At 49.3% G+C, this 124,472-nt stretch overlaps 5 protein-coding genes, 1 long non-coding RNA gene and 1 pseudogene across 6 annotated transcripts; 2 read left to right on the top strand and 5 right to left on the bottom strand.

The window, feature by feature from the left end:
- Positions 1–26,102: 26,102 nt before the first annotated feature.
- LOC136543442 (uncharacterized) lies at positions 26,103–26,465 on the bottom strand. The gene has a single exon (XM_066535888.1). The coding sequence runs from the start codon at positions 26,463–26,465 to the stop codon at positions 26,103–26,105; it is 363 nt and encodes a 120-aa protein (XP_066391985.1).
- A 9,547-nt stretch (positions 26,466–36,012) lies between these two features.
- LOC136541539 (uncharacterized) lies at positions 36,013–60,805 on the top strand. The gene is made up of 5 exons (XR_010780386.1): positions 36,013–36,843; positions 38,329–38,495; positions 57,690–57,930; positions 59,416–59,582; positions 60,542–60,805. It is a non-coding gene; the product is annotated as an uncharacterized lncRNA (long non-coding RNA).
- A 10,243-nt stretch (positions 60,806–71,048) lies between these two features.
- On the top strand, positions 71,049–88,537 carry LOC136541536 (disease resistance protein PIK5-NP-like). Its single transcript, XM_066533467.1, has 2 exons — positions 71,049–72,037; positions 85,976–88,537. Exons 1-2 carry the CDS (start codon positions 71,193–71,195, stop codon positions 88,338–88,340), a joined length of 3,210 nt encoding a protein of 1,069 aa, XP_066389564.1. The 5' UTR covers positions 71,049–71,192; the 3' UTR covers positions 88,341–88,537.
- A 4,738-nt stretch (positions 88,538–93,275) lies between these two features.
- On the bottom strand, positions 93,276–96,591 carry LOC136541538 (uncharacterized; annotated as a pseudogene).
- A 181-nt stretch (positions 96,592–96,772) lies between these two features.
- LOC136541537 (uncharacterized) lies at positions 96,773–97,833 on the bottom strand. Its single transcript, XM_066533468.1, has 2 exons — positions 97,463–97,833; positions 96,773–97,378 (listed from the first exon to the last, which is right to left on the bottom strand). Exons 1-2 carry the CDS (start codon positions 97,610–97,612, stop codon positions 96,788–96,790), a joined length of 741 nt encoding a protein of 246 aa, XP_066389565.1. The 5' UTR covers positions 97,613–97,833; the 3' UTR covers positions 96,773–96,787.
- A 13,184-nt stretch (positions 97,834–111,017) lies between these two features.
- LOC136545372 (F-box protein At5g07610-like) lies at positions 111,018–112,674 on the bottom strand. The gene is made up of 2 exons (XM_066537394.1): positions 112,537–112,674; positions 111,018–112,447 (listed from the first exon to the last, which is right to left on the bottom strand). The coding sequence occupies exon 2, from the start codon at positions 112,426–112,428 to the stop codon at positions 111,247–111,249; it is 1,182 nt and encodes a 393-aa protein (XP_066393491.1). The 5' UTR covers positions 112,429–112,447; positions 112,537–112,674; the 3' UTR covers positions 111,018–111,246.
- Positions 112,675–116,277: 3,603 nt separating this feature from the next.
- LOC136545371 (uncharacterized) lies at positions 116,278–117,186 on the bottom strand. Its single transcript, XM_066537393.1, has one exon. The coding sequence runs from the start codon at positions 117,068–117,070 to the stop codon at positions 116,447–116,449; it is 624 nt and encodes a 207-aa protein (XP_066393490.1). The 5' UTR covers positions 117,071–117,186; the 3' UTR covers positions 116,278–116,446.
- Positions 117,187–124,472: the final 7,286 nt, after the last annotated feature.

Genomic DNA, 124,472 nt, shown 5'->3' with positions numbered 1-124,472 from the left:
GATGCAAGTCAAAATCCAAAAATTTTCAAGATTCCCCGTCACATCAAATCTTGCGGCACATGCATGGAGCATTAAATGTAGGTAAAAAGAATAACTAATTGCACAGTTTACCTGTAATTGACAAGACGAATCTTTTAAGCCTAAATAGTCCATAATTAGACAATTTTTGCTAAATACAAACGAAAGTGCTGCAGTAACCTAAAGCCAAAAATTTTCGCATCTAAACATAGCCTTACCAATGTTCATTTGGAAATCACGTACCGGAGATTCAATGCCACCTTTAGTTCGGTCGGGATCCGCGTGCACTACACCAAAGCGTATTCATTTGGAAATCCACCCTCTCACAAAGCAATCAGGTATTGTGAAAGCAATACACGTGGTCCAACCTCTATTCAATTCATTTCCCTTTCAAGTACTATACATAATGACTCCGGTATGGAGAGGACCCGGCCGGCGGTAGGCCAAAGTGACCAATCAGGCAGAATGAAAACGCTCTCTCATGAATACCTGTTAATGATTGAGAAAGGTATAACAGCGTAGGAGCAACTCCGAGTGTCTAAAAATAGGGCAACAAAATTTATGATTCAGCTATTCTCTAGAATAGAAATCTATCTCAAAAGCTAGATCATTCCAACAGCCTATCTAAGTAGGTGTTTGGTTCCTTCTTCTAAATTTTAGTCGTTGTCCCATCGAATATTTGACACATGTATTGAGTATTAAATATAGACTAATTACGAAACAAATTACACAACTTGCGACTTTGCGAGACGAATCTTTTAAGCCTAACTAGTCCATGATTTGACAACGTTGTGCTACAGTAAACATGTGCTAATGATTGATTAATTAGGCTTAAAAAATTTATCTCATGAAGTGCCGACGGATTATGTAATTTATTTTTTATTAATATCAAACACCCCGTACGAAATCCTCGTATTTTTTTAGTCACGGATCCCAACACCTCCTAAATTCGTCGCTTTCCGTATTCAAAACTGTCGCATCATCGTTCATTTTTTTTTTCTGTCACACGCTGTTGCCACAGTTCGTTGAAGATTCACGCATCTTCAGACTGCAGGCAATTAACCAGATTCACGCTGCTCAAGGCATCGCTACTAGTACCATCCAAGGTACATTTCACTTTTTTCTTCGCCTGATCCCAGACTGGGAGTAGAACTACAAGGGGAAGAATGAATCCATTCATTCTTATCTTGATTTGATTAAGGCTGTGTTTAGTTGGAGGGAAAATTGGAATTTAGGTACTGTAGCATTTTAGTTTTTATTTGGTAAATAGTGTTCAATTATGGACTAATTAGGCTCAAAACGTTCGTCTCGCGATTTCCAACCAAACTGTGTAATTAGCTTTTTTCGTCTACATTTAATGCTTCATGCACGTATCGTAAGATTCGATGTGACAAATACTGTAACACTTTTTTAGAACTCTTTTTAGAACTGAACACGGGCTAACTCTTGCTGTTCTTGGGTGCCGCATCCAAAGCCAGTTGTGGCGGGCTTGGCAACTCGCGCGGGAAACAAGATCTGCCGTCCGCTCGTTCGGGAAGGGCGAGCGCTACGCGAGAAGAGGCGCGCGGAGGCGGATGGCGAGCGGCTGCGGCTCGCTTTTTTTACCCAGTTAGAAGTACGGAATAGACTGCTTGTATTTTGGAACAGCACATAGAACAGCCTTAGACTTGATAAGCCAAATAGCTTTTTTCTTGGAGTTGCTCAAAGAGCAGATACAACAATTATCTTACAGCCAAGCTAGTTAGCATTTTTACTGGACGAGAGACGAGAGAAGAGAGCTTGGCTCTCATGCAAGCAATAAGTTGGACACGAAAGTATAGACAATAGTGGCACCCAATAAAGATGTATATGAGGAGATAATAGAAAGCAGAATGAAAACATCTAATAATAAAAAAAGTTTATATACGTCCTGTTCGCTTGTTGGTTTCAGCCAGCCCAAACCAGCCAGCCAACAGTGTTTTATGTGCTGTTGATAGACCATGGTTGATAGACACCGGGGCAAGGCTACCGAGGCATGGGCCCATCAGGGAGCGGACCTTGTCGACGAAATATGATCGGCAGTCCACCGAGGGGGGTGCCCGTGGTGGTAGATTATCGGTAGACGGTGCGTGTAATCAGGAACCAGATGGTGACACAAGGCGTAGAGACAGCGATTTAGACAGGTTCGGGCCGTCTGGTCGACGTAATACCCTACGTCCTGTGTCTTTGGTGTATTGTATTGAGTATGAGATGTATCGATCTGTCCCTGAGGGGGACCCCTACCTCTCCTTATATACTCTGGAGGAGGAGGGTTACAAGTAAAGTATCCTATTTAGTACTATTACAATATCTAGTACAGCTTGTAGCCTTACGATGTACAACTTGATCTTACGGGCCGGGCTACCTCCGGTGGTGCGGCCCATGTATACCCATGAGGGTATAGGGGGTCTATCCCCCACAGCTAGTCCCCGAGCGCCTTGTATCCTTCGAGTAGCGCCGTCTTGAGCTTGCCAGAAGGATGTAAGGGGCTCAAGATAAAATTTGAAAAATATTTCCCCCGAAGTGTGCCCACTTGTATTTCTGAGAAGAAATGTAAGTGCGTCTTGAAGCGTAGCATCTTTGATCATCAGATCGAGCACATTCACCGCAAGGTGAAGTGTGCCCACTTAGTCCCCGAGCCTGGTAGTAGGTGACGTAGTCACGTGGTGCCAGGGTCTAAAAAGAATTCCCAGTTAAGTTGAGAACCCAATCGTCGTTCAGGCGATACGAGATGCACCGGCAGGTGCATCGTACCGATGTAGTCCCCGAGCTTGCTGGAAGGTGAGGTATGAACCTTGTAGCAAGGTCTAAGTGAGAAAAAATATCCCAACTGTATGCGAGTCACCAGTCGCATGTAGTCGAGACGCAAAGTCCCCGAGCCGTGGTCGGAGAGTGGTCGGGGCAGTCTCCGAGCACAGGTCGAGGAGCGAGCGACGAAGTCCCCGAGCTGTGGTCGGAGAGGGATCGAGGCAGGCAGTCCCCGAGCACAAGTCGAGGAGCGAGCGACGAAGTTCCCAAGCTGTGGTCGGATAGTGGTCGATGCAGTCCCCGAGCACAGGTCGAGGAACGAGCGACTAAGTCCTCGAACCGTGGTCGGAGAGTGATCGAGGCAGGCAGTCCCCGAGCACAAGTCGAGGAGAGAGCGACAAAGTCCCCAAGCCGTGGTCGGAGAGTGGTCGATGCAGTCCCCGAGCATGGAGTGGTCTGGCGAGAAGTCCCAGAGCACGGAGTGGTCTGGCGAGTCCCCGAGGGTCCCAGAGCACGAAGTGGTCTGGCGAGTCTCCGAGCACGAGGGTGGTCTGGCCAGAGTCCTCGAGCACCGTAGTGGTCTTGGCGAGCCCCGAAGCATGAGCTCGTTGACCGAACTATGTTCCTGAAAAATAAACACGGAGAGCGGTAGTACATGATGATGTACGAAATATATTGATCTCTCTGTAGGAGGTGAAGTAAACACTTGGTGTTCGGTTGGCGATGAATTATACTTGGTATAATATTCGAAAAATAACATTAGCTGCTTTTAGCCCTTTTGTTATGTAGCGGCGTAGCGCGATGTATTAACCTGTCCTGAAGAATGCGCCAGCCCTGGGCTGACCAACATCTCGTAGCGCGAGGTACGGAACGCTGCCGCGCGTAGAGTGCCAGTGTTACCAGGGAGCGACTGCCGACTACCCGTAGCGCAGAGGGCGGACTCTCATGCACGCGTGGGGTGGAGCCGGAGACAGTGCCGGCTCTGGGATTCTCAAGCAGGAAGGAAAACGTATCGGCAAACCGTTGTGAAAACTTATACATGTTTTGGATTGTATGTATGGAGAAAATTCGACGCGGAGCGCACCCTAACGATGGTCGGTGGAGGTGTATGACGATCGAAGAAATTTTCAATTAAAAATAATACTTAGCTTCATTGACGACCGGTGGGTGTAGTCGGCGTGTTGCGATGTTCGAGAGATGGCTTGACGTGTCGTTGGCGATGAAGTTGTCCGGTCCTCGAGCTTTTCGACCTGTCGTCTTGACTGTGGTCATGATTGTCGTAGCGCCGTTCTTCGCGGCGATCATCATTGCGACGTAGTCTTGTGGTCGAGGTGGTCGGAGTTCGGCAGAGCCGCTCAGGACGTGGTCGACGTGGTCTGTGGTCGGAGCTCGGCGGAGCTGCTCGGGACGCGGTTGACGTGGTCCGTGGTGTGGTCGAGGTGGTCGGAGCTCGGCGGAGCTGCTCAGGACGTGGTCGACGTGGTCTGGTGGTCGAGGTGGTCGAAGCTCGGCGGAGGCCATCGAGCGGTGACGACGAGTCGATGGCGAGGGACATCGGCGAAGGCCGTCGAGCGGTGACGACGAGTCGACAGCGAGGGACGTCGGCAAAGGATATCGGCGAAGGCCGCCGAGCGGTGATGACGAGTCGACGGCGAGGGACGTCGGCGAAGGCCGTCGAGCGGTGACGACGAGTCGACAGCGAGGGACGTCGGCAAAGGATATCGGCGAAGGCCGCCGAGCGGTGATGACGAGTCGACGGCGAGGGACGTCGGCGAAAGATGTCGGCGAGGGCTATCGGCGAAGGCCGCCGAGGGCAGCGGTGGCGAGTCGTCGACGAGGGCTGATGAGACCAGCAACGGCGAGTCGTCGACGAGGGCTGATGAGAGCATCGGCGGTGAGTTGTCGACGAGGGCCAACCAGAGCAGCGGCGGCTAGTCATCGACGAGGGCTGACGAGAGCAGCGACGGCGAGTTGTTGGTGAAGACGACCTCGAAGGTGGTTCCGAGATCGGATCTGCTGTCGCAGGGGCTGGTGTAGCAGCGATGAATCGTCGTCGTGGACCGGGATGGATCTCCACGAGATTGACGACGAGAACGCGTTGTTGATTTGAGGTCCATCTGGCTCGCCATAGATCAGCGCGCACGATCCCCTAAAGGGGTCCCCTACCTGGCGCGCCACTGTCGACGAAATATGATCGGCAGTCCACCGAGGGGGGTGCCCGTGGTGGTAGATTATCGGTAGACGGTGCGTGTAATCAGGAACCAGATGGTGACACAAGGCGTAGAGACAGCGATTTAGACAGGTTCGGGCCGTCTGGTCGACGTAATACCCTACGTCCTGTGTCTTTGGTGTATTGTATTGAGTATGAGATGTATCGATCTGTCCCTGAGGGGGACCCCTACCTCTCCTTATATACTCTGGAGGAGGAGGGTTACAAGTAAAGTATCCTATTTGGTACTATTACAATATCTAGTACAGCTTGTAGCCTTGCGATGTACAACTTGATCTTACGGGCCGGGCTACCTCCGGTGGTGCGGCCCATGTATACCCATGAGGGTATAGGGGGTCTATCCCCCACAGACCTGTTACCTGTGCTACCATTCGATGCCACATGTTATCTGTCCGGAGCCTCTTATGTCCTGTTTAAATCCATCAACTAAACTTTAGTTGGCTAGATTTAACTGCTAGGGATACAAACGGTCTAGCCAAAGACCAGTTCAAATTGAGCTGAGTTTAGCTAATTCAACCCAGCTAAGCCTAGTTAAAGTTTAGCTAGGTCTATTAGCTCGAGGATCTAAACACCTCAGCTAAAGTTTAGATAGAAGAACTTTTAGTTGGTTAAAGTTTAACTTTGAAATTTTAGCAAGCTAAATTTTAATTGGGTGGACCTTTACCTGTACTCATTTGGAAATCCACACGTGTACTGCACCAAAGCGTATTCATTTGAAAATCCACCCACTCACAATGCTCGCCCCCACCAGGGAGCAGGCCCACGAGGAGTCGCCGGGGCATGGGCCCGCTGGTGAGCAGCCGTGTGAGGACAGGCAGCCTTGGTGCAGTTGCACAGGGCGAGGCTGCCGCGACCACTCCGCTCGTGTGCCTTTTCCGCCTCCGCCACTCCTTGCACTCGTTGTACCGAAGCAAAGGAATATAGAACAGAGAGAAAGGAAGGGCCGAAGGGGATGGATAACACTCTCATGTCGTACGAACGGATAAGGCAGTGAAGTGTGATTATACAGCTGTGAAGTGAGATTTGGCAAATAACCACGAAGGCACTGTGAAAGCAACACAAGTGGTCCAACCTCTGTTCGTTTCCCTTTCAAGAACTATGCATAAATTAGTATAGACGTGTTTAGTTTGCGAAATTTAGAAATTTAACTACTATAGCACTTTAATTTTTATTTGGTAATTAGTGTTCAATCATAGACTAATTAGGCTTAAAACGTTCGTCTCGCGATTTCCAACTAAACTGTACAATTAGTTTTTTTTTCGTCTACATTTAATGCTTCATGCACGTATCGTAAGATTCGATTTGATGACTACTGTAACACTTTTTAAAATTTTTTTTTACTAAACGCAGCCTATATGACGCGGCAGACGCCGATAAATATCGCCCGCGCCCGCCTGCCCGTCTCTGCACAGATTTCTGCTGTCTTTCACCCTGTTCGCTTATTGGTTTCAGCCAGCTCAAATCAATCAGCCAACAGTATTTTTTTCTCACAATAAACCAGCACCAGTCAGTCCAAACCAGTTCAAAAACCAACCAGCGAACAGGCCCTTTATATGATCTATCGAAGGTGGTGTGCACTGTTGTGGGACTAGGACTGAACACGATGCTAGCTTTTCTAGGTGTGTGGGAATCTGTGTGGAATCATATCATAACACATCTTTCGGTTCGTGTCGTGCAACAGCGAAACGTCTTTCGATCTCCCTGTTTGCTTTGGAACTTTGCACGCAACTAGTAGCTAGTGATTCGACGTGTGCTAGCATAGCAGCTGCGTGATGCTCCCTCCTTGCTTTTATTTGGAGCATTTTGGCCACCACTCGGACTGAATCATCAGGTTTCCAATGTTTTTTTTTCCTGATAGATGTCCCCGATAAGAGAAGAGCAAGGCTGTGTTAGTTTAGGCACTTGTATCTGTCCCTTCCCTTGAGAATTGTGATTTATCATGGTGTTAGCTAGTGTTTATGATTTTGTGATCCACTTGTGTTTTGCGTCTTTCATCAGCATGTCTTTTCCACGTGTTCACCACAGCATTTGGTCTGCGAAAGTATGTGGGCCTGCATGCCGGCCTTGGTTTTCCTTTGATTTGAAAAGGGGCGTCCTTTCTTTTTCATTGGCACATGCAAGTGACTGTTTTTTCACCCGTTGCAAGTTGCAAGATATGAAGAGAAATTCGCTAGAACGATCCCTAGTATTTTCTGAATACTGCTGCGAAACTGTACGCTTCCTGTCCGTAAGTGTTTAACTGCTAGTGATTGACCTAGCTAATTGTTTCAGAACAATAGACTTGATATGTGGTATCTCTGTGTGAATCTTGAAGAAGTGCCAAATGCCAATCTCTAAAAACAGAGTAACAATAATCTTTTGTTGGTATCATAAGTGTTTATATTTCTTTCGTAAGTATGTCTTTTGTGATATTCAGTATGCAGTTCCTCAATAAAACTGTTTAAAATTATTTTTTATTAATTAGTAATTATCATTACAATTTCAAGATTTAGGTTATTATTACTTACTTCTAATTGTCGCTATATAAATTATGTATACTTGTGTAGCATCTTTGGCCTCATCTAGCTAGTCAGTATTCTTGCGATCTTTTTTTTTTCTAGTACGTGCCTCGGGCATGGTGTTCATTAAGCAGGAGACTATAGTTTACTTGAAATTATAAATAAACTCCATTGTAATCCATCGATTACCAAAGCACAACGGCCCACAAGCAGTAAGCGAATTTGATTTACATACTACTATACTTATGATAAAAATAATCCATAGAGACTACATCAGTGTTATCAAAAACAAAAGATGCTTGTATCCTGTCAAACACCATTCCTCGGCCTCGCTCAAGATCGAGCAGGCCAGACTAGCCGTGTCACTGGAAACTCCATCAAAAGTGCGCGAGTTCCTCTCTTCCTCTCGGTCTCCAGCCAGCTAGCACACGTCGAATCACTAGCTACTAGTTGCATGCAAAGTTCCAAAGCAAACAGATCGAAACACGTTTCGCTGTTGCACGGCACGAACCGAAAGATGTGTTATGATGTGATTCCACACAGATCCCCACACACCCAGAAAAGAGACGGCGCGCGGACGATATTTGCTGATTAAAATTTAACTTTAAAATTTGAGCTAGCTAAATTTTAATTATACCTGTATTTATTTGAAAATCCACCTCCCAGAGAGCGGACCTGCTTACCTGTCTAGCATTCAATGCCACCTGTTACGTGTGCCGCACCTTTAGTTCGTTCGGCTTTCGCGTGTACTACACCAAAAACGTATTCATTTGGAAATCCACCCACTCACAAAGCTCGGCCCGCCACCCACGAGGAGTCGCTGGGGCATGGGCCCGCCGGTGAGCTGCCGTGTGACCGAATTTTTTACTATTCGGCTCTTTTTTTTTTAAAAGTTTTTCTCAAATAGACCCCTGGCGGAAACAATTCCAGAAATCGACCTCTGGCGCCGAGCTCGGCGCCACGGTCACTGGCGCCGAGGTCCTGGGCATGGGAAAATAGCCTGCCAGGGGCTCGACGCCGTCGATCTTGGAGCCGAGCTCGGCGCCATAGTGAATGGCGCCGAGCTCGGCGCCATAGTGAATGGCGCCGAGACACCTGCATTTAACCCAGCATGCACTTCTTCCCCGAGCTGACTTTTGGCTAAGTCCCTAAATTTACCGTGAGATGGATATATAAAATTTTGGCTAAAATTCTAAGTTGCCGGTGATTGTGAGGTAGGGTGAAGTGGCGAGAAAAAAACCCGAGACGGAGGAGAAATAAGAGGAAGAACGCTCGGAGAAGAAGTGCAGGCTGGGTTAAATGCAGATGGCTCGGCGCCATTCAGACTGGCGCCGAGCTTGACGTCAAGGCCCTGGCAGGCCATTTTCTCGTGCCCAGGATCTCGGCGCCAGTGACCGTGGTGCCGAGCTCGGCGCCAGTCACTCTGGCGCCAAGCCAAGGATCCATTTCTAGAATTGTTTTCGCCAGAAGTCTATTTGAGAGAAACTTTCGAAAAAATAACCGAATAATAAAAAGTTCGGGCCGTGTGAGGACAGGCAGCCTCGGTGCAGCTGCACAGGGCGAGGCTACCGCGACCACTCCGCTCGTGTGCCTTTTCCGCCTGGACGTGCTCTGCCTCCGCCACTCCTTGCACTCGTTGTACCGAAGCGAAGGAATATAGAACTGAGAAAGTAAGGACCGAAAGGGGATGGATAACACTCTCATGTCGTACGAACGGATAAGGCAGTGAAGTGTGATTATACAGCTGTGAAGTGTGATTTGGTAATCAGGTATTGATAACCACGAAGTTACTGTGAAAGCAACACAAGTGGTCCAACCTCTATTCGTTTCCCTTTCAAGTACTATGCATAATTTAGTATATGGAGAGGACCCAGCCGGCGGTAGGCCAAACTGACCAATCAGGCAGTTAATGAAGATGCTCTCTCATCAATAGCTGTTAGCTGTTAATAAACGGCGTAAGCCCATCTACAATAACGAGCTTATAACCAAGTTAATGCTGACATGGAGGAGAGAAGAGAAGAGAGATGAGAGCTTGATTCTCATACAAGCAACAAGCTGGGCACGAATACATATACAGTGGTGGACCCAAATAGCAAGTACTGTGAGAAAAAATATGAAAAAAAAACTTTTTTACAGATAAATATAAGACAACTATTGTATAACTTAGCTTATTGCGAAGCACTAGACTCTATTATCGATCTTGCTCTGACGCCTCACTGTTGCCGCAACCAAAGATTAGTGTAACATGCACCTCTCCGTCTGAAGCACAGACCATGGTTGATAGACACTGGTCCAGGGCTGCCGAGCCATGGGCCCACCGGAGAGCGGACTTGTTACCTGTCCCTATTATTCAATACCACCTATTATTCAATGTCACCTGTTACCTGTCCAGAGCCTTTAGCTCGGTTGGCTTTCCCTTTACACCAACGCATGAAATCCACCCACCGACGAACGGACTGGCTACCTGTCCTAACATTCCATGCCATCTGTTACCCAACCTCTCTATTAAGTGTTTATTTAGTTCCCAAATTTTTTTTCCAAAAAGTGCTACAGTAAACATCACATCGAATCTTACGATACGTACATGGAGCATTAAATATAGACAAAAAAAAAACTAATTACACAGTTTGGTTGGAAATTGCGAAACGAACGTTTTGAGCCTAATTAGTCCATGATTGAACACTAATTGCCAAATAAAAATGAAAATACTGCAGTAGTCAAATTCTCAAAATTCACGAACTAGACACAGCCTCAATTCATTTCCCTTTTAAGTACTATGCATAATGATTCCGGTATGGAGAGGACCCGACCGGCGGTAGGCCAAAGTGACCAATGAGGCCGTTAATGAAAACGCTCTCTCAACAATAGCAGTTAATGATTGAGAAAGATATAACAGCGTAGGAGCAACTCCAAGAGTGTCTAAAAATACGCAACAAAATTTATGATTTAGCTATTCTCTAAAATAGCTCTCAAAAGATAGATCATTCCAACAGCCTATCTAAGTGGGTGTTTGGTTCCTCCTTCTAAATTTTAGTCGCTGTTCCGTCGGATGTTTGACACATACATGGAGTACTAAATATAGACTAATTACGAAACGAATTGCACAACTTGCGACTAATTTACGAGACAAATCTTTTAAGCCTAATTAGTTCATGATTTGACAACATGGTGCTACAGTAACATGCGCTAATGATGGATTAATTAGACTTAAAAAATTCGTCTCGTGGAGCACCGACGGATTATATAATTTATTTTTTTATTAGTATCTAAACCCCCCATACGACACCATCATTTGATACCTCCTATATTTTAGTCACGTATCAAACACCCCCTAAATTCGCCCCTTTCCATATTCAAAACTGTCGCATCCACAGATGGCAACGGGTAAAATCCACGCGGATACTAGCCCTAGATATCCATACCCGCGAGCAAAAATCCGTGCCCGTGCCCGCGCCCGTTAAACGTCATGGGTAGAAAACCATGCCCGTGCCCGCTATCCGCGGATATCACATGCCCGCGGGCACACCTGTATACCCGCAAAAATCAAGCAACAAAGCACCCAACCATATCTTAATAACAAGTAACAAAACAATATATCAAAAAATAAACGTCTATATCTCAACATTAGATAAAGTATGACACATTGACCATACAAGAGTAATCAAAAGTACGTCTACACTAGTGTATCTCAAGTCATCACAAATTAACACGAATAAAGACATACAACCGCATATAGACTTATAGGGTCATTGGCGCGGGTCTAGCGGGTTTGCGGGTGCGGATATCATTTTTCCATGCCCACGAGCAAATATCCATCGGGTTTAGAATCACACCCATGCCCGTGCCCGTGGGCACAAACTTAAACCCATATCCATGCCCATCGGGTTTTCTATCCGCGGGCACGTGGATATTTTGTGCCCGTTGCCATCTTTAGTCGCATCATCGTTCATTTTTTTCTGTCACACGCTCTTGCCACAGATCGTTGAAGATTAACCATAGCTGCATCTTCAGACTGCAGTAGTAGGAGCAGTGCGTAGCATTTAACCAGATTCACGCTACTCAAGGCATCGCTACTAGTACCATCCAAGGTACACCGTCCACATTTCACTTTTTTTCTTCGCTTGATCTTTAGTTGGTGAAATTTTTGGCGAAATGATACCGTAGCACTTTCATTGTTATTTGATAATTAGTGTTCAATCATAGTCTAATTAGGCTTAAAAGATTGATCTCGTGAATTTCGTCTAAACTATGTAATTAGTTTTATTTTTTTATTTATATTTAATGCTTCATGCATGCGTCCAAAGATTCGATGTGACGAAAAATCTTGAAATTTTTTGAGAACTAAACACTACCCAAGACGGGGAGTAGAACTACAAGGGAAGGATGAATCCATTCATTCTTATCTTATCTTGATTTGATTGACTCTCGTTGTTCTTCGGTGCCGCATGCAAAGCCAGTTGTGGCGGGCTTGATGGCAACTCGCGGGAAACAAGATCTGCCGTCCGCTCGTTCGGTAAGGGCGAGGGCTACGCGAGAAGAGGCGCGCGGAGGCGAGACTTTGGCATTTCACCCATCATCGAAAACTGATTTCGCACTTTTATCATCCTGCAAGGTGGTTTCGCTCGTTTGCCATTATGAAACTGGTGTAATCCGCTAAAATACATTTCAGGTAGTTTTAATTCGTGAAAAAAAGACACATCATTCCGGTTCGATCCCTGCCTACTTTCTCACCGCATGCCATGTCCGGCCGCGTATGCTCGCAGCGCTGCTCCACACACCGCCAACGAGACGCAGCAGGGAGGAGGCCCAGACGAGCAACATGAAAAGCAGGAGGTCGGTCTCCGTGATGGGCGTTGTGGGCGGGGAACGGGGGCCGCTGTCGGCGCCGGAGGCGTAGGGCACGACGCCGGTGGAGGAGGCTGCGCAAGGACCAGACCCACGAGCGGCACTGTCCGAGTCGCCGTCGGGCCGGCTTGTTCGAGCTGCCGCGCGCCTGTGCGCGAGCAGCCGTCGAGCTTTTTGTCAGGACAGGAGGGTGGAACGATGAGCCACAACGTGTTGCTCCTCCCTGCGCTCGGCTCTGGCCACCTCAGGTCGCTCATTGAAGCTGGGAACCACTTGGTCGGCCACGGTGCCGGCGGCGGAGACGACCTCCTTGGCTGAGAGCTCACGATGACCGTCCTCGTTGTGCAGCCGCTGACGTCAGGTGGCGCGCACGTCCGGCGGGTGCGGCGTCGGGCATTGGCGTCCTGTTCAACCACCTCGCGGCCTTGGAGCCCCTCGTGGACTGCGCCGGCGTGCGTCCGTGGTTTGATGTGCAGCCGCGGGCGTCGGTGGTGTTCCTCTGCTTCGGGTCCGGGTCTCCGAGAGCTTGGGCTGGTTCGACGCCGCCAAGGCCCTCCCACGGCCGGCTCGCGGCACTTCCTGTGGGCACTGCGCGGCCCTCCCGCTGCCGGCTCGTGGCACCCATCGTGGCGCTTGTATGGCCTGGGACGGTGGCGACGCTTAGATGGCCGGGCGGAGGTAGCACCTGGTGCGTCGATCCGTTTTGACCACGGACGGGGAACGGTGACCGTCGTATAAGGAGAAAGGAGGCAGGGGTAGAACCGGAAGGATGTGCCTTCTTTTTTTCCACGAATTAAAACTACCCGAAATGTAGTTCAGCGGGTTACAATAGTATTATAATGGCAAACGAGCGAAACCAATTTGTGGGATGGTAAAAGTATGAAACCAGTTTTTGATGATGGGTGAAATGCCAAAGTCTCTGCGAAGGCGAGAGAAGAGTGCTTGGCTCTCATGCAAGCAACAAGTTGGGCACGAAAGTATAGACAGTAGTGGCACCCGATAAAGATGTATATGAGGAGAAAATAGGAAAGAGAATGAAAACATCTAATAATAAAAAAAGTTTATATACAAAAAGAAGACTAATTATTGTATAACTTAGCTCTTATAATTTGACTTATAGCCAAGGACCTGGCTCTATTATTGATTTTGCTCTAACAGCTCACTGTTGCCGCAACCAAAGATTGGTAACAAGCATCTGTCCCTCCGTAGCATGGACCATGGTTCATGGTTGATAGACACCGGGGCAGGGCTGCCGGAGGCATGGGCCCACCGGGGAGCGGACCTGTTACTTGTGCTAGCATTTGATGCCACATGTTATCTGTCCGGAGCCTTTATGGCCTGTTTAAATCCACAAACTAAACTTTAGTTGGCTAGATTTAACTGCTAGGGATACAAAAGGTCTAGCTAAAGACCAGCCAAAATTTAACTAACTTTAGCTAATTCAACCCAGCTAAGCTCAGTTAAAGTTTAGCTAGGTGTCGGTGTTTTCAACAAACACCGGCTAGTAAAATTATAATTATGCGCGTTAGGCCCGGATGGTGCGCTAAAGGACATAAGGTTTATACTGGTTTGGGCTGAATGTCCCTACGTCTAGTCTGTTGCTGCTCGTGTTATTAGAACCAAAAACGGTTCATAGCAGGGGGTACAAATGGTCGAGAGAGGGACTGGTCCCAGGTCTCTGATGGAAGGGTTGAAAGGACGCCAAGAGCCTGGTGGCGGCTTGGCTGTGTATGTGATGTGGAACTGAACTCTCTATGAGCTCGTCTGTATGTGAGTTGTCCGTCAAAAGTCGGTCCCTCTAGTGGGGAGCCCTGCCCTCCCTTTTATAGATCCAAGGGGGAGCAGGGGTTACAGATGAGAGAAAGAGGAAAATACCAAAGGCATAGAAGGTCCTTCGAGGGAGCCGTGTCTTCCTTTTTCCCTACGCCTGCCCTGCCAACTTGGCAGATCGTGTCAGAAGAGGCGTGTTCGTTTATCCTCGTAGGCCATGCCCTGACCCAATTTTAGCAAGTGGGTGCGTCCCATCCTACCCCTCCGGGCGGCGTGTTAGACAAGGGTGTTGTCCTGTAGCCCTATGGGGAGCGGGCGGCACGATGATTGCTTGTTTGCCACTGTAGAGGACAGGAGTCCCCCTTTGGAACGTAGTGGTTGTCGTATGTCTGTGTCGGGTTCTTTGCCCAAGGGCTAAAAGCGGCGCCTACAACATTGTAGGGCTAAGAGCACGTGCCTACAACACTATTCAGGCCCTGCTACGTCCGGAAGGGTCTAAGCGCCTGTCCCGTCACGCTCTGATGGTACTTTCTTGCAGGGGCGCAGGGCATGGACCTTGATCCCGCGGTTGACCCGAACGTCTTGTCTTACCCTGTGCCTACCATCATGAAGGGGCGGGGTGCGGTTGTCAAGCGAGGCGAAGCCAGCCTTTGGACATCGGGGAGGCAAGAGCCGCCCTCCAGCCGCTGGGTGAGGCAGAGCTGGCCCACGGGCATCGGGCGAGGCGTAGCCTGGCCCCAGACGTCGGGTGAGGCGGACCCCGTCCTCAGCCCTCGGGCGAAGAGGAGCCTAGCCCTCAGCCCTCGGGTGAGGCGGAGCCGTCCCTCAGCCGTCAGGTGAGGCGGTGCTGGCCCATGGGCGTCAGGCGAGGCGGAGCCGAACTCCCATCGCTCTGGCAAGAAGCGCAGTAGTGCTCTTGTCTGACCGGGAGTTTTTAACGTTCGATGGTTATTAGTTCCACCTCCTTGGGTATCCTGGTATTAGATCCCCGACAGTAGCCCCCGAGCCCCCGGGTGATTCAGACAGAATCGCTCGGGGGGTGTTTTTTATTTTGTCGGAGTTAATTCGCCGGAGGGTGCGCTCGAGCGCACTCGACGGGTGTAGCCCCTAGGTGATTCGGGCAGAATCGCCCGGGGGGTAAATTCGGACCCTTCGCGGGTAAGGCTGTGAGATTCGGTTTCTGTTAATTGGATAGTTTTAAGGGAATCGTGGTACCCCGTTCGTGGGGATTTCATTCAGGGTTGGCCTGGCTAGGGCTCGACTACGGATCGAGGCCCTGGTGATGCCTACGTCCTTGAGTCCTGGTCGTTTTGTGAGCCCATCCCTTGTTGGGATGGCCCTTGGGCTCTAGGGCCTTAGGTGGGCCAGAGAGAAGCCTGGGGAAGGCGAACCGCTCGGCGTGACTTTCGCGGGAAGGGATAGGGGTTGCGTGCGCGTGTCCCGTGACATGACGCGGTGGTGCGTCGTGGCGGGCTCGGAGATCGAGGTGGACCGTTGCCCTTCTCGCAGCCGTCACCCCTATAAAACCACGGGGTTCTCCCCTAGGGTTCCGTACTTTGCCTCCTTGCCCTCGCGTTCTCAGCCTCCGCCGCCAATCGCCTGAGCTTCTTGCGCCCGTACTGCTCAAGCGCGTAAAACTTGCTGCTGCCTTCTTCCCCGTGCTGCTCCCGCCGTCGCAATGGACCCGGGGTACAAATCCAACATCTCCATTTGGTGCTTGGAGGGCCTCGTCCGCCGAGGCCTCCTTTGCCCGTTGATCGCCGCCGAGGAATGGCGGCTGCCCAGTGAGGAGGAGGAGCCGCAGCCACCTGAAGGGTATGTCGTGTCTTTTGCTCACTTCCTTGAGTGGGGATTCGCCATGCCCACCCATCTGTTTTTCCGGGGACTGCTGGACTACTATCAGGTGGAACTGCAACACCTTACCTCCAACGGGATCCAGCACATTGCGGCGTTTGTCGCTCTGTGCGAGGGGTTCTTAGGGATTAGTCCCCACTTTAACCTGTGGCGGTATCTTTTTGCCGTTAACCTAGTGAAGAGGCAGGTCGGACAGCAAGAGCTGCATGCGTCGGTGGGGTGCGCCAGCATTCACCTCTGCAACAACCGAGGGGGGATGTACCCGCTAATGCGTCTGTCCACCTCCAACAAGGGGTGGCATTTGCAATGGTTCTATGTCAAGAATGACGCTGCCGCCCCCTTGCCATCATTCACCGGGCGCTACATCTTTGAGGCCCCGGGGTCATGGGGGTGGGGCGTCCCGGGCAAGGGAAAGAAGCATCTCAACGGCCTTCTCGCCGCCCTCCCAACTCTGAAGCAGAGGGGCATGAAGGGGTCGAGGATCATCGCGCCTACCACACGAGGAGGGTTGCGATGCTGATGGCGCGCGCGCTCCCCCTGTATCAGATGGTGCCCAAAGCGTCGTTCAAAGGGACGGTGCTTGTCGACGAGGCGCTCCCTTACTTCGAAGTGGCGCAGCGCATCAAGGAGGTGATGGAGCCCATGAAGGACTCCCGTGGCACCATCCTTGACTTTGTGTATCCGGTGTCGGGACATACCCTAATGCGGCCAGAACCAGGGTTTGTTGACTTCGTGAGTTTTCTTTCCCTTTGCTCCTCTTGAATTTCTAATCCCCTGATGTTAATCTCGGGATGGCGGGACTAGCTAGGGGGACTGCACTTCAAGGACAGCCTGGCTCCATTGTCGAAGGACCCAACCCGGACGGCAACGAACCACGCCGCGGCTGGTTAGGACAAGAAGACGAGGGAGCTCGTGAAAAAGAAGGTGATACGGAAGCAGCAAGCTCGAGATCGAGGAGAGGAGACAAGCAGCGAAGACGATGATGATGATGATGAGTCTGATGAGGAAGCAGCCGGCGTGGATTGGGGTGACCTGGTGGACGAGGACTCGTTGCCCCCGCAGGGACCCTTCCCGTTCCACGTGGGGGGAAGCGGGTCCGCGGGGATGGTCGAGCCAGGCCTGCCCCTGGGTCCGGTGGGAGCCGGTGGATCCACCGTCATCGTCAGGGTGGCGGTGGAGGATTGGTGGATGGGAGGGGACGGATCCGAGGCCGTCCCTGAGGTGCTGGTGGAGGGGGGTGGCTCCATCGCCGTGCCCCAAGAGCCGATGGAGTGGAGCGGCTCCGGTGCCGCGCCCCATGAACCAATGGAGGGGAGCGACCCTATCGCCGTGCCCTCAGAGACAAGGGAGGCAAGCCCCCCTATCTCGAAGCAGGAGGCAGGTTTGAAGTGGTCCCACCCACACGAGTTGGAGCAGGGGTCTAGGGGTTCGTCCCCAAAACATACCCGCCGCCCAAAAGCGACAGAGTATGTCACCGATTCCCCTCGAGTTTCCCTTTTTGTTTTTCCTGTTCTGATTTCACGCCTTTTTCTCTTTTGTAGTTTCTTGCGATGGGGCCAACCTCTGGGGCCGGCGCCCAAGAAGAGCCTTGCCCTTCGGACAGGGCGGATGATGCTGCCCGGCGTCGCCCCTGTTTTGGGCAGGAGCGGCGCTGACATTGCGGCCTCGTTGGCCAATCCGGCGGTGCCTCCGGTGGTGCCCATGCCCTCGGAGGTTGTCGAGCAAGCGGCCATGACCGTGCCGAGCTAGGAGCAGCTGGGCACAGCCACGGTGGTGTCCGAGGGGGTGGCACAATCCGTGCCTCCAGCGGCATCAGTGACGGCGCCCGACGCGGGCCGGGCGGAGTCAGGTGCGGCCACGATGGCGTTCGATGGAGCAATGCAGTCCGTGCCACCGGAGGCCCAGACAGAGGTGGCCGCGACTGCGGCAAGCCCGGCGGGGTCGGATACTGCCATGGTGGAATCCGAGGGGTGGCGCAATCCGTGCCACCGGTGGTCCAGGCCGCGGCGCCCGGGGCATACCAGATGGAGGAGGACACGGCCGGAGGGTCTCCGGGCATCGTGGCGGTGGTGGAGAGGACCCGCAGAAGGTCATCCCTGGCCTTGTTGTCGGGGGATAGCCGCTCCCACGCGTGGGGTGAGCCGCCGCTCCAGTGGACGACCGCTCAGGACCCATCGTCAGTTCTTTTCTCGCTCGATGATGCTTCCGAGAGCATGGAGCGGTAGAATCTTGATATCAGGTTCTTGACTTTGCTGCATGCCTTGAACCAGGCCGGTGGTGCCGTGCGCAAGATCCTCATTCCTTCTGGCTAGGTACCCGCTTAATCTTCCTTCTTCATGTGTTTTTGTGTTTCTGATACCGGTCCTCTTTCCAGTGTATTGCTGCTCGTAGCCGGAATAAATCCTGGTTCCTCCGCGAGCAAAAGGTGGAGTGGGACCACCTCACCGAAGAGGCCTAGCTGTGAGGAGACGTGGGCGCGCAGCTTGCTGCCGCCCAGCAGCGGGAAGCCGAGGCGCGTCGGGATACGGAGGAGTTCCACAGGATGTTCGAGGACCTATCGGCGAGGGTGAAGGTGGACGAGGAGCAGACCACCGGGCTTTGAAAGGAGTGGGACGAGCTGCTATAGAAGGAGGCCACGGCCAGTGAGCGAGCCGGCAAGCTCCTAGCGGAGCTGCAGATGGAGCGAGACCTCAAGCTGAAGGCTGAGGAGAGGTCCGTGGCATTCCAGCAGAAGGTAGATCAGGATGCCACGGTGATCGATCGGCTGCGCAGGGAGCAGGACGAGCTACGCCGAATCAAAGATAGACTTTGCCTGGAGCGTGGCACGGCCTGCGAGGAGTGCGATAGGGCCATCCGAGAGCGCGACGAAGCGCGTCGGGAGGCCAAGGTACGCCAGGCGGATCTTGGAGTCAAGGTGGCCCAAAGGCTAGATGCCGAAGAAGTTTCTGTCAGTCTGCGCACCGATCTCGCCGAGGCGCTGGGGCTTCTTCAGGTCGAAAGTGATGAGTATGATCGCCTGTCCTTCGCCGTCCTGGCGGTCTGTGACGGCCTGCAAGTGGTGCAAGAGGAGGAGGCTAGTTCCCTCGTGACTCGTGCTGCTGGTATCACGGCGCGGGTGGGCCAGCTTGAGGAGAGCGTCTTTTGCCTCGGGATCACCCAAGCCTTCACTGTCGCCCACTCCCATTATGCTCAGGAGATCAACCTGGAGGTGATGAGCCAAGGCTTTGCACCTGTCTATGAAGACGCTGAACTAGATGAGATGGAGAAGGCGGTGACTCCTCTTGCGCGGAACCTGGCGGATAGGCTAAAAGAAGAGGTTCTCCCTTCACGGAAGTAGTTAGTGGAATTAGTTTGAAAAACATTTATTCGTGATATGTGAACAAGTGTTGGTACTTTCGTGTCTAGAAACAGTTTTGTGATTTTGCTTCGCTTTGGTCTTACCTTCTTCCCTTTTAGCGAAAAAAGAGACTTACGCGATCGACCGTTCCGTTTGTTAAGACCGTCGGGCCGAGGTGTTTTTTGGGGAAATTTTGATTGTACTAGTGATCAAAAATTACCATAGCCGTCTGGGCGTGGGCTTTTTGTGATCTTGCCAATCTGTTTCCCCGAACCCTACCGCCAATCTTTATCAGCCCCCGAGTGAAATCCGACCCCTTGCGGTTTGCTGGGGTTGGATGTTACTAGAGACCGGAGCGAGGGAAGCGAACTTACGCTTGTATTTGCTCGTACCCCTTATTTAGGATCTTTGGCGATCACTACGTGACCGTGCGTTCGGTCCTTACCGCTGGCTTGGCCTTCCCCGAGCCCCCGTGTGTGGTGGGAATTTGGTCGAGGGCCGGCCTGTTTCGTAGCGTTCGTCCCGTCCGCAATTCTTCGCAATTTGGAGGGATTGGGGCGGTGTCATTTGCCTCATTGGCTTGAATGATGTGCCTGATGAGGTTGCTAGCGAGGGTGTTCGGGCGGAATCTGATCCCGTTGCTTTGCAACGGAGTCGGCAAAGCCCTTCGGTGGTATTCCGTTGTTTCCTGCCCCGCCTTCCAACAGATTCCCCCTCAATGGGGTTTCAATGGGCTCGGCAAGGGGCTGGTTTTGAACTAGAAGGTTGAGATGACCCTATCCGCCTCAATGCGGGTTGGGCAAAGGCCACCGAGGCTCATCTGCGTTTTTCTCCCCTGGCTCTTGTTCGACGTGAGGCGGCCCCAGACCTTTTGCGGGTCAGGCTTTGAACCTCGGTCTTTCGATGTCGAATCGAGCGGCTCGGGCCCTGTTTAGGGTCTAATGGGGGTCGGCCGTGTTTTGCGTGTTACCCTATCCTCGGTTTTCGCAACCGGAGGGGCTGAGTTGATGACACTTGCCTCGACGGCTCGAGTGCCGTGCTCAATGAGCTCGCTAACGGGTACGTTCGTGTGGAATCCGGGTCCATCATTTGCTGATGGGGTCGGCAGAGCCCTCAGGTGGCACTCCACTGCTTCTTCACCCGCCTCCCGGCAGATGCCCGAGCCGTTCGATAGGCTTAGGTGGCCCGCTGGCCTCTCCTCGGTGGAGATTCTATGGGTTTAGCTCGGGGTTAGAATTGAACGAGAAAAGGTCGAGACGCCTCTGTTCGCTTCTGAGCGGGGTCAGGCAGGGCCGCTAGGGCTCATCCTAGTTATTTCTCCCTGGCTCTGTTTGACATGACGTGGCCTCGAGCCCTTAGCGGGCCGGCCTTCGAACCTCGGTCATTTGTCGTTTCGTATCGAATGAGGCGACTGCCACTTCGTGACGCGACACGAAGTGTTTGGGATGCAGCAACTGCATGAGTTTAATGTGCGATTTAATTTGAAATGAAAGCAGGATTACCTTGGTGACATGAGCGATGGGAGGCTCCTACCAGATGTGTCCGTGCAGGGTTCAGGCCCTGATGTTCGCGACGAGGTCGGCGTAACCTGCATAAGAGTCGCTATTCTTTGTTTTTTGTCTCTCGGTGGTGATTCGAGCCGTTCGATTGACTTGGGTGACCTGACAGCTTCTCCTGGGAGGAGATTCTATAGGCGGACCCCTCTGAACCTTTCTGGAGAAGGCGGATGCCGAAGCTGCAGACGCGGGGGACTATGAGTTCGATTATTCTGGTGAATAGAAAATACCGTAGCCACCGGGGCGTAGGGTCTACCAGTTCGTCCAGTTTTACTCAAGGTTTTACACCCACATGCCATGCCTTTGGTTTTTAAACATACGGAGGGGTCGGGCGAAGAGGATGTCTAAATAGATAGACACCCTCAGCAGCCCCCGAGCGATGTCCGTGCCCCTGCCGTTGCTGGGGTCGAAGGCCTGGTAATGAATTTGACGCGCAAAGTAAGAGAAAACAGCGGTGCTTAGCTCTCGGCGGCTGTTCGTTCATCATCTTTTCTAGGCCGTACAATCGACCCAGGAGGCCTGTTGGGCTCCCCTTTTATAGAGGTCCCGTCGTCGGATCGCTCGGTGGTCCTACCTAGGGAAGCGGAGGGTTGCCAGCACGCGTGTGCGCCTTGATTCCCACGCCCGGTGCGCGGTCGTGGTGGGCCATGCCCTGGCAACGTCTAGTTTTACTAGAGGGCGTCCCGTCAGTCCAGAGCGTGCCCCGTCGGTTCCGACGCGTCCCCTCGGATTTCTGTCAGCATTGATTTCGCATTTGTATTGAATAGGGGGAAGGCAGAGAGTTTTTCGTCCCAACCTTTCGCCTTTCCTCAGCTGTTGAGCCCCTTCATTAAATAGGGAGGGGGAGGGGAGTTCTCGTCCCACTTCTTAGCCTGCCTCTGAGCCGCTACCTCTTCTTCTTCTTCTTCCTTTCCACCGAATATGTCCGTGTGTCGCGGCGGTTCCTGAGTGAGGAAAGGTGATGCCAGAGAGAGAGAAACTCACTGATCCGCTAGTGAATCCGGAGTGTGATGTTGAGCTAGAGGTTATCCAATGTAGATGAGATGGTGCGGGTCGCCTTTGCCGAGAAGGGGTCGCTGCCGTCGAAGGAGGAGGGGCACTGGAAGGTGCTGAGCGTCGTTGGCCTCGCTGTTGTTCATTGTGGCCTTCCTTCGGCGACAGGCGGCCCCCATCCAGACGCTGTTGTCGGGGTTGTGGCTGATGATGATGGCGTAGTCCTAGATGCCTCGGCGGAGGGGCATCACAGTCGCCGGTGTGGTGCTCGACGTTGCGGATGACGACGCCTTCGAGGATCCTGCAGAGCGGCGGGACGTTGCCAATGGAGGGCGTGGCGCAGCGGCCGCAGTAGATGAACTAGCCTATGTACATGCTAGGACGTTGCCGATGGAGAGCGTGGCGCGGCGACTGCAGTAGTACTTGTAGTAAAGCTACGCAGAGACTGTAGTTGAATAAGTTTGTGGGGGAGCCCTCGAGTAAACAGTCCTCTGAATTTATGAGTACATTAGTCCTTTTTGTGATGAAATCACTTTGTAAGTTGTGAATTTGTGCGAAGAATGAACAAATTTTCATCTTTTGTTTACGGCAAACAACTTTTTAGCTTCCTCTTTTTGTAGAAGAGGTTTCGGTGCCCTCCGACCCTTCCCATGGTTCAAGTCGTAAGAAACTAGGAGTGCGGGCGAATTAATTTTGATCATGCTGGTGAGCAAAGAGGTCGTAGCCGCTGGGGCGTGGGTCTCCCGCAGTCCTACCAGTTGTACTCAGAATTTGTTCCCGAAATCTTAGTCCTTAGGACTTGTTACGAGAAGAATGGAAAGCTTAGAGAATGTTTACAAATATAACACAGGAAGTTTGTGCAAGATAAACGTACTTATATCACTTATACCAGCCCTCGAGTGAGGTCCAACCCCTCACAATTTTGCAGGGGTTGGATGTCACTGAAGATCAAGGATTTGTGAAGACAAAAACTGATAAGGAAAAGTATACGTTTATTAAGGGTAAAAGCAACATAGCTGCTCAATGTTCCAGGCGTTGGTGAAGACCTTGCCGTCGATGGTTTTCAACCTGTAGGCGCCTGGCTAGAGTACTTCTGCGACGACGTACGGCCCCTCCCAGGGTGGAGAGAGCTTGCGGCGGTCCTTGTTGCTCTGTACGAGGCGAAGAACAAGGTCCCCGATGTTGAATGCTCGGTCCCGCACCGGTTGGCTATGGTACCGACGCAGCGCCTGTTGATACTTGGCTGAACGGAGGAGGGCGATATCACGGGCTTTGTCTAGTTGGTCCATGGCGTCTTGGTGGGATGCCTTGGCTCCCTGTTCGTTGTATGCTCTAATTCTTGGCGCTCCATAGTCGAGGTCCGACGGGAGGACGGCCTCGGCACCGTAGATCATGAAGAAAGGTGTGTAGCCGGTGGCCCGGCTGGGAGTTGTTCTCAGGCTCCAGAGTGCTGCGAGGAGCTTGGCGACCCAGCATGCGCTGAACTTGTTCAACTGGTTGAAGATCCTGGGCTTGAGGCCCTATAGGAGCATGCCGTTTGTGCATTCGACCTACCCGTTCGTTCGGGGGTGCGCGATGGCGGCCCAATCGACCCGGATGTGTTGTTCATCGCAGAATCGAATGAATTTCCTACCGGTGAACTGCGTGCCGTTGTCTGTGATGATGAAGTTTGGTACTCCAAAACGATGGATGATGTCGAGGAAGAACAGCACAGCCTGCTCGGATTTGATCGGGGAGATCGGCCGAGCTTCGATCCATTTCATAAACTTGTCTATGGGGACAAGTAGGTGGGTGAAGCCCCCGGGCACCTTTTTGAATGGCCCAACCAGGTCGAGCCCCCAGACCGTGAAGGGCCACATGATGGGAATCATCTGGAGTGCCTAGGCCGGGAGGTGAGTTTGTCGAGCATAGTACTGACACCCTTCGCAGGTGCGTACGATTTGCTCGGCGTCAGCTACTGCAGTGGGCCAGTAGAAGCCCTGTCAAAATGTGTTTCCAACCAAGGTCCTCGATGTGGCATGATGACCATAGACCCCACCGTGGATGTCATTCAGCAGAAGTTTTCCCTGTTCGCTAGGGATACAGAGCTGCAGGATCCTGGTGTGGCTCCGTTTGTAGAGTTCGCCTTCTACAAGAACGAAGGATTTGGCGCGACGTGCGAGCCGTCGAGCTTCCGTCTTGTCTGTCGGCAGTGTGTCGCGGAGGAGGTAGTTGAGGTAAAGCGTTCTCTAGTCATCCGGAGGGTTGGGCTCTGCCGCTGGATCCTCTTCAAGCTCCATGACCTCGGGGTCGGATGGAGCGGTCGGCGGGTCAGCCCTCGGGGCCGGATTAGATGGGCCATCGTTGGCCCGTTCCGACCCCTCATAGCACACCGAGGGCTTATGTTGATCATTGGCGAAGACACCCATTGGCATTGGTTCTCGGCCGGACGCTGCTTTCGCGAGCGTGTCGGCCGCTTCGTTGAGGCGCCTCGGGATGTTATTGAGTTCGAGGCCATCGAATTTGTCCTCTAGCCGTCGGACTTCCTAGCAGTACGCCGCTATCTTGACGTCGTGGCAGCTTGACTCCTTCATGACTTGGTTGACGACCAGCTGGGAGTCGCCCCTGTTGTCGAGGCGTCGGATGCCCAACTCGATGGTGATTCGTAGGCCGTTGATGAGCGCTTCATATTCGGCCACATTATTTGATGAGGGAAAATGGAGACAAACCATGTACCTCAGGTGGACCCCGAGGGGTGATACGAAGACCAGCCCCGCGCTGGCGCCCTTCTTCATTAGGGACCCATCGAAGTACATCGTCCAATACTCCGGATCGACGACCGCTGGTGGCATCAAGATCTCGGTCCATTCCGCAATGAAGTCGGCCAATACCTGGGATTTGATCGTCGTTCGGGAGGCATACGTGATGCCTTGACCCATTAGCTCGAGTGCCCATTTCGTGGTTCTTCCCGTCGTGTCCTGGCTCTGGACGACCTCGCCAAGGGGGAACAACGTTACGACCGTCACGGGATGCGACTCGAAGTAGTGGCACAGCTTCCGCTTGGTGATGAGGACGGCGTAGAGGAGCTTCTGGATTTGGGAGTAATGGGTCTTGGAGTCGGATAGTACCTCGCTGATGAAATACACAGGGCGCTGGACCTTAAGGGCGTGTCCCTCTTCCTCTCGCTCTACTACCAGGGCGGCATTGACCACCTGCGTTGTGGCCGCTATGTATAGCAGGAGGGACTCGCCGTCACTTGGAGGAACCAGGATCGGGGGCTTTGCCAGAAGTTGCTTGACCCCGTCAAGTGCCTCCTGGGCCTCGGACGTCCACTCGAAGCGGTCAGCTTTCTTTAGAAGTCAGTAAAGGGGGAGACCTCGTTCGCCGAGGCGCGAGATGAATCGGCTGAGGGCGGCGAGGCACCCTGCGACTTGCTGGACCCCCTTTATGTTCTGAATCGGGCCCATCCTTGCGATGGCTGATATTTTCTCTGGGTTGGCTTCAATGCCACGCTCGGAGATGATGAAGCCGAGCAGCATGCCCCTCGAAACGCCAAAAACACATTTCTCGAGACTAAGTTTGATGCCATTCGCCCAGAGTTTCACAAAGGTTCACTCGAGATCAGTGACAAGGTGGTCAGCCCGTTTGGACTTAACTACAATGTCGTCGACGTAGGCCTCAATGGTCCGCCCGATGAGGTCCCCGAAGTATTTGAGCATACAACGCTGGTAGGTAGCCCCGGCGTTCTTCAGACCGAACGGCATTGAGGTGTAGCAGAACGATCCAAAGGGGGTGATAAAAGACGTCACGAGCTGGTCGGACTCTTTCATCATGATTTGATGGTAGCCGGAATATGCGTCAAGGAAGCAGAGGGTTTCGCACCCCGAGGTGGAATCGACTATTTGGTCGATGCGTGGCAAAGGAAACGGGTCCTTTGGGCATGCCTTGCTGAGACCCGTATAGTCAACACACATTCTCCATTTCCCACTCTTCTTTTGTACAAGAATGGGATTTGCTAACCACTCTGGGTGGTGTACTTCCCTGATGAATCCGACGGCCAATAGTTTTGTTATTTCTTCACCGATGGCCCTGCGCTTTCCTTCGTCGAAGCGACGCAGGCGTTGCTTCACCGATTTGGAGCCTGGGTGGATTTTCAAGGTGTGCTCGGCGACTTCCCTCGGGATGCCTAGCATGTCCGAGGGCTTCCACGCAAATATGTCTTTATTGTCGCGGAGGAAGTCGACGAGCGCGCTTTCCTATTCGGAGGAGAGCGTGGTACCAATGCGTACCATTTTACCCTTAGAGCCGCTGGGATCTATGAGGACCTCTCTGGAGCCCCCTGCTGATTCGAACGTCCTGGTGGATTTCTTTGCGTCGGGCGCTTCTTCAGCGACCTCTTCCTTGAGGGCGGCGAGTTCCCCGGAGGCGACGATAGCCGTGGCGTGGCCACAGCACTCGACCTCGCACTCGTAGGCCCGCTGGAAGGAGGTGCCGACGGTGCTGACCCTGCGGGGACTCAGCATTTTCAGCTTGAGGTACGTATAGTTGGGAATGGCCATGAACTTTGCGTAACATGGATGCCCTAGGATGGCGTGGAAGGTTCTAGGGAACCCCACCATGTCGAAGGTGAGGGTCTCAGTCTATTAATTGGACCGATCCCCGAAGGTGATGGGCAGATCCATCTGTCCCAGTGGTACGGCCTGTCTGCCAGGCACGACTCTGTGGAAGGGCGCTCGGATGTTGCGGAGGTTCGTCCGATCGACGCCCATCTCGTCGAGCATCTTGGCGTACATGATGTTGAGGCCACTGCCTCCGTCCATCAGTACTTTTGTGAGTCGCTTTGGGCCGACGATCGGGTCGACAACAAGCGGGTACCTTCCCGGGTGTGGGACGTCATTCGGATGGTCGGTCTGGTCGAAGGTTATGGCGAATTCTGACCATCGGAGGAAGGCAGGCGTGGCCGGTCCGGCAGTATAGACCTCGCGGCGTGCGACCTTCTAGCACCGTTTGGAGTCGTAGGCTGTTGATCCTCCGAAGATCATAAGGGCACCGTTTGGCGACGGGAAGGTGTCGTCCTTCTCCTCGGCATCGTCCATGGTGGGGGCGGGTTCCTTCGCATGCTCTCCTTTGTTCGAGCTTCTGGACAAGAATTTGCACATGAGGCCACAATCCTTGTACAGATGTTTGGCCAGGAAAGCATGGTTTGGGCATGGCCCATCGAGCATTTTTTTGAAGTGGTTCGGAGTGCCCTCCATGGGCTTCCAGCCACCCTTGCGGTCGGTAGCGGCCACGAGCGAGTCGTCACGCCGTTGCTTCTTATTCTTTCTTTTGGTGGAACGATTGGAGGCGCCTTCGCCGACGCCCTCGTCCCGCCTTGCCTTGCTGTCGGAACGGTCGAAGATTGCTCCGACCACCTCCTCTCCTGAGGCGTGGCTGGTGGTGATGTCCAGGAGTTCCTTGGTGGTCCGCGGGCCCTTGCGACCTAGCTTATGGACCAAGGACTCATAGGTGGTTCCAAACAGGAAGGCTCCTATCATGTCGGCGTTGGCGATGTTGGGGAGCTCGTTGCACTACCGGGAGAAGCGCAGGATGTACCTGCGGAGGGTTTCATTAGCCTTCTGGCGGCAGTTCTTGAGGTCCCATGGGTTCCCCGGGCGCTTGTATGTGCCCTAGAAGTTCCCCACAAAGATTTCCCTCAGATCCGCCTAACTCTGAATGGCGTTGGACGGTAAGTGCTGCAACCACGCTCGTGCCGAATCGGCCAAGAACAGTGGGAGGTAGCGAATAATGAAATCGTCATCATTCACGCCACCGGCTTGACAGGCAAGCTGATAGTCTTTGAGCCAAAGCCTGGGGTTTGTTTCTCCAGAATATTTAGGGATATTAGTAGGTGGTCGGTACCTTGGTGGGAAAGCAGCGTTGAGGATGTGCGGGCCGAAGGCCTAAGGGCCTGGTAGGCCAGGGCTCAGGCTCCGGTCCTCGCCGCTGTCGTAGCGTCCACCACATCGAGGATGATAGCCACGGTGGGCTCCTTCCCTGCGTCGTTGTAGGTGCGCCTGCGGGCATCGATGGTGCTGCGCGCGTCGCGGTTGTGGCCGAGACGTTGATGTACCAGGACAGCAATGTGCTGCCTATCGCCTGGTGGTGTCTGGTGAACCGACGCGTCCTTGGTAGGGCGCACCGAGGGCATGTGCTGGCTGGCATCGAGTTCACGTCGCTGAGACAACGAGCTTTCCGCCTGCTATGCCACCGCACGCTTAAGCAACATGCGAATTTCTCGGCGGGCCCGGCGATCCTCGGACGTTGCTGCCTCTGGAAGGCCGTGAAGCAAGGCCGTTGCAGCGGCGATGTTCTAACTTGCCCGAGCGAAGTGAGGGAGGTTCCCGTTGTCGGTGAGGATCCTTTGGTGTACATTGCGAGCCATGGCGCGCGCGTCCACTGTTTTCACGGCATTCGATCTCGCGATTGATGTCCGCGTACTCCCGCACGAGCCTTTGTCCGGCCTCATCGATCTCTAGCTTCTGGGCTCTCAGCTGCTCCATCCTCAAGCGAGATGGGGCCACTGGCTCCCCTCCGGTCGTGCCGTCAGGGTTGCCTGTCGGGGTGGCCTCCTCCCCTGAGAAGCTTTCGACGCGCCCCTCGGGGGTTTCCGCCATGAAGCATTCCCGGGAAGGGTGATGGCTCCTCCTGCTGGAGTCAGAGCTAGAGGATGATCCTGGCTCCTCCGTGAGGAGCTTGTAGAGAGTCTCCGTGTCATGTTTGATTGCCCCCATGAACTCACTGTCGTGGGAGGCTGAACCATGCGTAGTGCCACAAGGCGGCCAGCGACCGCCGTGGCGTTGCGGAGACCAAACGGAAACGCTGTAGGGGCGCTCTGTACGTGGCATTCCGGAGAGAGGAGCCCCTCCCCGGAAGGCTGCGCCGTGTCGTTGTCGTTGGAAAGGGTGTGGCGATGCTGGTCCTCCCTAGACTGCTGGAGCCTAAGGGAGGCGCCGAGCTGGCGTCCAAGCCTCTTGACGTCGAGGACGATGGGGGGGAGAGATTGGATGGCAACGTGAGCCCGTACCAACTCTCATCCCATCGTGATGATGAAATCTAGGTTCCCGAAGCGCACGTGTGCGTGTGGCAGAACCTCCTAAATTATAGGGCCCACATGCATCTGTCACTGTCCAACGACCACTGATGACTATGCATATGTTCCTAATAACTTAAGAAGACTGACGGGTGTCCTCGGGGAACCCCGAATCATCCACGATTTCTGAGCAGGATCACATTACAGAGTCATTGTAGTATTACAACATTTATTCAAATATCTACACCAGAGTAAATCAGTGGAAGTCTTACAATAACTTAGTTTACAAAACGGTAGTTTCAAACCTTACAACTAAGTTCGATAATTATTACAAAATGTAGTAATGGAGTGGTATTATAACATAATACAAACACACAATTAGATTGCCCTGCCCAAGGGCCATGCATTTACTTATCGTCATCGCATTGAACAACAGTCATGCAGCACGGTTCAAAGCAGACCTGCTCATGAGCCTCACCTGCAACAAGGGTCAACGAACCCTGAGTACAAAAGTACTCAACAAGACTTAACCGAAATAAAAACTGATAGAACTCAGGAATGCAGGCTCAGGGATTCAAGGTATGGCTTTAGCAATAATCAAAGTTCTTTTGCATAAAAGCTCTTTAACAAAATTCTTTATTTCAATATTTAAAACTTCATAAAAACCATATATGAATCTGCCATGATCCATAATGAGATCATGAACTTCATATCAAACTCTTTCTCAAACCTTCCTCTATTTCCAGTTATTAACTACGATGATGAACAGAGAGTTGAGTCTCCATAACCGAGGAGCAACGACGATTCAAACCGATTAAACCCAGCTGGGGATTCCAGACCACACGACATATGCAGGTCCCCGACCTACATATATCAACCTACCCTCAGATCCTCTAAAACAAGAACGGATCCACGCCACCTGAGAATACAGTACTCCACCAATCCAGCCCATTGCCATGTGGGTACACGCTATTCCCGCCATCTCTCCACTCCCAGTGCGCGAGTAGCCATTCTCGTAATAGAATAGCCAAGTTAAGGCTTATCGGAGTATGTGGTTAGTACTACAAAGTCTCATCTCACGCAGTTCAACAACGGACGGACCTTAATTGACACAGGCGAAAAAGAACCCGCTCACAAGACCTCCATGTCTTGTGGCTTCCCTACACCGAGTCCACCTAGTCTAGATTTATTACTTCACATGCTCATATCTCATGATCACATAAGTAACCAAGCATAACCAAAGATCCATTTAAAACTCGTAGGTGACAGGTAATCACCTGACTTTTATTTGTCTAAGCATGGCTAAGCATAACTAGACATTTACGAAGTAAAACTGGTAACAAGGTAGATATGGAAAAACAAGGTTGGTAATGCTCCAATTAGGTTTGCACACAACTCCTAATCACTTAATGCAGTACTTGAAAGCAAAAGCGATATAAATTTGTAAAACACAAGGTAGGTTTAAATGCATCCGGGGCTTGCCTTGGTCGATAGAAAAGGTTAGTTCCACAGAGAGATTATGGAGTTAGACTTGACAACATCACCATTGATGGATGAACCTTCTCCAACACTTGATCAACACGAGCACCATTGAATGATGACACTCATCCGAAGATTGGTCAACGCGAACCTTCTCACTCACGTATGCACTACACGTAAATAAATAATACATGCTTTAGCATGATGGATTGTATGACATGATGCATGGAGGTGCATTGGTGAAAGCATAAAAGATTAACTAACTTGAATACAACTTTCCTTCACGGTACAATTGCAAGTAATTAGCATAAAGCATTTTTAGTCGTTCTTCTAACAAGTCAAAGGTTCACTTATCATACATGCTTACCAACTAAAGCTTCACCATGAAAAGACATGTATAAACAATATACAAGGAAATGTATAACTTTTACTTTTTACCCAAGAGGTTGCATCTAAGAAGCAATCAAGTTTATTAACATGCATTTACTAATGAAATTCTTAATTATGTCATTTAGAATTATTAACTAAAGGGCGAACATAATCATATCAAGAAGGTAATCACTTGGCCATGACACAGCAGGGGTGGGGTGTTTCATGATCTATAATCAACTCCAAAAACCATTCAGGACATCTCATGATTTATGTTTATCATTTCGACAATTATTAACTAATAATTAAGGCATATAAATAAGAGTATAATTAAACATCATCAAATTAATCCCAAACTTTTTGTGGAGGCAGGCTTTAACAATAAACAGATACAATAAAAGTTTCATGGTCACTGGATATTTATTTTGGCCTATAAAAATCACACAATAAGCATTTCTTAATTAAAAGGACTAATTTTTAAGCATCCAAAAACTATTGATTTTCATGGTTTCATATTTTTCCTACATAGAGGACATCATGAAGAGGCTACACAAAAAATTTCATGATTTTAGCGTGCACCAATAAATAGTAATTAAATTCACAAGTTTCAGCTAAAAATAGAAAAAGAAAAAGAAAAACCCTGTAGTGAACTATTCACCTGAGTCACGCTCTTCGCATTTAGGCCCCTGTATTAGTTTCTATTGCTGCGCGAAGCCCCTGTCGCGATTTTGAAGAACAGAGGACGCTGGAGAGGCTCGATTTTCGGCCGGTGAAGACTCGCCGGTGGCAATTGGAGGGGTGGTCGAGCGACGGGGTGGCGAGGCGAGCCTGAGGGTGGCCGCAGCTCGGCCGGTCGTGGCCCATGACGGCCTGGTCACGCGAGCCCGCGGCTCGGCGGCGGAGTGGCACGGCGGCAGGGCACCTCGATGGCGAAGCGAGGTCGGAGTGGGGTTGCGGAGGTACAGCCTAGTCCGGGGAGGCCGGTGGCTGTGGTTTCTAGGCACAAGGAGGCGTGGAGGCACAGGAGCTAGTGGCGGCCGCGGAAACTGGCACGGCGGCTGGTCACGGCGTGAACGGCGGCGATGTCGTTCCAGCGTGCTCTGTGCGGTAGAGGTAAAATGAATAAGTTAACAAGCAACATGGTATCACGGAGAGCTCAGAACCATACTCGGGAGGAGGAGATAGGCACCAGAGCGCTCTGGCCACGGAGAGGTGGAGCTCGGCGGCGCTGCGGACGGCCGCGAAGGGGATGACGGCGCTCGGCTGATTCTGATGAACTGGGATGGCTCGAGTGGTGTCAGCTGAAGCGCAAGGAGCAGGCGAAGCTGGGTGAGCAAGCTATTGGGTGATGGTTGATCATCGGCATTGAATTTCACCGACAAAGAGAGCTCAGCCGGCGGCGGTGACGGAAAAAGCAGAGGGGCAGAACGACGAAAAACGGCGACGTCGGAGGCTTTAAACTACGACCAGGAAGAACGAAGAAGCCACGCAGGAACCTTCTCCGCGCCAGCGCGATGCCGAAGATGGCCACGGCCGCGACTGGAACGCTGAGGAAGCTCACCGACGGTGAGGTGTCGTCCGCGAGCACTGTTCACCAAAATTACAGAATTGCCACTCGCTTTGAATCCCAAATTACTCCCAAATTTATGTGGCAACTCAAAAATCTCCAAAAATAAAAGTTGTTTAAAATTCAAAGTTCTACAACTTTGCTTTAATAACCACCCCCTAATTCGGTCTACATTTTGAAATGCAAATTTGAATTCAAAAAGGTAACATTTAAAGAATTACGCCTTTTTAAATTGCTTCAATTTTTATAAAACAACTTTGAAAACTCCAAAAACCAACTTTGTACAACTCAACAAGCTCTACACTTTTGCTTTTAGGCTCAACCCCAAAATATGCTTAGATTTTGAAATGGGGTTTTCCACGATAAAATTAAATGCTAATTTAGGGTTTTCGGAAATCCAATCCAATACAAAATTTTTGAACTTTATTAAGGAAGAATTTGAATTGGTTAATAGATTCCTACATCAAAATCCACAAAGTTTCATAACCATTATTATTAACATTATTTCAGGTAATATATAAAACACTCCATAAAATAACATTCGCATACTATAATATTAACATGAAATGCATTCATGAGTTGATGCATGATGATTATGCATAATGATGACATGATCACCTTCTTAATTACTTTTTAACATCAAGGATGTTACAGTGCGCCTGGGACCCAGCTGATGTCGTAGTTAGCCATCCGTGGCCTGGTTTGGAACGCGCAAAGTCACCTACCTGGCGCGCCAACTGTCGGTGTTTTGAACAAACACCGGCTAGTAAATTTATAATTATGCGCGTTAGGCCCGGATGGTGCGCTAAAGGACACAAGGTTTATACTGGTTCGGGTTGAATGTCCCTACGTCCAGTTTGTTGCTGCTCGTGTTATTAGCACCGAAAACGGTTCGTAGCAGGGGGTACAAACGGTCGAGAGAGGGACTGGTCCCAGGTCTCTGAATGAAGGGTCGAAAGGATGCCAAGAGACTGGTGGTGGCTTGGCTGTGTATGTGATGTGGAACTGAACTCTCTATGAGCTCGTCTGTATGTGAGTTATCCGTCAAAAATCGGTCCCTCTAGTGGGGAGCCCTGCCCTCCCTTTTATAGATCCAAGGGGGAGCAGGGGTTACAGATGGGAGAAAAAGGAAAATACCAAAGACATAGAAGGTCCTTCGAGGGACTCGGGTCTTCCTTTTTCCCTACACCTGCCCTGCCAACATGGCAGATCGTGTCAGAAGAGGCGTGTTCGTTTATCCTCGTAGGCCATGCCCTGGCCTGATTTTAGCAAGTGGGTTCGTCCCATCCCACCCCTCCGGGCGGCGTGTCGGACAAGGGTGTTGTCCTGTAGCCCTAAGGGGAGCGGGCAGCGCGGTGACTGCTTGTTTGCCACTGTAGAGGACGGGAGTCCCCCTTTGGAACGTAGTGGTTGTCGTATGTCTGTGTCGGATTCTTTGTCAGAGGGCTGAAGGCGGCGCCTACAACACTGTAGGGCGAAGAGCACGTGCCTGCAACACTATTTAGGCCCTGCTACGTCCGGAAGGGTCTAAGCGCCCGTCCCGTCACGCTCTAATGGTACTTTCTTGCAGGGGCGCAGGGCATGGACCTTGATGCCGCGGTTGACTCGAAGGTCTTGTCTTACCCCGTGCCTACCGTCATGAAGGGGCGGGGTGCGGTTGTCAGGCGAGGCGGAGCCAGCCTTTGGACATCGGGCGAGGCAAGAGCCACCCTTCGGCCGCTGGGTGAGGCGGAGCTGGCCCACGGGCGTCGGGCGAGGCGTAGCCTGGCCCCGGACGTCGGGTGAGGCGGACCCCGTCCTCAGCCCTCGGGCGAGGCGGAGCATAGCCCTCTGCCCTCGGGCGAGGCGGAGCTGTCCCTCAGCCGTCGGGTGAGGCGGTGCTGGCCCACGGGCGTCGGGCGAGGCGGAGCCAAACTCCCGTTGCTCTGGCAAGAAGCGCAGTAGTGCTCTTGTCTGACCGGGAGTTTTTAACGTTCGATGGTTATTAGTTTGTATTTGACAATTATTGTCCAATCATGGCCTAACTAGGCTCAAAAGATTTGTCTCGTAATTTACAATCAAACTGTGTAATTATTTATTTTTTTATCTACATTTAATACTCCATGTATGTGTCAAAGATTTGATGTGATAGAGAGAGTAAAAAAACTTGCAATGTAAACAAGGCCCCACTCACAAAGCAATCAGGTATTGTGAAAGCAACACACGTGGTCCAACCACATGTCCCGCACCTTTAGTTCGGTCGGCTTCCGCGTGCACTACACCAAAGCGTATTCATTTGGACCCGCTCACAAAGCAATCAGGTATGGAGAGGACCCGGCCGGCGGTAGGCCAAAGTGACCAATCAGGCGGTTAATGAAAACGCTCTCTCATGAATAGCTGTTAATGATTGAGAAAGGTATAACAGCGTAGGAGCAATTCTGAGTGTCTAAAAATAGGCAACAAAATTTATGATTCAGCTATTCTCTAAAATAGAAACCTCTCTCGAAAGCTAGATCATTCCAACAGCCTATCTAAGTGGGTGTTTGGTTTCTCCTTCTAAATTTTAGTCGATGTCCCATCAGATATTTAGACACATGCATGGAGTATTAAATATAAACTAATTACGAAACGAATTGCACAACTTGCGACTAATTTGCGAGACGAATCTTTTAAGCCTAATTAGTCCATGATTTAACAACGTGGTCCTACAGTAAACATGTGCAAATGATGGATTAATTAGGCTTAAAAAATTCGTCTCGTGGAGTACTGACGTATTAAGTAATTTGTTTTTTTATTAGTATCCATACACCCCATGCGACACCCTCATTAAATTCGCCGCTTTCCATATTCAAAACTGTCGCATCATCGTTCATTTTTTTTTCTGTCACACGATGTTGCCACATTTCGTTGAAGATTAACCATAGCTGCATCTTCAGACTGCAGTAGTAGGAGCAGTGCCTAGCAATTAATCAGATTCACGCTACTCAAGGCATCGCTACTGGTCTAGGGTGGCTTTGGTTGGCTTAAAAAAAAAACCTGTTTTTTTTTTCTTAAAAAACCAAAAGCCAAAAGCCAACAAAGGGACAAACTCCCTCCTATATTCTACGAAGAAATCAGTTTTTTCCGTGAAACATTACCGGAATCCTCAAATTTACCGAGCGTTTTTCTGTTTGCCGAGTGTCTTTCCTCGGGCACTCGACGAACAAGTTCTTTACCAAGTGCTGCTTTAAAAACACTCGGAACAAAAAAATACTCGACAAAAAGGGCGTTTGTCGAGTGTAAAAAAAAACACTCGGCAAAGAGGGGGCTTGCCTGTAACATCCCAGATGTTAAAAAAAATTAAGAAATTGATCATGTCATCATTATGCATAATCATCAAGCATCAAGTCATTAATGCATTTCATGTTTATATTATTGCATGCAAATGTTGATTATGAAATGTTTTATATGAAATAATGTCAATAATGGTGATTGGTATGAAGCTTGTTTTATGAAATGGTGCTATTGGTTGAATGATATTGAGCTATGTTTAATCACCAAAAATGGTTAATTAACTGTTTTTGGAAATTCTAAAAATTAATGCAAATTCAATTTTCTAATATATATATTTCATTTGAATTCTATAATTTCAAAACCATTTAGAATTTGAGTTGGATCCTTAAAGCAAAGTTGATTGTCTCTTTCAACTAAACAACTTTGGTTAAAGGAGATTTTCATGTTTCTGTATAGATGGATGAGAATTTAAGAAAAAAATAAAAATCTGCCTTATGAACAGTGACCTGCCGTGCTTCTCTTCTCTTCTCTTCCTTCCTCTCTGCTGTGTCATCGCCGCTGTGGGTTTCCTCGGTCTCTTCTCGAAGCAAGCCGTGCCAGCTACCCATTTGGCCAGCCCTAGCTGCCCTGGCCAAGTCGAAGTGTTCTTCTTCTCTCCTTATGACACAGAGCAGGCCATCGTTCATCGCTGCCTTCTTCTCTTCTTCATCTCAGTGCCGCCACCGAGCCTTCCTTGCCGGCCAAATTCATCACCACCGAGCATTACCTATCAAATTTCTCTTCCCCACAGCTTTGTCTTACCCCTGCGCCTCGATTGAGCCCAGCCTAGATACTGCTATCGGCTAAAAATTGCCCGAGCGCTCGAATTTCGTCGCGGCCGAGCCGCCATGGCCGCCAAGCTCGCCTCCGCCGTGGCCGGCCTACTCCGGCTGCTCTAGCTCCTTTCTCTCTCTTGTTTTGCGCTTAACTTTGTGCCGTGATGCTCGCAAGCAAACTGGTTGATCGTCTTATCCACAGGACACGTCGGAGCATGGCCTGCCGCCATGTCCGCCGCTGCAGTTCATCGGTGCACGTGGGCAGCTCTTCACCGGCCATCTCCGGCAACAATTCGTCCACACACGGGTGTGCACAGGTCCTTGCTTGCTCCAGTACCTCTCCTTCGCCGCCTGCGAGCATCATCCGACCGGAAATCGAGCTTCTCCAGCGTCCTCTGTTCTTCAAATCGCGACCAGGGACTTCGGCTTCAAATTCGAGAATTGTGAGGGGCTTTTCTGTGAACCGCAGACTCATGTGAATAGTGCCTGTTGGACCTGTTTGCTTTGAAATCGGCTGGAACTTTGAAAATTCATAGTAATTCATAAAATAGCAAATGAGGACTTTTTGAAATCCTTGTGAAATTGTCTATGTAGTAGATCTATAATATAGTATGTTTTAGTTTAAAGTTTTAGCTGCAAAAATAGATTTGTGCAGTAAGGTTGTAATGCTAGTTGAATTTGTTATTTTCCATAACTGCAGGTCTAGGGCTCCAAATGAAGTGAAATTTTTGTGGCATGCTACTCATGTGATAGTTGATGTGTGGTAAAAATTTCATGAGTATTGGATGAAGTATGAGTGAGTTTTTGATTTATCTCGCTCTCACATGATTTCTTGCAATAGCAAATTGTCTTTTTCATAGAGGTAGCTATACTTATGCAAATGGTATGAAATTTGTACAGTAGACTATTGAGAGGATATATGAGCTACTGTAATTTTTGTAGAATTTATTGTGCATTTGTTTGTATATGTTCATAAATACACCTTGATGTCTAAATAAATTAAGAAATGCTTTAAGAAAATTTATTTAGAGGTGAGCACCATGCTTTCTGGTGTTCTTTAGTCATGTGTGAAATTTTGGTAAAGTTGGTTTTGCCCAATTATGTGTTTGCAACATAAGTTAATAATTATTTTCTTGCCGATGTGGTTTATGGATAGATCTAGGAACTTAGCAAAGTTCTTCATGATAATATGCTTTGTTGTGAAACTTGTTTATACAAAAGTTGTAGATAATTCATGTATCTAGCTTCTGTTAAAATTTAGTGGTATTTGGCCTTGTGGTTTGTGAGTTATGCCTATTTAAAGTTGGGTTTCAGAAATGGCTGCTCTCTGTCAATTGTGGACCAGTTTCTATAAATGGGTATATTTGACTTAGTTAAACTTGAGAATCATGCTAAGATGATTAAAGATGAATTGTAGAAAATTTCGTAAGCTTTCCAGAATGTCTTGTTGCATGGCTATTGGGTTTGTATAACTCTAGTTATGATCCAAACATGAACCTATTGTTTCCAGTCCAGAAATAGACATGCTAGTTATGGTTGTTTACTCCATGTGTTGCTAAGTGTGGCTTATGCCCTTGTTGATGGTCAAGTTATGATACTTGTGACCTTGTTAAACTTGTGTCATGCTTGATGTGCTTGCTCTCTATAGTTAGTTGTATGATGTTAGTTAAATAGTAAACCTTGATGACTTAGGTTTTGTTTGAAATTTTGATTGAGTGATGACCTTGGGTCATTAGCATAAGATGATTCTTGGTACTTAAAGTAAGTAGTTGGGTTTATAAAAAAAGGTTTAGTTAGTTTTGACTTGTAACTGTACCGTGAAGGAAAGTTGTATTCAAGTTAATCTTTTATGCTTTCACCAATGCACCTCCATGCATCATGTCATACAATCCATCATGCTAAAGCATGCATTATTTATTTACGTGTAGTGTATACGTGAGTGAGAAGGTTCGCGTTGACTAATCTTCGGATGAGTGTCATCATTCAATGGTGCTCGTGTTGATCAAGTGTTGGAGAAGGTTCATCCATCAATGGTGATGCTGTCAAGTCTAACTCCATAATCTCTCTGTGGAACTAACCTTTTCTATCGACCAAGGCAAGCCCCGGTTTATGCATTAAACCCTTACCTTGTTACTTTGAAAAGTTTATCACCTATGTTACTTATTGCATTAAGTTGATTAAATCAAATATACCTACTTGATGCATTTCCTACCTTGTTAATTGTTTACCATCCTTGAAGATGTTTTCATTTGCAAAGGCGTAGTATGCTTAGTATGCTTATGATAGGTTTTCAAAGTAAAAGTTTTGATACAATCAAAGATGGCATACTGGCCAAAGAAAGAAAGAAGATAGAATGAACTAGAGACTAGTCGGGTGACTTATCTTGAATTTTGGGTAATGTTGCCGACTATGTCGCTTAAAGGCCACTCATTGTGGATCTTCTGAACGAGACACTTTGTAGTACTGGTCACATACTCCGGTAAGCCTACTTCGGCTAATCCGATACTATGACGAATGCCCACGCACTGGGAGTGGAGAGATGGCGGGAGTAGCGTGTACCCTCGTGGCTGGAATGTGGCCGGATTTGAGGTGTGCTGTACTCTCGGGTGGCGTGGAGATGGCTTAGTATAAGAGGATCAGGTAGCGAGGTTGATATATGCAAGATTAAGTTCTACATATGTCGTGTGATAAGGAATCCCCAGCTGGGACTTGAATCAATTCGAATTGCCGGTGCTCCGCGGATATGGAGACTCGATTCATTACAGAAGCAATGCAGGACTGGTGAATTACTAAAACTTGAGAAAAGGAATGGAATGAGAAGGATTGGAACATGGGATATGAACACTTAGTTTGAGATAATGAACCAAGAAGACTTAGGGGAAAAACTTGAAAATAGGATCAAGAATAGTAAGCTTTTGGCAAAGAACTTTTGAATCTTGCTACATCCTTATCTTGCCCCAACACCTGCATCTCTAAAGTCTTTCACCCCCTTTTACGTCGGGTCAGTCTTGTTGAGTACTTTTGTACTCAGGGTTTGTTAACCCTTGTTGCAGGTGAGCCTCATGAGCAGGTCTGTTTTGGACCTTGCTGCATGACCGTTGTTCAGGTCGATGATGATAAATGAATGTGTGATCCTTGGGCAGGATACTTATTTTGTGTGTTATGTTTATGTTAGTTATGCCACTCCACTACTACTATGGTTTGTAATAATTATCGAACTTAGTTTGTAAGGTTTGAAACAACTGGTTTGTAAACTATGTTATCGTAAGACTTCCGCTAATTTACTCTGATGTATATATTTGAATAAATGTTGTAATACTGCGATGACTCTGTAATGCGATCCTGCTCGGAAATCGTGGATGATTCGGGGTTCCCCGAGGACACCCGACAGACTTCTTAAGTTACCAGGAACATATGCATAGTTGTCAAAGGTCGTTGGACACTGACAAGTGCATGTGGGTCCTATAATTTAGGAGGTTCTGCCACAGAATGGTATCAGAGCGATCGTTACAAAGTCTTTGTTGTATTGGTTTATAAAAACTTCAAAATGATTTGGGACAAATATATATAACTTGTTAATTTGGTCCAAATTGCTTCCGACTTATCTTATTGTCGGTGTTTTGGAATCGGGGGGTCCTCAACCAACGAGTAAATTTGTGCTGCGTGCTCCCGAACCGGATGGTGATGCAAAGAGACACAAGGTTTATACTGGTTCAGGCAATCGAGGCCCTACGTCCAGTCTGAGAGATCGATCTTGTATTCCTTGCACCGGAGTGCTCGTAGTAGGGGGTTACAAGCTAGGTGAGAGAGGGAGCTAGCCCCAGGTCTCGGTGGAGGTGGTGCGGGCTGCTTGAGGCGTTGTTCTCAAGTAGCGTAGGAGTGTGTAGTTCTATCGGTGTGTTTGTCTTTCTGCCCGTCGCCCCCCGGTGGTGGTACCGGCTACCTCCTTTTATAACCGCAAGGAGAAGACCAGAAGTACATGAGAAGGCTACTATTTGCTGACATATTCTGCTCCCCGGAGCAGCGCGGCGTCGTGGGAGTTCCCGTCGGTGTCTAGTCGGTATGGTCTCCAGGCCGGCGACATGCTGCGCTCCTGTACCTTTGTTGACTTGGTGAAGTGCCGAGGCCTGGGGGCTGCTGTGGTCGGTTGTGTCGAGACCTGCTGTGCTGAGGCCGAGACCCGCTGTGCCGAGGCCTGCTGTGCTGAGGCCGAGACCCGCTGTGCCGAGGCCTGCTGTGCCGAGGCCTTTGCGGACGGTAATGCGGAGTCTTGGCGGCCATCGTCGTAGTTGATTTAGGCGGAACAGTGCGGAACGTGCGTCTACAGGATATGGTACCCTGTATCGTCAGCAAGGGATGGTAAAAAGGCGATTTGACCGTTGTCCCGTCGCTCCTTTCGCGGTGCACTGCCGATCGTGGCTTACGTAGTGGGTGCAGCTGGGCGCATTGATTGGACGCGACAGCCTGCTAGAGCGACTTTTGAGGCGGAGGCGACGAGGTTTGCGGGACGAGCCCAGCCTCGGACGAGGCGGAGCACGGCCAGCTCACCTGAGGCCCTACCGGGAGTCTCGGGCGAGGCAGAACTCGGCCGGGAGTCTCGGGCGAGGCGGAACTTGGTCAGTCCGCTGGTCCCGAGGTCACAGGAACCCAGTTCTGACTCCCCACGTCGTGTTCGTCCTTGGTGCAGGAGTTTAGGCAGCACAGTAGCCGGTAACCCCTGCTCAGTCCCGTCGTGGATGGCAGGGCGCTGACGTGCTGGTCTGTCACTTCGCCGTACTGTGCCGTCGTCTGGTTGTCGAGTGGTTGAGCGCCTTGATTAGATGTGATGTCCAGCCGGGGTAGTCTAGTCAAAGCGGTGGTCGCGGGGCTGGTGGCGAGCCGGCCTCGCGTGAAATAGGAGAATCGCAGGCCTCGGCGAGGGGGCCTCGGGCGAATCGGACAATCGGTACTTCTTCTGAGGCCTCGGCGAGAGGGCCTCAGGTGAAGGGGCCTCGGCGATGGGGCCTCGGGCGAATCGGAGATTTTTGGCTGAGACCTCGTTTGTCTTATTGGTTCTTGCTTGGGGTACCCCTTCTCACGGTATCCGACAGTAGCCCCCGAGCCTTGGGGGAGTGGAGGCACTCCCCCTGAGGTTCTGGCGAGAATTGGCTCTTGATAGTTCCTGTCGGGATGGTGTTCCGTGTTTAAGGTTTCGGTGGGTGCGCGCGAGCGCACCCGCCGGGTGTAGCCCCCGAGGCCCTGGAGGAGTGATTTCACTTCTTCAGGGGCTTTTTTCTCTTTCGAGTGAGGGTTTCACATTGTGTTTTGCTGAGCCCGTGGATACGAGTTCGGATCGCTGGGCCTCGACGATGCTGCGGGAAGAGCCCCTTAGCCTCTGCCTGGAGTAGGAGGTCCGTCAGGGGTTCCCCCGGCTTTTTGTATGACCCTCGTGCTTCCTTTTCACTCGGAAGGAGGGGTGGAAGATGCCATGCTACCCTCGGGGGGCGCGAGCGACGGCATTTCCGGTGAGCTGTTATCGGGTAAGTCCGAGTGGAGGCCCGTACCCCGTTCGCTGGGGGTCGGCTAGCGGTCCGGAGACGCGCTCCAAGAGTACCGGCGGGTTTCTCTAGTGGGTGCCGAGGCCGTTCGCTGGGCCTCGGTGGCTCGGTGCCTCCCTACGGTGGGATCCCATTCGGAGACCTCCCTGCCGGTCTCGGACACGACACAGGGCGCGCTTGTACAGGCTCGCCCGTAGTCGTCCCTGACTCTTTTGCCCTGGGGCAGCTGTCGAAACCCCTGGGGGCCCAGCCTTCGAACCCCTGGACCGTAATGGACTTGGGTCGATTGTCTTTATCTTGTGTGCAGGAAGAGCCCCCGAGCCTCTGCACGGAGCGAGAGGGCGGTCAGGGGTCCCCCCGACTTTTTTGTCCGTCTCCCGCACGTCCTTTTCGCTCGGACGGGGGGCTGTTTGCCGAGCCCACTCGTGTGCGAGCCTAAGCCGCTGGGTCTCGGCAAAGTTTGCAGGAGGAGCCCCCGAGTCTCTCGCACGGAGCGAGAGAGCGGTCAGAGGTCCCCCTGGCTTTTGGTTCGCCCCTCGCGCGTGAGGGTTTGTCAGCCGAGCCCCCCTCGGGTGCGAGCATAGGTCGCGGGGTCTCGGCGTCCTTTGCAGAAGGAGCTCCCTAGCCTCTGCAGCGGAGCAAGAGGGCCGTCAGGAGTTCTTCTGGCTTTTTGAACGACCCTCACGCTTCCTTTTCGCTCGGAAGGAGGGTTTGTGTTGCCGAGCCCCCTCGTGTGCGAGCCCAAGTCGCTGGGACTCGGCAATGTTTCGCAGGAAGAGTCCCCTAGCCTCTGCGCGGAGCAAGAGGGCCGTCAGGGATTCTCCTGACTTTTTGTTCGACCCTCGCGCTCCTTTTCGCTCGGAAGGAGGGGTGGAAGATGCCACGCTACCCTCGGTGGGCGCGAGCGATGGCATTTCCGGTGAGCTGTTATCGGGTAAGTCCGAGTGGAGGCCGTACCCCGTTCGCTGGGGGTCGGCTAGCGGTCCGGAGACGCGCTCCAAGAGTACCGGAGGGTTTCTCTAGTGGGTGCCGAGGCCGTTCGCTGGGCCTCGGTGGCTCGGTGCCTCCCTACGGTGGGATCCCATTCGAGACCTTCCCTGCCGGTCTCGGACACGACACAGGGCGTCCCAAGCGTTTCGCTTGCTTGGGCCTCGGCCTCGTATAGGCTCGCCCGTAGTCGCCCCTGACTCTGTTGTCCCTGGGGCGGCTGTCGAAACCCTTAAGGGCCCAGCCTTCGAACCCCTGGACCGTAGTGGGCTCGGTGCCCAGTTCCTTTGCCGTGAAAGGAATCGGGTGGGGGTTATTTCTCTCCCTACGGCTAACAACGGCAGGCGCGTCTTTTGAGGCGGCTTTTTTCGGGGAGGCGAAACGGCGCCTGCTGCTGTTGCGGTTGGACGCGACGTGGCGTCAGCCTACGGGACGTAACTGCACGCGCAATTAATGAGGGAGTGGGTGCGTGGGCGGTAAGACCGGATCTGGATAACCGCAGCGGATTTTCTGGGGGAAACTTCCCCGATTCCGTCGCCCGGTGGTTTCGTCTCGTCCCTGCATAAATACGCAAAGAGCCTCGCCCTCCCCCTCCTTACCTTTTCCGTGTTCGCTTTGCTGCCTCCGCGCCGTTGTTGAGAGCATAGAGCGGGGAGGAGAAGGGCGAGAGAGAGAGACTGAAAGAAAGAGGGAGAGAGATTACCGCCGTAGCAGCGTCCTCCGCCGCGCAATGGCTGGTGGTCCCGTCCTCCTCCCGGCGGATCCCTAGGAGCGGTCTGATGTCACCGAGGAGAAGCTACAGTCGCTTCGTGGAGGCCGGTCTTCTTCGCCCGATCACCGACCCTGACGAGCCGGAGTGGATCGCTCCGGGGAACGAGTCGGAGCCGAGGCCGCGTGACGGCTACGTGGTGAGCTTCGTCGTCTTCCACGAGCGAGGCCTCGGGTCGCCGGTGGATCAGTTCATGCGGGCGCTCCCGCATTACTATGGCGTGGAGCTTCACAACTTCAGCCCCAACTCCATCGCGCAGGCGGCCATCTTCGTCGTCCGTCTGCGAGGGGTACTTGGGGATCGCTCCCCACTGGGAGTTGTGGCTCCACTTGTTCCGAGCGACGTTCACCACCAAGCCGGGGGGAACGAGGGGGGCTCGGAAGGTGACGAGGGCCGGCGGCTGCACTCTTCACGTGCGCCAAGACCTGGCAGTCCCTCTACATCCCGGCCCAGCTGTCATCGTCCAACCGTCGTTGGTATGACAGCTGGTTCTACCTCCGCAACGACGACGGAGGACTTCCCCCTTATACCGGGCGGGTTGTAGAGAGTCAGCCAGAGAAATGGGGATACGGCGTCATCAAGGTCGATCAGCCTAGGCTGGAACCGCTCTTGAGGGCCTTGGGGAAGCTGCGCGACCGCGGCCTTTCGGCGGCCGTGGTCGTGGCGGCTTTTCACCGCTGGAGGGTGTTGCCGCTGATGGCCCGGCGTCGGCGGCTGTTCGAGATGACCCCAAGCGATCCGATCGCCGGTATCAAGATGTCCGCCTTCGCCCTTACCGACGACGAGACCCTGCGTCGGGTGAGAGAGGCGGTAGACGGGAAGCCGAAGCTCGACGATTTGATGCCGTTCCCGATGCGTCCGTCGCGGGGGCACATTTCGCTGGTAAGTTGGATGTTGCCGAGGCTTTCGCGGCCTTCTTGTTTTCCGCCTTTTTTGTCTGTTGTCTTACTTCGTCGTTCATACAGGGGATAAGAGACATGCGAGACTCCCCGCCGCCCGTTCCCGAGGACGCCCGGCGGCGAGCCGTGAACAGGGCGCGCACCGTGGAGGAGAAGAAGAAGAAGATGCCAAGGAGGCGAGGCGCACGAAGAAGCTCCTCGCGCGCGAAAAGCTGGACGCCCGTCGCCGGCGTCAGAGGCTCGACGGTCTCCCGTTGGAGGCCGTCTCCCTCGACGTCGGTGTCGGATTCTTCGGGCGACGGCGGTGGGCGCGAGATGGAGACGGCTTGCCTGGAAAACCTCCCGGACATTAGGGAGATGGTGCCCGGGGCGCCGGCAAGGAGCCTGACGCTCCTAGGAGGAGGAGGCGTCCCAGGGCCGGTGGCGGCCCGCCCCGGGACCGAGGCCGAACCGCCCGAGGCACGGGTGTTGGAGGAGCGTGCCGTCAGGCCCGATGGGCCCGACGGCGGAGGTGGAGCAAGCGACGGTGGGGGCGACCCCATTGTCTCCGCGAAGGGTCGAGGAGGTGCCGGGAGTCCGGCGGAGGCCAGCTGGCGCCGGTGGACACAGGGGCCGTGCTGCTGCCCCCATCGCCGCCGTTGCAGAGGAGGCTGGCGGTGTCGAAGCGGCTGCATCCCCGTTCGCGGTAAGCGTCTTTTTCTGGTGGAGTCCGTAGTACTTCTTGTTTGCCCCTTGGTCGCATGCTGACCTTGGGAGTGTCTTTGCTTCCAGCCAGAAGCATCTGGTGGAAGATCCTGCCTTGGCGCCCCGTAAGGCGCTCAAGGTGAACGTTAGCTCTTCCGCCCATCAGGCAGCGGAGGCGCAGGCTGGCGTGCAGCGTGGCGCGGCGTCGGGCGGGGCCGTTTCGGAGGAGGCGGCTGCCCAGGAAAAGGGTGCCGAGGCGGCCGCGGAGCGAGTGGAGGAGGAGGAGCCCCGCCCCGCGATGTCGTGGGTCTTGGGGCGAATGAGGCTGGGGCGTCCACCATTGCCGAGGCCATTGAGGGTGAGGCCGGAGCCCCCAAGACCTCCGAAGTCAGGGCGGTGGACGCCGAGGCCGACCGAGGTAGAGACGGCGGAGGCCAGAGCCCCCGGGTCCGTCGAGGCCGAGGCGATGGAGATGGAGACGGAGCAAGTTTTGGCGCCGCCCCTGGTTCAGGCAATCTCGTCTGATGATTCCTCCCATGGGAAGGAGGCGGCGGACGTCGAGGCGGCCTAGTACCGTGGAGCAGCCAGTCCCAGATCCCGCCGAGGGGAGTTCGGCCCTTGTCCGGCTACGGCCCGAGCCCCGTGGGTGGAACTTCCCGCGTGTTTTCTGGCGGAACCGGGCTGACCCCGAGGGGGAGCCCGTGTTCGCCCTTGAGGATACCGCAGAGGGGGGGCATTGGGACACCCTCGAGCAGTACCGCCAACTGGCAGTGCGGTCGCTGCAGACAGCGATGACTATTATGGGGCGGGACTTGCCCGGTGTCACACAGGTAAGTACTTTCCTCTCTCGTGCCGCGTTGTTTTCTCTCCGAGCCCCCTCGCAGTGTTTGACGTGCGTTCTTTGTTTTGCCTCCTTAGGAGCTCGAGACCCGATCCCTTGGGAAATCGGTGTTCCTGCGAAATGAGAGGGATATCTGGGACCAGCTCCGGCAGGCAGAAGGGCCTGCTTGCCGATGCCTAGGGGCTTTTGTCGGCGCGGAGTGCGGAAGTGGAGGACCTCCGCCTTCGTTGTGCTGACATTCAGGCCGAGTTGGCCACGGCTAAGGAGCAGTCTGCCCCTCTGGTGGCGAAGATCAAGGAACTAGAGGAGGAGCGAGACTCCTTCAGGTCTCGGGCCCAAGAAGCGACGGCCTCTGCCAAGGTCACAGCCGGGCAGCTGGGTGCGGAGCAGAGCGAGCATCAGGCGACGAAAGTCGCCTTGGCAGAGGCTACCAAGGCGGCCGAGGCCTCTCAGGGTCGAGGTCTCAGCCTGGAAGAGCAAGGCCGAGGGTAAGTTCGCTGAACCATGTTCCTCGTTCCATTTGCTCTGGTTCGCGTTTGACTCCTGACCCCTCGTCGCGACGTAGATCTGGAGAAAGAGGCCTCCCAGGCGGCAGAGGCCTCCGTCGCAGCGCAAGCGGCGCTGGATGTTGAGGTACGGGAGCACGAGGCGCTGCGCAGCGCTGTCCGTACCGCCTGCGAGGCCCTTGACGTCGAGGGAGTCCAATCAGGCAGCTCCCTTGGGAGCCGCCTGATTGCGTTGAGCGGCCGCGTCCACGAGAGGCTCCGGGGGGCGTTGCACACGGGCGTCAAGCGCGCCCTGGCCGTCGTCTCCTCGCACTACGCCATCAACCTCGAGGCTGTCAGCGACGGCTACGTGTTGCCAGAAGATGACGAGGAGGCTGATGCAGGAGGTCGTGAAGCTGTTGGAGGCGGCTGAGGCACCTGGCACAGCGCTGGCCAGTCTATTTGAAGAAGAGGTGGTCCCTCCCGCGCCGGCCGCCGATCCCTTGAGCTTTGACCTGGGCCAAAAGGGGCCATGTAACCGGATTGAGTTAGTTGCCATACCGTGACGTTTTTGTGGCCGTCGAGGCCTTTAAAGTATTTGCGTATGTGCGTCTTTTAACTGTTTTCTGTTCTACTTCCGAGCCTGTGCCCTCTGTCTCGATCTTGGGAACCCGCAAAGAATTCCTCGGAACCTAAGCCGTCCTTTGGCGAAGGGTGGTGAGGGAGCTGCCGTAGCCCAGAGGCGTAGGCCGTTCTCACGACTCGACCGGCCCTTTGGCCTCGAGACAAGCTTTTGGTCTTTGGGTTTCTTGTGAAGGTCCCGCCGGAGCGCGAGAGAGTTTGGCGTAGAAATTTTTTGAAAGACCATTAACAAACGGTGTTCGGGACTTAGGGGGTTCCCCCTTTTTAGCCCCTGAGGGAGGCTCGGCTTTGCAGAGGCAGAGCCGAGTCTCCCTTATAGCGCTATTGTGGCGTCGAGCCCCTATTGATAGACAAGCTCTCTGTACAGAACTTCCTCGGAGCCTACGCTGTCCTTTGGGTGAAAAGGTGGTGAGGGAGCTGCCGTAGCCCGGAGGCGTAGGCCGTTCTCACGGCTCGGCCGGCCTTTTCACCTTTGAGACGATCGTACGGTCCTTAGGTTCTATACAATCGACTTGTCTATAAGGGGGTTCCTCGAAAGATTATAACAACTAAGAATGCTTCTTTATTGTATTTCGAGAAACAATGTAAACAACGTTTGGAAATTTAAGGGTAGAAACGACGTAGCTGTTCTATGTTCCAAGCGTTGGTGAAGATTTCGCCCTTCTCGTTGGCTAACTTGTAGGTCCCGGGCTTCAGCACTTGAGCGACGATGTACGGCCCTTCCTAGGGTGGGGTCAGCTTGTGGCGGCCCTTGTTGCTCTGCCTCAGTCTCAGCACCAGGTCGCCCACCTTCAGGTCTCGGCTTTGGACGCGCCGGGCTTGGTAGCGTCGTAGGGCTTGCTGGTATCTGGCCGAGTGTAGCAGCGCGACAGTCTCGGGCTTCCTCCAGTTGGTCGAGGGCGTCTTCGCGGGCAGTGCGGTTGCTTTGCTCGTTGTAGGCCTGTAGTCTCGGGGAACCGTATTCCAGGTCAGTGGGGAGGATGGCCTCGGCCCCATAGACCAGGAAGAACGGTGTAAATCCCGTGGCTCGGCTCGGTGTATTCCTCAGGCTCCAAATGACCGATGGGAGTTCGGCAAGCCATTTCTTGCCGAATTTCTTCAACCGGTTGTGTATCCTAGGTTTGAGACCTTGTAGGATCATGCCGTTCGCACGTTCTACTTGGCCATTTGTCCTGGGATGTCCTACGGCCGACCAGGCCACACGGATGTGGCGGTCGTCGCAGAATGTCAGGAACTTGTGGCCGGTGAATTGCGTCCCATTGTCGGTGATGATGGTATTTGGGATTCCCGAACCTGTGGATGATATCCGTAAAGAACAGCACCGCTTGCTCGGATTTGATCTGAGTGATCGGACGAGCCTCGATCCATTTGGAGAATTTGTCGATGGCTACCAGCAGATGGGTATAGCCCCCGGGTGCCTTCTGCAGAGGCCCAACCATGTCCAGCCCCCACACAGCGAATGGCCATGTGATGGGGATGGTTTGGAGGGCTTGGGCCGGGAGGTGCGTCTGTCGAGCGTAGTACTGGCATCCCTCGCAGGAGCGTACTAGCTTCGTGGCGTCGGCCACTCGCTGTTGGCCAATAGAAACCTTGGCGGAAGGCGTTACCCACGAGCGCCCGAGGCGCCGCGTGGTGCCCGCAGACTCCCGCGTGCAAGTCCCAAAGTAGGGATTGGCCAGCCTCGGTGGTGATGCATCGTTGGAGAATACCAGATGGGCTACGCCTATACAACTCGCCGTTGCAGAGGACGTAAGTCTTGGCTCGTCGCGCAAGCCGTCGGGCCTCGGCTTCTGTCCGCAGGAAGCTCTCCTCGAACGAGGCGATCAAGGAAAGGGACTCGCCAGTCCGTTCCTTGGTCGGCCTTGGGAGGCTCTGCGTCAATCGCCATGGCCTCGGGCTTGGCTGGCGGGGTCTCAGTGGCAGAGGGGGCCTCGGGCCCTGCGGTGGGCTCGGCCGATGGGCCCTCTTCTGTCGCCGAGGCGTAGTCGACGGATGGCTTGTGGAGGTCTCTGGCGAAGACGTTCGGGGGGACCGGGGTCCGTGCCGACGCCATCTTTGCCAGTTCGTCTGCGGCCTCGTTGAACTTTCGCTGCAACGTGGTTGAGTTCGAGGACCGTCGAACTTGTTTCTCTAGGCGACGTACTATCGTGCAGTACGCCTTCATTTTGGGGTCATGGCAGCTTGACTCTTTCATCACCTGATCGACGACGAGCTGCGAATCACCCCGTACGTCGAGACGTCGTACTCCAAGTTCGATGGCGATTTGCAGGCCGTTGACGAGGGCCTCGTATTCGGCCACATTGTTGGAGGCGGCGAAGTGAAGCCGGATCATGTAGCGCATGTGTACTCCGAGGGGCAGAGACCAGGAGCAGGCCCGCGCCAGCCCCAGTCTTCATCAGAGACCCGTCGAAGTACATGGTCCAGCATTCTGATTGGATCTGAACGGGTGGCAGCTGTGTGTCGGTCCACTCGGCTACAAAGTCGGCCAGGACCTGTGATTTGATCGCTTTCCGAGGCGCGAAAGACAAGGTTTCCCCCATGAGTTCGACAGCCCACTTGGCTATTCTACCCGAGGCCTCCCGGTTTTGGATTATCTCTCCCAGAGGAAAAGACGACACCACAGTCACCGGGTGGGACTCGAAGTAGTGACGCAGCTTGCGTCGAGCCAAGACTACGGTGTAAACCAGCTTCTGGATGTGGGGGTAACGCGTCTTAGTCTCGGAGAGCACTTCGCTGATGAAGTAGACAGGTCGTTGGACGGGTAGAGCATGTCCCTTCTCCTGCCTCTCGACTACTACGGCCGCGCTGACCACTTGGGTCGTCGCGGTGACGTAGAGTAAGAGGTGCTCGCCCTCGGTGGGCGGAACCAGGACGGGGGGGTTGGTGAGCAGTGCTTTGAGCCTGGCGAGGGCTTCCTCGGCCTCGGTGGTCCAAGAAAAGCGCTCGGACTTTCTCAAGAGGCGGTACAGGGGCAGGCCTTTTTCGCCGAGGCGCGAGATGAAGCGGCTTAGGGCCGCAAGGCATCCCATGACCCTCTGCACCCCTTTGAGGTCTCGGATCGGGCCCATGTTGGTCACGGCCGAGACCTTCTCCGGGTTGGCCTCGATTCCACGTTCCGAGACTATGAATCCCAAGAGCATGCCTCGGGGAACCCCGAAGACACACTTCTCGGGGTTGAGCTTGATGCCCTTCTCTCTGAGACATGTGAAGGCAACCTCCAAGTCGCCGACGAGATCATCCGGCCTTCCTGGACTTGACTACGATGTCATCCACGTAGGCCTCGACGGTTCGCCCGATGTGTTCGCCAAAGACTTGGATCATGCACCGCTGGTAAGTAGCCCCTGCGTTTCTGAGGCCGAACGGCATGGTTACGTAGCAGTACATGCCGAATGGAGTGATGAAAGAAGTCGCGAGCTGGTCGGACTCTTTCATCTTGATTTGGTGGTAACCGGAATACGCATCAAGGAAGGAGAGGGTTTCGCATCCTGCAGTGGAGTCGACGATCTGGTCGATTCGTGGTAGTGGGAATGGGACCTTCGGGCACGCTTTATTTAGACCAGTGTAGTCCACGCACATCCTCCACTTGCCGCTTTTCTTCCTGACTAATACAGGGTTAGCCAACCACTCTGGATGGAATACTTCCTTGATGAACCCGGCTGCCATGAGCTTCTGCACTTCTTCGCCGATGGCCCTGCGCTTCTCCTCGTCAAACCGGCGCAGGCGCTGCCTTGCCGGCCTGGAGCCCGCCCGGATATCTAAGGCGTGCTCGGCGACCTCCCTTGGTATGCCCGGCATGTCCGAGGGACTCCACGCGAACATATCGACGTTCGCACAGGAGAAAGTCGACGAGCACAGCCTCCTATTTGCTGTCGAGGGTGGCGCTGATCTTCAGTCCTCGGCCGTTGGGGACGGTGAGATCGACTGGGGACGAGCTTGACGTCCTCCGCGGGCTCGAAGGTCCCGACGCGCCGCTTGGCAGTCGGGAACCTCGCTACCAAGCTGGTCGAGATCGGCGATGAGGGTCTCGGACCTCCACGATGGCCTCGGCGTACTCGATGCACTCGACGTCGCAGTCGTATGCATGTTCAGTACGTGGACTCGACGGTGATGATGCCGTTGGGGCCTGGCATCTTGAGCTTGAGGTAGGTGTAGTTGGGGACCGCCATGAACTTGGCGTAGCATGGGCGCCCCAAGATGGCGTGGTAAGCCCCCTTGAATCCAACCACCTTCGAAGGTGAGGACCTCCTTGCGGTAGTTGGAGGGAGTGCCAAAGCAGACGGGTAAGTCGATGCGCCCGAGGGGTCGTGTGCGCTTTCCTGGCACGACGCCGTGGAAGGGCGCGGAACCGCCTCGGAGCCGTGACTGGTCGAGCTCCAGGAGCTCCAGAGTGTTGACGTAGAGGATGTTGAGGCCGCTGCCTCCGTCCATGAGCACTTTGGTGAGCCGGGTGTTGCCGACGATCGGGTCGACGACAAGCGGGTACTGCCCGGGGTTTGGAACATAATCGGGGTGGTCATCCCGATCAAAGGTGATTGCCTCTCGAGACCAGTCGAGGTACCGGGGGGTGGCTACCTTGACCGAGAAGACCTCCCGGCGTTCCCTCTTTCGCTGGCGCGCCGTGAGGCATGCCGAGGGTCCGCCAAAGATCATGAAGGCGTTGCGTACCTCGGGGAACCCATCATCTTTATCGCCGTCCCTCTCGCCGGCGCCCCTTTTCCTGGCGTCATCGTCGTCGGGGAGCCCAAGCCTGGCGTAGTAACGCCGGAGCATGGTGCATTCCTCGAGGGCATGCTTCACCGGACCTTGATGGTAAGGACAGGGCTTCTTCAGCATGTCGTCAAATAGCCCGGGGCCCCGGGGGCCTCGGGGATTCCTGCGATCTGCTGTGGCGACATGGCCGGCCTCGAGGACCTCCTGCTTCCCTGGGCGACCCTTCTTCTTTCTCTTGGGGACGCGGGTGGGCGAGGCCTCGGGGGCCTCGTCCTTCTGCTTCCCCTTGGCGTCGTTGTTGGGGAAGATGGCCCCAACCGCCTCTTCGCCCGAGGCGAAGTTGGTGGCGATGTCAAGGAGTGCGGCCGCCGTGGTTGGTACGTTCCGGCCTAATTCTCGGACCAGGTCTCGGCAGGAGGTGCCAGAGAGGAATGCTTGGACGATTTCCGAGTCACCGACGCGGGGCAACTCGGTGCATTTCTTGGAGAAGCGCCGGATGAAATCTCGAAGAGATTCGTCCGGCTTCTGGCGGCAACCTTTGAGGTCCCAGGAGTTCCCGGGGCGCACGTAGGTGCCCTGGAAATTCCCGACGAAGACCCTCACCAAGTCGTGCCAGTCGTGGATCTGTGCGGGGGGAAGGTGTTCGAGCCAGGCTCGCGCTGAGTCTGACAAGAACAAAGGGAGGTTGCGGATGATGAGCAGGTCATCGTCCGCACCACCTAGCTGACAAGCCAGGCGATAATCGGCTAGCCATAGCTCGGGGTTCGTCTCGCCGCTATACTTTGTGAGGTTGGCAGGTTGCCGGAACCGGGCTGGGAAGTGAGCGTTGCGGATGGCTCTACTAAAGACCTGAGGGCCAGGTGGCTCGGGAGAAGGACTGCGGTCCTCTTCACTGTCGTAGCGACCGCCTCGGTGTGGGATGGTAGCCCCGGGCGGCTCCGTCGTCGTGGCGCCGTCGCCTGCCAACTACCTCGTGGTCGCCTTGTACCTCGCGTTGGTGTCCAGGTCGGTCGCGCACCGAAGGGGCCCTGTTGACCATCGTCGCGCGAGCAGGCTCGGGACGGACCGAGGCGTCCTGGCCCTAGCGAGGTCGCGCCATGGGTTGCTCCGAAGTGCCTCCGCGCCGGCGGGAGGCGGAACTTTCGGCCTGCTGCACCGCTGCGGTCTCGAGAAGGTCGCGGAGCTCTCCGCGGACCCGTCGCCCCTCGGTGGTGGAGGGCTCGGGCATTGCTCGGACCAGCATCGCAGCTGCTGCGACATTCTGGCTAGCGCGATTAAAGATTGGGGGTGGCTCATCCCCCTCGTTGTCGTTGATGCGGTGATGGACGTCGCGGGCCCTCCGTCGGGCTCCTCCGCCCTCACCGCGCTCTTGCTGCTCCTGCTCGAGAGTGTCCCGAAGCTGTTGCAGAAGGAGTCGGTCTTGTTCGACCTTGGCTTGAAGCTCGCGGAGCTGCTCCAGGTCTGGGTGTCGATGCTCCCCGCGGACGGGATTCTCGTTCCGTGCTGTCGGGGCTTCGAGACACGGAGGTGTGGCATCGCCCGCCCCTGCCCGGGGCGGGGAATGGTTGCCTGTCCTCTCTTCCTCTTCGCCCACCCTTGGCATCCCGAGCCCGACGTGGAAGCACTCACGGGATGGATCGTACGTCCCTTCGTTGTCGGAGTCGGAATAGCCGAGGCAGTAGTCGCTTGCGGCCAAGAATTGGCGCAAAGCCCCAGGGTTGTGAAGTTTGGAGAAATCCACCCCGGGCCATGCCTCGTCCTCGCCCGAGGAGTCGGAGTGGGTGCTCAGGTCGAGAACGAAGCGCTGTCGGCGTTCCGAGGGGTGCTCGTGAGCGGTAGTGTAAGCGTAGGCATAAGAGGCGGCGGCATTTCGCAGCCCAAAGGGGTATGGGGACGGCGCCGTCTCCAGATTCTGCCCCACCGGGGTTGGCTCTTCAGGGAGTGGTGGAGCGGAGCTAGACGACTGGGCGTCGCCGCGAGCCACCGGCGATTTTCCTTTGTCCAGGCTCAGGCCAGACAGGTCCCCAGCCAGGGACCCCGTACCAACAGCTGGTCGTAGGATATCGGCAGGGAGTGGCGTGCCGCCTTAGGTTCGCGTAGCGTCGGGGTCGCCTTGCTCGCATCGTGCCTGGCGAGCGCGGCGAGAGCGGCCGCCCGGACGCCGCCTGCGCCTGGGCTGCCGGGGCGTGACTTCATCGTCGGACGGTGGGGCTCGAGGAGTGAGGAGCACCATGTCGTACTCATGCCCTAGAGACATGAACTCTAGGCTCCCGAACCAAATCACGGTGCCGAGACGCAATGGTCGTATGGGGTCAGCCATCCGAGTCCTGCTGGGATGACGAAAACGACACGCAGCGGCCCCTACCTGGCGCGCCAACTGTCGGTGTTTTGGAACCAGGGGGTCCTCAACCAACGAGTAAATTTGTGTTGCGTGCTCCCGAACCGGATGGTGATGCAAAGAGACACAAGGTTTATACTGGTTCAGGCAATCGAGGCCCTACGTCCAGTCTGAGAGATCGATCTTGTATTCCTTGCACCGGAGTGCTCGTAGTAGGGGGTTACAAGCTAGGTGAGAGAGGGAGCTAGCCCCAGGTCTCGGTGGAGGTGGTGCGGGCTGCTTGAGGCGTTGTTCTCAAGCAGCGTAGGAGTGTGTAGTTCTATCGGTGTGTTTGTCTTTCTGCCCGTCGCCCCCCGGTGGTGGTACCGGCTACCTCCTTTTATAACCGCAAGGAGAAGACCAGAAGTACATGAGAAGGCTACTATTTGCTGACGTATTCTGCTCCCCGAAGCAGCGCGGCGTCGTGGGAGTTCCCGTCGGTGTCTAGTCGGTATGGTCTCCAGGCCGGCGACATGCTGCGCTCCTGTACCTTTGTTGACTTGGTGAAGTGCCGAGGCCTGGGGGCTGCTGTGGTCGGTTGTGTCGAGACCTGCTGTGCTGAGGCCGAGACCCGCTGTGCCAAGGCCTGCTGTGCTGAGGCCGAGACCCGCTGTGCCGAGGCCTGCTGTGCCGAGGCCTTTGCGGACGGTAATGCGGAGTCTTGGCGGCCATCGTCGTAGTTGATTTAGGCGGAACAGTGCGGAACGTGCGTCTACAGGATATGGTACCCTGTATCGTCAGCAAGGGATGCTAAAAAGGCGATTTGACCGTTGTCCCGTCGCTCCTGTCGCGGTGCACTGCCGATCGTGGCTTACGTAGTGGTGCAGCTGGGCGCATTGATTGGACGCGACAGCCTGCTAGAGCGACTTTTGAGGCGGAGGCGACGAGGTTGCGGGACGAGCCCAGCCTCGGACGAGGCGGAGCACGGCCAGCTCGCCTGAGGCCCTACCGGGAGTCTCGGGCGAGGCAGAACTCGGCCGGGAGTCTCGGGCGAGGCGAAACTCGGTCAGTCCGCTGGTCCCGAGGTCACAGGAACCCAGTTCTGACTCCCCACGTCGTGTTCGTCCTTGGTGCAGGAGTTTAGGCAGCACAGTAGCCGGTAACCCCTGCTCAGTCCCGTCGTGGATGGCAGGGCGCTGACGTGCTGGTCTGTCACTTCGCCGTACTGTGCCGTCGTCTGGTTGTCGGAGTGGTTGAGCGCCTTGATTAGATGTGATGTCCAGCCGGGGTAGTCTAGTCAAAGCGGTGGTCGCGGGGCTGGTGGCGAGCCGGCCTCGCGCGAAATAGGAGAATCGCAGGCCTCGGCGAGGGGGCCTCGGGCGAATCGGACAATCGGTACTTCTTCTGAGGCCTCGGCGAGAGGGCCTCGGGTGAAGGGGCCTCGGCGATGGGGCCTCGGGCGAATCGGAGATTTCTGGCTGAGACCTCGTTTGTCTTATTGGTTCTTGCTTGGGGTACCCCTTCTCACGGTATCCGACACTTATTTCATTCTCTCCATTCCTTATTTGATTAAAAAGGCTTTGTGTGGTGGAGTAGTAATCTTATTATGCCGTATATAATAACAACTATTGTTTATGTACCATAGGAGCTTTGATGTTTAGTAACGTAAGAATCGTTCATGCATCATGTCATTAATGAAACACTGCACATATTCCAGTTATAATCATTCATATGAAGTTGAAATATAATGATGTTTACAACTTCCTCCTTCCATTCAGGGAATGGCTATTACTTGATATAGCTATTTTGTCCCAATGAATCTGGTCATGCACCAGGCTTTGCCAGTAAACCACTCTTTACTTATTTTTGCTCATAAGTTCTACATCATTTGGAACTTTTGATGCACTTTAATTTTTCCCTGTCTACTAAATGTTGAAACTTGGGACTAATCCTTGAATTCTCAAACCTATGCATGTGTCATGTCTTGGTCTCTCCTAATGCAACACATGCTAGTTCCTTGATCTTGCTAGCTTGACAAGTGTTACTTGTGAGTTACTTTAGTTGTGCCCTATGGTGGTGCCATGATCCATGATTTACGGTGCCATGTCGAAACCTGGGGTCTCCTATGGACTGCAGCCATAAGGAAATACTGCTGGGCGCTCGCTGGTATCGAGGTCTGTGGTCATGATCCATTATAGCTCCGCAATTAATGTAATTCACTCATTTTGGAACTCTCAATTGGAATTCATGTTTCATCATTCCATTGATGTTATAAAATCCTTTGTACCTTACAACTGTCTTTTGATCTCGTTTACAATTTCAAGTCAACTCTTGTTGTTTTATGAACAACTTGAAAGTTAATGTGTTTGACACATTTCCTTTTCCATTACTTACCCTCGGACTTTAAATCTCGGGACGAGATTTCCTTAAGGGGGAAGGATTGTAACATCCTAGATGTTAAAAAAAATTAAGAAATTGATCATGTCATCATTATGCATAATCATCAAGCATCAAGTCATTAATGCATTTCATGTTTATATTATTGCATGCAAATGTTGATTATGAAATGTTTTATATGAAATAATGTCAATAATGGTGATTGGTATGAAGCTTGTTTTATGAAATGGTGCTATTGGTTGAATGATATTGAGCTATGTTTAATCACCAAAAATGGTTAATTAACTGTTTTTGGAAATTCTAAAAATTAATGCAAATTCAATTTTCTAATATATATATTTCATTTGAATTCTATAATTTCAAAACCATTTAGAATTTGAGTTGGATCCTTAAAGCAAAGTTGATTGTCTCTTTCAACTAAACAACTTTGGTTAAAGGAGATTTTCATGTTTCTGTATAGATGGATGAGAATTTAAGAAAAAAATAAAAATCTGCCTTATGAACAGTGACCTGCCGTGCTTCTCTTCTCTTCTCTTCCTTCCTCTCTGCTGTGTCATCGCCGCTGTGGGTTTCCTCGGTCTCTTCTCGAAGCAAGCCGTGCCAGCTACCCATTTGGCCAGCCCTAGCTGCCCTGGCCAAGTCGAAGTGTTCTTCTTCTCTCCTTATGACACAGAGCAGGCCATCGTTCATCGCTGCCTTCTTCTCTTCTTCATCTCAGTGCCGCCACCGAGCCTTCCTTGCCGGCCAAATTCATCACCACCGAGCATTACCTATCAAATTTCTCTTCCCCACAGCTTTGTCTTACCCCTGCGCCTCGATTGAGCCCAGCCTAGATACTGCTATCGGCTAAAAATTGCCCGAGCGCTCGAATTTCGTCGCGGCCGAGCCGCCATGGCCGCCAAGCTCGCCTCCGCCGTGGCCGGCCTACTCCGGCTGCTCTAGCTCCTTTCTCTCTCTTGTTTTGCGCTTAACTTTGTGCCGTGATGCTCGCAAGCAAACCGGTTGATCGTCTTATCCACAGGACACGTCGGAGCATGGCCTGCCGCCATGTCCGCCGCTGCAGTTCATCGGTGCACGTGGGCAGCTCTTCACCGGCCATCTCCGGCAACAATTCGTCCACACACGGGTGTGCACAGGTCCTTGCTTGCTCCAGTACCTCTCCTTCGCCGCCTGCGAGCATCATCCGACCGGAAATCGAGCTTCTCCAGCGTCCTCTGTTCTTCAAATCGCGACCAGGGACTTCGGCTTCAAATTCGAGAATTGTGAGGGGCTTTTCTGTGAACCGCAGACTCATGTGAATAGTGCCTGTTGGACCTGTTTGCTTTGAAATCGGCTGGAACTTTGAAAATTCATAGTAATTCATAAAATAGCAAATGAGGACTTTTTGAAATCCTTGTGAAATTGTCTATGTAGTAGATCTATAATATAGTATGTTTTAGTTTAAAGTTTTAGCTGCAAAAATAGATTTGTGCAGTAAGGTTGTAATGCTAGTTGAATTTGTTATTTTCCATAACTGCAGGTCTAGGGCTCCAAATGAAGTGAAATTTTTGTGGCATGCTACTCATATGATAGTTGATGTGTGGTAAAAATTTCATGAGTATTGGATGAAGTATGAGTGAGTTTTTGATTTATCTCGCTCTCACATGATTTCTTGCAATAGCAAATTGTCTTTTTCATAGAGGTAGCTATACTTATGCAAATGGTATGAAATTTGTACAGTAGACTATTGAGAGGATATATGAGCTACTGTAATTTTTGTAGAATTTATTGTGCATTTGTTTGTATATGTTCATAAATACACCTTGATGTCTAAATAAATTAAGAAATGCTTTAAGAAAATTTATTTAGAGGTGAGCACCATGCTTTCTGGTGTTCTTTAGTCATGTGTGAAATTTTGGTAAAGTTGGTTTTGCCCAATTATGTGTTTGCAACATAAGTTAATAATTATTTTCTTGCCGATGTGGTTTATGGATAGATCTAGGAACTTAGCAAAGTTCTTCATGATAATATGCTTTGTTGTGAAACTTGTTTATACAAAAGTTGTAGATAATTCATGTATCTAGCTTCTGTTAAAATTTAGTGGTATTTGGCCTTGTGGTTTGTGAGTTATGCCTATTTAAAGTTGGGTTTCAGAAATGGCTGCTCTCTGTCAATTGTGGACCAGTTTCTATAAATGGGTATATTTGACTTAGTTAAACTTGAGAATCATGCTAAGATGATTAAAGATGAATTGTAGAAAATTTCGTAAGCTTTCCAGAATGTCTTGTTGCATGGCTATTGGGTTTGTATAACTCTAGTTATGATCCAAACATGAACCTATTGTTTCCAGTCCAGAAATAGACATGCTAGTTATGGTTGTTTACTCCATGTGTTGCTAAGTGTGGCTTATGCCCTTGTTGATGGTCAAGTTATGATACTTGTGACCTTGTTAAACTTGTGTCATGCTTGATGTGCTTGCTCTCTATAGTTAGTTGTATGATGTTAGTTAAATAGTAAACCTTGATGACTTAGGTTTTGTTTGAAATTTTGATTGAGTGATGACCTTGGGTCATTAGCATAAGATGATTCTTGGTACTTAAAGTAAGTAGTTGGGTTTATAAAAAAAGGTTTAGTTAGTTTTGACTTGTAACTGTACCGTGAAGGAAAGTTGTATTCAAGTTAATCTTTTATGCTTTCACCAATGCACCTCCATGCATCATGTCATACAATCCATCATGCTAAAGCATGCATTATTTATTTACGTGTAGTGTATACGTGAGTGAGAAGGTTCGCGTTGACTAATCTTCGGATGAGTGTCATCATTCAATGGTGCTCGTGTTGATCAAGTGTTGGAGAAGGTTCATCCATCAATGGTGATGCTGTCAAGTCTAACTCCATAATCTCTCTGTGGAACTAACCTTTTCTATCGACCAAGGCAAGCCCCGGTTTATGCATTAAACCCTTACCTTGTTACTTTGAAAAGTTTATCACCTATGTTACTTATTGCATTAAGTTGATTAAATCAAATATACCTACTTGATGCATTTCCTACCTTGTTAATTGTTTACCATCCTTGAAGATGTTTTCATTTGCAAAGGCGTAGTATGCTTAGTATGCTTATGATAGGTTTTCAAAGTAAAAGTTTTGATACAATCAAAGATGGCATACTGGCCAAAGAAAGAAAGAAGATAGAATGAACTAGAGACTAGTCGGGTGACTTATCTTGAATTTTGGGGAATGTTGCCGACTATGTCGCTTAAAGGCCACTCATTGTGGATCTTCTGAACGAGACACTTTGTAGTACTGGTCATATACTCCGGTAAGCCTACTTCGGCTAATCCGATACTATGACGAATGCCCACGCACTGGGAGTGGAGAGATGGCGGGAGTAGCGTGTACCCTCGTGGCTGGAATGTGGCCGGATTTGAGGTGTGCTGTACTCTCAGGGTGGCGTGGAGATGGCTTAGTATAGGAGGATCCGGTAGCGAGGTTGATATATGCAAGATTAAGTTCTACATATGTCGTGTGATAAGGAATCCCCAGCTGGGACTTGAATCAATTCGAATTGCCGGTGCTCCGCGGATATGGAGACTCGATTCATTACAGAAGCAATGCAGGACTGGTGAATTACTAAAACTTGAGAAAAGGAATGGAATGAGAAGGATTGGAACATGGGATATGAACACTTAGTTTGAGATAATGAATCAAGAAGACTTAGGGGAAAAACTTGAAAATAGGATCAAGAATAGTAAGCTTTTGGCAAAGAACTTTTGAATCTTGCTACATCCTTATCTTACCCCAACACCTGCATCTCTAAAGTCTTTCACCCCCTTTTACGTCGGGTCAGTCTTGTTGAGTACTTTTGTACTCAGGGTTTGTTAACCCTTGTTGCAGGTGAGCCTCATGAGCAGGTCTGTTTTGGACCTTGCTACATGACCGTTGTTCAGGTCGATGATGATAAATGAATGTGTGATCCTTGGGCAGGATACTTATTTTGTGTGTTATGTTTATGTTAGTTATGCCACTCCACTACTACTATGGTTTGTAATAATTATCGAACTTAGTTTGTAAGGTTTGAAACAACTGGTTTGTAAACTATGTTATCGTAAGACTTCCGCTAATTTACTCTGATGTATATATTTGAATAAATGTTGTAATACTGCGATGACTCTGTAATGGGATCCTGCTCGGAAATCGTGGATGATTCGGGGTTCCCCGAGGACACCCGACAGACTTCTTAAGTTACCAGGAACATATGCATAGTCGTCAAAGGTCGTTGGACACTGACAAGTGCATGTGGGTCCTATAATTTAGTAGTTTCTGCCGAGTGTAAAAAAAACACTCGGCAAAGAAATAAAATCTTTTTTCTAAAAAAAATAAGAAAAAAATAAAAAAAATTGTCGAGTGCTCAGATCTAAAACACTCGGCAAATAAAAAAAAGCTCGCCTCCCTCTCTCTAAATCTGCCCTCCAAATCCGCCGCCGCGCGCCCGGCCCAAATCCCCCTCCTCTCACCTTTCTTCCCCGAATCCGGCCGCCGCACCGCCCCTCCTCTCACCTTACTAGTTGCATGCAAAGTTCCAAAGCAAACAGGGAGATCGAAAGACGTTTCGCTGTTGCACGACACGAACCGAAAGATTTGTTATGATGTGATTCCACACAGATTCCCACACACCCAGAAAAGCTAGCATCGTGTTCAGTCCTAGTCCACAACAGTGCACACCACCTTCCATAGATCACAGAAAGACAGCAGAAATCTGTGCAGAGACGGGCAGGCGGGCGCGGGCGATATTTATCGGCCTCTGCCGCGTCATATAGGCTGCATTTAGTTCCAAAAACTTTTTCAAAAAATATTATAGTAGTCATCAAATCGAATCTTGCGATACGTGTATGGAGCATTAAATGTAGATAAAAAAAACTAATTGTACAGTTTGGTTGGAAATCGCGAGACGAACGTTTTGAGCCTAATTAGTCCATGATTGAACACTAATTACCAAATAAAAATGAAAGTGCTATAGTAGTAAAATTCCCAAATTTCGCAAACTAAACACAGCTATACTAATTTATGCATAGTTCTTGAAAGGGAAACGAACAGAGGTTGGACCACTTGTGTTGCTTTCACAGTACCTTCGTGGTTATCAATACCTGATTGCCAAATCTCACTTCACAGCTGTATAATCACACTTCACTGCCTTATCCGTTCGTACGACATGAGAGTGTTATCCATCCCCTTCCGCCCTTCCTTTCTCTCTGTTCTATATTCCTTTGCTTCGGTACGAGTGCAAGGAGTGGCGGAGGCGGAAAAGGCACACGAGCGGAGTGGTCGCGGCAGCCTCGCCCTGTGCAACTGCACCAAGGCTGCCTGTCCTCACACGGCTGCTCACCAGCGGGCCCATGCCCCGGCGACTCCTCGTGGGCCTGCTCCCTGGTGGGGGCGAGCTTTGTGAGTGGGTGGATTTTCAAATGAATACGCTTTGGTGCAGTACATGTGTGGATTTCCAAATGAGTACAGGTAAAGGTCCACCCAATTAAAATTTAGCTAGCTAAAATTTCAAAGTTAAACTTTAACCAGCTAAAAGTTCTTCTACCTAAACTTTAGCTGGGGTGTTTAGATCCTCGAGCTAATAGACCAGCTAAACTTTAACTAGGTTTAGCTGGGTTGAATTAGCTAAACTCAGCTCAATTTAAGCTGGTCTTTGGCTAGACCGTTTGTATTCCTAGCAGTTAAATCTAGCCAACTAAAGTTTAGTTGATGGATTTAAACAGGACATAAAAGGCTCCGGACAAATAACATGTGGCATCGAATGGTAGCACAGGTAACAGGTCCGCTCCTCGATGGGCCCATGCCTCGGTAGCCCTGCCCCGGTGTGTATCAACCATGGTCCATGCTATGGAGGGACAGATGCTTGTTACCGATCTTTGGTTACGGCAACAGTAAGGTGTTACAGCAAAATCAATAATAGAGCTAGGTGCTTGGCTATAAGTCAAGTTATAAGAGCTCAGTTATACAATAGTTAGTCTCTTTTGTTTATATAAACTTTTTTTATTATTAGATGTTTTCATTATGCTTTCTATTATCTCCTCATATACATCTTTATTGGGTGCCACTACTGTCTATACTTTCGTGCCCAACTTGTTGTTTACATGAGAGCCAAGCTCTCTTCTCTCGTCTCTCGTCCAGTAAAAATGCTAACTAGATTGGCTGTAAGATAATTGTTGTATCTGCTCTTTGAGCAACTCCAAGAAAAAAGCTATTTGGCTTGTCAAGTCTAAATTTAGATAATTTCACAAAAAACAGAGGTCCAACGGCTGTTCTATGTGCTGTTCCAAAATACAAGCAGTCTATTCCGTACTTCTAACTGGGTAAAGAAAGCGAGCCGCAGCCGCTCGCCATCCGCCTCCGCGCGCCTCTTCTCGCGTAGCGCTCGCCCTTCCCGAACGAGCGGACGGCAAATCTTGTTTCCCGCGAGTTGCCATCAAGCCCGCCACAACTGGCTTTGGATGCGGCACCCAAGAACAGCAAGAGTCAATCAAATCAAGATAAGAATGAATGAATTCATTCTTCCCCTTGTAGTTCTCCTCCCAGTCTTGGATCAGGCGAAGAAAAAAAGTGAAATGTACCTTGGATGGTACTAGTAGCGATGCCTTGAGTAGCGTGAATCTGGTTAATTGCTAGGCACTGCTCCTACTACTGCGGTCTGAAGATGCAGCTATGGTTAATCTCAACGAACTGTGGCAACAGCGTGTGACAGAAAAAAAAATTCACTTGCTGCTCGTGGGCCGTCATACTTTGGTAATTGATGGATTAGCATGGTGTTTATTTGTAATTTCGAGTAAACTATCTTCTCCTGCTAAATGAACACCGTGCCCGAGGCATGTTCGAGAAAAAAAAAGATGGCAAGAATACTGACTAGCTAGATGAGGCCAAAGATGCTACACAAGTATACATAATTTATATAGAGACAATTAGAAGTAAGTAATAATAACTCAAATCTTGAAATTGTAATGATAATTACTAATTAATAAAAAAAAATTTAAACAGTTTTATTGAGGAACTGCATACTGAATATCACAAAAGATATACTTACGAAAGAAATATAAACACATATGATACCAACAAAAGATTATTGTTACTCAGTTTTTAGAGATTGGCATTTGGCACTTCTTCAAGATTCACACAGAGATACCACATATCAAGTCTATTGTTCTGAAACAATTAGCTAGGTCAATCACTAGCAGTTAAACACTTACGGACAGGAAGCATACAGTTTCGCAGCAGTATTCAGAAAATACTAGGGATCGTTCTAGCTAATTTATCTTCATATCTTGCAACTTGCAACGGGTGAAAAAACAGTCACTTGCATGTGCCAATGAAAAAGAAAGGACGCCCCTTTTCAAATCACAGGAAAACCAAGGCCGGCATGCAGGCTCACATACTTTCGCAGACCAAATGCTGTGGTGAACACATGTGGAAAAGACATGCTGATGAAAGACCAAAAGCCGTTGGACCTCTGTTTTATGTGAAATTATCTAAATTTAGACTTGACAAGCCAAATAGCTTTTCCCTTGGAGTTGCTCAAAGAGCATATACAACAATTATTTTATAGCCAAGCTAGTTAGCATTTTTACGGGATGAGAGGCGAGAGAAGAGAGCTTGGCTCTCATACCAGCAACATGTGGGGCACGAAAGTATAGACAGTAGTGGCACCCAATAAAGATGTATATGAGGAGATAATAGGAAAGAGAATGAAAACATCTCATAATAAAAAAAGTTTATATAAAAAAAGAGACTAACTATTGTATAACTTAGCTCTTGTAACATGACTTTAGTCAAGCACCTGGCTTTATTATTGATTTTGCTCTAACACCCCACTGTTGCCGCAACAAAGATTAGTAACAAGCATCTATCTCTCCGTAGCGTGGACCATGGTTGATAGACACCAGGGCAGGACTGCCGAGGCATGGGCCCACTGGGGAGCGGACCTGTGCTAGCATTCAATGCTACATGTTATATGTCCGGAGCCTTTAATGACCTGTTTAAATCCACCTACCAAACTTTAGTTTTGCTATGTTTAATTGCTAGGGATACAAACGGTCTAGCTAAAGACCAGCTAAAATTTAGCTGATTTTAGCTAATTCAACCTAGCTAAGTCCGGTTAAAGTTTAGCCGGGTCCATTAGCTCGAGGATTTAAACACCCCAGCTAAAGTTTAGGTCGAAGAACTTTTAGCTGGCTAAAGTTTAACTTTAAAATTTTAGGTAGCTAAATTTTAATTGGGCGGACCAAACATGCCTTTACCTGTATTCATTTGGAAATCCACCTACCGGGGAGTGGACCTATTTACCCGTCCTAGCATTCCATGCCACATGTTACCTGTCCAGCGCTCCTACACCCAGGCCTTGTTTAGATGCAAAAAAATTTGGCGAAATACGACTGTAGCGGTTTTCGTTGTTGTTTGGCAAATAGTGTCTAATCATAGTCTAATTAGGCTTAAAAGATTCGTCTCGTGGATTTCGTCTAAACTGTGTAATTAGTTTTATTTTTTATTTATATTTAATGTTTCATGCATGCGTTCAAAGATTCGATATGACGAGGAATCTTGAAAAATTTTGCAAAATTTTTTGCAACTAAACTGGACCAAGCGTATTCATTTGGAAATCCACCCACTCACAAAGCTCGTCCCGCCACCCACGAGGAGTCGCCGGGGCATGGGCCCGCCGGTGAGCAGCCGTGTGAGGACAGGCAGCCTTGGTGCAGCTGCATAGGGCGAGGCTGCCGCGACCGCTCCGCTCGTGTGCCTTTCCGCCTCCGCCACTCCTTGCACTCGTTGTACCGAAGCAAAGGAATATAGAACAGAGAGAAAGGAAGGGCCGAAGGATAAGGCAGTGAAGTGTGATTATACAGCTGTGAAGTGTGATTTGGCAATCAGGTATTGATAACCACGAAGGTACTGTGATAGCAACACAAGTGGTCCAACCTCTATTCGTTTCCCTTTCAAGTACTATGCATAGTTTAGTATATGGAGAGGACCCAGCCGCTGGTAGGCCAAACTGACCAATCAGGCAGTTAATAAAGATGCTCTCTTATCAATAGCTGTTAGCTGTTAATGATTGAGAAAGGTAACAGCGGAAGCCCATCTACAGTAACGGGCTTATAGCTAAGTTAATGCTGACGTGGAGAAGAGAAGAGAGGAGAGAGATGAGAGTTTGGCTCTCATGCAAGCAACAAGTTGGGTACGAATGCATATGCAGTGGTCGGCCCAAATAGCAAGTATTATGAGAAGGAATAGGAAAGAGAAAGTTTTTTTAGAGACAAATAGGAGACAACTATTGTATAACTTGCCTTATAGCCAAGCATTTGGCTCTATTATCGATCTTACTCCGACGCCTCACTGTTGCGGCAACCAAAAAGATTGGTGTAACATGCATCTCTCTCCGAAGCATAGACCATGGTTGATAGACACTGGTGCAAGGCTGACGAGGCATGGGCCCACCGGAGAGCGGACCTGTTACCTGTCCCTAGCATTCAATGCCACCTGAGGGCCTGTTCGGCAGGATTGAAAAATAAGCCAAAGTACTGTTCCGGCTGATTGTTGTGATAGGAAAATACTGTTCTGGCTGAAAAAGCACTGTTCATGTGAACAGTGTTTTACTGAGACCGCTGCCCAGCCCAGCCGAAAGCGGCCAGCCAGCCGAACGCGCTGTGAGCCTTTAGCTCGGTTGGCTTCCCCTTGTACACCAACGCGTGAAATCCACCCATCGTGGAGTGGACTGGCTACCTGTCCTAGCATTTAATGACACCTGTTATCTGTCCCGCGCCTTGGGCTGTTTGGTTTATTTACTGGCAAACCTGCCTGGCACCGTGGTGCACTCCCAGGCGTCCGATTTTTGGACGCCTGGGGTGCAGATCGCTGCCTGGGTGGGTTCGGTCGGCTTTCCCATGTGCACCAACGCGTATTCATTTTGGAAATCCACCCACTCACAAAGCTCGACACGCCAGGAAGCAGACGCATGAGGAGTCGCCGGGGCACGGGCCCTCCGGTGAGCGGTCGCGTGAGGACAGGGCTGCCTGGGTGCAGCTGCAGAGGTCGAGGCTGCCGCGACCACTTCGCTCGTGTGCCTCTCACTACAGGAAAACGCCTCTTTGCCGACTGCTTGCCCCGGTCGGCAAAGGCATAAACCCAGTCGGCAAAGGCTTTGCCGACCGCAAAGCCACGTGGCAGTCGGCAAAGAGCAGTCGGCAAAGCCTGGGTCGGCAAAGGCGGATTTGCCGATTGCCACGTGGCACACAGTCGGCAAAGCCTTTGCCAACTGCCACGCCAGCAGTCGGCATAGCCACGTGGCGCCGTCAGCCCTGACGGCAGGCTTTGCCGACTGCTGGTTCCTCGGCAGTCGGCAAAGAATTTTTTTTTCAAAAATTGTTTGCCGACTGGCCGCCAGCTCGGCAGTCGGCAAAGAAAGAAAATATTTTTTTTTTGAAATGTTCTTTGCCGACTGCTTTCGGAGTTGCAGTCGGCAAAGGTTTGACCTCTTTGCCGACTGCCTCCCATTGCAGTCGGCAAAGACTCTGTCCTAGGGTTTTTTTGCCCAGCTAAACAGTCGGCAAAGCTGGAATTTTTTTTTTGCTTTTGTTTTCTGTTTTCTCGCATCAAAACCCTGCAAAATCACAAATTATAATCCAATTTCATCAGAAACACCGGTAGCACCATTTATATCACAAATTCATCACATTTGTCGCCAACATCACCACATATATCACAATAACGTACAACATCACATATATCTCACATATATGTCACAATAACAACCACACAAGTGCATTACAACCATCACATGAAGTCCAACACGTCGAACACCACAAGTCGACGTCCATCACATGAAGTTCAACATAACAAGTCTAGGTCCATAACGAAGAAAAGAAATACATGACAACAACTTCGACGATACGGTGGATACATGATAACAGAATCGACAAGTACCTAGCTCGTCGCGCCGTCCCCGGTCTCGTCGTCCGCTCCGCCCCCAGAGCCCCCAGGGTTTGCCCACGGAAACCCCCTTGGACCAAACTGAGGCGCCTGCGCGTACTGCCACCCTCCGCGCACCGGCGGCCACGAGTACGTCGGAGGAGGGCCACGCGGAGGTGGATACGGTGGATAGGGTGCAGGTGGTGGATACGACATCATCTGATGGCCGGGACCTCCAGGAGACGGGTTCGAACCCGCCGACTGTACCTGCACAAGTTAAACGCCAAGTGATGTCATTAGTATCTGCAGCATGGACACACAAGTTAAAGCAAGAGTCAATATACTCACCGGGGTCCCTCCAGGAGCGACAGGAGCAGGCACAGGAAAAAACTCTGGAGGAGGAGGCGGTGGAGCGAACATTGGAAGAGGAGGCGGTGTAGACGCCCTGGGCGTCTGCATGGACTGGAAGAAGCTGGCCATGTTCTGCATCTGAGTGTTGTAGTGCTGCTGCAGGCTTTGCTGGTAAGCCATCTGTTGCGCCATCATCTGCGCGTGCAACGTGGCGATCCTCTCCTCCATCTTGGCCTCCATCTGGGCCTGCAATATTACATCCGCAGTGTTGATTGTATGTACAGGTGCGAAACGAGTGAACGACGAACGAAACGGCACTTACCTGTGACGCTGACTGCCGCCGGGGCGCTACGGGGATGTCGCTGGAGCTCGTGGGCGTGGATCGAACCTGGGTCAGCGTAGGAACCTGGGACGGGTCGAGGGCGCTGTGGGCCATGTAGTAGCGGCCGTGCTGCTTCCCTAGTCCCAACCTCTGCAGGAGGTCTGTGTCCAGGGGCTCGGCGGTGGGGTCGAACGTCTCCCCGTAGCGCTGGCGAGCCGCGACGGTGTACTCGGTGGCCTTCTCGTAGGCGGTGGGGTTGGTGTACGCATCGGGCCCGTCCTCTGGGTTGTAGACGTTGTTCGGATCCGTCACCTTGCCCTTGTGAGAGAGGAGGTACGCGGTGTACTCGTTGATTTCCTGCCCACCGTGCGTCTGCGTCTGCATTGAAAACACAAACATGGTTACAAGTATTGACAATTGAGCGCAAGGATTAAGACATGAACGGACGCATACCCATCTTGTCACGAACTGGGGGAGGGGCTGATTCCCTTGGTGGTGTGACACCCCTCGCATCTGCGCGCGACGGCCCTGACGGTCGGCGCGCCTCGCGTACGCCTCATCCGTGCGCCACATGCGCACAATCTTCGTCCAGCATTCCCTGTGGTTGTCGCACAACAACGGACACACCTGCATGACATCAAGTATTTGACATGCGAGAAGATTAGTGTAATGTTTCACTGAAGGAATCTGAACGAATGTTGTCATACTTGTTATCACATGTGGAGATGTCCAGGTTTTAGCCACCCGACGTCGCCACTTGCTCGAAACTTTCTCAAATTTTGACCACAGCCTCCGCATGCGATGACAAGACACGTCGTCAAGTTTCGTCATTTTCGGACTCCGTTTCGATTTTATAAAATTTAAAAACACTTTTCACGCGCGTGGCTCGGCGTGTTCCGACACCAACACGGTCGAAATTTCACGCGAGGCCCCGCACACGGCCTCAACATGCTCCAAACATCATGAATATCATTTTCTGAATGGCCGGATTCCATTATTTCATGTACCTGCAGTTCAAATCTGGAGCTGCCGGAAAAAATCAAAGAAACAGAAAAAATCTACGGAATATAGCAAAATAAATCAAAATGATCCCAAACTTGGAATATATCATGTACTTACTGTATCAAGGCAACACAAAAAACTGGGATCGAAAATCAAAAAAAATAAAAATTCTTTGCCGACTGCCAGGGAGGATGGCAGTTGGCAAAGCCTGCGCCTTTGCCGACTGCTGACGGAGTGGCAGTCGGCAAAGGTGACGGTGTGGATGGCGTCAACCATGGCCTGCCTTTGCCGACTGCAATTCTTTGCCAACTGCCTGGCAGTCGGCAAAGCCAGGCAGTCGGCAAATCCTGCTTTGCCGACTGCAGGAAATTCCAGTTGGCAAAGGGACCTCTTTGCCGAGTGTCGAAAAAAAAACAGTTGGCAAAGAAAATTGCAGTCGGCAAAGAGCCAGTTTCCTGTAGTGTCTCCGCCTGGACGTGCCCCGCCTCCGCCACTCTTTGCCCTCATCGTACTGAAGCGAAGAAGAGAGAACGGAGAAAGGAAGAGCCGAAGGGGATGGATGACACTCTCATGTCGTACGAACGGATAAGGCAGCAGTGTAGTACTAGTAGGTTTTTTCTCCTAAAAAATACAAGTATTCTTTAGTCCCAGCACTCTGATTAAACTGAAATTACTACTATAGTCAAATAATTAGGACAAATAGATAGGGACACTATCGACATTCAACATATTTTATTCATTTCAGAAAAATAAAAGAAACTATTTTGCCAAGTGTTTTTAAAGAGCTTCAACTCCTTTAGAGACCGCTTCTTCAAAGAAGTCAGAACCGAAGCTATTTTTGAAGTACTCCTTCCATCTCAGAAAAAATGCAATTTTAGCAATGTCATGTTTTAGTTTCTGGCGGGTTTGGGGGCAGTGGAACCGGCCAGGCCAGTTTGGCAATCGGGCAGGCTGGTTTGGCTGGGGCAGCGCCGTATTCTTCCGTTTTCCACCTTTTTGACTTGGTGCTTCGAATTATGTTGTCCCAAATATTTTCCGACACGTTCTTGATGTCAGAAACTTGATGGTCTAACCCGCATTCTATGTTGGCACATTTCTGCGTGTCAACAGACGTAAAACCAATATCCGTGGGAGTTTCATCTACATTTAATAGTTGACAAATAAGGATTTTAGATGATATGACAATGTTTTTAAAAAGAGAAGTGAGTTTTATAGGGACTTAGTTCGATTTTCAACTCTAGATGAGTCATAAATTAAATGTGTATAAAATAAAAGAATAAAACTATACATCGAAAGTGATTTTTTCATTGCATTCTATATTTTTGGAAACAAAGCTCTGAAGCTCTTCATTAAAAGGCTAAAGAAAGTCAATGTAAAATCTTGCTTGTCAAAAAGAAATCGTAAGTGCTTGATGTTGTGGATCGGTTTGATGAGAAGAAAGATGTTTGGAGCATCCTAGGCCAGTCTCCGTAGGAGTTTCATAAAAATTTCATTTGTATGTAATAAATTGTCACATAAGCGTTTTTGATGATGTGACAATATTTTAAGATAAAAGAGAAAAAGTCAGTTTCATTTTTAAGATGAAATAGAATTAAATATCTATGAAACAGAAGAATGAAACTATGCCTTGAGAGAAATTATTTCATCCATATTTCATTGCATTATATGTTCTTGAAAACAACCAAATAAAACCCTTCACTGAGAAGGATAACCCCACGTCCTTCGTAATCTCGGATTGGTGGTGCAACATTACATTGCAGGAGACGAGACGGCGTCACCGGCCGGAAGTGTTCATTTGGAAATCCACCTCCACCTCCACTATCCACCCACTCACACACAACTAACTCGCAAGCTCGGCCGGCCGCACCGTCCCGGCCGGGATCTGTTCTTCGCCGGTCGCCTGGAGGCATGGAGGAGGCTCCCGTGACCGCGGCCACGGGGGCTCTGGGGCCTGTCGTAGCGAAGCTGAGCGCTTTGGTTCGCCGCCGCGGTGAGTACCAGCTTCGGTGGCGGACTCGGAAGGACGTGAAGCTCATCAGATCCAAGCTCAAGTCCGTCCACTCAATCCTTTGGGTGATATGGGAGAGGGAGGTTCTTGATGCGGCAGGCAAGGAGCTGAAGATGGAAGCGTGGCGTCTCGCCGACGACATGAACGACGCGATCGACGACTTCATCCTCAGTATGACGTGCAGCAACGACGGCAAGCGCTTCATGCAGGCCAAGATTCAGCCGAGCCCTTTCCAGGATCTCAAGAGAAGGGCAGTTGATGTGTGTGAGCGGTGCCGCAACAAATGGAAGACGGAGACTTCCCACACCACCTTCTCCAGCTTTTTTTCAAGAACAAAAACCACCGTCGACTCTGGCCCTGGCAAGCGGCGGACTCGAGTCGTTGATCCCTATGTCCACAAGGACATCTCAGAGCTCGTGGGGATGGAAGAACCGAGGGATAAGCTCATCGATCACCTGGTAGGAGAAGAGGAGAACACACCGCAGCTCAAGATGGCATGCATCGTTGGAGCTGCCGGGATGGGTAAAACGACCCTTGCTCGCCTTGTGCATGAAGCGATTGAAGATAAGTTCCAAGCACGGGCTTTTGTGTCGATCACTTCATGTCATAATATGACGGAGGTTCTGGCCAGCATTCTCCAACAAGTGACATCTGATAGCACTGATATGCTACTTGCTGGCACCAAAGCAGCGACCAAGAATAAACACCTCATCGACATGATATCGAGTTTCCTCAAGGATAAAAGGTGCGCATGTTCACCGTCTTCACTCCAATATCTACATCCACAAATACGATATGTACTAGCTATATCTTGCTATAACTAATTGAAAACAAACCTAGAAATAATCACAAAAAATGAAGATTAAGCCATCAATTTGGTAGACTTTGATCGCTATATATAGCCATTGGATCTACTAATAAGGTTTCTAAAAAAGTCCATATTTGCCAATTTGAATAATAATAATAATAATAATAATAATAATAATAATAATAATAATAAGGATAAGGATAATAATAATGATAATGATAATAATAATGATGATGATAATGACAATAATAATGATAATAATAATAATAATGATAATGATAATAATAATAATAACGATAATAATTATAATGATAATAATAATAATAATGATGATAATAATAATAATAATGATAATAATAATAATAATGATGATGATAATAATAATAATAATGATAATAATGATGATGATAATGATAATAAAGAAGAAGAAGAAACCTCTAGTTTTATGTCTAAATTACACACTTATGTGCCATTATGAAAAAAAAATCCTAGCTAAACCCGTAAATTTGCCTATAAATTACACACCTGTACCATTATGAAATATGTGAATTGCTTCTAAATTATCCAATTGTCCATTACAAATTATAATAATAATCTAAATAACCACTTCAATTTGCATTTATTTTTGCACACCTCTACTATTATCTCTACATAATATTAAAGGGAGAAAGGTTTCTTGATCGATATCACTCATAAGTCATAACAGTCCAACGGAGATCTAACAGACCCAGTCGCTCCCATGCTCGTATGACTTAGTGGCATGTCCTAGCATGGTGTGGTGTCCAATTTTAAAATGAGTTGGAATACAGAGTGTTTCTATGGTCTACCACTCCATCTCATTTATGTATGAGTTAGAGCATGGTGTTTAAGCATATGCGGAATCCTATCCAAAATGAATTGAACGCATGTCACAATTATTGATAAATCTCTAACCTTCTGGTACCCATAGGAGTTAGAGCACACATGTTCAGGCATAGTCTAGAGTTTAAATCCAAGACAAATTGAAATATGTGGCATAATCGTTGATAAATCTTAAGCCCCTAGTGTCTAGCTGACCAGCAACAAGTTGTACATCCTGTTGCAACAAACAAGCATGTATGCTATTAAAAATAAACTAAAATATCCCCTCGCATTTACTACTTAAATTACCAACATCAACTATCATGAAAAAAATAGACATAGAGTATGTACATATTTGTTTATGAAAACCCATTTCTAACACTATTAATGTATAAAATACTAACTGAAAGTAAAACTACATGTTAAGATGTCTTGCCCACTCACCGCAATTATTATGTGTTTTGCTCAACCATCTCCTTTAATGTGTTTCGCCCGCCTCTTTAAATTCCTGATGTAGTTGTAGACTAAAGTTAGAGCATTAGCGGTGGAAGAGGATTAGAGTTTGAATGAGACGTTGATTATATTCCTTCACATCACTCTACTCCATGATGTGCAATGAGCCGAACCCCAAATCTTAGTCACCACCACCCCTCCCCACCCTTCCTCACCGCGTCATTACCAGAGCAGGGCACAATGAAGGCTCACATGCCAGCTAGGAAGGCAGTGCCATGGTTTTCTCTCGGGCCCTGGCATAAGCCGAGAGGCTCTAGGTCCCCACACACCCATGGTGAATGACCGGGCCGGGATTCGGTGCGAGCCCGGGCACACGGTGAAGGTGGTGGCCACAAGTGTCAATGCACATACAATGGCTGCTCGACGCATTCGGCTCTGGGGCAGATACAGTGGGCGTGAAACCGGATTTGCTCATGTGAGGGACGATTGTGGTGGTGATCGCACTTGGTTTCGGTGGCAGCATGTCTTTGGTGATGTACACTACTGGATTCAGGTTCTTTGCCGAGTGCCTGAGGCACTCGGCAAAGGCTATATTGCACTCGGCAAAGCCTTTGCCGAGTGTGGCACTCGGCAAAGCACACACGGCAAAAAATTGATCGGCAAAGCACTCTTTGCCGAGTGTATTTTATCGGGCACTCGGCAAAGGCTTTGCCGAGTGCGCCAGAAACACTCGGCAAAGAAAAGCGACCGTCACGGCGCCGGTTCCGTTGACGGTCACTTTGCCGAGTGTCAACCCTGCCGGCACTCGGCAAAGATTTTTTTAAATTTTTTTTAAAACTTTCTTTGCCGAGTGCCAACACGTGAGGCACTCGGCAAAGAGCTTCTATTTTTTTTTAGAATTTTCTTTGCCGAGTGCCAAACCTCCATGCACTCGGCAAAGCCTTTTTTTAAAAAAATTCTTTGCCGAGCGTCAACCCGGAAGGCACTCGGCAAAGAGCTTTTATTTTTTTTTTGAAAATTTTCTTTGCCGAGTGCCAAGCCTCCAAGCACTCGGCAAAGATTTTTTATTTTTTTTTAAAAATTATTTGCCGAGCGTCAACCCAGCAGGCACTCGGCAAAGAGCTTTTATTTTTTTTTGGAAATTTTCTTTGCCGAGTGCCACCACTCCAGGCACTCGGCAAAGATTTTTTTTTTAAACTCTTTGCCGAGTGCCAACACGGAAGGCACTCGGCAAAGTTTAAATTTTTTTTTTAAATTTCTTTGCCGAGTGTTATAGTCATAGCACTCGGCAAAGCTGGAAAATCTGTTTTCTGGTCGCCCATTTTGCCAGCTTTGCCGAGTGTTTTGACCATTGCGCTCGGCAAAGGGGTCCTTTGCCGAGTGCAACACTCGGCAAAGTGACCCAAAACGGCAAATAATTTTTTTTTGCGTTCCATCATGACAAATACATTCATACAAACATATATCACATATATATCTTATCCATCACATATATATCTCATCCATCGCATATATATCTCATCCATCACATATATATCTCATCCATCCACACATCCATCCGCCCATAACACATCCATCACAATATGTAATAATAAGTGCTCAAGTCCATCCAAATAAGTTTACAAGTTCATCAAAGTCCACAAGTGCATCACAAGTCCATCACCAAGTGAACAACAAATGTAAAAAATACAACATGCACTCATCTCGGCCACTGCGACTGTGGTGAAGGCCCAGGTGCATCATTCGTAGGTGCATGAGGTGGATTATTCGAACCACCGTCAGATGGAGACTGCACAAAGGAGAAAAGATTGCATGTGAGACAAAATTATTTTGATAGCTAATCTAGGACGATAGAGGCCATACAAGCAAAGCACAAGTGAAAGTAAAAAACTTTGATATTCACAGGAGTAGCTGCAGCTGCAGGACGCGGAGGCGGAGGTGGAACCAACAGCCCAGGTGGCAGAGACAAGCCCATACGTTGCCCAAGCCCTTGTAGGAAATCCGTAATGTCCATCAGCCTCTGCGCCTGGGCCTGCCGCTCGGCCCGCTCGGCCTCCAACTGGGCCCCCAGCTCCTGACGTTCCTTCATTTCTTGTTCTAGCCGGGCCTGCAATATTTCACTCCAATGTTTCAGTAATGCAAAGCTAATTAAGGTGTGTAAAGATCAATGTATGACGAGTAAAACAGGAATAACCTCGAGTGCGTCGACCCGGTGCTGTGCAGCGGTCGGCCGTGTGCGAATGGCCGGGCTCTCGCTCGTGCTCCGTGCTCGGATCTGGGAGAGAGAGGGAGTAGAGGCCGTGTCGATGACGCCGTCGCCAAGCCAGAACCGTCCATGCTTCTTGCCTTGCCCCGCCCTCATGACGGCCTCTCCATCGAAGTCCTGGGTGCTCGGATCGTGGTCTGCCCCATGGAGCGACCTCGCCACCTCAGTGTACTCACTGATGCGAGAGTGGACGCTCGGGTTCGTGTATGCCTCGGGCGGGTCCTCCAGGTTGAAGGAGACGTCGGACGTCGCCTTACCCTTGTGGGCCATACACCATGCCTGGAAGTCCGAGCAAGCCTGGCCACTATGTGACGCCGACTGCGAGAAAGACAGCACGATGATTAGAAATCAGACAGAACTGAGCGTGACAATAGATAAATCAATTCGCGTACCCATGCTTGTTTGTATCCGGCGAGGTTGCGGCTGCCTTGATGGTGTGCTGGACCTTGCATCAGTAAACGACGGTCCCGGGCATCCCTGTGCATCTTGAGGTACTCCCCCGTGAACCACCTATCCACCATCATCGCCCAACACTCGGGATACGCTTGGCACCACCAGGGAATCACCTACACGTCATCAAGTATTGGACATATAAGAAGATCAAATTAAACCAACTTAATCTCAAATCGAATCAATGTTGATGTTCTTCATTTACCTCAAGGTACTGCTCCCGGGTCAGCTGCATCTCTCTTGCGTCTTTCTTGGTTTTCCTCTCTCCAAGCTTCGACCCGTAGTAGGTTACGATGGCCTGGATGCGCGCCTCGTGATGCATGTCGGTGACGAGTTTTTTACAGGCTTTGGTAGTCGCCTGCTCCGCCCTGGCCTCAAATCCCTCCTCGCATCTGTAATAAGTCTGCATACAAAAGCGATGTATCGATTCATTATTTCAAGAAAAGTCTAATGAATGCGACGTATTGAGCAATGTTGTGCAAGGGAGACTTACCCAAAACTCTGCCTTCACCCGCGCCGCCTTGTTGGGGTACTCCGCATCGGAGGCGACGACAGTAGTGGTCAAACGAGTAGGCCGGCTCTGTCTTCGATGCGTACGTGACAATGCCGGGGAAGTGCTGCCTGCACAGAAGACCCAGGATGCCGTTGACTAGCCGTGCGCTACCACCCGACACAACCACCCAGTTCCTGCACGAGTAATTAAGAAAAATTATTAGTTTTTTTCATCATATCATATGAAGTAGTGGTGATAACATATACAGTTACTTACTTTTGTCCTTCGGGGCGAATCAGTGGGCATTGGTGACGAAGCGGAACCTGTGGGAGACTCGCGGGACCTCGCAAGTAGACACTCGAAGAGGAGTTGGAGGAAGCAGAACCCGTGCCTGCCGCCTCCCCCCTCCTCCTCCTCCTCCTCCTCCTCCTCTGTCTGCCGAACCAACTCCTCGTCTGACTCGTCCACGGGCGCCACCTCCTCCTGCGGCTGGCGGTCCTCCTCACGTGGCGTGGGAGGAGACGGCCCCCTCCTGCGGCTAGCGGTCCTCCTCCTCCTGTTCGATCCCTCTGCCGCCCCCTCCGCCCCCTCCTACGACCGGCGTTGTCTTTGGTAAATCGAGTTCACAGACCTATGACGGTCGCCCGCCATCTTTGTTCAATCACCTGCAATAAAAAAGAAAAACAAGACATAATTAGAAATAGGTGCAAAAATAAACAAAACATAATTACAAAAAATATAGTATTACATGTATTAGAAATATATGCAAAAATGAACAAAACATAATTACAAAAAACATAGTATTACATGTATTAGAAATAATCTTCATGATTGAAATTAGCTGGATCATAGGTCTCGTCATCACTATCAACATTGTCCAACTCATCAACACTATCCGAAGGAGGAATGTTGTCTTCATTGTCATTGCCGAAATGTAATCGCTCAAGCATTTGTATGTCCTTCAGATTTCGCACCTCGTCTCCAGCGTCCTCGTCATCATCCCTTTCATTATCTACTTCCATTCCTATCTCTTCGGTTAAGTCTATGTCAAACCTCCCTTGTAGCCCCTCTTCTTGATAGAACTCTCCATCATATGTGTTTGGGTTGAAGTTATAATCTTCATCGTTTGGGACAGGTAGTTTACCGTGTGGCGATACATTGTGCACAATAGACCAACCCTTAAGATGCTCGGCGTCTTTGCACGCGTATTACGTATAATAAACCTGGACGGCCTGTTGAGCCACAATGTAGACATCTTTTCCTGGATAGACGGAATCCTGTCGAATCTCGACTAGCCCGAGCTTAGGGGTCCGTCTCGTTACACCAGGATGAAACCAGTGGCATTTGAATATGACAGGAGTAAGAGGTTTGGAACCATAAAATGATAGTTCATAGATTTCTTTAATTCTTCCATAATAGTCGAGTCCATCAGTGTCGGGCGTAACAACTCCGCTGTTTGTGGTTTGTCGATTGGGCCGACTCTGCTCGTAGCTTGCTGTGTGAAAACGATATCCATTCACGTCATAACCGGTAAATGACTTGACCCTAACGGCACAGCCATTTGCAACCTGTCTTAACTCATCACTTATAGGCGCATCAGTTTGGGCTTTCTATTTGAACCAACAAATGAAATCGGGGCTCCCTAGTCCCGCACCCCGTGAAAGAAGGGTATCATTTTCTTGCGGTGTAGGTTGCCTTGATCCATGCCAGGATTGACGAAGAAATTCCCTGTACCAACGAGAAACAAGGGGGTTGGACGATGAAACAAGGACATACGGCGAAATGAAACAAGTTCGTTTAGAACTTACCGAATGAACGGTTGCACCTCGACAAGGTTGGTCAACACATATAGCATGATACTGCGCCACTCTTCATTTTTCAATTGCTTAATGGTCGATGCACTTGCGCTTCCAAGTTGCCCTTGGAAAAGGCTGAGGTTCGATTCATTTTCTCCAGCATTGTAACGAGGGGGTGGATTATGAACGTTAGGAAGTTTCTCAGTGTAGTATTTCTCTGTGAAGTTCGACACCTCCTCTAGAATGTATGCCTCTGTAATGGAAGCCTCAATTCTGGCTTTATTTCTACATTTTTTACGAAGAGTCTTCAGACATCTCTCGATTGGATAGCACCAACGGTTCTGCACGGGCCCCCCCATCCGTGCCTCATACGGGAGGTGCACAATCAAATGCTGCATCGACAAGAAGTAGGCGGGTGGAAAGATCTTCTCTAACTTACAGAGCAACACGAGTGCCGCTTTTTCCAAGTCATCAATGACGGTCCGAGAGAGCTCCTTGGCACAAAGCTGGCGGAATAAGTAGCTCAACTCTGCCAGCACTTGCCAGACATGCTCCGGGACATAGCCTCGAACCATCGCCGGAAGAAGCCGCTCAATCCATATGTGGTAGTCATGACTCTTCATCCCGTTGACTCGCAGAGTGCCTAAGTTAACTCCCCTCTTTAGATTCACTGCATACCCATCAGGGAACATTAGCTTCTTGATCCATTCAAGTACTTCCCTCCTTTGGTCCTTTTTCAAGACAAAATCAGCCTTAGGCCTTCTCCAAGTCTTGCCACGACTAGGAGGTTACATCTCTTGATTTGGTCTATCGCACAACGTTGCCAGGTCTACTCTAGCCTTTGGGTTGTCCTTAGACTTTTAGTGTCCATGAGTGTTGCCCAAAGTGCCTCGGCGACATTCTTTTCAGTGTGCATTACATCAATGTTATGTGGTAGAAGAAGGTCATCGAAATAGGGGAGCCTCGTCATGCCCGAGATATGAGTCCACATATGCTGCTCACCATATCCCACAAAACCACCTTCTTCATTGGGCACGAGAGCACCTATCTGAGCATGAACCTCGGCACCATTCATCATCCGCGGTGCAGGGTTTGTCACTTTGACGCCTTTCGTAAAGTTCTTGATGTCTTGTCTGAATGGATGGTCAAGAGGTAGGAATTGACGATGTCTATCAAACGACGAATACTTGCCACCCTTCTGCAACCAAATAAACCTCACACCTTCCTTGCATATTGGGCATGGGAACTTCCCGTGAACACACCAAGCGCAGAATATCCCATACGCCAGGAAGTCATGCAGGGAGTAGTGGTACCAAACGTGCATTTTGAAGGTTGTCTTTGTAGCTCGATCGTATGTCCATACCCCTTCGTCCCAAGCACGGACCAATTCATCAAATACGGGCTCCATGAACACACCCATATTACTCCCTGGGTGTCCAGGAATTATCAACGACAAGAATACGTTATGTCGTTGAAAGGAGACACCGGGGGGAAGATTAAGGGGGATAACAAAGACGGGCCAACATGTGTATGGGGCAGCCATCATTCCATAAGGATTGAACCCATCTGTTGCCAACGCGACACGTACATTACGAGCCTCATCTGCTTTGTCACGATGTTTGTCATTAAAGCGGATCCAAGCTTCACCATCGGATGGATGTACCATCTTGTCAGGATTGTACCGTTTGCCATTTTTGTGCCATGTCATCTGTTTCGCGGATTCCTCGGTCATGTATAGCCGTTGAATCCTCGGTAGGAACGGAAGGTACCGTAGGATTTTCATGGGGATCGTAAGTTGCCTCTTCTGGCCATCATCAGAGTCTACCTCCAGGTACCTGGAGGATTTACACTTTGGACAGAACTTTGCATGCTCGTGTTCTTTCCTAAATAGGAGACACCCTTTCGGACAAGCATGTATCTGCTCATACGGCATCTTAAGTGCTCGAAGGAGTTTCTGTGACTCGTACATGCTCTTCGGCAGAATGTGACCCTCCGGAAGCAAGGTGCCAATCACGGCCAACATCTTATCGAAGCCAGGTCGACTTAAGTTTAACTCGGACTTCAACCCCATTAAGCATCCAATGGCATCCAGTTGAGACACCGTTGACCGATCGTGAAGGGGTTTCTGTGCCGAGTCCATCATATCGTAGAACGCCTGTGCGGCTGCTTCCATCTCCTCCTTCTCACGTCCCTCATCGAACTGTCCTTGGTGAAAGTCATCTAACATGTCTGCTACCCCCCGCATCAGCATCAAAAGCCTCCACCCGTGGTCTCACCACCTCCTCTCTCATACGATGGGCTTCACCATGGTGGACCCACCGGGTGTAGTCTGGCGTAAATCCATTCTTCACAAGATGTTTACCCATTTCCACCTTGTTTACCCTTCTCCTGTTTCCATATTTGCTGCAGGGACACAAAACTAGGCAATGTCCTTTAGCAGCGTTGCCAAATGCACTGTTCAAGAAAGCATCGGTCTTGTTCATCCATTCCGTGGTGTAATCACTCTGACTTCTCCAGCCCGTGTACATCCACTGACGGTCATCCATCCTCTAACATATGTATCGGCGAGTAATGTAACCATTAATTGCATGTACATGGTGTTCCTACTGTCTAATAGGTGAGGATAGGTCCTAATCCCACCCGCAGATGTGTAGATGAGGTTAGTTTCCATGCTCTACTCCTATCCGAGACAGAATTTCGGCAGCACCTCCCCGCTGTTCTCCAGATACACGTCCTACCAAAGAAGAGTGTGTATCCGGAGAACAACAGGGAGGTGATGCCGAAAGTCTGTCTCGGACTAGAGCAGAACATGGAAACTAACCCATCTACGCATCCGCGGGCTGTCCAAAAAGCGTGGACAATCCGAAATAGATACGGTCATAGATATGCAAAGATCTGCATACCTCCAACCGTATCTCTTTCGAACGGGTGACGCCTAACTGGGTTACGCGATCTACGACAATGATATGAAAAGAGGGGTTATACCTAGGGTGGCGATGGAGTCAGGCTAGCGGGGCTGTGGCGGGTCGGTGCAGTGGCGAGACGACGCGGTGCAGGCAGACCCTAGGTATAACCCCTCACACGCGGGCTGTCCAAAAACGAAGTCCAAAAATTTCATGATTTTTGGACTTCGTTTGCATTTTATAGAATTTATAAACACTTCACACGCAATTTCGCGGACATGTTTCGTGAACGAGATATCCGAAATTTCGGGTCCGTTCCTGGATACGGCCTCTCATAACACACACTAACATCACTATCAATTTTCGAATCATTAAACTCCATTATTCGTACCACGTGCAGTTCAAATTTCTAATTTCCAGAAAAATTCAAGTAAACGAAACAAAGTAACTAAATATAACAAAAAGCCACAAAAAAATCTCCAAATTGTAACTAGGAGTTCCTGGTGCTTTAAAAAGGCTGCACAAAAAAAATTGGAGGCCAAAAACAAAAAAAACAAAAAAACTTTGCCGAGTGCCGGGGCATGGCACTCGGCAAAGGGTGTCTTTGCCGAGTGCCAGCCCTCAGGCACTCGGCAAAGAATGTTTTAATTTTTTTTAAAATTTTCCTCTTTGCCGAGTGCATACACAGGAGCACTCGGCAAAGAAATAATTAAAAAAAAAATTAAATCTTTGCCGAGTGCCGTCCAGGGAGCACTCGGCAAAGTATTTTAAAAATAAAAAAATTTTCTTTGCCGAGCGCCAGATCTGAGACGCTCGGCAAAGAATTTAAAAAAAATAAAAAAAAATCTTTGCCGAGCGCCAGATCTGGGGCACTCGGCAAAGAAATTAAAAACAAAAATCTTTGCCGAGTGCCTAACCGCAGGCGCTCGGCAAAGAAGGACGTGGCACGGCGCCGTTTCACGGGCAGCCTATGCCGAGTGTATAGATTTTGCCGAGAGTTTGGCGCTCGGCAAAGAAGTCCTTTGCCGAGTGCCTGTGTTTGCCGAGTGCCCGGCGCTCGGCAAAGAAATCTTTGCCGAGTGCAATACTTTGCCGAGTGCAGCACTCGGCAAAGAAGATCTTTGCCGAGTGTCCGATTTTTGACACTCGGCAAAGAAATTTACACTCGGCAAAGTCTCTGTTTCCAGTAGTGGTACTTATTATTTAGAGTAACAACTTAGGAACTTATTGCCTTCAAGTATTAATATAATTTAAAGTGAGTTGTCAATGTCTTTGGGAGCTGTCAATGTGTTTGGTATGTGGTTTGTTAGAGGAACATTTTTTATGTTTATAATATTAAAAAATATTATCCCAATTTATGCATTTTTATTTGGTCTACACGGTAGCACATAGTATTACGCTTACTTTTAAATTTAACCATGGTAGAAATGTGTAATCTAAAAATGTATATAGCATACTTTATGGTTATTAAATTATTTTTCATAATAGATTACATTAGTATTTATACATTGATATGAGGTAATTTAGTTTGTTTTTAAAGTCTAGATGTGGGTAATTTAGACAAAGATTTTACTTAAGCATTAGTAATTTAGATGCAAACTTACGTGTTGCATTGCATTATCTTCTGTAATGGCAAATTATAGTAATTTAGATGGAAATGTAGGGAATTATATTTAATTATCTTCATAATGGTAGAGGTGGGTAAACTAGATGCAAATTTAGGAGGTTATGTTTAATTATCTTTCATAATAAAATATGTAGGTAAATTAGATCTAAATATATGAGTTATTTTATGCATTTTCGTAACGGCAGACACCACTAGAGAACATACTTTAGAACGATGTCCCAATTTGGCATTAGCCTCGGCATTTTTTGCCTCCGGGACTAAAGAGGCCTTTAGTTCCGGTTGGTGTCTCCAACCAGGACTAAAGGTCCATGCCCAACGGCTACTGCGCTCGGCACAGCCGTCAACCGGGACTAAAAGTCCTCCAACCTTTAGTCCCGGTTGGTAATACCAACCCAGACTAAAGGTAGACCCTTTAGTCCCGGTTGGTCCCCCGATGGGTTAGTTCAAAAGGAAAGCATCACATCCATTGTTAGATGTGTCGTGTAGGTGGGGTGGTAAGCTACGCGCGAGGCAGTGCATGAGGTCTTGGGTTCGAATCTCACGGGGCGCAGCGGTGGGAGGCATAGAGCTAGTTCCTAACCGGGACTAGATCTCGTTTCTGTAGTAGTGAGAGTTGGGTAATTTTTTTAGAAAACATGAAAGATCATTGATGATGATGATTAGAGTTCTATCAAATTAATCTGGAGGAGTCTTTGGAGCCCCAGTTACTAATAGTACGATGGTTATATGATGAGGTCCTGTCATCTTTTGTGATGTGAGCTTTCTCCTTGCTACATGTCACGTTTGTCTGTGTGTGCCCAATATTTTCGGAAATGGTGGCTTGAATCCGTAGTTCTTCCAGCCTTTATTAATACCGGTGTTCATGAAACTACTCAAACTTTACCTAAACTCGTTTAAATCGTCATCTACATGGGTGTAAACACTAAACTGCGAGTATACATGTAGTTTATGTCCTAAATAGTGAATTAAAGAAAAATCACTTAATTAAATAACCAAAGGAGTAAAAAACCATTTAAAAAATTTGTTTTAATGTGATTTAAGCACGTTTAAACACTAGTTGAGGTGTTTAAACGATGATAGAGAACCAACTTGATGAAACTTTTTGATATTAGTGTTGTTGTTAGAACTTTAATGTCTAATATAATATCATTCCGTAGTGACAAGTAATCATTTAACTATGTGAGAACTACATATCTACTATCTGTATCATTATGCCTGTCTAGTTGTCTATATCTTATTATGCAACTTTGTGTGTGCCTCAAGTCATATTTTTAAAATTTAGAATGGAATTATAGTGTTTGTATGCATATTTACCACTTCAATGCAAAGAGTTTAAATCGTCTAATCTATTGTCTACACTGACTAAGCGATAAACAAAAGGTTTCTAATAACCGTCTAGAGTTTAGCATCTAAAAAACACCGATTAATACTCTTTAACCTAACCAATTATTCGAATTCTTTTTCAACTGTGGTCATGAAATTACCCCCACATATATAAAAACTTGCTTTTGAGCTAAAATTTAAGCACTATGGCCCTATCCGATACGTCTAATGAGCCGATGGGCCTGGTTGCTACGGTATCCGATACGTCTAATGAGCACTATGGATCGCCCAAACAAATCTAAACCCTTGATTTTGTAAAAGAGAAAATAATTGTGTTATCTAAATATGTTTCATCTGTCGCTTCGTTGCCACGTCATGCAGCACGGACGTACTATGCGGGGGCGATGGCTAGTTGGAAGGCTGGAAGGACTAGGGAATCATGTATGTCACGTTTCAATAGAAGAACTACTGAACCAAATAACGTATATTGATCCATGCATATGCTAGATCTAATTACAAGATATTTTTACTAATATTTTTCTACATTAGAAAATAAAAAGTAGCAATCTCGACACCTAAAAAGACTCTAAAGTCATCATTTACCTGGTGATACCAAATCTTGATCCCTGCTCACGTGTCCTCATCTGATACGAATCATGCTCCACTCAGAGCTCACACGTCTGTGTCCTACCCGGTTATGATACGGAGACTAGATCCATGAGTCCGCGTCCGATACGAGAAGTCCCCGAAGCTCACGCGTCCACGTCAGATTACTGTGGTTCAATTTTAAAAATTGTGACCCTGGTGCAACGCACGGGGCATATATCTAGTGTAAAATATATTTCTCACATTACCCCTGTGTGTGTGTAAAGTACTCCCTCCGTCTCAAATTATAAGTCATTCCAACTTTGTTGAAAAATCAAAACATCTCAAATTTGACCAAAATTATAGAGAGAATTATAAAGATTTATGACATCAAATAGGTATACTATGAAAATATAATTAATGAAGAATCTATTGATACTTATTTTGTATCATCAATGTTATTATTTTATTATATAAATTTGGTTAAACTTGAAATGATTTGACTCTCAAAAAAATTGGAATGACTTATAAGGCCTTGTTTGGATGCTCATGTATTCATCTCAATCCACATGTGTTGAAGTGGATTAGAGTTGAATTAAACTAAGTTCTATTCCAATCCACTCCAACATACGTGGATTGAACTAGATACACATGCATCCAAACAAAGCCTAATTTGGGACGGAGAGAGTAATATGTGATCCATAAAGATCTACATAAATGAATGGTTCATAGTCACCTTGGAGTATTATTATAGCAAATCCCCGTAGTGACAGGACATGATGATTTGCCTGAGTATTCGGCACCGCACCCAAGTTACACGTATGCATCGGGTCACCGTATATTTGTTGTGTTTGTGCTTGAATAAGGTCTTTTGGCTGGTTTGTATGAACCCTGTTATTTATATATATAATAATAATAATAATAATAATAATAATAATAATAATAAGACTATTTAAGTAGGTATGGTTTGTGACGCTATACTGTAGTATTTTCTTCTTCTTTTTTGACGAACGCCGCTATACTGTAGTATTGGAAAGTGCTTATCTGCGATCGAGGCAGTGACCAATACAAGATCTCTGAAACAGTGTCTTTGCCACGTAGTGCACTTAACAATATTGTCTCTTTTTCAACTTGTATAGGTACCTGGTTATAATAGATGACATCTGGCATTACGGAGAATGGGAAACCATCAAGAAGTCTCTTCCAGACAATAATCTGGGCAGTCGAATTGTCACGACGAGTCGTGTTAATGCTATAACCGAGAGGTGGCCTGATGATTTTGATACGTTGGTCCACAAAATTGATTATCACCATTATCCCTTCACCAAATTCATGATACGGTGGAGTGCTGACATGGTTGGAGAAGGTTTTGACCTTCGCCACCCTATTGTGGACATGTGTCGTGGTATGCCGCCGTTAGCAGTGGCTTGTATGATTTCGGCATTGGCAAAGGAGCGAGCGCGTCAAGAACAACAAGGGCAGTGTGTACTAAGTACACGTGATGTGCAAGACAGGATTTTCGAACAAGTTACCAGAAATGGGATTCAGAACACTCCAGGTTTTGAACCATTAGTAGAGAGTTTGGAGCTTGGGCTTGGCTACAACGATCTTCCTCATCATATGTTGAAGACTTGCTTGCTGTACTGCAGCATATACCCTCAGGGTTACGATTTTTATAGGGATGATTTGGTCAGGCGATGGATCGCTGAAGGTTTCGCTGGTAAGGAGGCAGCAGAAGATTACTTTGACGAGCTTGTCAGCAGGGGATTTCTTGAAGATTACGGCGTTTACATAATAGGCCCCATGATGCGAAATTACCTTAGACAGAAGTTGCGAGAAGACAATTTCATCACTTGCACTTCTGATGGCGTTCCATCCTCTCCAGTTGGCCGGCTATGTATTGACGACAACTGGCCAAGCAGTGATCTAGGAATTGATTGGCATCATATCCGGTCCCTTGTCGTTTTTGAAGATGCCGAGAGGGTCCCCTACAAGCATCTGCAACACCTGCGAGTGTTGGACGCTCAAACCTACACTAGGGATGGGGCTCTTGAGAATCAACATATCAATGATATGTGTGGGCTGCTCCGTCTGAGGCACCTGTCACTAGTGCCAGCAGAGATAGCGGGGCACCCGCCAAACTGTCTCCTGGTACCGCCGCCGTTGAAGATTACTGAGATGCCAGCAGAGATAGCGAGGCTGCAGTATTTGGAGACACTGAAGGTGAGGGAAACAGGGATCAGACGATTACCTGCTGAGATGGGTGACCTCAAGCAATTGAAGACTCTGGACGTGAGTTGTAACCCTGAGCTCGCAGAGCTACCTAGGGAGATTGGGAACCTGCAGCATTTAGAGAGACTGCGCATCCATAGAACATGGATCAGAGAGCAGGCCTGGGAGATCATCGGGACACTGAAGAAGCTGAAGACTCTGGACGTGAGAGAGAACCCTGAGCTCTCAGGGATACCTACGAACATTGGGGAACTGCAGCAGCTGAAGTATCTGGATGTGAGTTGGAACAGAGGGATCACAGAGCTACCCAAGGAGATTGGGAAACTGCAGCATTTGGAAACTCTGAACGTGAGTGGAACAGGGATCACAGAGCTGCCCAAGGAGATTGGGGAACTGCAGCAGCTGAAGACGCTAAACCTTAATAAAGCATTTGGGATCACAAAGCTGCCTCGGGATATCGGGAGGCTGCGGAATTTGGAAGAGCTAAATTTGTTGGAGACAGAAGTGAGGAAGATGCCAAGGGAAATCGGGGAACTGAAGAAACTGAAGAATCTAAATGCAAATTTCGGCACACTACCCTTTGAAGCTGGTCAGCTTTCAAAATTGGAGGGATTGCCTAAGTGCGTCCGCCGAGCTTGGAAGAATAGTGATCTGGTATCATCTCTAGCAGGGGAGATCCTGTCGTTCGAAACAACAGGTTCGATTGGTGACGGCGGACTAATCGTGGGCACGAAGCACATGCACATTCCGCAGTGGATCAAAGAGCACTTCAACAATATTGGATCCTTGGATATCAGGATCTGCAAACTAGAGGAGGAGCAGGATCTAAAGATTCTGCGGGAGATGCCCAAGCTTTGGGACCTCACGCTAAGGTTGGAAGCTGTCCCCAGAAAGCCGATAGTCATCAGCAGTGGAGGTTTCGCAAAGCTCCAGTACCTCGCTGTTGACAGCCGAGTGCCACGGATTACCTTCCAGGAAGGAGCTATGCCGAGGCTGGGGCGTCTTTTTTTCAAGTTCCAGTTTTACGGTGGCCCACCAAATACAGACCCTCCTATGGGTATCAAGAACCTCGTGCGCCTGGAAAAAGTCTTCTTCGAATGCAACGCATGGTATCGACGAGACAGCCCGTGCATCAGCGCGATCATTGACGTCGTGACAGAAGAAGCCCGGAAGCATCCCAACAGGATTGAATTAAGTGTCGGGGGCCCAGGTCTGGTATTTTTCGACGACAGAAGATTCTGCGGGAGATGCCCTACCTTTGGGCCAGTTTAGTTCCAAAAATTTTACCAAATACATGAAATCCAAAATAGGGTAGCAGCACACCAAAATGCTGACACCAAAAGCTTTTGCATTTTGCTGTTTACTTGCCAAGAATTTTGCATCGATATCAGCATTGAATAGTAGATTTCGGTTGCATTAATTGTGTTCCATGCAAACTGCTGGTGCAGACTGTCGATACGGGACCCATGGGGTTTCGTACGGAGAAGAGAGAAGAAGACCTAGTCCAACTAGGATTCCCTACATGTAATCCTACTAGAACTAATTACACATAATCCTACTAGGATCTCTACTTTGTAACCGACTAGGACTCCCACCTCTTCTGGACTATATAAAGGAGGGCAGGGGTCCCTAGATCGGCACCTACACATAAGCAACAGACGGCAGCGACAGACACAACCACAACATACCTCGCAACCACAACAAATAGCGCAGGGCGCAATATACTATCCACCCCACACTGGACGTAGGGCGCCATGATTTTCCGGTGTACCGAACCAGTATAAATCGTTGTCTCCCTGCGTTTACTACCGAGTTCCTGCAAAACGCCGATACCCCTCCGAACAAATCACCGTCCCGGGTACCCCGTGACGGGTCGCCGGTGGTGAAACATCGACAGCTGGCGCGCCAGGTAGGGGACCTCAGCGCTTTGCGTCCGAGAGCTCGGTGGACCTCAAAATAAAGATTCGCCGCGACCCTCGTCGGCCTTGTCGACAACTCGCCGCGGATCTCGTCAACCTCGTCGATAACTCGCTGCGGCTCGAAAGACGCCAAGATCAAGATTCGCCGCGGCTGTCATTGGCATCATTCGACAACTCGCTAAAGCGCATGTTCTCGGCGACGTCCTCGTACATCCAATCGATCGTTCAGGCTGCCGCTGGGAAGGTGCGCGTACACTAACAGCAACCCGACGTCTCGAGGCATAGTACAAGCAGCTGGGCGGTACACGGAGCCACTGGAGGACAAGTGCAAGCCGAACTAGAATCAGCTTCGGTCTGATCACGGTGCCAAGTCCGAATAGAATTAATTTACTCAACTCCAGGATGATTCAACTCCATCACGGACAACCTATCCAGAATGGGACACAGAGCAAGACGACATCAGGCAGATTCATGAGAGAAAATATGGGATGACGTATACATCAGCAAAGCGACAAAGATTCCGTACACAAGCTAATACAATGTTTAGAAGCAAGCACGTACAAGTCCTAGGGCCAATTCTATCCAAGCCGAGTACTGTATCAAGCAAAAAGTCCTGGCATCGGATACAAATTCTACTATGACAGACAAGACGATATCCATCTGCTCAAAGTACATGCAAAGGATGCTACAAGGATGACACAAGCAGCAAGCTAGCCAAAAGCAATCAGCGTATTAATATTTGGTTTTTTCATATACGCGTATATATGCAAATATACATGGAGAAGGCACATTGACAACTCAACTGGAACGGATCCGGTCAAGAACTAGATGACGAGAACTCACCACGATGTCCAACCACTTCAAGATGCAAATAAAGAAGGTGTACATACACGTACATACATAACAAGCCATCCAGCCAAATCAGAACCAAGCCAGAAGCTAACAAGATGTCCAAGACCACAAGCAAATTGCATCGCTGCATCAAGATCCACCGGGTGGTTCGGCTACATGCACACGACGACAACTCGGCTCCATCAAGAATCTACCAGGGAGCAACTTACCTCACCATGCAAGCCAAGATGACGAAGCAAAGCAAGGCCAATGGCAACGTATACATGTATATATTCGTTCACGAACAGATGTCTACGACTGCCTCAAAAAAAAGGGGACGGGGTCAACAAGAAGGCTCACGTCAAGCTGGAAGGGTGCACCGCCCCCACGCCGTCAGCGCCGATCACAACAACAACTCGACGACTCTACCGTGTGACGCTTGATAGACTACTCCCACTACTCGGACTCAACCGGGTACTCGACAACGGCTTCCTGATACTCGGCAGCGACTTCAGAGTACACGCGACGGGTTCCGAGTTGATCTGAGTACTCGACATGTCGGCGACAAGAGAGCTATCAAGTCTACCTCCATCTACGCCAACTACTCGGCTGCACGCCACGCCGATCAACTACCCGCCTGCGGTGATCTACAACGCGGCCACGAACCAAGCTAAGTCACGTCTCATTTTTTATATATTCCGGATATTATTCGTATGTCTCTATGGCCATATCATCTTCCCTTAACCGCTGTTAATTTTCTCGGATAGTAAGCCTTAATTCGTGAAGCTTGTTTTCTCGAATGGATGGTCACGTCAACGAACCTCTGAACCATACGGATGGTCACGTCAAAGAACCTCTAAACCATACGGGTGGTCACGTCAATGAACCTCTGAACCATACGCGAGATTCAAGTGCTTAAACATAACAGGCTACTACCCAGGAAATTAACCGACCTAGCAAGGGAAGACATAAAAAATCATCATGCGAGCAAACATAGTGCTCTAGGTCTTCTCTTAACGGTCACCGAATTCCTCAGGTAGAACACGCCTTAATCCGTGAAGCTTGTCTACTCACATGGACGGTCACGAACCGAGTGCCAGGCTCACATGGTCACATCATGAACCTCTGAACCATACGCCAGAGATTCAAGTGCTTAAACGTAATAGGACACTAACTGAGGAATTTGCATGGCCTAGCAAGAGCAAGACGCAAAAAGTTTATATGCATTTCATAATGCAGGGGCCCGCCCCTGATTGATTATTCAAATATGGGACATGCTCCCCACTTCATATCCGGAATGTCATTTACAACATATTTTTATGTTTAACATGCAGGGGAGCTACATCGGTACCATGAGATCAGGAAAACACGCTCCTAAGAGCTAGTCCAGAAACAACCCGGATTGATCAAAAAGAACCCCGACAAGGTGCGGCAAGAACCAAGACAAGCGTTCAGAAAGAACCTGGACGAAGCGCAAACAACCCCGAAGAGGTGCTGCAAGTACCAAGACAAATTCAGAAAGAACCCGGATTGATCAGAAAACAACCCGGATGAGGTACATACAAGTTCAGAAAGAACCTGGACGAAGCGCAAACAACCCCGAAGAGGTGCTGCAAGTACCAAGACAAATTCAGAAATAACCCGGATTGATCAGAAAACAACCCGGATGAGGTACATACAAGTTCAGAAAGGACCTGGACGAAGTGCAAACAACCTAGAAGAGGTGCGGCAAGAACCAAGACAAGATCAGAAAGAACCCGGATGAATCAAAAACAACCTGGAAGAACATTTCAGAAAGAACCCGGATTGATAAAAAAACAACCCGGATGAGGTACATACAAATTCAGAAAGAACCTGGACGAAGTGCAAACAACCTGGAAGAGGGACATCAAGAACCAGAGAAGTCTAGAAATGACCTCGTTGAATAAAAAACAACTCGGAAGAGCATCACGGCTTAGTAAAAAAACTAAGCTCGGGGGCTCGGCATTCGATTCAACTACGCCCGGGGGCTCGGATTCAAGGATGAAAGACCAAGAATACAAGTACTCAAGACTACAACAAAGACAACACATCAAGACCCTTCATCCGATTTCTATTCTAAGAAAAAGTACTCGGAGAAGGCTCGGGGGCTGCGGGATACATAACCCCCAAATTTTTTTGAAGACAAGAATCTGGACCCTCCAACTTTTGCAAGCAAAAGCAAGAGGCTCGGGGGCTACACTCAGTGAGTGCAATTTTTACGAAAAATTGCACCCACCGAAAAAGAACTCGGAGCAACCAAGAATACTAAACGGACCCTCTGTCTTCTTGTCCCAACAAGCAAGAGGCTCGGGGGCTACACTCACTGAGTGCACTTTTGTCCAAAAGTGCACATCAGCCGAAGAAAAGACAAAAAAGACCATCTCAAGGTTTCACTTCAAGAAGAACCTGGAACGAATTTACAACAACTCAACGAAGACCAAGAAGAACAAGAAGGCTTCCGAAGCTCATCCATGAGATGCTCGGGGGCTTGTCGATACGGGACCCATGGGGTTTCGTACGGAGAAGAGAGAAGAAGACCTAGTCCAACTAGGATTCCCTACATGTAATCCTACTAGAACTAATTACACATAATCCTACTAGGATCTCTACTTTGTAACCGACTAGGACTCCCACCTCTTCTGGACTATATAAAGGAGGGCAGGGGTCCCTAGATCGGCACCTACACATAAGCGACAGACGGCAGCGACAGACACAACCACAACATACCTCGCAACCACAACAAATAGCGCAGGGCGCAATATACTATCCACCCCACACTGGACGTAGGGCGCCGTGATTTTCCGGTCCATGCAAACTCAAACTGGTTGCATGCAGATTATTGAAAAGAATTTTCTCATTCAACAATTGTTCAAACACATATAATGAAAAGACTTTTCTCATCCAACATTCACAACAATTATTCATCCCTATTACATCACAGACCGTGCTCAAGCATTCACAGAAGCCGTAACACACTGTACTATAGAAACATGTACTGAACCACACAAAACTGTCAATTACGATCCATCAGAGCGTTAGCAAGCGAATCACGGATGGCATTCATGCATGACCACTCCTCATCCTCCACTACCTCGGGTTCAGGTTGATTTTCATAAGCTTGTCTTGGCACAAAGTTCTCATTTCGGTCACACCTACCGAAATGATTACCTGCTAAGCCACTAGTCCTCACAAAATTATGAAGAGCCATACATGCACAAATGATTTGGGCTTGCTTCTCAGGTGAATAAGGAGGGATCTTTTGCAAGATCCGCCACTTCATTTTCAGTACCCCGAATGACCTCTCAATAACATTGCTAAGAGAAGAGTGTGTGTAATTGAAGAGCTCTTCTTTACGTTGTGGCTCGGGCCCGTCGCGGAAGTCCTAGAGATGGTACTTGGTTCCCTTGTATGGAGCAAGATAACCCAACCGGTTAGGATACCCGGAGTCCACTAGATAGTATTTGCCTACAGCAGCAAACAAATTATGAGCAACAGGTACATAACCAACCAGGAACAATTGCACTCATGTGTACCTACGTACCATTTGGTGGATGTGGAAAGACTGCGGAGTATGTTGTTGTTGAATCATTGAACACTCTCATGTCATGAACAGATCTAGGCCAGCCGCATTAACAAATGTAAACCTCATGGCGAAGTCACAACAGGCCATTACATTTTGTGTAGTGATGCTCTTGCGGCACAAGTGCTGAATAAACAAATGGTTTGGCACGACACAAGGGATATGAGTCCCATCTATAGCCCCTATTGAAAGGTCCTTGTTTGGTTTTGGTAATTGAGTGACAACTTAGGTGGACTAATTGTGTTTATATGAGATACACAGGTGATTAGTCCACAGGTATATGTGTGTGAGCAACATATGCCATGAAGGTGAAAATGGCTTGGAAATATTGCAAAGCTCACACATGTGATGATGAAGGAGCTTAAATGCACATGAGACATGACATTAAGTCATGTGATCAAGGTGGAGAAGATCAAGACAAGACTTGGCTTGATGGACCGGTTGCAAGCGTGAAGGGCAAGTCGAAGGCTTTGGAGTGATGGACCGCGTGGCGGTGAAGCTTGAGCAAGACTTGGCGCCGATGGACGATGGCAACGGTGAAGAGCAAGTAGAGTCAAGATCGATGAACCAATATGATCATGTGATGATATGAAGTGGATCATATCATTGTTGATCGTGTTGGTGCATGTGTTGCATCGACATTGAAGGAGATGGAATGGAATGCGCAAGGCAAAGGTATAACCTAGGGCATTTCATTTCACCGGTCATAGGTGTGTAGAGAAGTTTATGACCGGGTTTAGGATAGATGGCCGTACTATCAAGAGGGGCAAACTTGTTTGCATATCGGTCATCTAGTGCCACTCGAGTGATCTAACTTTGCATTGTCGCTAGGATCGAGTGGCGTGGCAAGTTGAATGGCTAACATCCTTTGGGAAATGATTGTGAAAATGCTAACACACATACACATGGTGGTGTACACTTGGTGGTGTTGGCACATTTACAAAGGAGGTGGTGTTTGGTGGTGATTCGGCGCTTTCGGGAAAATGGAATGCCTATTTTCTATTGCGCCGGATGCAAGTTCTTGTGGTTAGCACATTGGAGCAAGGGTGAAGGAGTTAGAAGTGAAAACGAGCTGATCGCGAAGACGCTGGCGTCGGTCAACTGACCGGACGCTGGGTCTGAATGCACCGGACGCTGGCTGGTTGCGTCCGGTCAGGCTGACGTACGATGACGCAGAAGCTGGAGTGTGACCAGACGCTGGCTGCGTCCGATCAAGTGTGACCGGACGCGTCTGATCAAGGTCGGTACCTTACTGGAAACGACCGGACGCTGGGGGTTCAGCGTCCGGTCAGTTGAAAGCTGCTGCGTCCGATCAAGTCAAGTGACCGTTGGAACCGGGACACGTGGCCGTCTGTGGGCGACCGAACGCTGAGGTCCAGCGTCCGGTCAACACGACCGGAGCGTCCGGTCGGCCCGACCGTTGCCCAGTGAAGGGGTAACGGCTAGTTTAGCCCTTGGGGCTATAAATAGAAATAGCCTTCGGCCATGGCTGGTGCTGAGCACCTCAAGGGACTTAGTGTCCATGCTTGTGAGTGCTTGGGAGCCCTCCATCACACATATACTTGATAGTGATCATTCGATTGTGTGAGTGAGCGATTCTAGTGCGATTGCATTATGAGGTTGCATCGAGTGGCACTAGGTGATCGAGTTGCAAGCCGGTGGTGCTTGTTACTCTTGGAGGTTGCCACCTCCTAGACGGCTTGGTGGTGGTCTCCGTCGAAGCCCGCAAGAAGCTTGTGCGGCGCTCCGGAGAAGTGCTTGTGAGGGGCATTGTGCTCGCCCCACGGGAGCCGCGAAGAGCAACTCTAGTAAAGCGTGTCATTGAGCTACCCTCACTCAAGGGGTAGGTTCTTGCGGCGCCCGACGTGCGGGCTTAGTGGGTGATGCTAATTAGCCGCCGAACCACCAAGTGAGCGGTCGACACAACGAGGACTAGCGTGTTGGCAAACACGTGAACCTCGGGAGAAAAATTATCGTGTCAACCTTGTTCTTTCCGTTGGTCTGCATCCCCTTTACACAAGCTTGCAATTACTTTTATACATATTAAGCTTGTGTAGTCGCTCTTGTAATTAGATAGCTTGTGTAGCTTGCTAATTACCTTCTTGCTTGTGTAGCATAGAAGTAGCTTCCTTGAGTGGCTAATTTGGTTTTAGTAACCTTGTTAGTCACATTGCTTAGTTTGTGTAGCTAAGTATTTGCGCTCTCTAATTAGGCATTGGTTGCCTTGTTATTGAGCATTGCTAGTGAGCTTAGTTAGCTTTGTGCTTTTGCTTACTAGCATGTGTAGGAGCTCCCTTGTTGCTTAAAGTACTAGTGGCATAGGTTTGTGTGACCTTACTCCTAGAATTGTTTAGGAGAGCTCTAGCTAGCCCGGCACCTTAGTTGCATAATTAGTATCTTTGCAAGGTGCTAGTGAACGTATATAGAGGGGTGTAGTCTTGATTAGACCGATTGTTTTAATTCCGCATTTATATCGGTTAGCCGACGCGATTAAGTTTAGAAAAGACTATTCACCCCCCCTCTAGTCGCCATCTCGACCCTTCACCTATGCAGTTCTTGAAGTAGGGATAAAATCTACTACTTCTTAGTCTAGGATGTATTATTCTGAACTGTGGATCTACTGGCTTAATAATGTCTGCAGCAAGCCTGACCAGACACCTCAAAACTTTGGTAAACATAGTTGAAACAGTGCCCAATGACCTCTCAAACCTGTCCTCTGCTTGCCTAACAGACTGTGGTGCTCCTACCATCCAAAGAAACATCCCTAAAGCCTCAACAGATGTGGACTTAGTGGTAGACTTGAGCCCATATTTGTCCACTAACAAGTTATGAAGGCTATGGAACATTGTTGGGGTCATTCTAAACATGTTGTAACAAGAATTAATGTTGTCAAGCTTATCATGCACCCACTGGAAATCACTAACTCTTGGAGTCCTATATTGAGCCCTATTCAAATACTTGTCAATGTGCACAGCAAACTGGTACATACCATGGAGAAACTCTTCATCCTCGTCATCATTCATTAGCTCTTCCATCAACTCATCATCATCATCATCTAATATCATCTGCAGCAACTGTTGTCTTCTTGCATCTTGATCATCATCACCAACCTGTCATGGACAGAGACAAGAGCAAGTCAGTCATTTGATCAAACAGCCCATGAATCCCATGCATCACTCCCTGTCATCCCACATGATCAAGTTTCAAAACAGCACATACATCCATTCCACAAGTTAATATAGGAAAACAGCAAATCAACAAGTTCATACTGCATAACAAGTTCAAATTTAACTGACACAACACAACAGGACACAACAAGTTCATAAGCCCTGCACCAAATGCCCTACATGCAAATAAGGCTAAGTTTTCTAGTTGTCCACCGGGCCAGTCTGCGGGATATTCAGCTCGATGACGTGCATCTTCCCTTCCTTAGTGTCCTGGGCAAGGAAGAAGTCCATTTCAGTTTCTGATTGCACTAGCTTGTGCAACCCAGAAAACAAAGTCTTCGCTGTACTACTGATGCCCAACTCTTGTAGAGCTATCCTGGTGCACTCTGTTATCTTCCAGGACTTGTCCTTAACTAATCTCTGTAGCACTTCCTCCCTTCTGCTCTCTCTCTCCTTGAAGAACTGTAGCCTCTCTCTGCTTAAGTCATTGTGTGTGGTCATTTGGATGGTCATTGCCCTCACTGCTGGGCTCTTTGACCTCTTGCTGGGGCTAGATGCAGTTGTGCTTGTACTGCTGGTCCTCTTGTTTCCAACACTCATAGGGGCCAGTTCATCCTCCTGCTCTTGTCCTGCTTCTTCATCAGAATCATCATCATTCAAGTCAATGGTCTCTCTTGCAGCAGGAACAAAGGAGGTTGTCCCATCAACTGTGTTTCCTTTGAACATGCCATGCAGCTGGTCCAAGTATGCAGGCACACCATCCCTTCTAATCTTCAGCAAATCAGTGTCACCCTGTACAATATAGACCGATGTAGTTGTCAAGCAATTAGGGAATTAACATTTGTTAATAACAGAGCAACCTATATAACAAATTACCTGAGCATTGTCATTCCACCATTGGTCAGAAGCATGAATCTTTCCATCTGCATCTATACCTAAGCCAGTGTGGTTTTGTGCTTTGTCACACAATGTCCATATTTTCCTGAGTGTCCTCAGCTTGCCTTGAAGCTGTTCTCTGTCATGCATCAAGCCTGATGCTCAATAGTACCTCCGAGCGACGTTCTTCCACCCAAATTTGTTCATCTGTCCTCCTGGACAGTTCCCAGCATGTATCTCGGCAAGGTAGGAGTCACAGAACTTCTCTATGTTGTCTGGTAACCAATTTGCTTTATGCTTCTGAACCTAAACGGTGAAGAGGGACAACAATATTGAACAATAAACACTGACAAGCTTTAACAATAGACATGCAGCTAACACTAACAAGCATACAAGAACAATTCATAAACTGAGCTTTTAACATATCAACATACATGAACAATACACATGCAGCTAACACTAACAAGCATACAAGAACAATTCAAAAACTGAGCTTCTAACACATCAGCATACATGAACAATTCATAAACTGAGCTTCTAATAGATGAACATACATCAACGTACTTGAACAATACACATGCATCTAACTGAGCTTGTAACACATCAACATACATCATCATACTTGAACAATAGACATGCATCAGAGAAGGTGCTTGCTGGGTTAGGGACAGCGTAGGAGCCGTCGAAATTGTCGGCGTGGATGGCTGGCCCCGGCCCCCGTGCACGCGGGCGGCCGGCCCGCCGACGGATTGAACCGCTTCCTGGACGCGGCAGAGGAGAGACGAAGCCACCTCCGACGGATGCGGACGGACCGTCGAAGGCAGCACCTTCTGCAGCTCCACCTACTCCGACGTGGCTAGGCGCACGGAAACTGAGGCTCCGAGACACGCCGCCCCTTGGAACGCGAACGGGAGGCAAGACGTCCTGGGCTCCTTGAATGTGGTCCGCGTACTGCTGGTAAACGCCGGAGAGGCCGCCGTTTTGGTCAAGCCGGCCCATCTGCTCGTTGGGGTTCTGGTGGCTGCTAGACCCGACGGCGGCATGTAACGTGCTGGAACCCGGAGCGTCGTTGTAGACGAGGCTCGCTCCGACATTACCCAAGAAATCCAGGGTAAAGCCGGCGTCGGCGTCCCCGTATGCGGCGGGCTCGCCATTGAAGTCGTCGCCATGTCCTGCCATCGAATCCGCGCAAAGGAACTTGTCGATCCGGACGACGGCGGGGTAGATCTACAGGTGGAGGTGGTGGATCTGAATGCCGGCGGTGGAATAGAGCGAGTGCGGCGGCGCTGGGATGGCGAGGACGAGAGCGGTGGCGTTGCGATGGAGACGGCGAGAGAGGCGCGGATAGTGTTGGGCGAGCAAGCTGAATGGATAGGGTTCGGCGTCGGCTGCGGGACGGAGGGATAGGGTTGGGCACGCAGGCCAAGGCCACAGCAGGCCGAATTCGTAAAATTTTTGGGCCTGAAATTTTTCGGGCCTGTTTAGTTCCCAAATGCCAAAACGCCAAAATTTTTGCTTTTGGCAAAAAAAATAAAAATTTGTGAACTAAACTGGCCCGTGTATCAGCAGTGGAGGGTTCGCAATGCTCCTGTACCTCATTGTTGACAGCCGAGTGCCACGGATTACCTTCCAGGAAGGAGCTATGCCGAGGCTGTCTAGTCTTTTTTTCGAGTTCCAGTTCTACGGTGGCCCACCAAATACAGACCCTCCTATGGGTATCAAGAACCTCGTGCGCCTCAAAGAAGTCAGCTTCCGATGCAACAAATGGTATCGAGGAGACAGCCCGTGCATCAGCGCGATCATTGACGTCGTGAAAAAAGAAGCCCGGAAGCATCCCAACAGGATTGAATTACGTGTCGGGGCCCAGGTCTGGGATTTTTCGAGGCCAAGAGATCGCCGTGAATCTTGCAGCAGCAGTGGGGCCCAGCGGAAGAGACCGAGGAGATCCAAGCTTAATCCATCTTCTGCACAACACACGTAAAATACACTACTAGGTACGTAGCATTTTATTTCACTGATAATAATGCATTTTATTTTATACTACTACTAATAATAATAATAATACACTTGTGCTTCCTTCCTTTCTGTTGGCAGGCCACCCATCATTACGACCTGGACCTTGACACTACACGGAGCGGTGTTTCTATTCCAAAGGCATCGACGACGTCATCACGAGCCTCATTCTCCATGAATTCAGGAAGATGCATGCTGAGCTTTCTATATATGTCCTGTGCTATTGGCCACAAGTAATTTATTTATTCCAAAGGCATCACGTCGTCATGCTGATTTATTTATTGTTTGCCTACCTACAGAACGATTCCGAGTTCAAACGCCTGGTTCCCTTGAGCTACTTTTCAGTTTTCCTCTCACAACATTTCAGCATAAAAATCAGCATAAGAGAACAGCATGCACCTGTTCAGCCGTCATTATTATTATTATTAGTAGTAGTACATCTCTTGTATTCATTCAATAATCAGGCAGTGCCTGCATACTGGAACATATTGTGTGGTGTGCATTTTGAAGTGATTTGCCAAACCTATTGTAAAGATTAGTATTCTGAACCTGAATTTATCATTCCAGTGTCATATATTGTGATACATCTTATATATCTGTACGTGTGTTTTCGTGATGCTCTTTATCTGAAAACTGGCAAAAGCAGAAAAGTTTTCAAGCCTGAGCTGGTTTAATAAACTTGATGCTGTACAAAGCAGAGGAATGTAGGTTGTGAATTGCTCTCTGCTGGAAAGGCCATATCGCCTCCTAATAAGCTTAGTCAGCAAAATTTTTGCAGGCCCTGATTTAATGGAAACTTGGTTTTAAAATGTTACAGCCCTAGCAGTTTGATAATCCAGAAACTAGTGGACATCACAGATTTACCTTTTACCTTTTTTTCCACGAATATGATATGCTGGCATTCGCCCTGTAATAACAACAAAGAAAAGGAGGATTTGGGCCGGATTGGGTGGGGTGAAACAGTTGCACCAACAAGATGTGATGGATTACCAAATGGCCACATACCACGAACCAACACGGCGACGTTTTTATTCCTGCTCTTATTTTATTTGAGGTTTTTTGCACATGAGACTCAATCTACAGACCTAGGACCTTCACCGTATTCTTTACATAGCAGAATGGATAGGTCTACCTAAATCTGCATAACATGATGTTTTGAATGGGTGTGCATGATGTGCCTGACAAAAGAGCGAGCGAGCACACTAGTATGGGACTTGCTCGCTTCTGCTTTGTGCAACTGTTTGGGCTGCAGCTGCACAACAAAGTCCATTAGCTACAGCTCTAAATCAGCTGGGTGCTGGCAGCAACCACTGTAGCTGCAAGCCTGCAGCCACTGTCGGGAGAACTAACGAAGCTTAGTTTCAATTGGCCATTGAAAATTCTTTGGCTTATGATTTTGGTCAGTTTCCTTTTAGTGCCTTGGTTTGCATTAATGAAGGCAACACACAGTCACACTCTTTTGTTTGTTCCACATTTGTTATGTGTACGAATTGAACCTCTCTTCAGTGGATGCTCAGCAGCCGGAGCGCAGGGCCCCCATGGCACGCGATGTAACACCCTAAAATTTGCATTCATTTAAAATAGTTAAGTTTGATTTATTTATGTAATTATGTGTGCATTCAAATATAGGAAAAATAATAATTTTTGTACAATTAAAATAAATCTTAAGGATAGATACATGTTGATGCACTCATGCTGTAGCATTTTATTTATTGGGTTGAGTGGTTTTGATCCAAAACTCAAAATGATTCCAAAAACTATTTGAAAATGAAGTTGGAAAATTGTTTTGGAAAAAGAAAAGCCAATTCTTTGTCCCTCCCTCTCTTTCTCTCATTCGGCCTGCTGGCCCATCCCCCCCCCCCACCCCCGCCGGCCCGCTCGCTCGCCCACCTTCCCTTCCCCTTCTCCCCTTTCTCTTCATGGGCCGGCCCAACTCGGGCGAGCAACCGCTGCCGCCGCGCCCTCCCCTCCTTCTCTCCCCACTGACGCCCTGGGCCCGCATGTCGGCGCCGTCCTCTCCCTCCGTTCCCACTTCGCACGCGGACGCAGCCGCCAACGCCGCACCCACGTCGCGTCGTGGGAGCGCCCTCCCCGCGCCCCGACCTCTATAAAAGAAGCCGAGCCCGTCACCGCTCTCCTTGCTGCCTCCCCCGCTCCACTCTCGCATTCGCCCAAGCACGCGGAAGTCGCAACCGCAGCGCCGTGGTCCGCCGTCCTCCCTTCGTCTCCGCCTCCAATTTTCACCGTGGTGAGTTTCGTCGTGCTCTCTTCTCTCTCTCCCCGACCTTTTCCCATGGAAAATGGTGGCTAGTATGGCCATTTTCGAGTGCGCCGGCGAGCTCTCACCGCCGGCCATGGCCACCACCACGTCGGCCGTGTCCTCCGGCCGCGTTCTCGGCCTAGGCGAGATCGCCTTCACCTCCTCTCTCTCTCCTGGCGCCCTTGGTTCATCAAACCGTGCCCCAAAGGCCTTGTTTCCCGCTCGCCGACGACCTCCTCGCTGCAGGCCATGGTGCCCCGCCCTGCCGGAGCACTGTTCCGGCCGCCAGTTTTCCCCTCTCCCCCTTTCTCCTAATCTGAGCTGTCCATCCTTGATCCAATGGCCCATGATGGCCGATACCCCTTCGCGTGGCAGAATTGCTTAAGAGCCCCTCGGCTTTATTCTTTTTACACCCGTAGTCCTCGGCCAGATGAAAATCCTGATTTTTCTGATTTATTTAAATTCAAAAATAGTTCATTCTATTTACAGAAATGCCACTGCATTGTTTTGCTTATAAAATCATCGTTTTAGCTCCGAATAGACCCGTTCAAATTGCGTTAGGTTCGTAATTAAGTTCTCTACATGTTAATACCACTGTCAAACATGTTTGCAATATTTAAATTTTGAGGTTAGATTTAATTAAATAAATTGCTATAGGAAACCCCGTTTAATTCATAACTTTCGTGTTTTAGCTCCGTTTTCGTGAACTTCGCGTCTATGTGATCGTAGAGAGACGTAGATTCTTTTTAAGAACCTTTTTATCTTGTTTTTATGCCCTGGTGTACTGTTCTAATCCCATAATTGTTTGCTTTACATGAATGCCTTTGGAATGCTTGTATGTTGCTTTGTTGGTCGAGTTCAGACGGTGAAGAGAACGTTGGAGACCAAGAGTTCTTTGACGACCAGCAGGGGCAGCCCGAGTTCGTTGAGCAAGGCAAGTATAGCATGGGATCGACCTTGATGTCCCATTCACCATTTATTAATTTCTCATTTGCATGTGTCTAATTTTGATACCCGTAAGGACATCCTAGTGATTGAGTATCATGTTTCCTTGTCTCCTACGGGTTATATGCATATGGGTAGTTTGCTAGCGCTCAATGTAACTATACATGATCAACATAATGACTAATGGTTCTATAGAATAAAAAGGTAAAATTTGCTTTTAAACAACTAAATTATAGGGCGATGGAGCAAATGACTTTTGATCATGATGCTCTTGGCCCTCCATAAGGACTTATCTGTCGGTAAAAGCTGGGACTGACAGTGCAACCGTGAGGGTCACATGGCTCTGACTTTAGCTCAGTAATATGACATTTTCTAGCTTGTTAGAGGTTACCTTTATGGCGCAAAAGGGGCTTACCACGTTGGGTATAGGGCTGTCTCTGTTCCTATGTGTATAGCCGCGATGGAGGTGTGCCATAGGAAAGGGGGGTCCCTACATATGCCTGCCGAGGAAACCTAGCAGCCCTAACTTGATAGAGAAACCTATGAAATAGCTTCATAGTGTACCCCACCCGCTCACCTTGGCAGTGTTATGGGAGTAATTAACCCGGGCATATGGGAATCACGACTCACGGTGAAAGTGCACAACCTCTGCAGAGTGTTACAAACTGTTATAACAGCCGTGCTCACGGTCACGAGCGGCCCGGAAAACACACAGAATAAATGGTTACTTATTGTTGTTCATTTATGATGTTCTACGAAGATAATATGATTCAATTGTTTCTAATATCTGATCATGTGGGTTTAATTGGAGCTTAAGCATAACTTGATAATAGTTGATGATAAAATCTTGACTTACTAAAAGTGCTAACCGCAATAAACCAGAGTCACCCTTTTTGAGCTTTCATAACCCCATGTTATCTTGTTAAGTACGGGAAGTACTGACGCTTGTTTACTTTCAATATTGGATAAAAATCCCGGATGGGTAACAGATGTCAACGGATATGAGAAGTTTTCAGAGGACTTTTAGGCTTGTGGTCAACCAGTTGACCGTCCCTGTGTTGGAACTACCACGAGAGAGCTACCTTTTTATTTTCCGATGTGTTCTGTAAGACTATGTGATGTTATTAATCGTGATGTAAGATACACCGTGATGATACTTTTTGTAATTTGTCAACTTATGTGTGTGACTGATCCCTGGGCACACATGAGTTTTATGCATTCAATTTTATCCTTAAAATTGGGTGTGACAGGTGAGCGCCGCGCACACGGCAACCGTCGAGGGCAGGGCGAGGGCCGGTTCAGCGTGGAGCAGGAACCGCGCTCCGGGAGATGCGTCCAGATACGTCTCCAGCGGCGAGGAAGGACGCGGGTCCGCGTGGCGTCCTCGGCGGACGGGAGGTGGAGGACGAGAAGGATGAGGTCATCGGGGAGCGCGCTGAGGAGGTCGCCGACGCTGCCTTTGTCACCGGCGGCGGCAAGATCCTGGGTTGAAAGGCCCTCGCCGGCAGCGGCGTGGTCCGGGGCCGAAAGGGTTGGGGGCATGCGGTGGCTTACCCCGGATATGCCCAGCGCCGCCCGGAATTTCTCCCAAATGTCATGCATCGTCGATCCAACGCCGTCGCCGCCAGATCAACTCCACCTCGGTTGCATTAGATCTCTCCCAAGTCCCGGACCCAGCCTTGGTGATTTCTTAGCTGATCGCCGGCGAGAGCTGCCGTGGTGCAGCCAACTACGGAGAATTGGGGTTTTGGGACGGAGGACCGTCGTCACTCGCCACTAGTCATGGGCCGCGAGCGACCACTAGGCTGGGCTGTGCTGGGAAAAGCCCACTCCATTCTCCTGCATTGTTTATACTTAAACAATTGAAAGATGGGAAATATGTGATGGAATCTAGGCCGGTGAGGAGCACGGATTTGGGTGAACGGGAGCTGGGAATTCACCATGGATCATCCTTGAAAGATGGGAAAGATATGATGACATCTAGATCAGACGATCCACCCAATTCTATGCTAAATTCTATTTTCCTTCCCAGCTGTGACAAAAAATTTCAAATAATTACATTTGAACAAGTGTTAAGGGCTTTATCCCAAGAGGAATGGAAGGTAATTACAGTGGCATTTGCATTTCGATTCATGAACATTCACAGGCAATGTTACTTCCATTTCAACAGCACAGGAAGGAGGAATGGTACTCACTCCATTCCAAATTATAAGTCACTTTGATTTTTTTGGTACATCCATTTTGTTATGCATCTAGATATCTACCCTACTAATGCACCATCTTTTTTTTTCCTACGTCCACACAAGAAAACGACCCCCCGCTGAGATGTCCCCTCTAAGTCCACCCCAAAAAGTGTACCTAGGAAAACAACACATTTCAAACGAACCGTCCAGATGCACTCTAAGCCTTCTCTCTCCTTACTCATTACACAATCGAGGGCCTAGATTGAGTGTATCAAATCTCCTCATTCTCCCCCACACCCACGTCATGCAGCCCCCACCGAGTATTACGAACGCCACGCCGCCAAAAATCACGGAACTTCCCGGACACCGGCAGTAGGGGAAGGAAGGCATTTGCCGCTCCACGGTGCACGTCACTCAGCGCCGCAGTGGCGACCCACGGTGCGCGTCACTCAGTGGCCTCCTCTGCGTGCTGTCCGGAGGCACCGGCAGCCGCCATCTCCTCTCCAACACCGGCATCTTGATCCCTCTGACACTTTCTGCAGTGCATTCGGTCACCGGGGGGTGGATCTCATAGAGATGAGCGACAGGCCCCCTCGCCGGTGGGCGGATCTCACGAAGCAGTAAACGGGCGGCCTGCCTGGGGGGTGGAGGTTGTGGAGCGGACGCGGTGGCCGGCCAACTGGGTGGCGCCGCGCGTTGAGCGGCAACTAGCCCTGCCCAGGGCTTCTTCCTCTCTCACTATTTGTCCTCCCCTGAGGTCTGCAGGTTAGTCCGCCAACGCCGCTCCTCTGATTTCCAATCGTTCACAGATTGATGGGGAACTTCATGGCTTCCTGCGACATTAGTGGAAGCTTTGGCATCCAAGACCATAAGTTTCCATGGTATTATCTTGATTTTGCAAGTAATAATCTTTTGATTTACGGTTGTACCAGATCAGGCGACGGTGACCTTTCTCACTATTCAGATCGGAGCGTTGATCTTAGAGGGAGGACCTGGTTCCTGGTGAGCACAACACTGTGCAGATGCTTGCTTCAGTAGGTATTCTATTTCTTTTAGCTTGTTTGATTGATTCGTTGGGTTCATGATTAATTGGTCCTATTCTACCTGTCTGGTCTGCCCTTTCTGGTTGGATCACAAAAAATGACATTGTTAAGTAGGTGTCCTTAAGCTTTTCTCTTCATGAACTGTATTTCCACTGCTATGGCGCTATAGTTATTCCCAAAATTTACAATACCCTTCCTCACAAGTGTAAACTTACTCTTAATAATCAGGAAGCTTACAGTTTCTTAAAAGAAAACATGATCTAATACCTGTATATTAAACCATACCAGGGTTGTTATGATCCATTGTCATATCCTTTATATAATCCTGGAGGACAGACTGGTTGGAACAAATTTATGCCCTATACTGACGCACCTATCATCCCTGCTACTACTCCACGTGGCACAATGGCGGACACACCAACTTCTGTGCAAACATTAGAACATGACCCCACAGGTTTAGACAAATCCTTATATTAATTGAAATTTATATCTAACTAACTCATGTGCTACAGAGTTTCCCTAATAATTTTTCTTGCTACATAGATGATGCTGAAAATGTCGCTGACATACAACAAGGTGAAAACTTGGGTAGCCTGATGGAGGAAAATCAATCTGGAAAATATGTCACTGCTCGAGAATACTATTGTTTCTTAATGCAAGTTCGGCGGGGTCTTTTTAACATCCTGTTGTTTGGAGGACGACTATTCCAACAGTGGGCTGTTGACATGTATATAAAGATTGAGTCTATGAGGCTTGATTGGTATGCTAACCCAGCAAACCAGAAACTCATATGGGCGGGACTATATCAGGTGAGGCAAATGTTTTCTTTGTAAAATATGTCGTACACTACAACTAAAAAATGACTTTTTTATTATTATAATTATAAAAGTCGATCATTGATAATTGTGTTCATGTAGGGTCTGGTTGTCAAAGTAATGATCTGGATGCACATTTTATTTATTATTGGTTCATGAACCTTAAGAACAATCAAATGAACAAGAGCTAATCATTTCCAAAAGAGCTGGCTTTGGGCTTGCTATGTCATATTCTAAAAATCTAGACTTGATTCAGAAAAATAGAATAGTTAGATTTTGCGAAGCCATTTTATACATATGTAAAGTGTTCTCTAATTCTTTCTTATTAATAATATATTGAATCTGCAGGCACCGCCTTTTTTTTTTTTTGCGCTGATCCGAAGCCACTGTCAGACAAAAAAAGGTATGATTTACTTACATCTTTTATTTACACATTTCGTCAACCTGCAATTAACATCTCTATTTTTGCCACTGATCCCAAGCCTCAGCCGGCAAAGGAACAGACTTAAGTTCATAAGAACCGGTGTTCTACTGTCCAAGAGCAAAACTAATATTTTCTTTCTATCAGCTCAGCCCCACAGATACAACTACCACCTTCTTTGTCAACGATAACTGAACAAAGACAAATCTCAGTTCGAGAAACAATGCTTAGTTGCTTACTCATGTTTCACAGTCAAGTCTCCCTACTGTTGTTGCACCTACAAAGGTAACTGCTCGTATTTGTTTAGTTAATTTTTTGGTGTGTATAAAGAGATCTTGTAAATGATTGCCAAATCAAGCACAAACACCCTCGCCCCTCAAGTATGCTGTTCTCATTATCTTCATACTTCCTGTAAAACTGCTATCATGTCATGGAAATTGTAGTGTTCTAGCTAACAATGAATCCAAAATATATATTCTTCAAATCCAAAATAGACACTTGGTAAGGATAAACACAAACTTTCTTTTAGTGTACTTTGCTTTATACAACATTTTAGTACTATACGGAAATTTAGTAGCTAACCACTGCAATTTAATGTGGGCGCTATGCTATTATAATGATGTTTTACACCATATTTTTGAGCTTATTCCTATGGAAGTCCATGATTGGAAAAACTGTACGAAGTCTTTAAAAAACAGATTTGAAGTCTGGTATGGGGATGTGAGAAGTAGGAGAGAAATAGGAAGATGTTGTAAGGAGACGGACTCTGATGATGGTAACGCAAGCTGAACATACATGATTCGATCAGAGCTCAGCGAGTTGTTTGGTGTGGGATATGGAGATGTTAGCTCTTAACTTTACAAATGTTTATGTACTTCATACCACTTGAGTTTTTAATGTCATGTAGCCTATTGTATAGCAGCTTTAGAGCTTTGGAGTATGAGTCAAAATGAGGAGGAATAAAATTATGTTCGTTACAATAGAATACGATGATATTGTAATCTTATTATAGACACACATTCTCTTTTTTTATATACTTTTGAAAAATGTGATTTTATAAATAATAAAAAAAATTATTTGATTTAAAATTATGTGTAATGTGTTACCGTGTAAAACCAAAAAGGCGAGAGTGCCAAAGGTCAACATGTTCTATTTAAAGCTCGAAGGAATGAAAAGAAAAATACAAATTGTTTTGTGTGTGTGTGTCAAAAATCACTTATTTTCAATTACTACTCCCAAGCAAGAAGCATCTCTATTGTCTTTGTTTGCAGATATACTCCGACGATCTGTAGAATTTGGTGTGGTCACCGGTGGTTGTGTGTGGTATGATGCCCCATCAGATCCTGTGAAGCTTCTGATGCAGGACACAAGAGCACTCATGAATTTTTTCCCCCTTGGAGACTTATCGACGTGGTCCGTGGTCGACGTGGTCAGAGCTCGGCGGAGCCGCTCGGGACGTGGTCGACATGGCTGCTCGATCAGTTCGGTGGTCGACCACGAAGAACCGCTCCTTAACGCACACCCCGTCGGGGACCTAGTCCTGAAGTGGAAGACGAATCAGGCTGGTGTCCACAAACTCGCAACCCCATGGGAAGGACCCTTCATGATCAAGGAGGTCACACGCCCTACGTCTTACAGGTTAGCTCGCCTAGACGGCACAGACGTACCCAATTCCTGGCACATCGACAAGCTTAGGCGTTTCTATGCTTAGCTACTAAGATATGTACCCCTCTTGTACTTTTGAATTATTTCAATAAAGCTATTATGATTTCTCCGACCACTCTAATGTGTCACTTCGAAGTCTATTGTTATTCTATCTCTACCAGTTAAAACCGACCACCATTCTCGGGTTTTCAGAGTAGGCCGACCTCGGCTGGACATGTCCGAGGGCTTTTGCCTCCCCATGCGATGGAGCTAGGTACATGCCCTCCGACCACCGAACTGATCGAGCAGCCACGTCGACCACGTCCCGAGCGGCTCCGCCGAGCTCCGACCACGTCAACCACGGACCACGTCTCGAGCGGCTCCGCCGAGCTCCGACCACATCGACCACGGACCACGTCGACCACGTCCCGAGCGGCTCCGCCGAGCTCTGACCACCTCGACCACCAGACCACGTCGCAATGATGATTGCCACGAAGAACGGCGCTATGACAACCGCGACCACCGTCACAATAGGCCAAAAAGCACGAGGACTGGACAACTTTATCGCCATCGACTAGATTTCTATCCAAAGATAAGTACACTTCTAATATTTATATTTAATATAATTTTCATTACGACGTTTCTCCACAACGTCCTTGTCATGATTATTCTTCAAATAACGTTTGTCCATGTATACCATCTTAAATATAACATACAGCTATACTTGATGCAAATCATCGACCAGTCATGTTGACGCTCGATGTCTCCAGAAATGACCCTGTCTCCGGCTCCTCCCTACACGTACGTCTTCTGCATTAACTAATATCCATGACAAATTAGGCTACAATATAATAATTAGGTAAAGGTTAAACTACAAAATAACAAATTGGATGTTTTTATGATCATTCTCTAGATAAAACCGTTGCGTTAGCACGGGCATTATACTAGTAATAATAATATGTCTAGATGCATAGCAAAATGGATAAACCAAAAAAGTCAAAACGACTTATAATTTGGAACGGAGGGAGTATACATTTTCAAGCTGTGACCAGGGACCCAATCTAGAGCATCACCTAGCTCCTGGCAGTCGGAGTCGTGGATTATCATTAACACTGTCACACAATGTTTTCTTGGTTATTTTCAATCTGAATTGGAGACAGTTTCGAAGGTTTCAGAGTAGAAAGTTCTTGACAGGCTCCAGCAAGTTCTCGGTAATGACCTTGCTGAACTCAACAAATATGCTCAGTTATCTTCCAAGGAAGAACAAGCAACCAGCTGGAGTCAATTTACAGGTTTCAGCAAGGAGCTGACAGCTCCCTGACACAGGACATTTTTCAGAACTTCAGTACAGATTGAAATCTGAATCCCACTTGAAAAAAAAGAACATGCCATAAGTTGTCAAGAAAGCACAAGCTCAGCTATTTATTGATGCAAACAAAACAATTGACTATAGCTAACTGTTAACAGTTTTTCTCAGGGTTTCATGACATGTAGAAATAGGCAAATAGCTCTCTCAGCATCAGGTAGGTCTATCACTGCACTTCTCTTGGAGAGAACTAACTTTTGGACCAAATAGGGAATGTAACATGCATATAAGTTGCCATGAAAGCACAAGCTGAACTATTGACTGATGCAAAGAAAACAATTGGCTATAGCTAACTGTTATACAGTTTTTCTCAGGGTTTCAGGAAACGTAGAAATAGGCAAATTGATGTCTTTCTGCATCAGGTTGGTCCAATAATGTAATTCTCTTGGAGAGAACTAACTTTTGGACCTGACAACCAGTATACAATTCATCCAGGCAGATCCGGTTGGATCACTCTTAGTTGCTAAGGCCTCTAGCAACACTGCAACTGATGTCCTATTAGGAAGATAAGATGTGGCATGTCTATATGACAGTTAATTGCACACATATTACATTTAAAACTGTATAAGTTTCCTCCAAAGATATTATCTGTCCAGCACATCTGTTTTTTTTTTTTCTGTAGAATAAATAAGACTTTTGGGTTCTAAACTTTTGATGTAACCGAAAGCCTTCAATTTGAAGCTGTTCCATACACGCAACATTAGTAAAATATTGAAGATAATTTTTATTTGACTGACATAAATAAACACACGACCAAACAAACTAAATTCACAGTAAATAATTACTCATTAATACAGCCATGAAAAAAAACATGCTAATCATAAAACTTATCACCAAAAATCAAAATTGTTCAACTAGTGCAACATCATTCATTAATATAACTAGCATCCATAAAGGTACACTATATAAATGTCTCAACAGGCTTGCGGTACTAATTAGATCTAAAGCATGAGAAGGCATACATCCAATGTCTCAACAAGCTTGCAGTACTAATTAAAAAGGCATACATCCAAGCAGAAGCAAAACATTTCACCTGAGTCTACTGGAATTTAACCAAGCTACTAGCTCATACTTAGAGCACACACTTTCAGTGCTTATTTGTGAGAGCCAGTGATTTTGAGAAATAGGGAATGTAACAAAAAAAATTCAGATCGGAATTTGCGATCTTCAAAAGTGGCAACAACACTCACTAAATTACGATCCATGTCGTCTGCTATCAGCTCATAGCTCAACTGATGGAAAATGAAAAGCACATTACAATCTTTATGAATGTCAACCACTTGAAAATCTGGTCCGACTCCTGTTTCTCCAAAGACAACCAAAGAGTTCACAGTGTTCTTCAACACCCATTCCTGTGTATCATAATCCTGAAGAACCCAAGTGGATAGTTTGTCAGTCTTATTATCAGCAAACTCTTGAGTCACGCAATGTAGGTGCCCTTGGGATTGACCTAAATAACAAACAAAGGCGTGACCGGGCCTCCCATCAGCTATACCCGGCATAGTGATCATCCTTCTTGCCTTCCCTTGTACATCTACAGCAAGCACGTGCTGTCTATCTGAGCTCCAAACTATCAAGTGTAGGAAGCCATTAACAAAGGCACACTGATGGCCGATAGCGACTAGTGTAAACTGATGATGCCACCCTCCCAACTGTCCTTGCTCTTTTTGTAAATCAATTTGATTTTGACTCCAGGTCCTAGTTTCAGACGAGTAAACATGCAACGACACTACATCCTCGTAGACATTGGGCCTCTGAAACTGGACCAAGTGAAAGTGAGAGGATACGGCCGGATCGAAAGCCAAATAGGTGTGGCTTAACGCTGCACAAGAGCTGCAGGCTAACCATTGCTCTGTGGTCGGGTTGCACACGATATAGCTACCCACAGATAGGTGAGACGGCTCCTGACAGTGCCCGAAAAGGATAAGCCTGTTGCAGGAATTCAAGATCTTGATCCTAGTCATTTCGGTCAGGAAGGAGAAGAAAGGGTCGATGTCCAGAGGCACGGATCTCACTGTCAGGTCGATGAAACTGAAACTGATACGGTCCAATTCATCATCGTCCTCGGAGATCACGAACGTCTGGACGAACAGTCCTTGCATGGGTTGGCGGAGCTTCTTTCGGTTGTCAGGGTCGGCAATGAGGTCGCGCCAGGCCTTGGAGACGCACTTGAAGTGGCAGACGGACTTGGCAGGGACACGAGAGAGGATCTCCACCAGGGGGTCGTCAGGGAGGCCGGGCACCACGCCGGCGCTCTTCTGGGAGCAGCCCTCCATGCCTCCCTCCGAGAGCAATCTGTGTGAAAAGCAGGGACCAAGCGAGATGGAGGTGTGAGGGGATGCGAGGGGGAAAATGCAGCAATGGGGAGGCAAATGGGGGCTTACTAGACACCGGAGATGGCCGTGGTCGACGACGCCGGCGCAGGGCGACGCCGAGGCCGGAGACGATTCGAATGGGGATTTGTGGATTTCTAAACCCTAAAACTGGCCGCATTGTGGGGAACCGGGGACGGTGTGGCTGGCAATGGGTGTGGCCGGAAGGAGCAAATGAGCTCTGTGGGAGGAGTTTGGGCTTCACGTAAAAGGAAAAGTCCAAATTACCTCACTCAACTTTCACGAAAGTCCGCTTTTCCTCTCTGAACTCCAAAATCGGACAAAACACCTCCATCAACTTTTAAAACCATTCATCTTACCACCCTGGCCCGGTTATAAGTGGTTTTGAACGCGGTTTTGTCTTTTTCTTTTCTATTTATTTTGGCTGAAACTTTGAAAAATCATAGTAAATCACAGAAAAATCATAAAATGAAAAATCCAATTTTGTTGGACTCCATATGAGTAAATCTACACAGTGCTTTAGTACAAAGTTTTTATTATAGCTTTAAATCTATGCTTTCCTGTAATTAAATGGAATAATTTATAGCTGCAGTTTCTATGGTCAAATTGTGGTACATTTTTTATGGTGGGCTAATTATTATACGCTTAAACTATAGTAAAAATTTCATACTCATTGGATCATGTATAACTTAGTTATAGATTTTATTTAGGTAGAAACTATGAACGCCGCATGTGGATGAGGTCCAAAGTACCCCCATGATGCAGATGACAAAGCTCTCCCTACCATAGTCACATAAAACGGGTTCACCACCATCGACCCTCGACCCAGGTTCGTCGACCCCGACCCGAGTTCACGGGTTCATTTTCGACCCGAAGTGTAAAAATCTCTTACCACATTCCATGACCCCATACCTCGATCTCATCGACCCCGAAACTTTGTGACTATGCTCCCTACTGGACATTCAGAGAAATGAAGTGGATGAGAGCAGGAGAAGGAACGCAAAGGATACAGGTGACAAAGCTCTCTCTACTGGACATTCAGAGAAATGAAGTGGTTGAGAGCAGAAGGAAGGCAAAGTACATGTAGCATTTTTTGCATGGTAAGCTAAACAGTGAGCTTAGGAATTATGCTGCCTATCTATCTTGTAGACATATAATATACTCCATAGTTGTGTCTTTTGAAAAGGAAACAGGATTTCCTTTTGGTGTTAGCCAGTTGCAGCAATGAGTTTGTACCGTGTAGAGAAAAGAGAGTTACAAAAAAAAATCACAAAATTATATATGACAACCACAAATAGTACATAATCGATGAATTTAGCTTCTTAGGGTTTCAACAGAGCTTTTAGTGTGGCACCATGAGAAGTACCATCGGCTTTAGTACTAACCCTGTGTAAAGCATACCATTAGTTTATTATCTGATGCCAGCAAGCAAAATATGCACCGGCACATAATTAGGACCCAAAGTACTCCTGCAACTTTTCATTGTACTTTTTGGAGTAACAGATAGCTGCTAGAGTATATGCATACACTATATCATCTCGAAATAAAACATGAAGCCAATTACAAAACCTAACTCCAGAAGTATCACCATTGGTCAAGCAATTAGTGCACCAAATAAAAATATTCACCACGTTCCATGCAACCAAAGTATTCGGTAGCTGATAAAGTGAAGAATACCTTAATGGCTCCACGTATATCCAGAAACGGCCTTCTTATACTAGTAGAAATCTTAAGGAAATGGAACACACAAAGAGCCAATAGCATGCCCACATGTTAGTAGGACCAGGTGTAATTTTTTAACCGGCAGCGAAGTCAGGGTTTCCATCCCGTATTGGGAGTAAATCATCTTCTGCAAATTCATAAAAGGCAACAAGAAAATTTCATATGCAGCAAGAAATAAAGCAGCTTTCCAGAATAGCTGATTTTCTCACAAGGGATAGCTGTTACAAAATGTTGCAGAACTACTTCAGACTTGTTCTGCTGAGTAATGGCACAGAAGATCTCTCTAGTAAAGAATCACAATTTTTTTTCACAACATAACTGAATTTCATTACCGTGAAGCAACAAAATTACAAGTGTTCGGTTTGAGCCTACATTGACACGGAGAAACAGTAGCAAAAGCCTCTGAACACACAGGGTTTAGCTGGCTCAGCAAACTTCCCAAAGCAGACCTACTTATAAAGCTAGTAAAGAGTCACAAACTACTTGAGAACTACACACTCGGACTGTTTGGGCCTTAACTGAGTTGAATAATCCCACTACCCTCCACTCTTGAATTCATGTCCTTGACCAAATATTACAACTATAACAGCTCATCTACACGAACAACTGATAAAAGGCGCCAAGGCGGTTGAAGTAATGCAATCATCTGATATGGTACAAGGTACATTAAATTTTATGAAAAAGGAAAACTAAACCATCAACAGGATTTGATTTAAATGAATAACCTCAACTATCCTGCTTCCTGCGAATTGGAGACTTCAGAAAAACAAGTCGAGCAAGAAATTTATATAAGAAATGGGGTGTGCCTAAAAGCTGTAATTTGTACTGTGGTCATACATGAGGATCGTGTTTGAAATGATGATATAAGTTAGTAGGGGTTGCACCAATTGAAGAAAACCTTGTCCATCATCGAAATGGCATATAGCACAAACGCCTCTACAGTCACTGGTGCATAGAAGAATACTAAGGCATGCCAAAATAATGTAAAGAGAGGCAGGCTTCAACCTCTACCAAAATCTAACATAAGATAATTGACAGAATATCCCCTAAAATATTATCCATGAATAGGAACACATGGAAATTTTACCATTATAAGTATTACTTATACCTCCTCCTTGTACCAACATCAATACAATCTTCTCAACTACTGATCATGATAAGACAGGATATAAGAGTAATTTGGCAATCTTCTCAACTACTGATCCTGAATTCCTGATAAAGACTTTATTTATTGACAGGGCAGTGGAATTATACATTTTTTATTTTCTCTGTTCTATAAATTAGTTAAAGAATGTAAGTGCCTTGCAGATTCAGTCCATTTGGCTTGAGGTGGGATCCAAAAACCCCAATTCATTTGTTAGCAATATGAAATAGTTAAATGCGTGTATACATCCGATGCTTGAATGCATGCCCATATATGGCAAGTGTTACAAAAGTAAGCATAACAATACATGTGATACATGTGATGCTTGTACAATTGTACCTACAACTGAAGGTCCATTCACTAGTCATTTTATTGAATAGTCAGTTGCTTGACTACATTTACATTAAGATCTAGCAATCCGCACTACTACAAAGTAGTTTTTGTTACAAACTTGCAGTTACTGGAAGGTTGTACTCAGCAATATTTAAGTAAAGAAAACTTTGAAATCCATGATAACGGGCATATACTCACAATTGGATAGAAGATCGTAATGTGAAGATCAGGGATCTTCTTAAAGCGCTGCAATAACTTCACAATGCCCCAATTGTACTGATGTTCAGTCAATCCATACCATGCACCTGCAAAGGAGGAGGTCGCCAGTACCCGTAGCTGTGCCAGCTCACCCAGCTGGACCCACCTCGGATCATATTCATCAAGCCACCCAAACCTTTCCAGAACCGGAGCAGTGATGTCAGCCACTGGAGCAGTGATGCCAGCCACTGGTTGCCTCTTGAAGAAGCAATTAAAGATATGCAGATCTCTCAGCATTGGCGACACAACGGTGAGCTGCTGTAACCCTTTCAGGTTATGCAAAATCATACTGACGAGAGACTCTGAACAGAGACCAAGATTGGGCACCCCTTGAACGTCGAAGAGATGGAGTAGTCGCAATGAAGGGCAACGGGCTGACAACAAGGTGCCGCCGATGTCCAAGGCGCCTTGGAACCGGACGTGGCTCAGAACTAGACCAGTGAGCTTCCTGAACACGCCCGATGGTGGAAGTGCCAGGTGAAGGTAACCTAAGTCGAGGAAAAGCTATACGGCCCTGTCGAAGAAGGGCAGCTCAATGACTTCCCTTACCAGGGCCTTCTTTCGTTCCTCAGGTTCCTCGTTGCGGAAAAAGAACACGTTGGTGAGGCGGGGCGCGGCGAGGCGGAGTACCGCGGCCGTGTCCGCAGGGTCGGCGTCGTTGGCGACGACGCTCAGCATCCACAGCGAGGGCGCCGAGTGTTGGGCAAGCGCCGCGCGCGCGGAGGCAGGCGAGGGCACAGCGCGGGCTGGATCGGCGGGGACCGGCGAACGCATCGCTGGGAGATGCGCCAAGAGGCGGCGCCAGCGATGAGAGCGGACCCTGGCCCGCGCAGCGGAAGTGGGCGAGGGCAGCGCGAGTGCCAGTTCGGCGGGGAGCGGAAACCACAGCACCGGGAGCTGCCCCCAGAGGCGGCGCCAGTGGCGGGAGAGGACGCTGGTCCGCGCGGCGGCGGCGACGGACCCGAGGCGGCTGAGGATGAAGAGGAGGACGTCGTCTGGTAGCGCGCTGAGGAGGTCCTCCTCCCCCTCGCCGCCGGTGAGATCCGGGGGAGGGAGGGTTGGGGGCGATCGGCGGTTGCCCCCGGAGATGCAGAGCGCCGCCCGGAATTCCTCCCAAATGTCACACATCGTCGATTGAATTCCTCCCAAATGTCACACATCGTCGATTCAACGCCACCGCCTCGAGACCACCTCCACCTCGGTTGTGTTGGATCTCTCTCCCGGGGTTCGAGATTACTGTGTTCGTCGCCGACGAATATCGGGGGGGGGGGGGGGGGGGGGGGGGGGGTTGGTTTTGGACGGAGGTAGATAGGCAAGCTAGTTTGCCACCAGTACACACGAGAGCTCAGAGAGTATTTCTCGTCGGGGGGAAAAAAGAGAGCTCATTTCCAGGCCGGGCTGTGCCGGAAAAAGGCCAGATCATTTTGGTGTAAAACTCGCCTGGTCCAACTTATTAATGGCTATGTTTAGAACTTTTTAGCGAATAAACAGTTTTTCGAGAACACGACGTGTATTTTATTAAGAAGTTAAAATACCGAAAGAATACATGATTATGAGAGAACTCATAACGCAGGTTATAAAACCACAGAGCCGGTGGTTATAAGAACATAAAACACGAGAGAAAGAAAGAAACGCGGCAAGGAGGGGGCCCTCCGCCACAACCTAACTGACTGGACCTACAAGGAAAACAACATCGTCAAGCCTACCAACAAGGGAGATGAAGTCGCGGTGTTAAAACATCCACCGAGAAGAGACGACTGTGGCACCAAAGTATCCGCCAAACCGCGGCGGCAAAACATCTGCCAGGGACAACGCGGCAAAGTATCCACAGGAAGGTAGCGACTTTGGCGGCAAAGTATCCACCCAGAGGAGCGCAAGCGGCCAAGTATCCGCTGCGAAGAACCATACGACTGCGGTGACACCAACATCCAAGCTGGACAGACCAAGAAGGGAATGACATCCAACAAAGCCACCAAGAAGGGAATGACATCCACAGACACCAACAACGTTGAACAGAGCGCAAGAGAGGGACTTTCGTCCCATAACCGTCCCAATGACTTGCGTGACGAACAATTCTTGGACGACGCCTTCAAAAAAGGTTGGATGGCACCGCACCACCGCTGTTGGCCCGAAGAGATAAGCAGGGCAGAGTTTTCACCCAAGAGTTGTTCAACCACTGGCCGTTGGGGCGCGACGTAGCCGGCCGCAGGCACCCTCGAAGCCGAAAATGGAGCAAGCCGCCAAGCACCCGTAGGCAGCCACTGCCCCAGCAGCCCCTGCTACGGCCAACCCGAACTAGCCGTAGCCACCACAAGGAACGCATAGCCGCCCATGGCCCCGCCAGATCCAACTCGGACTAGCCGCTCACCGTCGTCAACCTGGAGAGGCGGCACCTGTGGCCACCACGGGGTGGCTGGCGCTACCAGCTGCTAGCCTACCGCAGCGCCCAACAGGCAGCTGCCGACCCTAGGCAAGCACCCTGGCCGTGGGCAGCCACCGCCTCGGCCGTGGCCATCCCGTCCAGCGCCGTCAAGGAGCCAGATCCGACTGGCCAGCCGCTAAACGAAGCAGAGGCGCGTGGCCCCCGCACCGCCTCAGGCTCTCGAACAACACCACCGTCGGACGCCTTCGAGGAAGGGGGTGACGGTGTGTCGGGCATGGCCCGCAAAACGGTAGATCATGCCCTAGGGAGACCGGATCCAGCCGGGCGCCGACGCTCGTCACCAGAGAAGAGGGTGCGGGGGTGGTGGAGGAGGAGCAACGGGGAGAGAGGGGAGGTGCGGACGAGCCCCTTTTTACAGGGCCACCACTGCATGCCTGAGGGCGGCGACAATGGCCGGAGGGGAGGCGCGGAGGGGGCAGCTGAGGCGCCGACGGCAAGGTTGCCCCCGAGTCGCCCATGGGGTGGGCGCTCGTGGAAGGGAAGGCTTTACCGAAGGCCTTGTGCACTATGGGGTAGAACAAATTTAGGAGCACATTTGCTGAGTTTTTTTTCAGTGATTTCAAGACCTGTGGAGCAGAAAATCAAGGGAAGCAAACCTAATATAATGGTCTGCTGCAATCACACTATAACATCGATAAGAATAAGATCATCCACAGCCAAACTGAGTCATGAATAACCACAGCAAGATCGCACCTGTTGATAGTTGCTTACTTGCTGCGCCGCAACAGCCCTGCAAGGTTTCTTAAACTAGCTTCATTTCCATGCTATATTATGGAAAATGCCATACGTATTATGCTACAAAAAAGGTTTTCGTGCTCCTGAACCCAACTTAAGAGTCCCTCAGTTGTACCTACACTGTTGAAATTCTAAAACAAATCTATTATTTTGTGTTGCTCATTCTCACATCTCATTGCTTATTTATATGCAGCCAATCTAGTACACTTCTCTGTTCTGTTTCTGGAATATAGAAACCAGCTGGAAATCATCTTCTAACGAATAGTCTGGGTAAAATCTTGTTTCATTCAGAAAGAGTCCCATGACAACTCTTCAGTGCAACACAGTATCCATACAAACATCCTAGAGGAGTAGCCGTGTAGCTCCAGAATTCACGAATCGATAAGTTCCATTTGAAGCTCTTTAACAAAAGTTAATCCCTGATTACTTTACTAAGGCTAAATTAGCAGACGCGCTCACAGCCTAAACAAGGCACACCAGGTTAGTAGCAATTAGTGCATGTCATAGGGAAGCTTTGTTTTATCATTCTTGCATAAGACTGGCCATTGGTCACTAGCAACACTTGAGCAGAGGTAAAGCAGTTGGATACCCACTAAGCTACAGCCATGGCTCCTACTCAGCAAGACACGTCCCTTTAAGCTACCCTAGCCTCTGGTACCTTGTCCTTCACCGCATCACAATATAGGTAAAACTCCATGCAAGTCTCTGGCCTAAAGAGGTCTGTTAGATAATCTATTGTTTTTTTGTCTGAACACATAGCAAGGGAAGACGGTGCCGAAAAGGCTCCCTGCTGTGGTACTGTAGCGTTGTAGAGGCAGAAGTCGAACTGCTCATCTGCCGACTGTAGCAACATGCAGGGACAGTGGCAGAAGTTAGTCCCGCTGTGTTATCTAGTAACTGTAGCAGCATAACAGCTGTACTAGGACTAGATATGATAGAGTTGTATAAATAGTTTGCCACGGCAACCCAGTAAAGAGAGTTCAGATTTGCCATCTCCTATACAGGGCTACGGCCAACGCTGGTGCTTGTACTGTGTGTATGCTCTGTTCTCTCTCTTCTTCTACCTTAGCCATAGTGTGTGGTCGGACAACGCTTGTTCGTGGTCGGCATAGCTAGTGGGTGCTCGGCAACACTAGCGGGTGCTCGACAAGACTGGTGAGTGGTCAACTCACCTAAGCCGGTGATCCTGTGGGCTAACAAGTGGTATCGGAGTCGTACAAGCGCCGTCGCCAGACTAACCGCTGGCGATGACGAACGGTTCGAAGATGAGCGAACGCAGTGGCACTGCTGTGGCTGCCCAGCCATGACCAGAGGTCGTTGTTCGCACGGTGCGGGAGGTCAGCGGCACCAGTTGGCCGACACTGACTCGCACCAACTATGGAGAGTAGTCGGTGACCATGAAAGTCAAGCTCAGAGCCCGACGGCTCTGGAATGCTGTTGACAAGGGCACCGACAATGAGAAAGATGACATGTCAGCGTTGGAGGCTATCCTCGCTGCTGTACCGGCGAAGTATAGGGAGCCGTTAGGAGCGAAGAGCTCTGCTAAGGAGGCGTGGGAGGCTATTGCGGCGATGCTCGTCGGTTCCAACCGCGCAAAGAAGGCGACGACCCAGCTTCTGAAGCAGGAGTACGCCAACCTCAAGTTCAAGGATGGTGAAACGATGGAGGACTTCCCCCTCCACCTGCAGACGCTCATCAGCAAGCTGAAGAGCCACGGCATCACCATCGATGAAGAGGAGGCGGTCTCCAAGTACCTCCACTTCGTGCCGGCAAAGTACATCCAGATCGCTCTCTCCATAGAGACGATGCTGGACTTGTCCATCCTCACCATTGAGGATGTGACAGGCCATCTGCGGGCGGTGAACGAGCGCCTGGAGCAGGCGACAGCAACGAAGAACAGTAGCAAACTGCTGCTGACAGAAGAGGAGTGGGCTGCTCGGAGGAACTTCGGGAAGGTAGCCTCCTCCAGCCGCGGTGGCGATGGCAAGCGCCACAGCAAGGCTTCTTCGGAGAAGAAGAAGCAGGTCCACCCCAACGCCTGCCGGTGCTGCGGGAAGACAGGCCATTGGGCACGAGAGTGCCCAAATCGCAAGCAGGAGAAGAAGGTTGTGGCTCATCTGGCGCAAGCTGATGATGAGGATGAGGCCACTATCCTGATGGCGACGTTCTGTGTACTGCACGACGTCGAGGCCAAGGAGAAGGAAGAGGCGACGACGGTGGAAAGACCTGGAAAGGCCTTGAAGGCTGTCAACGAACCACGCGCCCAAGTCCACCTCAGACTTGTGGGCGCCGACCAGGAGCAGCGATGGTACCTAGACTCTGGCGCCAGCAACCACATGACGAGCTCCAAGGCATCCTTCTCCGAGCTCGACGATGATGTTACCGGTATGGTGAAGTTTGGTGATGGCTCAAGGGTGGCAATCCAAGGGCGCGGCACCATCATCTTCAGGTGCGGGGAGCACCGTGCACTAACGGATGTATATTACATCCTGCAGCTGCGTTCCAGCATCATCAGCATTAGTCAGCTAGATGAGCGCGGTAGTGAGGTACTAATCAAGGACGGAGTCTTTAGGATCAGGGACCGAGAGCAGCGACTTCTCGCCAAGGTGAAGAGGTCCCTGAGCCGATTGTACCTACTCGACCTGAAGGTAGAGTAGCCGATGTGCTTGGCGGCGGGCACACCAAGGAACCGTGGATGTGGCATACCCGGTTCGGACATCTCAGCTTCGACACACTTGGTCGTCTAGAAAAGATGGTCTGAGGGCTACCCCACATCAAGCACGGAGGCGAGCTGTGTGACAGCTGCCTGGCCGGGAAGCAGAGGAGGCTATCGTTCCCAAAGGCATGCCGGCAAGGTTCTGGGGTGAAGCGGTGACCACGGCGGTGTTCATCCTCAACCGTGCTCTGACCAAAGCCCTGACAGGCAAGATGCCATTCGAAGCTTGGTATGGGCGCAAGCTGAGCGTGTCCTTCCTCCGGACATTTGGCTGCATCCGCCATGTCAGGAAGACGAAGCCGAACCTCACCAAGCTGGAGCCTGGAGGATAGGAGCACACCGATGGTGTTCCTGGGCTACACAGAAGGTACCAAGGCGTACCGGCTCTATGACCCATGCGAAGACAAGGTACTTGTCTCGCGCGACGTCGTGTTCGACGAGAAGGCGGCTTGGGACTGGAACAGTCCGAGCACGGGGGAAGCGGGCGGCTTCACCAGCACCTTTGTCGTCAAGCACCTAGTTATCCATGGTGGTGGAGACGCTGGGGAAGATGTGCCAAGCACTCCGGGAGGAGTGCTGAGCACTCCAGCGGCAGAGCCGAGCACTCCTGGAGGGATGTCGAGCATGCCAGGAGTGGTGCTGGGAGGTTCTGCAGTGGTGGCGACCAGTCTAGGATGGGTACCGAGCACTCCCGTAATGGAGCCAAGAGGTCTTGCAGTGGTGCTGACCACTCCAAGACTGAGGCTGAGCACTCCTACAGTGGTGCCGAGCACTACAGGAGTAGTGATGAGTTGTCCAAAAGTAGTGCCGAGCACTGCAACTAGGGTGTCGAGCACTCCAAGTGTTGTGCCGAGCACTCTGGCAGACATAGGGAACTCCATCGACGCCGATCGAGTTTGCCTCACCCCCAAGTGACATCACTGAGTTCATAGATGCCTTCCACGAAGGTGAGGAGGTGCGGTTCCGCTGGCTGGATGACATCGGCGGTGGCACAGGGCCCTCAGGCCTGGCGGGTAGGCTGCTTAATGACCTAGAGCTACTGCTCGTCAGTGCAGAGGAACCACCCATGTTCGCACTGGCCGAGCGCGATGGAAACTGGCGACGGGCGATGCTGGAGGAGATGAAGGCGATCGAGGAAAACGAGACTTGGGAGCTCGTTGATCCACCTCTAGGATGACGTCCGATCAGCCTGAAGTGGGTGTACAAGGTCAAGCGGGACGAGCTCGGCGCCATTGTCAAGCACAAGGCACGTCTCATCGCCCAGGGCTTTGTTCAGCGTGAGGGCATAGACTTCAAGGAAGTCTTTGCGCCAGTAGCGCACATGGAGTCTGTCCGTTTGCTACTAGCTTTGGCAGCAGCAAAGGACTGGCGCGTCCATCACTTGGACGTTAAATTGGCCTTCCTCAACGGTGAGCTGGCAGAGACGGTCTTCGTCAGGCAACCTCTAGGTTTCGCCATCAATGGAGAGTAGCACAGGGTGCTTCGACTGCGCAAGGCGCTCTACGGGCTGCATCAAGCCCCACGAGCATGGAACGCCAAGCTTGACGCCATGCTGGACGAGCTTGGGTTCCAAAGGTGTGCAACCGAGCACGCGCTCTACACACGGTGATGGGGGAAGGAGGAGCTCGTCATCGACGTGTATGTGGATGACTTGATCATCACCGACGCGCGCACGGAGGACATCCACAACTTCAAGCATGAGATGGCGGCTTGTTTTTGAATGAGCAATCTCGACGCACTCTCCTACTACCTCGGCATTGAGGTGAGACCAGGGAAGGAGGAACTCACGCTCGGTTAGAGCGTGTATGCCTCGAAGCTATTGGAGCGGAGCGGCGTGGCTGAGTGTAAGCCATGCGTGACTCTGATGGAGGAGCGGCTGAAGCTGACGAAGGCCAGCACCACGACGAAGGTGAATGCAACACTCTACCGGAGCATCGTCGACAGTCTGCGCTACCTAGTCCACACGAGGCCGGACATTGCGTTCACCATGGGCTACGTCAGTCGCTTCATGGAGGATCCTAGAGAGGATCACTGGGCTGTGGTGAAGCGGCTACTACGCTACGTTAAAGGGACGATGGATCAGGGGATCATCTTTCCCAAGACTGGCGGGAGTAGGCTACAACTCACTGTGTTTAGCGATGCAGACATGGCGAGGGACATCGACGGGCGACGGAGCACCTCTGGCGTGTTCGTCTTCCTCAGATCAGCACCAATTTTATTGCTGTTGCTAAAACAGAAGGTGGTGGCGCTATCTACGTGCGAGGCAGAGTACGTAGTGGCGGCCACAGCGGCGTGCCAAGTTGTGTGGCTACGCCGTCTGCTGGGCGAGCTGACCGGTGTGGAAGGTCACCCATCAACACTGATGGTGGACAACCAGCCTGCCATCGCCCTCGCGAAGAATCCGGTTCTGCACGACCGAAGCAAACACATCGATGTGAAGTTCCACTTCCTCAGGGACTATGTCGATGGAGGGCAGATCGTCATCGAGTTCGTCGAAACTGGTCGGCAACTCGCGGATGTCCTCACCAAGCCGCTCGGACGTCTTCGACTCATGGAGCTGAAGGAGATGATCGGCATGGAGGGGGTACAAGGGATAACAGTAGGATTAGGGGAAGAATTGTTAGATAATCTACTGC

The sequence above is a fragment of the Miscanthus floridulus genome, chromosome 3 (genome assembly GCF_019320115.1).
Source record: "Miscanthus floridulus cultivar M001 chromosome 3, ASM1932011v1, whole genome shotgun sequence".
Taxonomy (NCBI): domain Eukaryota; kingdom Viridiplantae; phylum Streptophyta; class Magnoliopsida; order Poales; family Poaceae; genus Miscanthus; species Miscanthus floridulus.
This window is presented reverse-complemented; position numbering and strand designations above follow the sequence as displayed.

Bases quoted from the DNA above. Each gene is read 5' to 3' on its own strand.
- LOC136545372 (XM_066537394.1), bottom strand. From the start codon at position 112,428: ATGGAGGGCTGCTCCCAGAAGAGCGCCGGCGTGGTGCCCGGCCTCCCT.
- LOC136541536 (XM_066533467.1), top strand. From the start codon at position 71,193: ATGGAGGAGGCTCCCGTGACCGCGGCCACGGGGGCTCTGGGGCCTGTC. The intron at 72,038-85,975 runs GTGCGCATGTTC...CAACTTGTATAG, and splicing joins AGTTTCCTCAAGGATAAAAG to GTACCTGGTTATAATAGATG.
- LOC136545371 (XM_066537393.1), bottom strand. From the start codon at position 117,070: ATGTGTGACATTTGGGAGGAATTCCGGGCGGCGCTCTGCATCTCCGGG.
- LOC136541537 (XM_066533468.1), bottom strand. From the start codon at position 97,612: ATGCATGACAGAGAACAGCTTCAAGGCAAGCTGAGGACACTCAGGAAA. The intron at 97,379-97,462 runs GTAATTTGTTAT...TATATTGTACAG, and splicing joins GGTGGAATGACAATGCTCAG to GGTGACACTGATTTGCTGAA.
- LOC136543442 (XM_066535888.1), bottom strand. From the start codon at position 26,465: ATGGTGGGGTTCCCTAGAACCTTCCACGCCATCCTAGGGCATCCATGT.